The sequence below is a fragment of the Stegostoma tigrinum genome, chromosome 14, assembly GCF_030684315.1.
Source record: "Stegostoma tigrinum isolate sSteTig4 chromosome 14, sSteTig4.hap1, whole genome shotgun sequence".
NCBI lineage: Eukaryota > Metazoa > Chordata > Chondrichthyes > Orectolobiformes > Stegostomatidae > Stegostoma > Stegostoma tigrinum.
Window position 1 is genome coordinate 18,114,971 of NC_081367.1, and position 116,538 is coordinate 18,231,508.

Consider the following 116,538-nt stretch of genomic DNA (forward strand, 5'->3'; position numbering starts at 1 on the left):
CCTTCCAACGGTTGCAGTACGTCCCAACAATATCCTTCCTCACCATCAATACATGCTTTTGGAAGCCCAGCTACACCCTTGCCTGCTTGAGACTTGATATTCTAGCAAGCGTACGTAGTAAAATAACATATACACACAATGAGAAAAAGCTTAAGAACTGTGGGCAAGAATGTTCTCATCATGCATCACCAATTTGGCCAAACAGTAATGGTTTGTATGATATCCAGAAATTGTCGAAAGGATCTTTGTAATGATTTCCCACCTACTCCTTCAGCATTGTCTGATTTCCTCAGCAAGCTTTCAAATGGGGCAACAAGTTGCACAGACCTCATACAGAAATCAGCTTAACACAGGGAAACCATGCAGTTACCCCCCTCTGTCGTAAGACGAGGCCACTCCTGTACCACTCAGCTATTCCCATCATTAAGCGTCTTCCATGGTAACGAAATGTACAGAAAATTACGCACTTTGCAGGTTTGACTTTTACTTCAAATATGAGTCAATTCAAGCCATCAGGCTAATCTCACAACATCTTCAACTTTAGAAAGTGTGTCAGGACAATTCTTGTATTAATCCATCCTTTTAAACCAGCTGCAGCTTATGGGTTTGAACTCAATTGCAAAAAAAAGAAGTTGCTTGAAAAACTTAGCAGGTCTGGCAGTGTCTCTGGAGACAAAACAGAGTTAAAAATTAAAATACAGAAAAAGGAATTGACATGGCTTTAGTCTATTGAAATACTGAACAAGATAATGTATTGTTTAATCACAAATCAGCAACTGTTCCAATATTGGCAGTATCCCACAAACACCTCCACTGGCAATAATGCAATTCAGCAAAACAGTTATGGTTCTTAGGAAGGGGCACTTGACCTGAAACGTTAACTCTGATTTCTCTCCACAGATGCTGCTAGACCTGCTGAATCTTTCCAGCAATTTCTGTTTTTGTTTATGGCTCTCATGTTCTGTCTCTCTCTAAGCCAGAAGAAAGAGACAACCTGCCCCTTTTAACTTTGAGGGGAAGCCTCACTGTCTAAGACTTCAGTCCAACAGCAGGGAACTCAAGCTTTTGGATCAGCAGCCAGCAGAAACTTTTCCACTAACTGAAAGCAAAACTAAAATATTTCTTGGGTCTGTGTGAGCCCTGATCTCGCACTTCCAGGGAGAACTCAAAAGCTGTTTACCAACTGCCTGTCTGATGGAGACATTCTGGCACCACTATGTAACTACCGCTCTGCAAGAGAAACAGCACAGAACACCTCTCATAAAGGGCACAGTCTCATCACAGAATTTTGTAGGATTGATGCCCTTCAATCTTCCAATTTCCAGTCAATATGATCCTAACTGATCCAATCTGTCTTCATTTTGTCAGTCCTGTCATCCCAGGAATCAGTCTGGCAAATCTTCCTTGAACTGCCTTTGTAGCCAAAACATCCTTCTCAGACAAGGAGACCAGAACTGTACACAATATTCCAGATGTAGTCTCAGGAAGGTTGTGTACAGTTGCAGTGAGGCATCCCTGCTCTTGGCTGTGAATTATCTCGCTACAAAGGCCAACATTTGCCTTCTTCACCACCTACTGGACCTGCAATCATAGCTGTCCCTGTTAAAACGCAGGACTTTTTTCATATGGATGCAGTTGGGACCAAGTACATGAAAATCTAACCTCCTGAGTTCTTTATATCAGTCATTGACACTGTGGAGAGGATTTGAGTCATGGTTAGATAAATTGGTGATGAGGATCTCCTTACCATTGTTTGTCTCCTTGTAGCCAGCTGTTGTATTGCATTGATACAAACCTAATTGTTAGATTAGTACAGTCAGCCATCTGCTCCAGAAATTGGATGTCTAATATCAGGTTTTCATTTTACAAAACACATCAACAAAAGTTGCTCTTTATACATGGACAAGTCAGCTAGCTGTGGTATTTAAAGTGATTGGATTCTGTTGCATGATTGGTACTGGAACAGGTTAAAATCTGTTGGCTTCATCTCTTGGCTGGAGAACATGTGTGGACTGAAAGAAAGGAAAATATATTGAAATTACACACGCGTAAAACCAATGAAGTTTATTTATGGATTTTGAAGTTCTGGCCTTCTCTGAACTGGAATGGTGGAAGAGATCAGCAAGACAATCTTGTCAAGTAATGACCTAAGTGAGCTGTCTAATAAAGTCTCTAGACTGCCTGTGAAGTAAAAGCTAAAGTTAATGAATCATGAACATTCAAACTTTTTAAAAAATCAACATGTCGTCAAATCTGCAGCCTCCCTACTGGTTCACAAAACGGATACGTAAAGGTATTCTTCCTTATCAGGACCTATGTGAGTCCTGGATGATTGGGGCTGAGAATAGACTTTGTCGGTTGGTCAAGTTAGTTGATGTGTCATTGATTTGTAGAACATGATTGGGACCAACAAGGCATTGTAAAATGATTAATACCAGAAAGGTTGAAGCTGTCTAAGACTGGTCACTCTCTTTTTGATCAATATTTTAGAAGAGTTTTTTTTGGCTATTAACGATATACAAGGTAGTGTTTGTGACACTTTAGTCATTTCAGAGACTTCAGCCCTTATCATATAGTTCAACTTATTTTAATAGTCTTCGTAGTAGAAAGTGAGAACTTTCCATGTCTGCAAGTCAGAGGTTGCCTATGACATAATATAAAGTAACCTTTACAACAGAGAGTGAGAATTACAGATGTTTAGACCGCTGTTCTTCCTTTATGTTTGCCTAACTGTGAAGGAAGTTTGCAGCAAGTCACATTAACAGATCCCTGCACAGTTGGGCACACAATGTAAATGCTTTGGTGCTCTTTTTGTGACTTGCATTTAAAATTTTGCTTTTCCGCTTCTGTTACTACTGAACTGCTTATTCTTTCCCATGTGCACACTGCAATCAGATTTTGGCTATTTCCAAATCTATGCACCACAGCTTGGCATTGCTTGTTCTGATCTACAAATTTAGCAAAACTATTTAATATTTGTCTAAACTATACATTGTGGGTTTATGATTAAAATAATGCAACATTCAGTTAGAGGTCTGCACGATTTACAAATATTCAAAATTAATTACCAGAGGCTAAATAAAAGAATGTTAGTCTCAACCTTCCTCAGTAAATGAGATTTCCAGCTTCTCTGCAGATTTTGTTATTTTCCTACAGTTTTCATTGTAATGTCTTCTTGCATTTCTTTTGCTCAGACCTTAAAGAACCAGTTGAGGCAATTCAGCTTAATATCACAGTTTCCCAACACCAAGCATGGCTGCTTAAGATAGCAACTGAAGCATGTGCTGGTCATCAGGGACCGCATGCCAGTTACTAGCAAGGGTCTGAGCAGGTGACATCAGCACCTCTCTGTACCTCTTTCATATGTGGAAGAACCTGCATATCATGAAGTCATCACCAGGGTTCATGACCTGTTTATTTTCCTCAAAGGCATTTATCTCAATTAAATAAAACAGAACTGCACTTGCATCCTTCAATACCTAGAGTTCTAACAAACTGTATTTTGTAGACATGGTAATATCAAAGCCAATATTGTGAACCCTAGTTTTGTGCAATAATCTTTTATGTTTCACCATGTCAAAAGCCTTCTGAAAATCAAAATGCATCAGATTTACTGATTCTCCCTTATTCATTCTGCTTGTCCTATGCTTAAAGAACTCGAGCAAATCTGTCAAACATGATTTCCCTTTCACAAAACCATGCCGACTCTGATTGCATTAAACTTTTGTAAATGACCTGCTACTTCTTCCTTTACAATAGACTCTAGCATTTTCTCAGTGACAGGTGGTAGTTCAACTGGCCTCTACCTTCATGTTTTCCTTCTCCCTCCGTTCTTGATTAGACGTTCACAACATTGGCATTATGCTAATCTGCTGGAAATCTCACAGAACCCAATATGTCCTGGAATATTTTGACCAATGCCTCCATTACCTCTGCAGTCACTTCCTTTAAAACCGTTGAATGTAGGCTATGAGATCCAGGTGACTTGTCAAGTTTTAACTCTGTTAGTTTGTCAAATACTTTATGCCTTCGCGTAGAAATAGTTACAAGAATTTTTTGTTTTCTTATCAGCCCCTGCTCATCTGATACCTTTCTGATGTTTATAGTGTCCTACTTTAATCAGCCTGATGGAAAATATTAGTTCAAATTATTTGCCAGTTTCCTTTTGATAATTTGCCAGTTGTAAAAGTCCCACTTACTTTGGCTGCTCCTTTTTCACATAGATGCCCACTTTTCTTTGATATTTCTTTCCAAGGTAATTTAATAATCATTTTCTCCCTCCTTGTTAGTTTCCTGGTCAACACAGATTTTCTTTGGCTCCTCTAATCAACTTTCTAATGCAGTTTTGTAATGTGTTAAATTAATTCTAGTCAACTGTTTCTCCTTTCACACTATAGGCTTTAAAAATGACATTTTCCTTCCAGTTGACTGCATTTAACATATTGAAAGCATTTCAAAAATGTGTCTTGGACCAACCCGAAGATTAAACTGCGAATACATTAGTGCAAAGAGAACGCAAGTACCAAGCTATACTACTAGGCATTCAAAACAACTGGCTATGTGTAATTCATCCATCAAAGGCAGCATTTGTTATGCTCGCCTTTACCTGTCTGTGTATTGAGTATAGGAGCTGAGAGGTCATGTTGCAGCTGTACACGACATTGATTATGTCACTTTTGCAACACTGTGTTCAGTTCTGGTCACACCACTATTGGAAAGATGTTGTGAAACATGAAAGAGTTCAGAAAAGATTTACGAGGATGTTGCCAGGTTTGAAGGGTTTGAGATATAGGGCGAGGTTGAATAAGTTGTGGCTATTTTCTCTGAAGCATTGGAGGCTCAACAGTGACCTTATAGACATTTATAAAACCATGAGGGGCACAGACAGGGTAGAAAGCCAATGTCTTTTTCATAGGGCGGAAATGTCCAAAACCAGAAGACATATGTTTAAGGTGAGAAGGAAAAGATTTAAAAAGTACCTAAGGGGCAACTTTTTTGCGCAGAGGGTGATGTGTATATGGAATGAGCTGCCAGAGGAGGCGGTGGAGGCTGGTACAATAACAATACTTAAAAGGCATCTGGGTAGTTATATGAATTAGAAGAAGTTAGAGGGATATGGACCAAATGCTGGCAAATGGAACTAGATCAGTTTAAGGTATCTGGTCAGCATGGACGTGTTGGACCAAAGGGTCTGTTTCCATCCTGTACAACTCTATGACTCCAAGACAGTATCACCACTGTAGTCCAGGCATGAAAGGCCAGTCGACAATCATGAGTTCAGGCGGACACAGCATTCCAAACAACCAAGAACACATACCAGGATCGATGAATTGTCCATCTGAGCTATATAATCAGATAATGATGCTGAACAACACATCAGACAAAACGTCAGCTGACATTTAGCTGAGTGAACAAACAATAATGTGTGTACACAGGGCTACCAACAGGAACCAGATTGTATGCGATCACGGATTTAGGGACAGGATAACCGATATACAAAGTTGTTTGGAGGTGCCATCATCCCTCTGCTTGGCACACTGAATGGTATGCACCCGCAGAAATGGCAAGTGACCAAGAAATACTGAAAAGACCATTAGGATGGCTTGGAGAAACCATCCCTGGAATGCCATGACACTCCAGTGTCGTTACAAAACCTACCCCACTGACCCAGGCATCTCATGTTATGGACATCACAGGCTGAGTGATTGTAGGCCTAATGACTTGCAAGGACCAATTAAGAGGCTGATGAGGATCAAAAACCTGGGGTTGGAATCAAACCCATGTTACTGGCGCTGTGAAGCAGCAGTGCTAACCGCCGAACCACCATGCCGACCCTAACCACCATGCTGCCACAAGAAGCCTTGGTGAATTTCTGCAGTGCATCTAGTAGATAGTCCACACTCCTGTTACAAAGTGTCAGTTGTGGATGGAGTGCATGTGGTGCTAATGAAGCAGGTTGGTTTTGTCCTGGATGATGTCAAACATCTTGTGTGTCGTTGGGTCTGCACTCACCCAGGCAAGTGGGATGTATTCCATCATACTGCTGAATGTGCCTTGAGATGGTGGATGGATGGAACAAGTTCTAGGTAATTTCTCATCAACCTGTTTGAGAAATGTTATGACATGCTTTTGGAGCAGTGAGACTTGAAACTGGGACTGGTGGATCAGAGGTAGGAGCACTACCACTGTGCAATGACTGCCCCAAATTTATCACTACCATCTAATAGTTGGCGTAGAGTGCTTTATCAAATACTCCCTTTAGTTTCCCCAATTTTTTAAAAGTTTTACCTTGATTGCATCCATATGGTTCAGTGCAGCTGTAGCCAAGTTCAAAGCGAAATGAATTCCCTCATGCATCCGAGGAACTTTAAACCCTATGCCCGAGGCAGGTGCACTAGCCAATCATTGAGCAGCAGAGGGCACTGTTGACCAATTAGAATTTGGGCTGAACGGAACTGCAGATTTAAACTTGCAGTGAAGGAGGGTAAGGTTCAAAATGTGAGCACTTACCTAGAGCTGGTGGCAGATTTCGTCTCAGATTGAGCTTGGAAACAGGCCTTCAACTTGCGTAATGAGTTACATTAGCACCACGCCAAGTCAGTTGGAAAGCCTACATGCGCATGTATGACGACCAAAGGGGATTTCAATAAAATGCTTAGAAGTCATTCAGGGCTTAGACAGAGTAAGAAAACCGAAGGAGTTTTGTAATTGCTAACTGTTGTACAATCTGTCCTCGGAATTTCATCTTGCCCCGACCTTGTACCAAATTGATCAGCCCTTTTGCACATAGGATAGAAATTCATTCAAGGACCAGATCCAATCAGTTTCTTTGAAGACTGGATTTCATGGTACTTTAGGGGTTGAATCCCTCAGTCGCAAATAGATCTAGATTCCCCCAGGACCTGTATGGACTGGATCCCTCAGTCTCTATTCAGCAGCTGCTTTGTTTACCACCTGTTCACATTCTACATGTAAACATTGCTCATTGTGTCCCTGATGGAAACATTTCTGAGAGACTTCAATAAAGTGCTTGGGAGACCCTGAAGTCAAGAAGGAAGGGAAATCTATGAGGCTGGGACTGGGGTAGGATGGAGAAACTGCTTCTTTCAGAAATGCTGAAAGCAATAAGAACGAGCAATTATAGTGTTAGCCATGTCAACTTCATTGAGCACAGTGCTCATGCAGAACATTAAACCTTCCAAAAAAGACATAATCCTGAAAATTGCAGCATTTCCAAATATTACAGTTCAAAATAAACATTTAAAGAACAGCTGATTCGCTGTATGATTGTTTAGGTTAGACATATTATTCACATGGACACTTAATAGGTTACTTAAGAAGAGCCTGCATGTTTTCTTAAAATGGTTGTATTCATGCTTCCCCTTCGAGATGTGCAACTGGTGCCTTAAGAGGTTGCTGAAAGTGTATAGATGTATATCCCAAGTGAAACATGCCATTTTTGAAAAACCCAGTAGTTTTGGTAGCATCTGTGGAGACAGGAACCCAGTTAAAGTTTGCAGTCAAGTATGACTCTTCTTCAAAAACTTCTGAACTCAGCATGGGCCGGGTCCAAGCAGCTGAATAATGTGCCTGTCTGACTCCCAGGTATGTGATGTAGGCTCAAGTCTCAGCCACAGTTTGCTCTTAGTCCGATCTGCTCCCTTGCCAGTGTGCTGCCTCTTGGACTCACAGGTAATTTCTGCAGGCCCCAAGCCTGACTCCCAGTTTCTATTCTTCTAATTGAAGCAGGTTCCTCTCAGGATCACTACCTCTTGGACACTGAGATATGTGAGACAAAATGAAGAATTTACAGAGTTCAGGGAAAATGGAAGTTTTTGAAGAGCAAGAATACTATAGTCTACAAACAAACAAATAATTATACATTTTCAAAGTTTTGAAGAAAATCCAGAGAAAATGCAGCCATAATGTCCTTTATCTGCGCTGTAAATGTTGGTAATTCTTTGCTGAGTTCAATTTTCAAACACCACACATCAAGAAGGATAATATTGAACTTATTGAAAGCAGTTAACACAGATTACCTAGTTCAGTATCTCTATAAAATTGGTTAGCATTAAGTTACACAAACAGAACTTGTTTTCACTTGACTTTACAAAATTGAGGGGCGCTTGAATTGAGATGCTTAACAGATTAACTGATTCAATATAACAGAACAGAGAAATGATTTTCTTCATCGGGACAATCCATGTCAATAAGGCATGTTCTTAGAATCAAAGCAAGGTCATTTTGAGAACATTGATTTTCCAGTATTCTAATCCCACAACATGTTGTGAATGTTGAATGAAATCACATTAAGACAACTGAGATTGGTGGTGTTATTTTGGTCAATATTGTCAATAATATGGAGTAAAGACAAACATATAACTTGTTGTATAAATCACCTGAACTGAATGGAAGACGAGGCATGAGGACCTACATGTTCCTTTGGGCTACATGCAGAATCTTGCAAAACTAGATGTAAGTGTGAGTTGTGAGGTGGACACAAAGATACATCAAATTCACTTGGAGTGGTTATGTGAATTGAATACAAGTAGGAAAATGCAAGGTTTTTGATTTTGGTAGGAAAAGAACAGCAACACAGAGTATTAAATGGTGAAAATCTGGAAAGTGTTCAATTTCAATAACAACTCATTCATAAAAAAAACTGAAAGTTAGCTTGCAGGCACAATAAGCAAATTAGAAGGCAAACATTAACTTGTTTTTCATTCAAAGAGTATTAGCATAGGAGTAAAGATGCAATTATACAGGACATTAGTCAAACTGTGCCTGGAGTACTGAGTGCATTTTTGGTCTCTTTAAGTTTGGGAAGGTATACATGTCATTAAGGGAGCCCAGCAAAGTTCATAAACTAATAATACAAATAAAATACAAATGATAACAATCAATTGGTTGTCAGTAAGATTCTTGGAACACTCAGGCCTGCTCGACGAGAGTGCCCTAATCGCACAGTATATTGTTAGATATTGTGTTCTGAATTTTGCAAGCACATGCTGGTCAGTGCTTTGCCTATTATGGGCAGATGAAAATATGCTGTTTGAAATGATTCATCAATCTATGGGAAATATAATATAGGTATCTGGTGTCACAGTAACACTGGAGTTAATATATCACATCACTCTTTTCTGTGGTCATGTTAGATTAGTCTGTGGGCTAGGACGTCCCAATTCATTACAATTCCAGATTTTAACCCCTGTCTTGATTGTCCTCCTGTGTGAAGAAGGTTGAATTGGCTCCTATTTCTAATGTAACTCCTCTGTCGATTGGTTGCAACAAGGTTCATTTGGAAAAGAATTTGTCCTTTCCTTGTGGATGTCTTTTCCCAGTCCAAAGGTATTTATGTTTTAGAAGTAGCCAATTGATCAGGCTTCCTTGAGTTAGAGGAAGGGTGAGATCATTAACTACTAATTACTAATGTTAGTAGTAAACCAGCTGATTTTGAGATTCTTGGCTCTCGAAGAGGTGGGCTTTGTCCTGTTTCCTTTTCAACAGTAACTTCATTTAACTTGACTGTCTGCTAGCATTCAATGTGAGAGAGAACCTTTCTTGACCTGAATGATAGGAGAGTCAAATGCCTGCCCTCAAGTTATGACCTTCACAGCACGAGTTCACATCAAAATATAAAACAACTAACACACACAGAGGAGTTGCATCTGGGTTTTTAACCTATTTCTCTGTGTAGGTTTGCAAGGGTAAAACCCAAACGTGTTTGCAGTTTGGGACATAACTCACAGGAAATGGCTTTCTTCTGTAAGGTTTTTTTTTAGATTCCCTACAGTGTGGAAACCAGTCCTTCGACCCAACAAGTCCAGACCGCCCCTTGGAGCATCCCACCCAGATCCATTCCCCTATAACCCACACACCCATGAATACTACGGGCAATTTAGCATGGCCGGTCCACCTAGCCTGCACATCTTTGGACTGTGGGAGGAAACCGGAGCAAACCCACGCAGACAAGGGGAGAATGTGCAAACTCCACATAGACAGTTGCCGGAGGCTGGAATCGAACTCAAGTCCCTGGTGCTGTGAGGCAGCAGTGCTAACCACTGAGCCACCGTGCTGCCATATTTCTGTACATTATTTTACTGTATATTATTGTGTACTCCAGGCATTATCCAACCGAAGTCCTATATGATTGCAATAGCCATCTTTACTCCTATGCTAATTATTTCTGTAGCTGTAGAAGATCAGAGCCTAGTTTGTTTTGAATTGGATTTCTCTATTTGAAGCTTTGCTGTTTGGCACTTTTTATGGTGTGTCATTCCATGATTCCTCTCAGGTCTTGGTCAGGCACTCACAATTTACATCTGTAGTTAACGTTTTAATTGTACGTCATCTTCCAAAAAAAAGTATGCACAATACACAAATGCCCGGCTGAGGTGGTCACTGCTCATGTGTTGGCTGTACTCTCTCTAGTGATTCTGGTGAATATGTGGCCAATATTCTGTTACAAATATCCTGCGTTTCAGAAAGTTCACCTGCACTTCTTGAATAGGAACATAGTTTAGCGGCTGTAAGTCTTTCTGGGAGAAATAAGATGAGGAAACAAGTAGTAGGCCAGAAGAAGGGTTCCCTGGTTGTCTAACATAATCATTGAATATCTTATCCTCTGAAGTGGAAAGAGGAGAGGTCACATTTCTAGAATGGTCCAGGAGGTGAACTTTGGTGTTGAGAATAAGAGGAGGTAGCCGTAGAAGTCAATTCAAGGCATCTGGTCCCAATACCCCATCTGCTTCCAGCCCCTTTCCCTGAGGTTTTTGCAAATTGCTGTGATAAGGGCTGGTGCCCTCATGAGAGCCTGTTGTTGGAGAACACAGTAGGCTATCACAAATTTTGAGTCATGCCCCACTGAATACTGGGGAATTTTCCTGATCAGTGTGACCAGTGGAAACATTGTGTTAGAGCACAGGTGATTTTGTCCAAGACATTCCTAGCAGTGGAAGAGCTCTCCTTGTGCATGCCACTGTTCACATGTGGTTGTGTGGAGAAGGGAAGTCATGAACTAGATGGAGAACTGGTAGCTCTTATTACCAACCAGCCAACCTCTGATTTGTTTTGGTAGCTAAAACAAAAGTGGTACTGGCTAATGGTCACAGGATGAAAGCATTGTAGATGCTGTCAGGGCAGTGCACAGACATGACTTTTTGTTCATGATCATATGTCAGTGACACACTGAGAAAGAAGAAGAAGAATCCGTTGCTGATGTGTGCATCTGTCCATTTATACGTGGCAACTAAAGAGTATAACGCATGCAGTTGTTGGCTTCTTGTGGCAATGAGAATTTCTTGATCCTGGCAAATCCATGTTCCCACTCATCTAGTTTCTCTCTAGTAACAATGAAGACTCCTCCACTGAGATATAGAGTCTCTGTACCTCCCTCATGCACTGGTTAGCTATGTTGACAATATTTCTAGCTTCAGAACAAAAGGCTGTGTCATTGTAACAACATCAGGATGTTCCTGATTGTTATTGTCAATAACAGCTCTCTCCTTTTCCTGTCCTCCGGCTACAGGTCAGTTTGGAGGAGGTAGTGAAGGTCACTGGCTACCTCCTTAGTGAACTGTGAATCCTCAGAGGCCATTCCTGGAAGGAGTGGCTATAGGAATTGTTTTCACTGAAGGTGGATATCTTCTGTTTAGGCCCTTCCCTGACCCCTCGCTGTATATAGCTATCCCTCTCTGTTGCCTCAGTTTCATCTCACTGTTGTCTTCAGCTAGTGAGAGAGTGCAATTAGAAACCCCATTAGCAATGGGCTTACCATTGATAGATTTGCAAAGACCACAAAAAATCCAGCATCATACACTCATGACTCTCGACAATTTTTCTGAGTTTCTCCATCAACACTGCACATGCAGTATTTACCCAAAATACAAATTCAATACAGGTAGTTCTGATATAATGTGTAAGTTGCACTTCAGTGCGACCTCAAACTGTAGAGAATTGCTCTGTAGAAAATTGCTACACCTGTACAACAGAAAGCTCATGTTAACCAAACAGCATTCATTAATTTTTTTCAATCATGTTACAGCCAATTCGCATTGGTGAAACACATGTAATAGCAGGACTACCTGTGCTTTGCAGCAACAAGTGGGAGTATAAAGTCTAAAGTCCCAGATAATGTTTTTAAAGAAAAACATTAGAGGTTTGGAGTGAGGATCGAATGTTTTAGAGTGGAACTCAACAGGTTCTGCAAGATCCAGAACAGACACTGGGTGACTTCACAATCTGCCCACTCTGCATTCTTTCTGCACTAGCACCTTTTCAAGAACAGTGTGTTGTACAGTTTGTCAGTAGTAGCAGATCTGCAGCGGTTCACAGGTGAACGTTCCTCTGCAATGTCAATGCCAATGGCAAGATGGAGCCAAGTTTTCCAGCATTCACAGCATTGATGCAACAAAACTCAGAAGAATTAAGAAAACAAGCATACTGCACTGTGTCGTATGTTTCTTTTAATAAAGTGCCAATTTCATTGAGTTTCGTAGAGGTTTTTTCTACGTGAGGCCTACAGAGCTTTCTCAAACTATCTTCCCAAACTCACCTCATTAACTGCCTTTCTTGTGCTTATAGTGCACCTCTCATCCGATTCTTGCTCTATTCAAACATTCGCCACATAGCCAGAAGAATTCACTCTCTCTGGATAATCCAGAACAGTTTGGTGCCTCTGGCACCAATACCACCTTTAAATCCTGGCTGAATTCTACTCCAAAGTTGCTCTTCACTGACAAAGTAAGGCAGAGCAGCCCCAAACCCATACTGCTGATGGACATAGCTGACACTTCCTCACACCTACAACTCCAGTTTCTTGCCCTCGGTTATAGTTTAACTATAAAGTTATACATCTTACCTGGCCTTAGCCACATCCTCCATCTCACCATCATATCTAAGTCACAGCTACATTGGTGCCAGTGCCCAATATAGACCACATCGTATCATTTTCTGGTGGGGGCCACGACATATAGGGAAGGATTCTGAAAGTTTCAAAGAAGATCTTTTAATTACAGTCACCAAAATTGGTCAGAAACATTGTGAACATAGTTTGCATTTGGCCCCCAAAATGGTAACTGACAATTTTTTTACAATCCAGCATTGCCTGCTGCACCCAGCTCTCCTCTACTGGAAGTGTGTTTCATTCAGGTCATATCTGGCTTGTAGCACCCAGTATGGCTGTGCTGTGTCATGAACAAGAAGAGCTCCCTTTATCTCCTCAGAACACTGCTGCTAATTCCCAATAAGCAGTCATGTAAGGAATCATAACTTTCAAATGCAGCAGGTACATGACAGAGTTTCAAGATGTAGGAGTCATGGCAATTACTGGGCATGTACTATAAAGGAGAAGGACCGGTGACCACATCACTTGCATTTCACTGGAATGGAAGCCCTTTCTATTTATGAACTTTGTGGCATCATGGTGTGGCCCTCTCAGTGCAATGTGTATGCAGTTGATTGTGATGGCACCATGGGGAAGTTGGCTGTGCTGTTGGATGCTGCCTGAGCTGCAGCACTGACCTCTTTACAGTGAACAAGATGGACCAGTGTGGGATCTTGCACAGTCAGCTTCAGTCACTGTTCTGATACAAGTGTACAATCACTGTTTTGATTCAGTTGTCAGTGCAAGAGTGAAAGATCCCATACAGCTCCCCCATTGCTCCCTGGAAGGAGCCAGTTGTTTAGAAATTCAACATATCTGTACACCTTCTCAGTCACTGAAAGAGGATGACCATTCACTCCTGCAGATCTCAGCTCACAATCCAGCAGCTAGTCTGGCTCAGTCACACTGTTCTGGGACATATGGATCTATCTTTCCTAATGGCAATGAACCTGCGTTTAGAACAAAAGGAACAGAACAGGTTCTTGGCTGTGAAAGAGTCATTGTTGGCACACCCTGCAGATGATGACTGCACACACTTGTCCAAACAATAAGATATGCAGCACCCCAATAAGGCAGGCTGTTGTTGAGTTATCATGGCTTTTTAAGAGAGGCACTTATTCGGAAATGTGTTTCACCAGCTGAGTTCCAAACACATGGCAGTGGCTTAGAAATATTCTGTGTGCTTCAAACCCTTTCCATTCCACTTTCACATCAATCATGAAAATTATCATTGCAAACAGTAGCAGCTATCATATTACTTACAGTGCAGGTGGAAAGGGATCTGGTTCTGTTCTCCACTGCATCCTTGGAAGCCATGCATGATCTGTGTTGGTGCCAGTAACTGCCTCTTATATACAGCCAATTAGAATTATTTCTGTTTCATTGAGATGTTTGTGTGCAATTTGCAAGGAGAAATGACATTTTGGACGTTGCTCATGACCAGCATTTGCCACCCCTCCCACCCAAATACTTGTACAATGCTTGCATTTCACACACACGCGGGGATATGATTGCACGTGATGGGAAGCAGTATTCTGCAAGAGAATTATTAGTGTAATTGCCCTCTTAATGGCCTCGCATCGAAAAAAAGTGGTGTGTGCTTTTGCTCATCAAACTGACAGACTGTGCTTACCCTGGGTGAGGGTATTTTTTAGTTGGATGTCATTACTAGTAATGGGAAGATGATGGCATGGGATGCAACACTATGGTGGCCAGCTTTCCTCCTTGCTCCTGAGCCTTGACACAATTTGATGGTGACTATCATGATGTTGTATACTCCCCCTGTGGAAACCACAGAAACCTCCCTTGTGTAGTCTTTCATACCCTTCCATTCCTGACTGTTTCCCCCTTTTATCTTGTGTCTTCCCCCTCAACATCCTTGTCCCTACCTCAAGCCATGAGTCTGCCTCTCTCCACCACTATTGCTACAGAGGACCCTCAGCCCCCCACCCACAACACTCCTTTAACACACCCACCCAATGCAAAATGTATGGATCTCCAGGACTGATTGCTGTCCAGCCCCCGACCAACTTTGACAAACAGTGCCAACTTTGAGCTAATGACTGATCATATCCCTGACCTGGCCCAACACGGCTCACTGGGGCCCATTCTCTGGACTGTCGTCATATGTATCACTTGACAGTGACCACTTCAGGCAGATGACAGACTGTGGCCAATGTCCTGGACTGTGTTTGTACTCTGTTGTTGCCGGCTGTACCAGGTCCCTCTGAGTAACTATAGTTCGCCTTGACTCATTGGGGGACTACTCCCATATACTTTCAGGCATTGCCATTTGGTTGAAAAATGGTGGAGTGCATTTTCTGTATAGGTTGCTATTGTGCTTTACAGGAGGTTATTCACTCACACTAGGCTGATTCTTACTGACAAGAAGCCTGGCTCTATATCAGTGCTAAACAGAAAGTTAGAACAGCAGTACTGTGAGCTATTAGTCTTTGGCTAAACTTCCAACATGCTAAAAAGGATGGCGCAGCCAGCAAGACAAAGCAGGAAGGCTGCAAACATCCAGGTAGGTGCTAAGTAAATATGCATGAAAAGAGCATGTGAGCAGCCCTGAAATGCTCCCTGGTCCAGTCCATGATCTGGGTGCCTGCCCCTTTGTCCAAGGCGTGAAACCCCTGTGAAACCCTGCAACCCAATGGCATCAATGTGGATGCTTTCCGGAGGGACCACTCTGTCTGTGACTCCCTTGTTCGCTTCACACTCCCCTCCAACCCCACCACACCCGGCACTTTCCCCTGCAACCGCAGGAAGTGCTCCACCTGCCCCCTCACCTCTTCCCTCTCCCCCATCCCAGGCCCCAAGAAGACTTTCTACATCAAGCAGATGTTCACCTGCACATCTGCCAATGTGGGATACTCATCCGCTGTACCCATTATGGCTTCCTCTACATCGGGGAAACCAAGTCGAGGCTTGGAGACCGCTTCGCAAAATGCCTACACTCGGTTCGCAATAAACAACTGCACCTCCCAGTCGCGAACCATTTCTGCTCCCCCTCCCATTCCTTGGATGACATATCCATCCTGGGTCTCCTGCAGTGCCACAATAATGCCAACCGAAGGTTGCAGGAACAGCAACTCATATTCCGCTTGGGAACCCTGCAGCCCAATGGTATCAATGTGGATTTCACAAGCTTCAAAATCTCCCCTTCCCCCACTGCATCCCAAAACCAGCCCAGCTCATCCCCTCTCCCCACTGCATCCCAAAACCAGTCCAGCTCGTCCCTGCCTGCCTAAGCTGTTCTTCCTCTCACCTATCCCCTCCTCCCACCTCAAGGCGCACCTCCATTTCCTACCTTCTAATCTCATCCCGACCCCTTGACCTGTCCATCCTCTCCAGACTGACCTATCCCCTTCCTACCTCCCCACCTACACTCACCTCTACAGGCTCCATCCCCGCCCCTTAAACCTGTCTGTCTCCTCTCTACCTATCTTCTCCTCTATCCATCTTCGATCTGCTTCCCCCTCTCTCCCTATTTATTTCAGAACCGTCTCCCCAGCCCCCTTTTCTGATGAAGGGCCTAGGCCCGAAACGTCAGCTTTTGTGCTCGTAAGGTGCTTCTTGTCCTGCTGTGTTCATCCAGCTCCACACCTCGTTACCTCAATTTCACGTTGGCAGTTTTCAAACTAATTCTGGTACAGCCTGCACTAATTGCCATGTTCACAAGGTCAGTTGTGTGGGTGTGTTCCCCTTGGGCACAGCAAGCGAATCTCCACTTTCAATTTTGGTCCTCATTGTTCCACTTAATATCCTTTCTTAAACAGGTACAGCTCAGTGCATGAAGGACCCCAGTGGAAAAGATTACCCAATGTACTGGAATAGTGCTTTTAACTGTCTATTTATGATCGCAAAGTTATTGGAAGTACTTGTTTGTTGGAGCAATTGTGAAAAGTTATTCAATCAGCAGCGAAGGACCTGTTGGACATTTTGAAAACGTTGTGTGGCATTGAAAGTTCTGTGGGTGACACCACTTTCTCCCCGTCCTGGGGACTCCAGTTGTAGTTCACCTTGGGCTGCAGCATCAAAGGGAGATGGAGCAGAGATAGCAGGGAAGGCAAACTGCCACAGAGGGAGAAGGAGAAGAGTTTAATGAAAACTTTAGTCTGATCTTCAGAGAACACTTCTCCTACTTGTGTCTCTTACTTCTGCCTCAGCAGTGTGTGAGGTTAGCAATGCAATTGGTATGATTTAGCATGTAAAGATTCATACACTGACCTTGATCACTCATCTGAGGTCATTACATTTCTTGTGGCCTTACATTTATATTCTTGGCTGTAGATTCTTGGCATTGTTCCCTGCAACAGTGCAAGTATGTCAGGCAATACAACATTAACAAGATCACATGTGATCTGTAACATAGCTCCACTTGCCTTTAGGGCGGCACGGTGGCTCAGTGGTTAGCACTGCTGCCTCACAGCGCCAGTGACCTGGGTTCAATTACACCCTTGGGCAACTGTCTGCGTGGAGTTTGCACATTCTCCCTGCGGGTTTTCTCTGGGTGTTCTGGTTTCCTCCCACAGTCCAAAGATGTGCAAGCTAGGTGGATTGGCCATGCTGAATTGCTCATTGTGTTCAGGGATGTGTAGATTCGGTGGGCTATAGGGGAATGGGTCTGGGTGGGATGCTCTGATGGTCAGTGTGGACTTGTTGGGCCAAAGGGCCTGTTTCCACAATGTAGTCATTCTATGATTCTATTCTATGAACATTCTCTACACCTTTCAATAGCAAAGCTCCAGCAATCTCAGATTGCCACCCAGATGGAGTTCCAAATTTCTCCTGATTTCTGTGTGAAGAAATAATTTCTAATTTACTGTCTAAACAATCAGTTTCTGTCTTTTTGACAATGCCTCCTTGTCCTCAGGTCTGCAGTGAGCAAAAATCTTTGCTCTTTATTTACTGCACTACCCTATCTATTCCCATTAACACTTTGAAAGTTTGGCTTTACAATGACCACTGGATCCCTCTGTCTTCTGAGTTGTTTTCTGGAAAGGCCCCTGCTCCTCCTGCCTGCCCACCTACACTGAAGGCAAGAGTTCGCCTCCTTTTTGTTATAGCCAATGCCACCAACACAATACCTAAAATACTAGGGGAGGGGACAATCTCACGACTGTTGCATTATTTCATATCCAGCCAGCTCACCTTTGAAAGGTGGCGTAAACTAATGCACATTAAGTGGTGCAAGTTATTGCTGCTTTGGTTAATAGTCTTTATATTCTATTCTTCTTTTCTTCATATGCATAAGATTGTGAGATTTGGCGGTTACTTCCATCTTTGCCGGAAAACTTTCCCTAAGTTTTTTTTTCTTTGCTGGATATTGCTGTGCAAACTGGTTACCCTGATACCCAAACTGAATATTCATTCAAACAGTGATAGTGATTAGGCTTTGAGTCACTAATTATAGCCAATTCAAGTCATAGAGGTCTACAGCACAGAAACAGGTCCTTTGCTCAACTTGCCCATGCACCCTGTTTTCACAATCAAACTACAATGGTCCACTTGCCTGCATTTCGTCCCTATCCCTCGACACCTATCCCGTCTGTGTATCTGTCTAAATGTTTCTTAAATGACAAAAGTGTACTCGCATGCCCCACTATCCCCTGCAGCCCATTCCAGACACTGGCTACCCTCTGTGTGAAAAAATTTACCCTTCTGGACCCTTTTGTATCTCTCCCTTCTCACCTTAATTTTATGCCCTCTAGTTTAGATTCCCGTACCATAGGGAAAAGCAGTTGGCTATCTACCATATCTATGCCTCTCATGATTTTATAGACACCTATTATCTCACATCTCAGTCTCCCAAGCTTCAGGGAAAAAAAGTCAAATATTATCCCTAATAAAACATCAGATAGACACACCCTCCTACTGGAACTAATGAACAACAGGAGTTGAGCAATAGCCAGCAGTTGTTCCTGGCTGATCACACTGACAAACTAAGGAATAACTTGTTTTATTACTAAATGACATTACATACACGTTGTAAATCTACACACATCATTATTCCTGTTTTCAACAGTCAATATCATCTCACAGATTTACATTTTATCATCCAATGATATTGCGAATCAGGTAATCACAGATGTTATCACTGATACAAAGCTAGTTTATTTTAAATTTACCACAAAACAAGATTCACATTCTGTATGTATGTCTCTGAAAAGTTAAGTATCTCAACAGAGCTGAAAGGATTTCCACCCGCCTGCGGCCTTCGCGATGCTTTGTTTTAATTAAACAGTCGGATTCCCCTGGTCCGCACCAGTTCTAAGTCAGCTGCTAGGCGCCGGCCGAGGCCACCCGCCTTGGCGGGAGTAACTATAACATCTAGTTACAGGTCGGCCACCTCCTCGTGGTTCCCCTGGAAGCAGGCTTTGCCTGATGTATCAAAGCTAAACAAAGGTCTCATTTTACAAATGCAGCATTAATCATCAGAATGAATGAGTTGGTCATTGCTGGAGATACAATGTGTCGCAGTTTGCATCAGCATTCTCTACAGCACATAGTAGAATAAGTTGCCAGGGCCCAATAAGCAGTAGCTTTTGATGTAGAAGTATAGATATTAGGTGAGGCTACTGCAGAAGCTGCAATTATGTCAGTGTGTGTGTAAAAAAGAAATTATTACATTCTCTGATATAATAAAAAAAACTCCACAAAAATAACCCTTATTTGGTAGCTCAGTTAAATTCAATTTCTTCCTCTTAAATGTTATATTCAGTAGTACTGAGCAGATAATGGAAAGTGTTTAGCTTCAACTCTTGTAATATATGCGGCTTCAATTTCTCTTTGATTTAGGTAACATGTTTCTTCATTCCATTTTCCTATTGCTACATCTGAGAAAGTACATAAGATTCATGTCAGCTTATTAGTTTTTGAAAACTGGTCAGAAGCACATAATTATGCAAGCTGATAAAACACAGGTTTACAGCTGTGGCCATTCAATGCACAACAGATCAGGCATTACATTTCTCTACTATATTCCTCTCTGTATAGCTAGTGGGAGAGAAGAATTACATAAAATTTTTAACAATAACATGGTTAGAGTGTGAAACTCAATCCCACAAATAGTATTTGAAGGGAAAAGCACAGATGTATTTAAACTAAACTTTACCTAAGCTAGATAAAGAAATGAGGGGACAAGGACTGTAAGGTTATGAGAACAGGCTCAGATGGGGAGAAGCATTGTGTGGAGCATTAACACTAGTATGAGATGGGTGGATTATCCTGATCACGTGTTTCCGAGCTATACACTTAATTCAATCGTGTAGTTCTTTGGAAATTTATTTTCTCTACTCAAAGAATTACAAGTCAAGATGCTGAAAAGAATTAACTATTTTCTCTTGTGGAGTTATCAAAAATGAGAGAATATAACATTAAAATTGCAGCTGGATCACTTAGCAGAGAAACCAAGAAACATTTAATCAAACGAATACTGGAAAATATCTCAAATTGACAGTTGAATTGTGTAGTTAATGGAATAATTAAGCTAACAAGACTGATGATATTGTTTATTGTGTAACAGTATCAAGGGATTTTTAAGTTATTTATTCACAGGATGTGAAATTCACAAGCAAGGCCAGCGTTTCTTGCCCATCCCTAATTGCACTGGAGAAGGTGGTGATGAGCTATCTTACTGAACTGCTGCAGTCTTTGCCATGTAGGGGCACCCACAGTGCCATTAAGAAGGGTGTTTTGACCCAGTGATAATGTAAGATCAATGATACAGCTTCAACACAGCATGTGTATGACTTGGAGGAGAATTTCCAGTTTCTAAACCTGCCCCATGTAACATGTTGATAATGCGAAACAACACGAAGAAAGGTATCCGCAGTGTGAAATAAGGGACTTCATTTTCACAAGAATTGTATGGTGGTTTTACTGCCAATACGGTCACAGCAGATGCATTTATGACAGGTAGATTGGTGATGGTGAGGTCAAGTAAGTTTCTCCCTCTTGTTGGTTCCTTCAGCGCTTGCTATAGACCTAGTATAGCTATATGTCCTTTATGACTCAACCAGCTTGGCCAGTAATGCTTCTGATGACCCACATTGGGTGATGGAAATTGAAGTCTTCCCACTGGAATACATTCATTGCCTTTACCATTTTGTCTGCTTTTGAAATTGGTGTTCAACACAGAGATATACTGAGGTGGTGAGATGGTTGCGGTGGCGGGGGGGGGGGGGGGGGGGGAGGTGTAGCAGGATAGGTGGTAATCAGCACAATGTCTTCCAAGCCCATTTTGTTTTGAAGCCATGAGAATTCATAAGGTCTGGGCTCAATGTGAGTGCTCCTTGGGCAACCCTCTCCCAACTGTATACCAATGTGCTGTCTTCTCTGCTGCGTTTGTCCTGCTGGTAGAATAGGATGTATCTAGGAATGGTTTGGTGGTGACTGGAACATTGCTTGTAATCTTGTATGGTTCTTTGAATATGAATAGTTCAGGCTGTTGCTTGACCATTCTGTGGGATAGTTCTCTCAATCTTGATCTCCCAAATCTTACAAAGAAGTACTTTGCAGAGTCAAAAGGGCTCATTTTCCTGTTGTATTTTATCCAGTGTCTAGTCAATGACCAGTGGTCCATTCAGTTTCATTGGTTTTCTTGGATTTTGTGGCAGTTTGATGTAACTGAGCAGCTTAGCAGCTCAGAGTCATCATACTTCTATGGGTCTCAAGTCACATTTGGCTAGGCTAGGTAAGGATAGCAGGTTTCCTTCCTATAGAAATTCTCAGGGAATAACGTGAACTGAGGTACAGATCACCCTTGATCTAACTGAATGGTGTGGCAAGCCTGAAGGACTCAATCATCCTACAGGCTGAATTTTAATGGGAGCTATGTTCTCCACCTCCCTCAAAAGGTCTGCTATCTCCTAGCCATGTTATGCTGGGTTATGACATTAATTGGCTAAGGGCAAACACACCAACAGAGGACCATAAAATCCACCTCTACATTCTTGGATCGAAATGGCAAGAAACTGTTTAATGTGAGGATTGGACGATTCAGGGACACAATTTGGGAAATTTTACAGACAACATTTCATAAATATTTGAATGCATGGACATGTGAAAGATATTAATTTTGTTACCACTGGTTGGGCACTTTTAATCTGCAAGAAAACAAAGTTCAGGTTATCTTGACTTAATAAGTATCATTAAAAATAGAAATAAATAATTTGATTTTGGGGTTTTTAAAATGCATTATTTGTATGATTTTGACTGAAATTCAACACCAATATTTAACCTTGAAATAACTAATTTGACTCACTGTATATTTCTGAAACTTTTCTCGTGTAATTTTTTCTGTCCATAAATATTTTAATGCATGGAATAAGTAATAAATATCCTTGAACTTCTGCTGAATCCTTATAGTTTTGTCAAATAATAATTTGTACTTACTGTTTCCTTTATCACAGGCAGCTGGTTTTGTTTTGAAACAGATTATAATAATTATAACCAAACCAAGAAACAACACAGTTGCAGTACCTATAAAGACTGGTCTCTGCCAACCTGAAATAAATCAGAAATGCATTAAAATTTATTGTATGAAATGACTGAATTGGCAGTTTAAATAACCTAAGATGTGACAGAATTAGTGTAAATTAAATAAAGGTTGTTCCGACATCAAAGTGTGTGTATTCAATAGATAGAAGCCAAATAAAATGAAAATGTGCACTTGTTACATGGATAATTTACTTCTTTTGTTTGCATACATGGACAGACACTCCGAGTCCAGATAAAAAGAGCAAGACATTAACCCTACACTGCACGTTATTGGTTTTCATCTAAAAAAAAAGCCAATATCCATTTCATTTGAAGCATGGTAATGTTGATTACATTTAACAGTGGCATTGCTTGTATTAATTTTATCTTTTCATAAGGCCACTGATCAGGTTCTTGGTGCTGAACAGATCCAAATATAAACCCATCTGGCTCAATCAGAGGCTAATTACTGAGGGATGCTCTGTGACTCATTGTTATCTATAAACTTTCATGAATGAGGCAATAACATTGAACTCATTGAAAAAACCCACACATTTCTTCCTTTCTCATTTAGACTTTCAAACCATTGAAATGTCACTGCACATCCTTGATTCAATACTTTTTTTCCAATAGAATGCCTTTGGGGGTTGCTCAGTGGTTAGCACTGCAACCTCACAGCGCCAGGGACCCAGGTTCGATTCCAGCCTCAGGCAACTGTCTGTGCTGGGCGTGCACATTCTCCCTGTGTCTGTGTGGGTTTCCTCCGGGTGCTCCAGTTTCCTCCCACAGTCCAAAGATTTGCAGGCTAGGTGGATTGGCCATGCTAAATTGCTCATAGTGTTCAGGGGTGTGTGGGTTATACGGGGATGGGTCTGGGTGGGATGCTCCAAGGGGCAGTGTAGACTTGTTAGGCCAAAGGGCCTGTTTCCGCACTGTAGGGAATCTAATCTAAAGTAGTGTTTGCACTTGGTCATATTGGTACCTTTACAGCTGCTTATGATGCTTGCAGCAAAACAATGGCACAGTTCTATTTGGTTTACTTTGTAATTTTTCATTCACATTTTTTCCAAGCAGACCAGAAGAGATGTTTGTCTTTATAAGAAGTTTCTGTGGATACTTTCACAAACAGAGAACTGCAGAACATTTTTGAAAACACTTTAATAATAAATATTAAACATTTAAAGATTTAACACCAAATGTTTTAGATCTTGATGTCGTTTTTTTTGTAAGTAAGCACTGAAGAGCTGACTTCAACTATACTGTTAAGGAGGAGTAGATGTCTATAGGTTCTTGTAAATCAATAACCTCATCCTTTTTGGAATGAACAAATAATTTGTACTAATGTTGTCTTGAAAATATCTAAGGTATAATGGGTGAACAACCAATGTCAAGGAAGTCAGTGTAAGGAAAGAGAAAATAACTTGCATTTATTCATCACATAGCACAATTTAATGATTTTTTTATTTCACCAATATCTCCCAGTACAGGGTCACCACCACTGCACCACAAGAGGGTCCCCCAAATGACTCACAATGAATTAATTGATTCTGAAGGATTGCCACAGTTGATTGTTGGAAAGCAATCAATTTGCATTGAGTAAGAGCTACGCACAGCAGTAAGAGAGGCAATCCACTCATCTGTTTTTGCAACATTGGATCACGCTTGTTAGAACACCGGGAGAACTCAACTCCTGACTCTTCATCAAGTCATGCTATGGGATCTTTGTATCAACTGAGCACGTTTAACATCTCATTGATGTGCTGTATCTCTAATAGAATGCAGTTTGTAAGTACAATGATTTAATTCAGAGGTAGCAAGGATATAACCGAGCTAACAATGACATATAAATTTCCTTAACTAACATAATGTTTCCTAGGTCTCACTTCCAAAATATCTGAGTTGAATGTTGTTAGAGTCCAGTAACTGCATAACTGAGCTGTCAGTTACACGGTGTCAGGTACTCTGTAAAGATACTCTTCAAAACTCTGAAGTTACAATGATCAGGGGATGCATGATGGAAATTCATTCTACATGCATTAACATTCATTGCAATCGTGTCGTAAATTTACGATAATTTGCATTCAGAGCATCTTGTTTTCAGCAAGCCATGCCTAACTACAATCAAACTGCCAGAATGATGGATGCCATCTCTACCCCATCTAATAATATCTTGACAAAACTTGACTCTACCTTCATAGAATAGGGTGCACTTTATTTATTCAGGATATGTGTGAAAAATGTACTTCGGTAAGAGTGTCATGTCTCTCCACTATAGCAGTGAGAACTTGCATATTTAACATAGTAAAACAGGGCACTTTAGAGTAGGATTATTAGACAAACCTGAAGATGAGTCACAAAGCAAACATGAGAATATGTTAGCAAATGTTTGACCAACAGAGAATTTTTTTCGAGCATGTTAAAAGGGGAAGACAAAGTTTGAGACTCAGACACATTTACAAAGTACATTCCAGACATATAGCCCAGACAGCTGAATGAATAGATGCCAATTGAGGAACAATTAAAACAGGAATTGTACAAAAGGCCAGAATTGGAATAATGCAGAGGATGGAAAGGGCTAAGATTTCATAAATAGTTGAGACCTTGGGGCATCTTGAAAGCAAGGAAGAAAATTTAAATTTGATATGATGCTGGAAAATGTGCCTGCTTAGTTCAAAGAGCATGGGGATGGTGGATTAATGGAACATGCTGAAAATATAATGCTGATAGCAGAGTTTGAATGGGCTTACATTTGTCAGAGGGTAGAAGGCAAGAGGCTGGACTGGAGAATAGTCAAGTACTGTGTTAAGAGTAGATTTTACAGTCTCTCACCTTTAGAATTACACTGCTCTGGTTTCTGTGGGTCACTAGTTTCCCTGCTGACTGGATTCTCTGCTACACACATGTACTCGTTTTGGTTCTGTTCATGATCATGATTCAGCACCAATTCAGCTCTGTCATTGATTCTACTTATGGCTCCAGACAAGGATTTTTTTTCCCAGTGTAATGTGACATTTGTGCCATTGGAGACAGAGCAACTTAGGCTGACATTTGTGGTTGAACAATTTATTGTTATCGAAGGCTTGGAAACTGGCTCTAAAATAGAGACAACAATTAGGAGGTGAATGGCAAGATGATGGCATTAGATAAATTTTGACAGTTACATTTTATGGAAAAATAAATGATTGGTTATATTTGCACAAAGTATGTAAATTGGAAATGTGCACAACTGAATTACTGGAAATTTCTGGTCAATTACCCACACAAACAGTAGCCAATGTCAATGTACTGTGGTCAGTACAATCTCTGTCTGTACTACAACTCCAATTAATTCTATAAATCTCACAAATTTGATGGGTTAATACAGACGCTTGAAACCGACTACAGGCCCTGACTTTGAAAATAACTCAAATAATCTATTAACAGATGCTGGTGAATTTACTGTAAAAATAAAAGATCTGGGAATGGTGAGGGAAGGGCCCACAGAGCGAACATACTGGCTTTATCTCTCTACAATATTCCTGATCTCAGCTGTGGTCTTGAGTCAATGCTGAGAACCTTCTCACTAAGTAACCATGCTATTACGCTTTCCAATAATTGTCATAGATACAAGCTGAGTTTAAAAGCATTTATTTTAAAGTTATATAATCAAGCAGCTTACCAAACACTTGCAGTTGAAATAGTGTTTCTTCTGTCACTGTTGATGGTTCATGGCAATCGATTTGTATTGCATACGATTTTGAGTCATTAATTTGTACATTCTGCAGCACCAGAGAGCAATTTGTGGCAAATTGCAGTCTGTCTTTATACAAAATATGTATGAAATATTGAGTTATTCCCCCTGAAGCCAATGTAGCATGAATTGGTGATTTTGACAGAAATGCTACTTCACACTTATTACTGCATGCGGTGGCCACCGGAAACAAAACTTGTTCACCCACAGTTGCATTTATGACGGAGAGAGCTGAGATCTCTGTTCCAAACACTGTAAGCAAACTAAACGCTGAAATTGAAAAAAAAACTACATTAAATTGATGAATACATATCTTGCTGAACAACCATCAATTTAATAATCATTTAAGTCTTTTACCTGAAAGCAGTGTGAGCATTTTCATATTGATGATTTCTTGACTGTGCTGTATTCTGTGTATTTTTTTCTTGTTTTCCATGGTTTAGCATAAAAGAATTTCAACTGTAGGCATTTCAAATTAATTTATTGAATAATTGCACAGCATTTGCATGTGAATCTAGCCTTCGCTCAATTGTAGTCTGTTAAGATATTTTATTTTTAAATTGAAACCATCAATGATAGGCACAGTTCATTGTATGAGACCACAAAGATTAAGAAAAGTTGGAATCTGAGAATTAGAGAAGCAGTAATCAATTCTTAACAAGCACAGATTTTAAAACTAATAGTTCAAGGAGGATAAGACAATTGGAAAGAAACGTGCAGAGATGTACAGAGTTGAGAGCCTGGGGAAGAATGAGCCAGAACACAATGCAGTTAAATCGGATGGAAAACGAAGCAGTTGGGTCTTCCAAGGAGCAGGAAAAGATAGCTTAGAGAACCAATCATCAGTATATTATTTGCAAAGTAAAGACAGACAAGAAAAAGTTTGACAGAGGAGGTTTGATGTGGGAAATACTTATCATATCACAAGCATTACCTTTTATCTTATTTCTCCTCTTGCATACATCTGCCAAATGGAGATGTGGCTCTAGGAGTAGACTCATCAGCCACACAAGGACCCACGGAACCCATGACCATTGGCATGGTATTTCCTAGGTCGACAATCATACTCATTAGCGAGTGATTGATGACGACGACAGATCTAGGAGTGTGTGAACATTTTACAAGGGTCTTCATGTATGATGATTAACACCACGAAGAAACACAATGGGATGATTCAGGCATCATATGACTTTTTGTTTAAAAAAACGAGAATACAAGTTATCATTGCAATTTCTCAGCCTTGCCTCTTTCGATTCTCACTATGTCCGGGCTTAGGAAATGAATTTGCAACAGCAAAGCATCAAACCACAGAGGGGATGAATTCAGTTCATGTTTCATGCCGTCAACATCACACCTTCTTACCGACCCATCAAGAGAGATAATGGCTGTAGTAAGAAGACCGTGGTTGAGACCACAGAGACCTTGCAGATGAAGTGGGCCCTGTGAAGGCAAGTGGCTTTACGCAGCAGCACCGTCATAACCTTTCACAGAATAACTCTGGAAAATGCAGGTGCTTTTAAATATGCATAAGTCAAGCACACAATTAGAATATTAAACCTCTCTGATTCAGTCTTCATATTTGTGCGTGCAGTAGCAAATGTCAGACAAGTTGCGGCTTAACTTGACGTTGGCACGCGCAAAATGAATGAGGGAATGCGAAAAAAAAAGAGCTAGCCTATATTATCCGATGATAAATTGGCAAAAGGATGTCAAAATAATGTGTTTCATTTTAAGGGGAAAAAATCGCGCAACTCGAATAAATTCAATCATCAATCACTGGAATCCAGGGGGTGAACACAGCAAATTCTATCACCTAACCCAACCAGTTACACTTCATAGTGTGGAGCGGGACGAAAACAAGGGAGGGAGGCAGCATTAGAGGAGTGGAAAGCTGAATTTTCGGGTCGGGACCCTTCCTCGGAGTCGGCATCGGCAGTTCTTACTATCTCAGTTACACTTCATTCTCTTTGTCCTAGAAAAGTACGGGTGTACAATGATTTTTAGTGTGCCCAATATTCACATTCAATTGTAGGAACTCCTAATGATCTAGCTCTTTAGTAAAGGCATTAATAGCATTAATTTATTAGTAATGAAATGTATTTCAACTATCGTCCGTGATGAGTACGAGATTGAGAAAGACCCGGAGGTTGAAGTGATTTTGATGGCGTTGATTTTCGATTTGTTTTACTCCTTTGTTCTTCGACGTTACATTGACGTGAAATGGGGGCCTTTGACAAACACAAGCGCACCCCCCTCTCTGATGAAGGGTCTAGACCCGAAACGTCAGCTTTTGTGCTTCTGAGATGCTGCTGGGCCTGCTGTGTTCATCCAGCTTCACATTTTATCATCAGCGCACCAATATTGTTGGCTTTTAATGAATCCGACGTTTCTGAGCACCGTGCCGAAACGAAGGATTTATCGTTTGAGGATATGCAACATTGTAAAATATCTCAGGCAAAGACTGTATCCGTAGGTGAGATGGTTTAAAATTAGAAAGGTGTTTGTACGGATTTTACTGCGACCATCTTCACCCGTTGAAGTAATTCCAACGGAAGAGTAAAAGACGCACTTGAGCAAAGGATTCACTAAAAAAAAGTAAGGGCGAATCGAACAAACATTACATTGAATATTGAATTAATTTCTTGTAAAAATACTTCGATTTAATGATGTGATAATATTGTCAGTTCTGAGGGTCACTCGATGTGAAACATTTACTCCGATTTGTCCAGAGATGCTTCCCGACCTGCTGAGCTTTTCCAGCAATCTCTGTTTTTGTTTCTGTTATTATTGTCTATAGATTTTTGATTTATTTGCAAAACTATAATTTCAGCTACAAAGAGAATCTGTTGGAGTTAAAATTTATGCAAACATTAAACAAAAAGACTCTTCGTGTGGTCTATTCCCTTTTCGGAATAAACGTGTTAAATTATTTCCAGAAGTAACTCTCAATTTTAAGGGGACTCACATGCTTGCAACCAAAGGGCAATTTGTCTCATATTGAACGTTCTGCCTTAAATTTTTAACTCCCCCGACACAGCATTCCGAGGTCCAATACAAATATAACATCAACTTGCATTTATGTAGCGCCTTTAATGCAGGGAATGGTCCCCACATCGCTTCACAGAGCCTCGCGGGTAATGCACAGTCCCAATTAATAACCGCCGCTCCCCGTTTTAAACACCGCTTTGCAAAACTGTAGCGCTCCTGAGGACAGGGTTCGGCGCGTCGCCTCCAGTGGTCACTTACCTCCGGGCAGACTTTATAACATTCCCTTATCAAAATGCAAAGAAAGGCTGCGTCTGAGATAACGGTGCAAATCCAGGCATTGTATTGCGCTCCAGCGATCTTAACAGGACAAACCGATTCCTGGGACACGGACAGAAAACGCTGGCGAGACTCAGCAAACTCAGGCCGCCTGTGTGGAGGGAGAGGGGCAGACAAGGTTAAAGTTTCACATCAACGTTCGGTTTCTGCTTCTCTTCAATTCGTTAACGTTTCATCTGGGTTTGGGAATAGTCCCAGTTCGTTTCGCACGCATGTTGCTGGTTTAATAAACCCGCTAGACTGACTGCGCTAGTAGATCAGTCGGTAACCCACCTTCGCGAAGTGCAATGGAGAGAGAAAAATAAAAAACATTGAAATGACAACCTAGATAGATTGGGTTGCAAGACTCCTGCAAAACATTGTTATTCCAGAACAAAATCCTGTTGGTAAACATTTTTATTCCAAACAGAAGAAAGAGCTTTTTTTAAAAAATGACCATGAATGTGTTTTACATTGATTCGAACGGAAACTGAACGGTACCTTACCTTTTTTTAGTTATGCACCCATTGCTAACTAACTTCAGAATCACAATTAACTTGGATTCAGGTCATTTTCACCAGCTTTTGTTTTTAAAATGCACTTTCTATTGAATTTTGTTAACTTTGCAGTGAAACCACTCTGCTCTGTCACCTTGGATTATTTACCCAGTCGCCGAGCCTCTCTGAGACTCCCTCACACACCCACTGCTCTCTGACTTGCTGCTTCTCTCTCCAAGCGCCTCCCGTCCATCTGTTTGCACTGCTCCGAACACGGGGCATAAACTAGAACCAGAGTTCACAGGAAGGGCCGGCAGATTGATGTGCGCGGGACTCTGGTTGCTCTGAAAGTGACTTCCAACTATCAATATTAGGCTAGCAGTAAAGGGGCACCTTGTAAATCCATATAGGTATGTATACCTCTGTGCGGAACTACGTTTAATGTTTATTATGGTACAGCTGGATGCCCTTCACCTTGAACTGAATGAATGACACTGGGTAGAAATGAGCTAACTTTTCGTTGTCATCTTACATGGTCTTTGTTCATCTTTTACTGACTAGCAGTTAGACTTGACACCATTTATTCATTTTATATTGAAATCTTTGAATTCATTGATGAAAACAGCCACAAATATAGGAGCAAAGAAGGCCATTCAGCCCACTGAGCCTGAACACCATTTAATGAGATCATGGCTGAATTGATAATCCTCAATTCCAAATTCTAGTATCATGAAAGATTTCTAGCACAAAAAGAAACCAATCAGCCCTGTAAGATACACCCTCTGCAGTCACCATCACCATCTTTTCTTGCAAAGTAATTCTGTCTGGTGTTTACTCAGTTCTCTTTTGAAAGATACCATTGAATCCATCACTCTCTCATGCAGTGCAATCCAGACACACTTATAAGAAAAATACTGTTCCTATGCCTTTATTTTTCTTTTGCTAATCACTTTCCTAGGTGTCTTCTCATTCTGACTCTTTTGTAAATGGGTTTCCATCTACTTGTTTGGATGTCTCATAATTTTGAACATAAATAGCAATCTTCTCAACATTCTCTTCTTTAAACAGAGCCATTCCATTGTCTCCAATCAAACCTCTTAAGCAAAGTGCCTGCTTCCTGTCCATTCACAAAAATCTTTTCTGTATCCTCTCTAAGACCTTCACATCTTTCTTAGCATGCAATATCAGAATTGGCAAAATGTTCAAGTTGGGGCCAAGCTAGTGCATTATAAAGGTTCATCAGAACTTCTTCACTTCTGTTCTTTATGCCCTATAATATGAAGCCTAGAAACCCTTGTCCCCTTTTAGAGTTTTCTCAACCTGCTCAGTCACCTTCAAACAATTGCACACATATACCTCCAGGTCTTGCTTCTGAGCCCGCTTTATACAAACTATTGTTTCTTAAAACTTTCCTGGCACTTAGGTCAAATTGATTGGCCTGCAGTTACTAGGTTTATTCTTACACTCTTTATAAGCAAAATGTTGTATTGTAGCAACCAATTGGCTTGAAGCCTTCTTTTGAAAATTGTATCAAAGTCTTAAAACTGTTAATTGATTTGAAACACAAATTTTAAAACAAAATTATTTTGATTGCCTGGTCATTTAAATACACTTCAAAACATTCATAGTTAAAAAATTGCCATCTCACCCACAAAGGTGTTATTTTGTAGCTTACTTTCTTCACTTGCATGAGTGAATTCTTACTTCTTATTCATCTAGTTATGTTTTTATTCATATGTGGGCTGATTTGAGGTTCACAGAATGCTAGCACTAATTCCACTTGCAGGAACATTACAAAATATGAGCACTCTTGTTTAAACCAAAAGCCATGTCTATATAAATAATATTGTATTTATTTCCCACCACGTCGGTTAGAACAACCCTACAATATGATTATATAAAGTACCTTTACTGGCCTACACACTTTCAATTCAGCACTTGAAAACACATTAAACAAATAGGCATCATTAATGCTGCTTGCAGTGAATGTGTATGGGAGGATCTTGCGCTTTTCATCATATTAATAAAAGACCATCAAACGTGTTTGTTTATAGCTTTCTGTACAGAATAATCTGTAGATTTATGCTAGTTTCAACAAGTTGCATTTGTTCTTTTTGTTTATAGCTTTATGTACATAATAATGCTCAGATTTAGGCTAGTTTCAATAAGTTCCATTTGTTCTTTTTGTCAGAATATGTACAAACCAGCTGTTATAATTAATAAAGTGTGAAGCTGGATGAACACAGCAGGCCAAGCAGCATCTCAGGAGCACAAAAGCTGACGTTTCGGGCCTAGACCCTTCATCAGAGAGGGGGATGGGGAGAGGGTTCTGGAATAAATAGGGAGAGAGGGGAGGCGGACCGAAGATGGAGAGAAAAGAAGATAGGTGGAGAGGAGAGTATAAGTGGGGAGTTGGGAGGGGATAGGTCAGTCCAGGGAAGACGGACAGGTCAAGGAGGTGGGGATGAGGTTAGTAGGTAGGAAATGGAGGCGCGGCTTGAGGTGGGAGGAAGGGATGGGTGAGAGGAAGGACAGGTTAGGGAGGCAGAGACAGGCTCGAACAGTTCATCCACTTCACCAACACCTTCCACCCCAACCTTAAGTTCACCTGGGCCATCTCCAACACATCCCTCACCTTCCTGGACCTCTCAGTCTCCATCTCAGGAAACCAGCTTGTAACTGATGTCCATTTCAAGCCCATCGACTCCCACAGCTACCTAGAATACACCTCCTCCCACTCACCCTCCTGCAAAAATTCCATCCCCTATTCCCAATTCATCCACCTCCGCCGCATCTGCTCCCAGGATGAGGCATTCCACTCCTACACATCCCAGGTGTCCAAGTTCTTCAAGGACCGCAACTTCCCCCTGCAATGCTCGAGAACGCCCTTGACCGCGTCTCCTGCATTTCCCGCAACACATCCCTCACACCCCGCCCCCGCCACAACCGCCCAAAGAGGATCCCCTCGTTTTCACACACCACCCCACCAACCTCCGGATACAACGCATCATCCTCCGACACTTCCGCCATCTACAATCCAAAGCGACCACCCAAGACATTTTTCCATCCCCACCCTTGTCTGCCTTCCGGAGAGACCACTCTCTCCGTGACACCTTGTTTGCTCCACACTCCCCTCCAACCCCACCACACCCGGCACCTTCCCTTGCAACCACAGGAAGTGCTACACTTGCCTCCACACCTCCTCCCTCACCCCCATCCCAGGCCCCAAGATGACTTTCCGTATTAAGCAGAGGTTCACCTGCACATCTGCAAATGTGGTATACTGTATCAATTGTACCCAGTGTGGCACCCTCTACATTGGGGAAACCAAGCGGAGGCTTGGGGACCGCTTTGCAGAACACCTCCGCTTGGTTCGCAATAAACAACTGCACCTCCCAGTCGCAAACCATTTCAACTCCCCCTCCCATTCTTTAGATGACATGCCCATCATGGGCCTCCTGCAGTGCCACAATGATGCCACCCAAAAGTTGCAGGAACAGCAACTCATATTCCGCTTGGGAACCTTGCAGCCCAATGGTATCAATGTGGACTTCACCAGCTTCAAAATCTCCCCTTCCCCCACCGCATCCCAAAACCAGCCCAGTTCTTCCCCTCCCCCCACTGTATCACACAACCAGCCCAGCTCAACCGTCCCCCCACTGCATCCCAAAACCAGCTCAGCCTGTCTCTGCCTCCCTAACCTGTTCTTCCTCTCACCCATCCCTTCCACCCACCTCAAGCTGCACCTCCATTTCCTACCTACTAACCTCATCCCACCTCCTTGACCTGTCCGTCTTCCCTGGACTAGCCTATCCCCTCCCTACCTCCCCACCTATACTCTCCTCTCCACCTATCTTCTTTTCTCTCCATCTTCGGTCCGCCTCCCCCTCTCTCCCTACTTATTCCAGAACCCTCTCTGATGAAGGGTCTCGGCGTGAAACGTCAGCTTTTATGCTCCTGAGATGCTGCTTGGCCTGCTGTGTTCATCCAGCTTCACACTTTATTATCTTGGATTCTCCAGCATCTGCAGTTCCCATTATCTCTGTTGTAATTAATGTAGTTTTTATTGCAAATTTGTACTTGCTTTGTAATTATTGGGCTTTTGCACCTGGAAACATAGGATTAGGAACAGGCCAATTAACTCATTACGGCTTGTAGTTCAAGATTGCGGCTGATTTGTTAAGTAACTCTGTTTATTTAATTTATGAATACTACTTGGAAATTTTGCACTCCCATCTAGATGACTTAAAAGAACAACTATCCTTGTATCAGTGAATATGTGATTATCTATTCCAACGGTTCTCAACCTTTTCAGTATCAAGCATACTTCAATGAGGAAAAACAATTCCACAGCGCACTCAACTTCTTCATACCATTTGCATTGTATCAGAAGTCTACACATACATAGCTCTGGAGGCTTGCGCATGGCAGTCAACAGGGGCTCCTGGTGTCTGCAGATACTGCTTTCAATTATAGACATTGAGGCTCTGCAGGAGCAGAAGAATGGATCTGTCCTCATGACTAACGTAAAGTGGTGCTGCTTCCTGAAAATTTCACCAGTGTGCCATAGTACTCTGGTTTATAATCTCTGATACATCCCACAGTCGAGGTTGTTGGTTAAGTGTGATGAGTAGTTGAGACTGCAACATGGATCTTTACAGCACTAATCACATCCTGCCAACTGGAGCCACTGTCCATTAACACTTCTCTCTGTCTCCTTGCGCTTAACCCAGTCAGGTCAGTCACAAGTCTTCAATTCCACTGGTTCCAAATTTAGATAGTATTCTCTTTTGTGTTGTATTATGAAAGCCTTCTAGAGGTCTATGCAGATAATATTGTCTGCATTCTCCTGATCACTGCTTTCAAAAACATAAGCTCGAGTCATCGGCTGTGACCTACCCTTTTCAAATCCATGCTGGCTCTCTCTGATTAGCTGAAAATGTTCACCATGTTCAGCAACTCTGTCCTTAATTATAGACTCCTGTAATTTTCTAAAAACACAAGAAGCTTACTGATTTATAATTCTTCTATGTTTTTCTTGCACCTTTCTGACTTAGTAATATGAAGCATACAACCTGAAGGAATGGTACTTGAATCTAAGGAATTTTGGAAGATTATAATTGGGGTACTTGCAATTTCCTCATCTACATTCTCAAAATTCTGGGATGGACATAATCTGGTTCAGGGCACTTGTCTGTTTATTGAAAGTTTATTTATGCTTATTTTAGTTAAAATAACAAAGAAAAATCACATAGAACTGTCAGCCAATGACTTACAAGGATATTGGCGGTTTGCATCATAATTATTTGGAGGATGGTAAACACATGAACCTCTCAAATCTCTTCAGCCAAATCCCCATTGATTGGATCTGACACTTCTATGTAAGCAGGAAAGAAAGTCAAAGGGCATTTCAGTGTAACCCACAACCTCATCTCCATGTACTAGCAGGTGTAGAAAAATACATGACATTTCACCTGGCTTTTCAATTAGGAAGTGGTCTGCAGCACAGTTAAAGTTAAATTAGGAGAATAAATGGATGCTAGTGTTAGTCAAATAATATAACAAGGCTGTTAGTAACGTTATCTCAAAGGCTGCTGCTGGTTCATCTTTTATATGATGTTTATGATCACCTTCTAAGTAAAATATATGAGATAGAATCAGAAAGTCTGACTAAACTATGAAAAAAATCTACTAAATAATAATTATTTTATATATAAGCATAAGAAATTATATTTCACTTTCATGGAGTGTTAGTGACAAGATGCAATGATTCAAGATATCAACATAAAACCATTTCTCTAAGATACCTATGGCACCATAAGACATAAAGTACCATATAATGCGATAAGAAAGTATGAGAACATTTAATGCATCACACCTGTGCCAACTCTTTGAAAGATGTCAAATTAGCTCCAGTGAACGCTGGTAGGTTATATTTTGAAAACATCACTCTATCCCCAGCATATAGCAACATTTTATCCTTTATCTATTTATTCAATTCCAGTTTGAAAGTTACTATTGAATCTGCTGTCACCATCCTGTCAACAGTTAATTCCTGATCAAAACCTTGTGTACAAATTAAAAAATCTCCTCATCTTGCTACGGGTTCTTTTGTCAATTATCTGAAAACTTTTCATGGTTTTAAACATAACGTGAGCTCCAAAACCTTCTGTGTTTTCTCTACAGAATCAAAATCCATCATCTTTGATTCTTTGGCAGCTTCTGTCTCATAAGACAATGGTACACCATGTGGTTGTCAACTCTTTGTTGAACATTACCTGGTCTGGTTCAAAAGCTTTACTGTGGTATGGCAGCCACCCTGGTGCTTGCTGCAGAGAAAGACAGTGGGCTGATAAGTTATAGGGTTAACTGGCCTCTGTTCACCTCTCTTCTTGAGAAGTGGAGCTTTTTATTAGCTCTTTAAATGTCTCTCCAAACAGCCAACCTCTACAAGTCACAGCCATTGGTGACTGTCTCCCATCTGTATGTATTGATGTCTGCCAAGTTATTATCACATGTGCATCTGTCGTTGTAGTGGAGCTACAGGCATTGAGTAGCTCATTGAAAGTTCACTATACAGAAGGTCCCTGGGTACATGTTTGATATCCATGTGATGGATGTGGCTGAGTTGGTACATTGTCATTGGTTTAGCATTGGGAGTATAACAATGGAATTAAGGAGCTAATTGTGGTGTGATGGTAAGGCCCCTACCTCTGAGCCAGCAGGTCCAGATTCAAGTCACACCTATTCCAGACATAAGTTAATGATATTGCTGACAGGCTGATTAGAAAATATTTATGAAAATGGAATTTGCACAGCTCTTCCGTTTTACAGAGTTTATCTTACAAGGAGATACAAAACATACATCTATAATACAAATATAGAAACTATCTATTCTTTTCTCATAAATTATACAACTCTAGTCCACCTCTGCGTATCCTATAAGTCTTTGACCTCCCATTCTATTCTCTACTGCATTTCCGATTTTTTGCTATTTGCAAACTTTGAAATTGTGCAACATGTCCATGCCATTAATATATCCAAAAGGTGAAATTCAGAATTACTCTCTGTTTCTATCTCTTAGTCAATCTTGCATCTCGGCTAGGACTACTTCTTTAAACCCATGGCTTGAGTTCCACTAATGATTATGTAATGACTATTGAAATGCCTATTGTCTACACACTATCAACTGCATTATATTACACATATAATTTCATTTTAACTCAATCTATGTAATTGAACACAATCTTCTTTAATAAATTCTCCCTGACCACGTGTTATGAAATGACAATTGATGTGTTTCTGATTGTGTCTTTAAATGGCTCCTCACATTGATTTCAGGCTGAATGACCTATAGTTGCTAGGATATTGTTCTCCTGATATTAGAATTGGAGCCCATCACTGACACCTCACCCATATCTGAGGAATATCACTGGTGTATCTGTCTGATCTACATGTGACTCCTGATCCACAACGACATGGTTGACTCTCAAGTGCCCTCCAAAATGGTTTAGAAGGCACCGAGAATAATGAACCCACTACATGTAAGAAAGGGAGCCATACCAGATAGGCCATCTGACATCAACCTATGCAGCAGAAATGACAATGGCTAACCCAATCTGTCAAAACTGAAAGGCCTCTTTATTGGCATGTAAGGGTTTGTTCAAAAGCTAACCTATGTTTTGTGGCTTATCCTTTTTTTTGAACAATAGCATAGTGTTTGCAATTCCCCAGTCCTCTGGCCCTCCTCCTGAAACTAAGGAAGATTGGAAATTTATGGTTAGTGCCTGCATAATTTCTGCTCTCATTTTGAGTATCGTTGGAAGCATCTTATTGGTCCCAGATGATGGGTCACCTGTAATTACTGATAGCCCATTCTTTCAACCATTGAACCCTTCCTGCCAATGAATTGTCTCACGGTGGCCTGGATAACATCTTCCTTGGTAAAGACAGATGCAATATGTTAATTTATTACTGCAAGTGGGCCTGCTGCTTCCATATATAGATCCCTTTCTTTGTTTCTAATAAGCTGGATCCTTTTTACCACACTTTCATTATTTATATGCCAGAAGAAGATTTTGAAACTTCCCTTTATGTTAACTGCCAATCTTTTTATATACTCAGTTTTTGCTTCTCTTATTTGCATTTTCACATCCCATCTGAACCATTTACACTCAGCCTGGTTCTCTGTTGTATTTTCTACCTGATACCTGTAATCAGTATTTACTTTCTCCTTTATGTTAATTTCTATCTTATTTTTCATTCAGAGAGCTCTGAGTTTGTTTATCCCACTGTTCCCTTTTCAGAGAATATACCTTCTGCCCAAACCAATTTCTCTTTGTTTAGGTCAGTTCTCCCCAGTCCATATAGCCTAGCTCTGTTTTTGCCATTGAAGTCAGCCTTCCTTTAGTTAATTGTTCTTAATCTAACTGTACATTGTTCTTTTCCATGGTCATTCTAAACCTTATATCACATTGATAACTGTTCTCTAAATCTTCTCTCACTGACAGTTGATCTCCTTGACCCACCTCATTCCTAAGAAGTAGGTCTTTTCTGATTGGATTGGACACGTATTGTTATAGAAAATTCTCCTGAAGCCAACCTAAGAATTCTCGTCCCTTTACAATGCCATTATTCCAGACTGCATTCAGGTAACTGAAGTCCTCCATTGTAATTTAATGTTTCCACCACTCTATAATTTCATTGCAGAATTGTTCTTCTATTTCTTCCCACTAGTATTGACTTATTGACTTGAACAGGCAATATAATTTCTTTTGATTTGTCCCTTAGCTGTAGATAAATTGATTTTGCCAGGGGCATCCTCTCTCTCCTTATCAATGCAATGTTCTCCTTAACCAGTATTACCACAGCTGTCTTCTTTACTTCTTTTCCTGTTTTTCATGGACATCTTGAATGTAAAAACTTTTGACAGTCAGTCTTCGATGTGCCAGGTCTCTATTATAGCCACAGTATGCTACACTTCAAACTGGCGTTGTAACTGACAAATCTTATTTACAATTCTCTGTGCATTCATATATATGCACTATAATCCTGTTTAGCTTGTTTCAATTTCTCCTTTATTCCTTGTTCAGGATCTTCATTACCTGGTATTCATATGACACAAATGTTACTTGCCGAAATTTATCTGAACTCTGAATGTTGTCAAGGTCTTGCTGTATATGAGCAAGGATTGCTCCAGGACATGAGAAGATGGAAATGATACTGAAATTGTGCAATCATCAGCAAACATCCCTATGTCTGCCTTTGTATTGCAGTGAGGGTTGTTGATGAATTGGCTGAAAATGGTTGGGCCCAGAACACTGGCTTGAGGAACTAATGCAGCAATGTCTTCAAGTTGAGATGATTCCCCTTCATCAACTATAACCACCTTTCTTTGTGTGATTCATTGTCCCAAATTATATGGCAACTTCTCCCAATCTGCCTTGGTGAAGGTTGAATCCATGTCTTGGGAAAGTAGTCCAGGCCTTTGGATTACTACTTCAGAAACAGTACCACACTGCTACTACCCCGTTCTCTTTTTTCAAAAAGCAGTTTTCTTGACCATAAATGGCAAGAAATGAACTGTAATATGTAACTTCAAAAATGAGGCTCAAACCTTCTGACTGAAATTCAGGGGCATCAACTCTGAGAAATAACAGAAGAAACCAGAATGCTTGACAATAGTGATGTGAGGATGAATTTACCAATGTTGAGCTGTCAGTGGTCAGCTGCACACTGACGATAAAATGAGTTGCAGATGGGGCCTGATGCTTTCAACAAGAAAAATGTAGGAGAAAGGTGAAGGCCATTCAGGAAAACATGGCTCCGAGGTTCAAAAGCTGGCGTATAAGATGAATGAAGAAAATGATATCTTGCGATGAAATGCAGCTTCTATGACTGGAGAACTACAAAAGGGGCAAGATTTGTTAACAATATAGGAAACAGATACCACCCCTAACTCTGACATGTTGTGTAAAAAGAAAACTACTGTTGGCAGAACGTTCACTTTCATGAAAAGTGTGCACTTTGTAAGAAAGAACAACCTGTGCTGCACACAAAACCTGTATGAAACGCTCTAAGGCTTGTCCTACAGTATGTTGAAGCCATTTGTGACACTTTAGAATTTAAATCCTAAATTATTACCATTGTCTGATTTAAATTTCATGGCTAAAAGCTACAAACATGCCTGTTTCTCTCCAGTAACAAGCCAGCTGCACAGCTCCATGAGCACCTTTGCAGGTCCATTTTGGTTCATTACCAGAAGAGCTGTGATTTCACTGTTTGTGATTCACCTTAAGTGAGAAGACAAGGAATGGGAAAATTCCTTTTGGGAGCTGTTGATATTATATCGACAAGCAAGCATAAACAGATACTTGAAATTAGTTCAACATTCAATGCAAGTTCAAGCATTTAATAGGCATTTGATGTTAATTCTTAATAAATTGCACATGTGGGTGCACTACAGTATAAGTATTGTTTCTGAACTATAATATACCCAGGAATGATTTTAAATTAAAGATTATAGATCAAACACATTGGAGCCTACTAGATATAATGTGTGCAGGCAGTTGCCATTGCACTTTTTGTGCTCTGATCTAACAACTTCCCACATAGCAGAAGTGCTCACAATTGTAGAATTGAGAGCAAGTCAAAACAGTACAAATGTGAATATGGGGGTGAATGCTGCAATTGTCAAGTTTTTGAAGGGTTGAGCTGCAAAGCAAAGGACTTTTAAGATCAAAATCCCATGGGTCAACTCCATGTATCAAATATTTTGCAATAAAACCAGAGTTTCAGTATGAATCTGAATGTGGATTTACATCGAAATTCTAATATCACTAAATGTGCAAACTACCTTGCACTGTCCCTGAGGTTAGGGTATGAGAACACCATATAATTATTCAGATAGATTTAAGAGAATCTTGTCATTTGAATCATTTGACAAGATTCTTATTCTAGAAGGGAATTAATTTTCTGAGGGCATATATTGGAATTCAAACCCACTCCCCATGAACCTTGTACATTTCTTTTTTGAAATGAAAATAATAATCACTGCATGCCTGAATTCTGATTGAGTTATAAAATCACTCTTTTGATTACTTTTGTGCTTCTTAATTTAGAAATGAAATTCAATTTTATTAGTGCTCTGCGTTTTTGAAATGCCACAAGTGGACATGTGACAAATGTGAATGAGAAAGGCCATTTAGTCAATCCTACTGTAATCATCAGAAAAAATTCTATCATTCCCTTTCAAGTCATCCAGTTGTTTTCTTGATTGCAAGACATTTATCTACATCATCCGTCGTTGAGATTTACTCCATGCGTTAATTTATTTTCAAGTGAATTAAAACCTCTCCCAGTTTGCCTTTTGGCATTCTGAAGCTATGTTAACTTGGATGAAACAAGAGAATGAAGCAAATTCAATTACCATTTAAATAAAAAAAAGAACTGCAGATGCTGTAAATCAGAATCAAAAATAGACAGTGTTGGAAAAGCTCAGCAGGTCTGGCAGCATCTGTGGAGAGAAATCAGAGTTAACATTTTGGATCAAGTGACTTTTCCTCAGAACTCAACACTGAGGAGGGGTCACTTGACTTGAAGCATCAATTCTGATTTCTCAGTTACCATCCATTGGATCTGTGCATTGTAGTCTTACATTAACACTGATAGTTAAAACAATGCATCAATAAGAGAAACCACTCCCACCTCAGAGGAGGTAAGAGGCTATTGACTAAAGATGTTTTCAAGTAACTCCTCGACATGAGAAAAAGTTTATGATATAAGGTTAATTGTCCAACTCACCAACAAGCTGTAAATTTGCTCTACTGAAAAAAATGAGAAAGTGCAGTTGTCATTGTGCAAAGAATTTTTCTGAAAATCATTGGAATACACTGTAAATGTTTCTATTAATAAGTATGTTATTTCTCAAAGGAATTAGTTTGGTTCAAGACGTTCTTATCAAATATATTTTTGTTGTTGGCAAACAATAACATACTTTACTTCAAAAAGAATAAGGTTGTATAATTGTGGCACATGATGTAATTCAACATGATTAAGATAATTGCATACATTTTCCAAATAAATGTAATGAAAATTTTGTGTTTAACTTGGGCAGAGTCTCTTTTGAGCAAAACAGTTTTATCTTCCTGTAACTATGGACATGAAAGGTCAAAAGTTGAACAGACATTTAATCATGACAGCAAAGAGAGATTCAGGCTGAATTTTAACCACAGAGGCAGGAACAAGTGCCAGGTCTGTTTCTAGGTCACAAACCCACCTCTGATAGGAAACTGATTGAACTGCAGATGGAATTAAGCCTTTGATTGAAAAGGTGAGAAGTTGTCTGTTTATTTAGAGCCAGTGGAAATGTGTCAATCCGGTGAAGTGTGGAACTCATTTAGATTCCCTACAGTGAACTTCACTGACACTGTTGGGAGATGTCATTACTCCTTCACATCCCTCAAGTCATGTTATCTCCCAAGGGAGAGATTCATATTTTGTGCCAAAATCTTCCACAGCAGAAGAGTAGGATGTGACATGGGAGCCAGAAGCCAGTACAGGACCCGTGCTCTGCTACCTTAATGCTCACCTAGTATCTAATGCCAGAGGCAACGGGAGAGAGAGGAGCACTCCTCTTCCAGAGGATGGCAGAAGGAGGCTACCTCACTGTGCAGCAGGGGCATTTCATTGCACAACATTATCTCCAGTTCAACTTCCTCTGTCACTTCCTGCTGCTCCCTCAATAAGCTATCTCCTTCTAGGGCCTTGATATCCTCACAATTCACTCCATGCTGGAGGTCCATGTTAGAATGAGCACCACTGTGACTGATAGGCTTGCAGGAAAATAGTGAAGGTGTCCAAACTCATATCTCTATAAACATGATGACCTGGTCAATGGCCCTGTTGAGAAGGTGGGATTAGTTGTTACATCTCTGTAGTTTTGTCTGATGTTCCTGTGGAGGGATTAATAAATATTCTTTGTCCCTTGGATCAAACCATTCACTTTGTGGGGTGAACTGAAGATCTAAGGAAGATGAAGGATTCATAGCAACTATGAGAAAACTCTTGCAATGGTTGTAGACCAGTTGGACACTGAGGGAATAGAATCCCTTCCTGTTGTTGAAATTTACCAGTTGGCCACTAGGTGCTTTGATAACCCCATGAATGTACCAATGAAACCTTCCTTTTGGGGGAATAGAGTGATGGAAGGGAAACCCAATACTCCCTGTCCCCATAAGACAGTGCCTTTTGTTAAATTAATGTGCTGTCCAACTCTGGAAAAGAAAATACTTTCTGACCAGAGAGATGCAGTTGTGCAATGTCATTTGTGAGATACCATTGTCCAAGGTGTGCAGTTGATCCTTGCAAGGAGCCAGAAGCAAAGACTTTCAAGGTCACAGTGACTTTGACACCCTTTATTGAGCAGTGCGTGAGGTGTAGAATCCTCAGTGACAAGGACACAACTTCCTTTCCTTCTTTTTCTGCCATTACCCCCCAAAGTTTGGAATTTTGCTTCATCATCCAGAAACAGACCCTTGTTCTCACATTGCCCACTGCTTTCCTTCTGAGCAGATGTATTTATATTTGTACATTGTAATCGAATTGACACAAAAACCGTAATCCTAGACCACTTCCTGAGCAAACTGTTTTATTCTTGAGTTTTAATTCTAGCTAGATGAGTTTAACTCTGTGCTATCAGTGATGAGTGTTGCAAACAGGAATTACAGTATAAATTTCACTGCAGACACTGGGCCAAAAATAAATCCTGAGGCCATCCTTCCAAGACACAGGACAGAGTCAACAATATTCCCAGAAGCGACTTCCTAATTTCCTGCAGACTTGCCATCCAATTTAGGGCAGCAATTGGAAGGTTTCTGATGCTGTTGGCCAATCAGAAGACTGGCAGCTATGATACTTCTATAATGTCACTGGGTGTTCTGGGTGACAGGTATGTTAAAATTAAACTTGAGGGAGTTGAGGGAAGTAGGCCCTGTAGAGTTGTAGGAACCCCTCCAACAGATTAATGGGACAGAGAAGGCTGTACTTTCCAGAAATGGTTTGTTCAGCCGTTAATAGAAGAACTGCAGATGATGTCAATTGTCCTCACCAAAGTTCTGAGTCTGGATTCTCAGCATCTCTTGTAGATGGAAATGATCTGGTGGCAGCTCATTTCCATATTCTGGTCAGCTCTTCCTCTCATTTTATTTTACCTTCATTCATGTAATGTAGCATGGTGTGACATTGTACTCGGAGGTTACTGTAAGACACATTAGTTATTCTCCATTGGTGCACCCCAACTGGGACGTAGGTGAGTTCTTGATTGGTTGTGCCTAGCCCATGGAGTGTAGACTAGAGAGGAAACTGGAAATGAGGTCTATCAAAGCATGTTGTTCACAAGCCTGATTGTGGCGCCGTGGGCCTGACACCCAATGCAGTTTTCCTTTGATTCTGAAGTTGCTTGCCACTTGCAAAATGGAACTTTTGGCAATTTTTGCTTTCTAACACAGCAAATTAGTTTTATTTAAACACACGTACGGACATCCTCAGGCCCACATGCTTGTAGCCCACACTCATGCCCACACACAATAGTTTATGCACTGGTAAACTCTTACCCATTTCCTGCAATGCTAAGACTACTGCAATGCAGACCATTGAGCATTTGGACTTCTTGTTTTGCATTTCCAATTGTGATGAATATTTCTCTCTTTAAGTTACAGATCTAACACTGGTCACTTTATTCTAAGTGGAAGAAATGTTACCACTTCTATCATGGAAAATAACCATAAACTGCAAGTTAATGAATTCACTAATTAAAGATAATTTTTTTCTTATTTTACCAGCAATGGACAAACATGAGTACAATAGCAGGATGCATGATAAAATTTCACAAAACAAACCATGTATTTTCAATATGAATTCTATTCTCTTACCATTCTCATATGATTCGCACCTTTATCATTTCAAAGTAAAATACTGCACATGCTGGAAAACTGAAACAAGCACAGGAAGTTCTGTAGAAATTCAGCATATCTGGAAACAACTGTGGAGAGAGAAGGGGAGTTAATATTTTGAATCTGATATGACTGTTCTTCAGGATAGGGCTGAGCCAATTGGTTCCTACTTCCTTTACGTTAGGTAAATCTATTGATGATTGAGAGTGGCTGTGGGTGGAGGGCAACCTGAGAGGTTGGAGTAACACCTTGGGGTGTGACGGCCCTGTAATGCACAGGGAAGCCTGCCAGACTGGTCAGTTGGTATTGTGCCTTTCCCTCCACAGGTTAAATTTCAGTTTGGTCCAATATAACAAATATCCAATGCCACACCAATTATAGATATTATTGTGGTAGAGGCAGGGCGAGCAGGTCATTCACTAGATTTAACAACCCCTGAATCTTTACTCCTGTCAATGGGGCAAGAATAAAGTTGAGTCCCTCCTGCCCTTCAGTACCCCACTATATTCACAAGTCACTAGCAATCTGAAGTATAAAGTAAATGTATGCTTCTGGTACTTATCCCATAATGAAGATATAAGGAGGGGAGTGAGTTAAAATCAAGAAAAACACCCATCTCCAATGCTCTCCTTGTCTACTCGTTGAAAACCATCTCCCCTTATTTTAAAATCTCCTCAAACCATAAGTGTATGTTATTTTTGTATGTGTAGTATGCTTAACATATTCATTCAATCCTCCACCTACTTGATGCTGGTATCTCTGTCTATCTCTCTGCCAAATTTAGATTGCTGCAGTAATGTTACATGCAGACTCAGCAGTGGGACAGTCTGAGAAGTTCTGTCCAAACCCCCAGGACTCTGTGCAAATGCCTCTGACTCTGAATTAGGGCTGAAGAGTAGGGAGTGATTTGAAATACTCCCCTGGATAATTAATTACCCAATGTTCGATAGATTAAAACCAAGTTTAATTGTTAGGTAACTATACCGCTGACACCTGTGACTCCCCAGTGATCTTCCTGCCATGTTTCCTGACCCTGTGACTGCCTACTTATCCTCTGGCACCACCGACCATCAAGCATCCCCTGACCTTCTGACTCCCTGATCCTTTGACACCCCGACCATTCAACACACCCCCAACTGTCCGAATCTCCCAAACGTCTGACACAGCCTCGCCCTCTGACATGCCCTGAATCTCTAACTCCCCTCCTGAACCATTGTCAACCCAAACCTTTGCTCCTTTCTGACCCACCAAACCCCCCTTTCAACACTTTAACTCCACCCATGCTCTGATCATCCTAAATATCTGAATCTATCGCTCAATCTCACCATCTAAATCCTGAATCCCTTCTACCCTGATCTGACTTCACCACCATATCACCCCATCCAGCTGCTACCCTGATGCATAACTCGCTCACACTCCTTCATCAATATACAGTAAAGTTAATTAATTTAAATAATCGCATGATGGTATTGGGAAGACTGATCACTGTACAGACCTTGTGGAGACAAAGCCTTGCCTTTACATTGAGTATACCATTTATCGTGTTGTGTGGCACTATCACTGTGCTAAATGGGACAGACTTCAAACAGCTCTGGCAACTCAAGACGGGGCATCCATGAGGTGCAGTGAGCCATCAACAGCGGCAAAATTGTACTCCAGCACAATCTGCAACCTCATTGCTCAGCATCTCCTTCACTCAACCATTACCATCAAGCCAAAGGATCAAACCTGGTTCGCCAGAGAGTGCAGGAGGGCATGTCAGGAGGAGCGCCAGGCATACTTAAAAAAACAAGGTGACTGTCTGGTGTAGCTACAAAACAGGTCTATTTGCATGTCAGTTAGTTAGAACAGCAAGCGATAGATAGAGTTATGTGATCCCACAATCAATGGATCAGATGTAAACTCTGCAGTCTGCCACATCCAGTTGTGAATCGCGGTGAACAATTAAACAACTCACTGGAGGAGAAGGCTCCAGAAATATCCCCATCCTCAATGATGGAACAGCCCAATATATCAGTGCAAACAAAAAGGCTGAAGCATTCACAGTAATCTTCAGCCAGAATTGCTGAGTAGATGAACCACCTTGAACTCCTCCAATGGCCTCCAGCATTGCAGATACCAGTCTTCAGCCTATTTGATTCACTCCGCACAAAATCAAGAAACAGTTGGAGGCGCTGGATACAGCAAAGGCTATGGCCCTGACAAAATTGTGACAATAGTACTGCAGAGTTGTGCTCCAGAACTTGTCATTCCCCTAACCAAGTTCTTCCAGTACGGCTACAACACTGCCATCTACCCAAAAATGTGGAAATTTGTCTAGGTCTGTGCTGTACACAAAAAGCAGGACAAATCCAATCTGGCCAATTACTGCTCCATCACAGTCTACTCTCGATCATCAGTAAAGCGATGGAAGGTGTCATCAGCAGTGCTATCAAGCAGCAACTGCTCAGCAATAACCTGCTCAGTGATAATGGGAACTGCAGATGCTGGAGAATCCAAGATAATAAAGTGTGAAGCTGGATGAACACAGCAGGCCAAGCAGCATCTCAGGAGCACAAAAGCTGACGTTTCGGGCCTAGACCCTTCATAAAGGGTCTAGGCCCGAAACGTCAGCCTTTGTGCTCCTGAGATGCTGCTTGGCCTGCTGTGTTCATCCAGCTTCACACTTTATTAACCTGCTCAGTGATGCCCAGTTTGGGTGCTGCCAGGACCACTCCGCTCCTGACCTCATTACAGCCTTAGTTCAAACATGGACAAAAGAGCTGAATTCCAGATGTGAGGTGAGAGTGACAGCCCTTGACATCAAGGTCACATTTGACCAAGAGTGGTATCAAGGACCCCTACCAAAACTGGAATCAATGGGAATCAGAGGCAAACTCTCCATTGAGGCAAACTCTCCATTGAGGCACATTTCCAAAGTTGCAGGCTTGTATGACAGAAAAAAAAAATCTCCTCACCTTTGTCCTAAAAGAATGATTCCTAATCTTAAAACAGTACCTCTAGGTTTGGACTGTCCAATAAGGAAAAAAAAAATCATCCATTTTACATTCACTTTGGCAGGATCTTAACTTCTCCACTCCAGTGGAAATACATCCAGTCTGTTTAACCTTTCCTCTTTCCTCTTAAGACAATCCACTTTTTTTGGGTATCAATCTAGTGAACCTTCTCTGAACTGTCTGCAATGTGTTTCAATCCTTCCTTCAGTCAGCAGAACAAAACCCCACACAACATTCAACATGTGGTCTTACCAATGGCCTGTGTAAATGAAGTGCAACCATTTTATTTTTATATTCAATATTTTATATTCCCTTTCTTTCAGAATAAGTGGTCACATATCCCATTAGCCTCCTTGTTGACATGCTGTACCTGCATACTAATGTTATTTTTAATTACGCATTGAAACACCTGAATTCCTCTGCAGAGATATTAGGAACTGCAGATGCTGGAGAATTTGAGATAACAAGGTGTAAAGCTGAATGAAGACAGCAGGCCAAGCAGCATCAGAGGAGCAGGAAGGCTGATGTTTTGGGCCGAAACCCTTCTTCAGAAAAACGGTTTGAAGAAGGGTCTAGGCCCATAACATCAGCCTTCCTGCTCCTCTGATGCTGCTTGGCCTGCTGTGTTCATCCAGCTCTACACCTTGAATTCCTCTGCACCTCAATTGCTGCAGCTGTTCTTCATTTACATAATAATCTGTTTTTTTATTCTTCCTTCCAAAATAAATAACTTCACATTTTCCCATATTATACTCACTTCTTTTTACCCACTCCCTCAACCTATCTATATCCTTATGTAAATTCCTTTCGACTTCTTCAAAACATACTTTTCTACCTGTCCTCATGTCAGTTCCAAATTTAGATGCCATGTCAAACTAAGTCATTGATGTAAATTGTAAAAAGATGAGTTGCTTTCTCAGACCCCACTCAATTAGACCAAGACCCATTTAGGCATTCTCTCTGTTTGCTGGCAGCTAGCCAATCTCCCATCCATGCAAAATCACAAAGAACTTAATTTTGGCACAGATTATCATTTCCAAAACCGCTCGAGCGTTCTAGTAAATTGTTTGTTTCCACCACTTCTATGTTTACCATAACAAATATCTCTTCCATCTTTCTTTTCTTCCCTCTATTTCCTGAGCACCTTGTACTCTGCATTATTTGATATGCAGTCCTGCTGTTTTTAGATTCAGGTCTTTGTTGTTGCCTCAACATTATATTACACATATCTATTTCTGCTTGCAGCTGACCAGTTTTACTTGCAACACTTTGCACACTCACATACATGCATAGTGAACCCGAATTAGATTTTACTGTGCTTCCTTTCAGCCTCATTGACAAAATTTCTTCCTGTGATGCTATCTGTTTCTTTCAATTCTTTATGCTCCTTATTTTTTCTTTCCAATGCCACGTTTTGGTATCTATCTTCTTGCCAGTTTTATCTAAACTCTCTCTTATAGCTTTAGCGAACTGCCCACAGGCAAGCAGGTGTCTGCCCTGTGTTTCATTCAACCCATCTAGTTTGTACAGATCCCAGTTCCTCAGAACCAATCTCAATGTTCCATGATTCAAAAAAATTTCACTTTATACCGTCTCTCCAGCTATATATTTACCTCCTGTTGTGTGTGAAATTGTCCCTCAAGATGAAGAAGACCTTTGCTCTTCACAAGAATCTATGCATAGAATATCTTAACATGGACGTGTTGTCATGCTTTGGCTAGCACATTGTTCTGCCTGATGAGGAAACCCAACCACACTCACTGTTTGCCACAGATGTATTGAAATGATTTACAAATTACTAACCAAGCTGTTTGGAAACATAACGACATCTGTGGTCATCAAGGCCTGGTGGTATGGCTTGAACCCAGAGCTTTCTGGCCCTGATATAGGGACATTACCAATGCTCCACAAGACCTCCTTCTCCTATTTATCTACTGAATGGGCCTGGGACTGATTTTTGTTTCCTTTCTAGCTTCTTAACAAGCTGCCTATAAAACTGCATCCCTCTTTCCACATCGATTGAAACTGATATGGACCATGACCTTTGGCTGTTCACTTACCTTCCTCAGAAGGTTTGGTAACCACTCAAGTATATCCTCAAATAATCTCCTTTCTGTTCCTCTAGAGATAGACTACCAACTATTAATGCTGACTTAACAAACCTCCTCCTCTCCCTCGATCCACCCACGTTATCATAACCTTGCCTGTGCCCGCTCTTATGAAATGAACCATAATTTTCAGCATACCAGTTCAGGAGTGAAACACATTCAATGGACTCAAGATGTATTTGCTTGGTCTTTGTTGACTTTAAGGTAATTGTTCATCCCATGGCTGCCTCCACATCCTTCAGGTGAAGAGTGACCAAATGAGAGGAAGAGCTGACCAGAATATGGAAATGAGCTGCCACCAGATCATTTCCATCTACAAGAGATGCTGAGAATCCAGACTCAGAACTTTGTTGAGGACAATTGACATCATCTGCAGTTCTTCTATTAACGGCTGAACAAACCATTTCTGGAAAGTACAGCCTTCTCTGTCCCATTACTCTGTTGGAGGGGTTCCTACAACTCTACAGGGCCTACTTCCCTCAACTCCCTCAAGTTTAATTTTAACATACCTGTCACCCAGAACACCCAGTGACATTACAGAAGCATCATAGCTGCCAGTCTTCTGATTGGCCAACATCATCAGAAACCTTCCAATTGCTGCCCTAAATTGGATGGCAAGTCTGCAGGAAATTAGGAAGTCGCTTCTGGGAATGTTGTTGACTCCGTCCTGTGTCCTGGAAGGATGGCCTCAGGATTTATTTTTGGCCCAGTGTCTGCAGTGAAATTTATTCTGTAATTCCTGTTTGCAACACTCATCACTGATAGCACAGAGTTAAACTCATCTAGCTAGAATTAAAACTCAAGAATAAAACAGTTTGCTCAGGAAGTGGTCTAGGATTACGGTTTTTGTGTCAATTCGATTACAATGTACAAATATAAATACATCTGCTCAGAAGAAAAGCAGTGGGCAATGTGAGAACAAGGGTCTGTTTCTGGATGATGAAGCAAAATTCCAAACTTTGGGAGGTAATGGCAGAAAAAAGAAGGAAAGGAAGTTGTGTCCTTGTCACTGAGGATTCTACACTTCACAGCACTGCTCAATAAAGGGTGTCAAAGTCACTGTGGCCTTGAAAGTCTTTGCTTCTGGCTCCTTGCAAGGATCAACTGCACACCTTGGACAATGGCATCTCACAAATGACATTGCACAACTGCATCTCTCTGGTCAGAAAGTATTTTCTTTCCCAGAATTGGACAGCACATTAATTTAACAAAAGGCACTGTCTTATGGGGACAGGGAGTATTGGGTTTCCCTCCCATCACTCTATTCCCCCAAAAGGAAGGTTTCATTGGTACATTCATGGGGTTATCAAAGCACCTAGTGGCCAACTGGTAAATTTCAACAACAGGAAGGGATTCTATTCCCTCAGTGTCCAACTGGTCTGCAACCATTACAAGAGTTTTCTCGTAGTTGTTATGAAATGGATTTAATTCTGACATGCTAGAGATTGCCGCAAACATGAGAAACAGTGAATTAGTTCGAGCTTAGAAGAGGACAGATACATAGACAGTTATGTATTTTACAGCCAATCACTGAAGGTAGGATCCATGAACCTGATCGAGGGTGTGAGTGGCTGTAAGAGTGAGAGCGAATAACTGGCTGCGAATGTGTGTGTGAAGGAGGTGCCTGAGTGATATGTACCTGGTTGTGTTGGTGAATGGGTGCATGTGTGATAGGAAGTCTCACATCTCCAATTCATAGGTATGTGTCACTGGTATATGCAACCAATGGCAGCCAAGCTCATTTCAGCCTCAAAGTTATTTCTGGTATGAATTACTGCCCCTCCAACAACTGCAGCTGAAGACTAGTTAAAGACCAGGAAATGCCGATAGAGATTATCATTGCTGTCAAATGATTTTTCCTTCTGGGCTTGTATTCTTTTGAATACTCAAGATGTAGACTTGATCCTTTGAGGTATTTTAAAAAAGTTAAAACTATTCAATATAATATAGTCAAATTATTCCCTCAGGCTGGGGACATTGTCTTAAAACTAGACCTAAGCCTTTTAGGAGCTAAATAGTGAAACACTTCTTCACATAAATGAGTGGTAATAATCTGGCGCTGAATTTTGTGGTGCTTGGAGATGCCCAAGCATTGAGGCTGAAAGTGGGAGGTAACCACCATTCAGGAGAAGGTGCAATAAGTCCAATAAATTCATACTTACTGATTCCCTTATCATGGACGTTCATTTTACAGAAGTTGTATGCGATTAAAATCAAAGTTAAAAACAACATTGATGCACAAAAATTGTGAATCATCCAGGTCAGTTTCTGACCTAAAATAGATCAGAGAGGAATTAAAATTTGTCATGCACTGCACAAATCAGTGAAGTGTAGATTTATTCAAGCAAAGTTATTAGTTCTACCATATTGCTTTATATTGGCAGATATACTAACGTCTAGAGCTGTTATATAATTTCTTGTGGTCACATGCACCATTTTTGTTTGGAAATAAGATACAAATATTTGGTGAAAAAATGGTAGCTAAACTTCGTGCAAGGAATGCTCCCAAATATTGTAGTTTGGAAAATATGGCAATTTACGTCCTTTGTTTGCATACTTAAGCAAAGTGAGATTTTTGAATAAGGTTTTAGGAAATGGAGAAAAATCAACATTAAAAAGTGTAACTCACATACTATGTCCTGTAAACATTTAAAAATAACATAGCTAACCTCCCATTTTAATACTGTTGTGTCATCCATAAACCGGGCCAAAATTATGATATTAGATTCTTGACTAGAATTGCTTTTAACCTCATGGGTCTTTTGTTTTAAGGCCACCACTCAGATTTTTGGGATAGGTGGTAGCTGAAATATAAACATTCTGAGCTCAATTCGAAACTAGTTGTTGAGGAATGTTTCTGTGAATTATTGATTGTAAACTTCTGTGAATTATTGATTGTAAACCCCTTAGCTGAAGAGAGCACATAGTTGAATCCAGGAAAAATGCTCAGAATTTAAACATTGATTATATTCCCTTATACAAATACCTTTAGCATTATGAAACGTACCTGCGCACCCTAGATACAAAAGTTTCACGTGTAGTGGAATCATTCTGTGGTTTGATCTTGGTAACATTCAAATGCATGCAGCATTCAATCAGAAATAAACTAGAGCTAAGCAATACTGAATGTGACATCTTTACAGTCTGTTAAGTCCAATTGTAGAAATGTGAATCAGTTCCATCCTCCCCATCTTTTTAACCCCATGCTTGGCCACAACAAAGATTTTTAATTTTTTTAAGTACTCAGCTGTCACACTTCAATTTAAACTCGCATGATGTTTGAAATTCCAATTTTGTAATTCAAATCTAAAAATGCTGCTATTGAATTGAGACTAATGTATAAATAATGTTGACTAATGACTTCCATTCTAAAAAGACATTGGATGGAATTTTATTCTTGTCCTGGAAGCAGACGAGGAGATGGGTGGTTGATTTAATTTGACAGGAAGGGCTGGGTGAGACCCACCACCAGCCTGACTCACTACCATCAAGTCCGTGTTGGGAAGTTTCAAGGATTGCCTTCCTGTCTGAATGATGATTGAAATCTTTAATTGCTCAATTAATGTCCATTCAAGGGTGGGAAACTGGGGCCGTGACGTGTGTACTACCCTCCAGGCACATTTGACAGGCTGTGTTTGTCTTCCCTTCTGCCTGATGAGACTAAGACCAGCAGACCCCTTGAACGATCCTGGGTAAAGACCTCCACCTGCCCTAAATGCGAAGCAAAGACTGCTTCCCAACCTCCTCCAGCACCCATTGGCTTGTGTATGCCTTACTCTGATGAACTCACTCCAGTTGCCAAATGCCATGGGCATAAACATAAATCCTCTGCCTTGGACTTCTGAAGTATCAGCAGTAACCACCATTCCTGGTTGTGCTGTGGTGATGGAGAGCTGCAGGGCCATCGTACCTTCTGGAAAATTCATCTTTTCTGTGGACGCCGATTCCAAGCAGGAATGTGCCTGAGTGAGTTGGGTCAGTCACAGAATGGCTACAGTGGTATTTTCACTGGATCTCTAAACAATGAATGCACCCACTAACAAAGGCAATAAATTTCACTCCATGAGTTTACTGTTGGCCAACCAAGTAACTGCAATTTACTGTTTGTTCTACTGTAAACAGTATTTATTGAAACTCTGAGGTTAAAATTGATGATAAGGAGGAACACTAAGGAAATTAATAGGCATCAGGTGCAAGTTGGTGGAGTTGTGATTTGAATTTGTGATACATATATAGCAGAGCATTTACTTTTTTAGTAAGATATTTGAAACATAAGAAGAATCAAACTTTCAGCATTTTGCTTTCCTCCCAATGTAACTGTTTAATCAAATTTTCTCCAAACTGATTAAAAGCATATAGAATAGATCCACTTCCTTTTACTCAGTATCTGCGTGAGAAAGTGCTTCTACATCAATACCCTGTTTCTCATTGCCACACAACTGGCATTTATACAACAAGTTTAATATTGCAAAACATCCTAAAGCACATCAATACAATGTGGAGCTGGAGGAATAGAGCATGTTAGACAGCAGCAGAGGAGCAGGCAAGTCAACATTTCAGGTTGGGACTGAATAAGGTTCCCAACCTGAAATGTTGACTTTCCTGCTCCTCTGATGCTGCCTGACCTGTTGTGTTCCTCCAGTCCCACACTGTATTGACTCTGACTCCAGCATCTGTAGTTCTTGCTATCTCTGATCATTCTGAAGCACTATATAGGAACATTGTCAAACCACTTCATTCCGAGTCTCAATGGGAGATGAGAACAAATAATGATGTGTTGTCAGGGAGATAGGTTTTCAAGGAGCATTTTAAGGGAATAAACAGATAGAGAGAGAGGTGGAGAGATTTAGGGCAGATATTCCACAGCTCAGGGCCTCAGAAACTGCAAGCATGGCTGTGAATGGTAGAGCAATTTAAAGCGGAGATGTATTTGAAGCCAGAATAGAGTTTTAAGCAGTTTAATGACTGGAGGACATTGCAGAGTGGGAAGGCCAAGATCAAGTAATGATTTAAAAACAAGAATGACCATTTTAAAATTGAGGTGTTGTGGAAAGGGAGCCAATGCAGATCAGTGAGCGGAGGTAATAGATGAATGTGAATTGGTATGACTTACAATATAAGCAATTGCAATGTTAAGAGTAGATTTTAGTTTCACACCTTTAGAATTGTTGCCTTTAACTTCTCTAGTGTCTGTGGGTCACTGGTTGCATTACTGACTGGATTTTCTGCCACACATTTGTACATGTATTGGTCCTGTTCATGACCATAACTTATCACCAGTTCAGCTCCATCAATGATTCTATTGGTGGCTCCAGACAGGGATTGTTTTCCAGTGTAATGTGACATCTGTTCCCTTGGAGACAGAGCAGCCCAGGCTGACAATTATAGTTGAACAATTTATTTTTATGAACAGCTTGGAAACTGGCTCTAAAATAGAGACAACAGTTCAGAGGTGAATGATAAGACTTTACTGTATTTCTTATTCTTGGTATTATATCTCATACTTATTCTTCCAATTTTGTTTTGCCATTTTACATTTAGTGGGAAATAATTGCTCAATTTTGATTATTGTTGGAAAGAGAGACATATTGCCAAAAGTATTTCTCTCTTTAAGAATTCTTTCCTCATGGTAATGCCTCAGACAATCATAGTGAAATTGCCAACCAATCAGCACCCTGTTCTCCTGCAGTAAAAATCATTGAGATTATTTGAAATTTGGTTTTTGTGAGTTTGTTCTGATGAGTGCAAAATCAAAAGCACCAGCAACAAGTCTCTGTGTTCAGTAATTTTCAAATACTTAGTCACATTCCAACGGAGAACAGAAGTATATATTGCTGAATTGCCAGAAATGATTGTTTTATCACGCACACAAATAAAAGCTTGGAAAAAAAGATACTGTCACTTAAATCTCTCTCCAGAAAAAAATCTCCAGTTAATTCTATAAAGCTCCTGCAGGCTGAAAAAAAATCAATGTGAAAGATATAAACGCACAACCTCCAAAATAAGAACAGAAATTTCCGAGATAACAAGGTGTAGATCTGGATTAACACAGCAGGCCATGCAGCATCAGAGAAGTAGGCCTAGAATTTCCTGTTTGCTGAAGCTGGTGAATGTTCTGTATGAATGAAGCTTCTGGAAGAATAAGAAGTGTGCCCTCAGGGTGAATATATTATCATTCTCCTCCTCTATCGCATTTCTGACCTCAGTTACAGTCCTCATTAGGGGCTAAGAACTTTTTCACTGAGTGAGCATAGCAATACACTTTCTCATAATTGTTACACATTCACATTGAGTTTATATTAATGTTTATTTTAAAATTATATGATAAAGCAATGTACCAAACACTGGAAAATCAAATAATATTTCATTTGTCTCCATCACTGCTGCATCACTGCAATTAATTTGTATTCCATACAGTTTGGTATCATTAATCTATACATTCTGCAGCACCAAAGAATCTTGTGTGTCTTTGCAGTCTGTTTTCATACAATAGACGTTAGATGCCTTCAAGGCAGAGATCGACAAATTCTTGATCTCACAAGGAATCAAGGGTTATGGGGAAAGTGCAGGGGAGTGGAGTTGAAATGCCCATCAGCCATGATTTAAATGGCGGAGTTGGACTTGATGGGCCGAATGGCCTTACTTCCACTCCCATGTCTTATGGTCTTATGGTCTAATATATGTTTGTGAAATGTATGCATTCCCCAATAAGTAAGTTTAGCATAAATTGGTGATTTTGACAGAAATGTTACTTCATACTGGGTTCCACACTGGACAGACAAGGGAAACAAAATCTGTTCACCTACAATTGCGTTCATGATAGATTTGGCTGAGATCTCTGTCATACATGGTGTAAATAAATGGAACACTAGAAGGGAAATTAAACATATGTACAGTCAATTAATGAAAATGTATCCTCCTGAACAACAATAAAGTTAATAGTTCCAAAAATATTTTACCTGAAATCAGCATCAGCATTTTCACATTGAGGAGATAGAAGTTTTCTTTTGTACCTGTGCTGCATACTATTTTATTTTAGTTTCTTGTTTTCGAAAGCTGATTCCAAAAGAATTTTATCTGCAAAAGGACAAAATATATTTTTGAGTAATGGTATTGTCATTTTATAGACTCTAAATTTCATTTAATTGGAGTAGGGTTGAGGCATTTTGTAGTGTGTGCAGAAACATCAATGATGGACATGGGTCATTGTACTAGAGACCATCAAGACTAAGAGAATTGGAGTTCTGTCAATTGAAGGTGGAAAAGATAATGTTTGCTGCCAGGCTTGCATTTAACACTGCAACAATCCAAGTAGAAACAAGCAACTGAAACATTTTCTCCCCTTTGGTCCAGGAACTCGCTACCTACGTCCGTGACACCACCCATGCCCTCCACCTCCTCCAGGAGTTCCAATTCCCTGGCCCCCAACACCTCATTTTCACCATGGACGTCCAGTCCCTATACACCTGTATTCCGCATGCAGATGGCCTCAAGGCCCTCCGCTACTTCCTGTCCCGCAGGCCCAACCAGTCCCCTCCACCGACACCCTCATCCGCCTAGCCGAACTCGTCCTGACCCTCAACAACTTCTCTTTCGATTCCTCCCACTTCCTACAGAGGAAGGGGGTGGCCATGGGCACCCGCATGGGCCCCAGCTATGCCTGCCTCTTTGTAGGTAACGTGGAACAGTCCCTTTTCTGCACCTACAAAGGCCCCAAACCCCACCTCCTCCTCCATTACATTGATGACTGTATCAGCGCCGCCTCTTGCTCCCCAGAGGAGCTCGAACAGTTCATCCACTTCACCAACACCTTCCACCCCAACCTTCAGTTCACCTGGGCCATCTCCAGCACATCCCTCACCATCCTGGAACTCTCAGTCTCCATCTCAGGCAACCAGCTTGTAACTGATGTCCATTTCAATCCCACTGACTCCCACAGCTACCTAGAATACACCTCCTCCCACCCACCCTCCTGCAAAAATTCCATCCCCTATTCCCAATTCCTCCGCCTCTGCCGCATCTGCTCCCACGATGAGGCATTCCACTCCCGCACATCCCAGATGTCCAAGTTCTTCAAGGACCACAACTTTCCCCCCACAGTGGTCGAGAACGCCCTTGACCGCGTCTCCCGCATTGCCCGCAACACATCCCTCACACCCCGCCCCCGCCATAACTGCCCAAAGAGGATCCCCCTCGTTCTCACACACCACCCCACCAACCTCCGGAAACAACGCATCATCCTCCGACACTTGCGCCATCTACAATCCGACCCCACCACCCAAGATATTTTTCCATCCCCACCCTTGTCTGCTTTCCGGAGAGACCACTCTCTCCGTGACTCCCTTGTTTGATCCACACTGCCCTCCAACCCCACCACACCCGGCACCTTCCCCTGCAACCGCAGGAAATGCTACGCTTGCCCCCACACCTCCTCCCTCACCCCTATCCCAGGCCACAAGATGACTTTCCATATTAAGCAGAGGTTCACCTGCACATCTGCCAATGTGGTATATTGCATCCATTGTACACGGTGTGTCTTCCTCTACATTGGGGAAACCAAGCGGAGGCTTGGGGACCGCTTTGCAGAACACCTCCGCTCGGTTCGCAATAAACAACTGCACCTCCCAGTCGCAAACCATTCCCACTCCCATTCTTTAGATGACATGTCCATCATGGGCCTCCTGCAGTGCCACAATGATGCCACCCGAAGGTTGCAGGAACAGCAACTCATATTCCGCTTGGGAACCCTGCAGCCCAATGGTATCAATGTGGACTTCACCAGCTTCAAAATCTCTCCTTCCCCCACTGCATCCCAAAACCAGCCAAGCCTGTCTCCGCATCCCTAGCCTGTTCTTCCTCTCACCCATCCCTTCCTCCCACCCCAAGCCGCACCTCCATTTCCTACCTACTAACCTCATCCTACCTCCTTGACCTGTCCGTCTTCCCTGGACTGACCTATCCCCTCCCCACCTCCCCACCTATACTCTCCTCTCCACCTATCTTCTTTTCTCTCCACCTTGGTTCCGCCTCCCCCTCTCTTCCTATTTATTCCAGAACCCTCACCCCATCCCCCTATCTGATGAAGGGTCTAGGCCTGAAACGTCAGCGTTTGTGCTCCTGAGATGCTGCTTGGCCTGCTGTGTTCATCCAGCTTCACACTTTATTATCTCGGATTCTCCAGCATCTGCAGTTCCCATTATCACTGTTACAACTGAAACAAACGTTTGAGACGTCCAGGTCAAGGGCCTGGAAAAGAATCAAGAAGAAGATGAGTTATTTTTTTTAGAAAAAAAACGAAATGTTTGGAACTGACAAAAAGGAGAAAAAAATCTTCAATGATGGGAAGAAAAGCTGTGACAGAAGAATTTGAGATAGAGAATCTGTCAGATGACCAGCTGTATCTTCAGTTTCGTTAGCAAGTCAGAGAATCTCCGCGCATGCAATAGTGTCCCAACCCTAAGCTGTTTGGGGTTTGGTTTGACTACCTATGTTTTAAATACATCATTACCATCTGGCAGAAAAATTCATCAGCTTTCAGGCATGGGAATCGGAATTTGCGGCAGGAATACAGCACACCAAGAAAGAGAATAAACTTACCTCGCTTGCTGCAGAAGACTGAGCCAGTTAAGAGATGTCACTGTTGAGGGAGAAGGGTATGAGTGAGGCTACAGACAGCGTGTAAGAGAAGCTGCCTGGGTGAAGGTTAATAAAAACGAAGTTGCTGGAAAACCTCAGAAGGTCTGGCAGCATTTATGAAGGAAAAAGAGTTAACGTTTCGGGTCCGGAGGCCCTTCCTCAGAACTGTTCTGAAGAAGGGTCAAGTGGGATTTAAACCCTGGAGTCCCAGTTTATAGGTAGGGATACTAACACTGTACCGCAAGAACCGTTTTGGGTGCCGGGTATCATGACTTATCAGTGTAGGCTTTATGGGAATAATCCAACACCCAGTCAATCAGTTCCCTAATAAAATCTTTAAAAATGCCCACTAATGTGTCAGTGTGTGTGTGACAGAGAAAGTGCGGTCAGGTTATCTATAGATTCACTTAATTTTTCTTTCCATTTCCGTTCAACTTTTAATGATTGACATTAATCGACAAACTGACAAATATTGGGCCAACAATCCCCGTTTCCTTTTACTTTAAACAAGTCGAAACATTTCTCGAAAGTTTAGAAATGTTTATGTATTTGCACGGATAATGGAAGAATCCTTAAATATTTCTATTAGAATATTATCAGGTGATTGTGTCTTTAACGAGGTGGAACAGAATGGCGACGATGAGAATCGTTTTGCAGTGGGGCCAGTGCGCTAGGAAGCCTTCGTCCGTTGAAGCAAATTGTTCCACTAAAGGATATAGATTAGAAATGGAACGAGATGCACTTGAAACAAGTGAATTGTGTGAAACAGATAGGCCGCGCTCTGATTCCTCAATGAATTTCTGCTACAATGGTCCTGAAAGGTCGGATGTTGCCCGTCGGTCTTTAGATTCTGTGATGTCGCCAAGGTAATGTACAAAACTGTATTTTCATTTTGGGTATTTACCCACGCGAGCAGGTTGCTTATTTATTAAAATGGCTATATTAGAAAGAATGTAACCAATTACCTCATAAATCTCCTTTCCAAAATGCACTATATTCAGTAAGAACACTGGAATTTCAGTTAAGGAGAGAAACAGGTTCACGACTAGACGGTTACTTTTATATTTTAATATTTCCATGCATTTTTTTAAATAGTGTGGTACCCCAAAACATTTCAACTTTCTTTTCCAATCTAACTCGTATTTACATAGCTCCTTTATTGCAGGGAACGGTCCCCACACAGTTTGGCACGTCGCATAAATATAGAAATCCCATTCCCCTTTAGGCACAATTCCCCTAATCCCCAATCTACAGTCGCAATAATGAGCACTGCTTCACCTTTTCAACACTGTAATGAGTGACCACTTACATCCAGATGGACTTTTTGACAGAGATCACAAAGTGTGGAGCTGGATGAACACGGCAGGCCAGGCAGCATCTTAGGAGCAGGAAAGCTGACGTTTCGGGCCTAGACCCTTCATCAGAAATGAAGGGTCTAAAAATAAATTTCTGATGAAGGGTCTAGGCCCGAAACGTCAGCTTTCCTGCTCCTAAGATGCTGCCTGGTCTGCCGTGTTCATCCAGTTCTGCACCTTGTTATCTCGGATTCCCCAGCATCTGCAGTTCCTACTATCTCAGACTTTATAACATTCGCTTTTAAAATAGAAAGAAAAGCAGCATCTGAGAAAGAGCAGCTGGGATCACGGTGCAATTCCGGCCATTGTGCATCAACCCAAGAGACCCCACAACAAATCAATTCCTCAAACAGGACAGAAGCTCCTGGCAAGTGTCAGCGGTTCAGGCATCCTGTCTGGAGGGAGGGAGAGAGAGAGAGAGAAAGTAAATTTGTCAGATCACTGTTCGGTTTTTGCTTCTATTCAGTTCTTTTTCATTTCAGAGATAATGGGAACTGCAGATGCTGGAGAATCCAAGATAATAAAGTGTGAAGCTGGATGAACACAGCAGGCCAAGCAGCATCTCAGGAGCACAAAAGCTGACGTTTCGGGCCTAGACCCTTCATCAGAGAGGGCGATGGGGTGAGGGTTCTGGAATAAATAGAGAGAGCGAGGGAGGCGGACCAAAGATGGAGAGAAGATAGGTGGAGAGGAGAGTATAGGTGGGGAGGTAGGGATGGGATAGGTCAGTCTAGGGAAGACAGACAGGTCAAGGAGGTGGGATGAGGTTAGTAGGTAGGAAATGGAGGTGCGGCTTGGGGTGGGAGGAAGGGATGGGTGAGAGGAAGAACAGGTTAGGGATGCGGAGACAGGCTGGGCTGGTTTTGGGATGCAGTGAGGAGAGGGGATGAACTGGGATGGTTTTGGGATGCAGTGGGGGAAGGGGAGATTTTGAAGCTGGTGAAGTCCACATTGATACCATTGGGCTGCAGGATTCCAAAGCGGAATATGAATTGCTGTTCCTGCAACCTTCGGCGGCATCATCGTGGCACTGCAGGAGGCCCATGATGGCACTTGCCCCCACACCTCCTCCCTCACCCCTATCCCAGGCCCCAAGATTACTTTCCATATTAAGGAGAGGTTCACCTGCACATCTGCCAATGTGGTAGTGGTGCCAATGTGGTATACTGTATCCATTGTACCCGGTGTGGCTTCCTCTACATTGGGGAAACCAAGCGGAGGCTTGGGGACGGCTTTGCAGAACACCTCCGCTCGGTACGCATCAAACAACTGCACCTCCTAGTCGCAAACCTTTTTAACTCCCCCTTCCCATTCTTTAGATGACATGTCCATCATGGGCCTCCTGCTGTGCCACAATGATGCCACCTGAAGGTTGCAGGAACAGCAACTCATATTCTGCTTGGGAACCCCGCAGCCCCATGGTATCAATGTGGACTTCACCAGCTTCAAAATCTCTCCTTCCCCCACTGCATCCCAAAACCAGCCCAGTTCTTGCCCTCCTCCCACTGCATCACTAAACCAGCCCAGCTCTTCTCCTCCCCCCACTGCATCCCAAAACCAGCCCAGCCTGTCTCTGTCTCCCTAACCTGTTCTTCCTCTCACCCATCCCTTCCTCCCAACTCAAGCCGCACCTCCATTTCTTACCTACTAACCTCATCCCACCTCCTTGTCCTGTCCGTCTTCCCTGGACTGACCTATCCCCTCCCCACCTATACTCTCCTCTCCACCTATCTTCTTTTCTCTCCATCTTCGGTCCGCCTCCCCCTCTCTCCCTATTTATTCCAGAACTCTCACCCCATCCCCCTCTGTGATGAAGGGTCTAGGCCGGAAACGTCAGCTTTTGTGCTCCTGAGATGCTGCTTGGCCTGCTGTGTTCATCCAGCCTCACACTTTATTATCTTTTTCATTTCATCTAGGTTTCAAAATAGTCCCAGTTCGCTTCACACACGCGTTGCTGGTTCAATAAACCCGACAATAAATTCGACAGTGCGGTAGTAATATTAAAGATCAGCCTGTTATTCGCCTGTGAAATACACTGGAGAGCGAAAAATATCTCACAAAACATTAAAATGACAAATCATATAGTGGGAAAATAAAACCTAGAGAACTGTGAATTCTGGAAATCTGAGACCAAAACAAAAATTGCTGGCGAAATTCAAGCGGGTCTGGTAGCGTCTGTAGAAGGAGAAAGACAGTTATTATTTCCGAGACCTTTCCTCGGGATTAGATAGATTGAAAAAGAGAAACCTGTGAAATATTGTTGCTCCAGGACAAGCAATCATTGTTGGCAAACTTTCTTACACCAAACAGTGAAAAGATTTTGTTTCTAATGACCGGGAAATCCGTGATTGCACTTCGCTCCAAACTGAATTAAACACGGTGTTTTAAAGTTCCAGCTCTTTACTGATTTGAGAATTCCTTTTCACTTTGTTGTAAACACTCGGTCAGATATTTTCAGTCTGAAATCAAAGAATGCAGCTTCTATTGAACGAGTTTACAGTCGGCCCACTCTGCTTTCTCTGTCACCTTTAATAATTTACCCAGTCGCCGAGTCTCTCTGAGACTCATTCACTTACACCCACTGCTCTCTGACTTGCTGCTCCTCCCATCAAGGGCCTCCGCTCCATCGGTTCACATTGCCCTGAACACGGGGCATAAACCAGAACCAGAGGTCGCAATGAACGGCCGGCTGATTGACGAGCGGTGGACTCTTGTCCGCTCACACACAAGTGAGAGATAGTGAGTACTGCCGATGCTGGAGTCTGAGATAACACAGTGTGGAGCTGGATGTACACAGCAGGCCAAGCAGCATCAGAGGAGCAGGAAAGCTGACGTTCCGGGTCTGGACCCTTATTTAGAAATGGGGGAAGGGAAAGAGGGCTCTCAAATAATTGTCCGAGTGATTCTGAGCTGTGGACAGGCGAAACATAGTGACGTTATAAATCCAACCTGCCTGGCGTGTAGATGAAGCTGTGTTTAAAGCTCCGCTTGCAAAGATACTTTTTTTGCAGAAACTCAGCAGGTCTGGCAGCATCAGAGGAAAGAAAAAAGGCTCTCTGGACTGAAACTTGAACTCTGTTTCTCTCTCCACAGATGCTGCCAGACCTGCTGAGTTTCTGCGTCAGTTTCTGCTTTTGTTCTTCTTTCAGATCCCCAGCAACCGCCGTTCTTTGTTTTATCTCAGATATTTCTGACTTGGCGATGCTGAGACTTTTTTTTGTAGTTCGGTACATATTTATCTCTTGCGAAGAAGAGTTGATTTTCAGAGGGGATGTGGTTATCAGAGTGATTTCTTTCTGGGCAATATCTGAATCAGACAAAATGCGAATCGGCCCAGTGAGTTCAGAATAGGGCTGGGTTCTAACTTGTGATAAGGGGAACTGCAGATGCTGGAGAATCCAAGATACTAAAATGTGAGGCTGGATAAACACAGCAGGCCCAGCAGCATCTCAGGAGCACAAAAGCTGACATTTCGGGCCTAGACCCTTCATCAGAGTGGGGGATGGGGTGAGGGTTCTGGATAAATAGGGAGAGAGGGGGAGGCGGACCGAAGATGGAGAGAAAAGAAGATAGGTGGGGAGGAGAGGACAGGTGGGGAGGTAGGGAGGGGATAGGTCAGTTCAGGGAAGACGGACAGGTCAAGGAGGTGGGATGAGGTTAGTAGGTAGATGGGGGTGCGGCTTGGGGTGGGAGGAGGGGATGGGTGAGAGGAAGAACAGGTTAGGGAGGCAGAGACTGGTTGGACTGGTTTTGGGATGCAGTGGGTGGAGGGGAAGAGCTGGGCTGGTTGTGTGGTGCAGTGGGGGGAGGTGACGAACTGGGCTGGTTTTGGGATGCGGTGGGGGAAGGGGAGATTTTGAAGCTGGTGAAGTCCACATTGATACCATTGGGCTGCAGGGTTCCCAAGTTCTTCAAGGACCGCAACTTTCTCCCCACAGTGGTCAAGAACGCCCTTGACCGCGCCTCCCGCATTTCCCGCAACACATCCCTCACACCCCGCCCCCGCCACAACCGCCCAAAGAGGATCCCCCTCGTTCTCACACACCACCCCACCAACCTCCGGATACAACGCATCATCCTCCGACACTTCCGCCATCTACAATCCGACGCCACCACCCAAGACATTTTCCCATCCCCACCCCTGTCTGCTTTCCGGAGAGACCACTCTCTCCGTGACTCCCTTGTTCGCTCCACACTGCCCTCCAACCCCACCACACCCAGCACCTTCCCCTGCAACCGCAGGAAATGCTACACTTGCCCCCACACCTCCTCCCTCACCCCTATCCCAGGCCCCATGATGACTTTCCACATTAAGCAGAGGTTCACCTGCACATCTGCCAATGTGGTATACTGCATCCACTGTACCCGGTGTGGCTTCCTCTACATTGGGGAAACCAAGCGGAGGCTTGGGGACCGCTTTGCAGAACACCTCCGCTCGGTTCGCAATAAACAACTGCACCTCCCAATCGCAAACCATTTCCACTCCCCCTCCCATTCTTTAGATGACATGTCCATCATGGGGCTCCTGCAGTGCCACAATGATGCCACCCGAAGGTTGCAGGAACAGCAACTCATATTCCGCTTGGGAACCCTGCAGTCCAATGGTATCAATGTGGACTTCACCAGCTTCAAAATCTCCCCTTCCCCCACCGCATCCCAAAACCAGCCCAGTTCATCCCCTCCCCGCAATGCACCACACATACAGCCCAGCTCTTCCCCTCCACCCACTGCATCCCAAAACCAGTCCAACCAGTCTCTGCCTCCCTAACCTATTCTTCCTCTCACCCATCCCTTCCTTCCACCCCAAGCCGCACCTTCATCTCCTACCTACTAACCTCATCCCACCTCCTTGAACTGACCGTCTTCCCTGGACTGACCTATCCCCTCCCTACCTCACCACCTATACTCGCCTCCCCACCTATCTTCTTTTCTCTCCATCTTCGGTCCGCCTCCCCCTCTCTCCCTATTTATCCCAGAACCCTCACCCCATCCCCCTCTCTGATGAAGGGTCTAGGCCCGGAACGTCAGCTTTTGTGCTCCTGAGATGCTGCTGGGCCTGCTGTGTTCATCCAGCCTCACATTTTATTATCTTGAGCTTTTGTGCTCCTGAGATGCTGCTGGGCCTGCTGTGTTCATCCAGCCTCACATTTTATTATCCTGGGTTCTAACTTTACCATTTTCCAGATGTGCAGTCCCTTCCAGACACGAAACGTCAGCTTTCCTCCTCCTCTGTGTGCTCATCTAGCTCTACACCTTGTTATCGCAGATTCTCCAGCATCGGCAGTTCCCACTATCTCTGAAATAATGTGACAAATGCAATTATACAATGCAATCTTTTTTTTGCCGGGTCAAGAAAATGCTGTGTGAAAATGTTTACATTAAAATACCATCCCGCACATGGCGCTGTTGCTAGCTATAAATAAACTTGCTTCACTTGTTGTGGGCGGATTTCAGATTCTATTTTGCACCGATTTATTTGTGATTTTCTGTCTCAAATGTTCACAGGATGCTAACACCGATCCCCACTGCACTGAATATGACGAAGAATGCACACCAAGCCTTCTCCTTTGTTTTGCTGAAAACGGAAGCCCGCACCCGTTTCAGAGACGTGTCTGTTTCCAGCCACTTCCTGCAGAGCGAGTCCACCGCCTAATACTTTACTGTTTCACACATTTTCCATTCGGCGCTTCAAGACACATTGAACAAATCAGTTTTATCAACCCCAGTTGAGGAAAGTGTGTGCGTGTGAGAGAGCCTCGCGCTTCAGTCGCTTCAATAAAAGGCCGTCAGATATATTTATTTTGTACATGAAGGTATAAAATATGTGCAACCGGAGGTAATTTCACTCCGTCGCATTTATTCTTTGTGGCAGATTACGTTCACACCTGCTATCCATTCGTGTCGCCTTTCATAACTTTTAGTTAGATTAAACAATTATGAATGCTAGCACTTAGCGTTGGCAATCTGTCCATGTTATGCTAAATAAGTGTGATACGGAGGTTCAATTTATATTTGGGGAGGATTGGGCCCGTCAAAACAACTTCCCCCAAACCCCGTTTGCTAGGCCTGACACCTTTGAAAAGGCAAGGGAGGTCAAGCTGAGCCCATAACTTCATCTCTAATTACAGAGGGATATTGACAGAGCTCAGTAAGCAATTTACCTGCACTAGCTAGGAAATTAGTAAATATCTCTTGTTTAGCCTCAACAATGTAAAATGACTTTTTTTTGTAAAGCTAGTGATAACCAAGGATTGGTGATCATTCATTTCTGTGGCTCTCTGCCCACTACCTTTCAAGCACCACACTCATGACACAATCATCGAATCCTTGCAATGTGGAAGCAGGCCAATCAGCCCATTGAGTCCACACTCCCCTTCCAAAGATACTTCCCTTTGATCATAGAAAAGAACAGCAAGGACACCATACATTTGTGCCAAATCTTTGGAAGGGCTATCCAGTTAGTTCAATTTTCCTGCTATTTTCTCACAGTCGTGATATTTCCCCAATTGTATAATTCACTGATTCACTTTTTAGAGTTTTTTTAAAATCTGGATGTGTTTCCTCTACCCTTGTTTGCAGTTCATGACAAATCATAACAACTTGCTATGTGAAGAGAAACGCTTCCCTCAGCCTGCTTTTACCTTTGGCTGTTGCCAATCATCTGAAAACTAGGCTCCTGTGTACTGATCCTTCTGCCATTGGAAACAATTTCTCTCTATTTACTCTGTCAAATTGTGAGATTATTTTGAATATCTCTTCTGAGTCCATACTAAATCCTTTCCATGCTCTAAGATCTTAACATCTCTCCTAGTATGTGATATCCAACTTTGAAAGAATACAAAACGGCAATTGCTCGGAAAACTCAGCAGGTCTGGCAGCATCTGTGGAGAGAAAGTAGACTTAACTTTTATGGTTCAGTCACCCTTCTCAGTGCCCCTTCTTTAGAATGATTGAGTTCTGACCTGCTGAGTTTTCCTAGCAGTTTCATTTTTTTGTTTCTGAATTCCAGCATCCGTAGTTCTTCTGGTTTTTTTAGTGGAAATAATATCCCAACAGAGGCCAAACTAATGATGATTTATGATTTAGCATAGTTTAATTGTTTTAGTATTCTGGAAGTCAGGAGAACCTAGAATTGAAACATAATGATATTAATTCATAAATCATTACTTTGGCCTCTGCCAGAGGGCGCTTTTCAAGTTTGTTAGAATGGTCCCAGTAAAGAGGGGTACCAGTTATGAGGGTCCACTAGAGGAACCATTCTCTTTATAGCATTAGTAAAACTGTAACGCCCGCGAATGTTCCTTTTTCCATCCCCCAAACTCTACCACATAGAAGAACAAAACAGCTGGAACACAATCATCTGCAAATTCCCCTCTAACACTTTTGCCATCCTGACTTGAAACTATTCTTTCACTATGATTGTGCTCAGAACGTGGAACTCCTCCAGAACAAGCACAGTGTAGAGTATGTGGATGGCAGTGGCTCAAGATGGCTCAGGTACAATTACAGATGGGTATGATAAAAGTTGTCCTGTCAGTAGTGCTCACATCTCATGTATGGAAAACAAAACAAATTTAAGCATTTCTCATTGCCCACCCATAAAATTATGCTGAACTTCTTGTAAGTACAGCAAACCAGATACCACCAACTACTCCAATAGAAAAGCAACAATAAATACCACACATTTGAACATGGAAAAATAGTTAAACATTTAGTCCTATAGTCCACAGAAACATGCACACATAACTATTGTTTAACTTATCTAATTACTTTGCTTTTAGCAATGTACACATGGAGGTACACTCTAGACCAAGTAACCAGTACCAAAATTTTGAACCATGATGTTCCCAGGAATTCTTTTAATTCAAAAATTCTAAACCAGGCAAAGGAAAATCGACTGAATATAATATATAGAGGCAGTTGCCGCCTCATTCAGAGTGGCCTAACACATTAAGCCACGCACCTGAATAGATCAGTTGCAGAATTTTGGAGAACGTCAAACCAATGCAACATTGAATGTGTAGGTGACTACCACAAAGGCCAAACCTTTGAGATGTGGAGGAACCTGACACAGCAGTAAGGCTTCAATATTAAGAGCATGTAGGAACGACTTAATGCATCGAATGCTTGATAATAACACATCGGTTTCTGCATGAATTCTTGACACTAAATTTATATTGAAATTCTGTTGTCACATCAAAGCACAAACTATTTTGCAACCACTCTAGCTTTGCAACCACTGTAATGCTGTGGTCAAAATAAATTGTAAAAATATGCATGCGTATATGTGCATGCTTTGACAGTGCTTAAACCTGACTACACACTCATACAAGTTCTATTGATTCTGGCTTAGCCTATGACAACAACTTAGAAATTAAAGGCTTTTTGAGTGTAAATGAGTCTCACTGCATTGCCTCTTTGCTGCTTTTATTATGGGAATGAATAACTACAGCATAGAGATGTACAGCACTGATATAGACCCTATGGTTCAAATTGTCTTGCCAACCAGATATTCTTAATTAATCTTAATTTAGAATCCATACAGTGTGGAAACAAGCACTTTGGCCCAACAAGTCCCCACTGACCCTCAGAGCGTCCCACCCAGACTTATCTCCTGACAACCCACCTAATCTAGGCATCCCTGAATATTGCAAGCAATTTAGCATGGTCAATCCACCTAGCCTGCACATCTTCAGACTGTGGGAGAAAACCAGAGCACCCAGAGGAAACCCATGCAGACACAGGGAGAATGTGCAAACTCCACACAGTCACCCGGGGTTGGAATCAAACTTGGGTCCCTGGCTTTGTGAGGCAGCAGTGCTAACCACTGAATCACTGAGCCACCGTGCCACCCAAGAACATGTTCCCTGATTGGGAAATGAACCCAGGCCGCGGTGGTGAGAGCACCAAATCCTAACCACTATTGGCTCATATCCCTCTAAACCCTGCCCATTCATATACTCATCCGGACAAAATTAAGAAATGAAACATAGTTTACAAATCTTGAAATTAAAAGCTAATTGAAAATGAACAGTGAAAATACAAGTGAGGTCATCCAAAGGTCTGCAACCCATACCCTAACTCAGCCATATTCCATTCATATATTACTCTTGATCTTGCTGATCTGCATTGGCTCCTGGTCAAACAACATTTAGATATTAAAGTTCTCATTCTTGTTTTCATGTCCCTCAATGGCCTTGCACATTCCTATCTTTGTTATCTCCAGCTGCATAACTCCATGTGGTATCTACACTTATCTAATTCTAGCTTGTTGAGCATCACCAATATTAATTGTTCTAGAATTACTGACTGTTCTTCAGCTGTCATTTCTTCAGTTCATGAATTTTCTCGCCCCACAGCAACTTGTTATCCAAACTTTGGATCAATTGACCTAACTTCTCCTTATGTGATGCAATGTTATAATTTGATTGATACCATTCCTTTGAAGACTCTTATGATGTTTTATTACATGGCAGGTAGTGTATATAAGTTGATGTGTTTCAGTGATTGCATAAGAATTGGCTTATGTTTCTCATGCTTCACTCAATGCAATAAATATAATGTTTCAGTTCGATCAGCTGTTCTGACAAGGCTCCAATTTTTCAATTATTTGTACTGGTTTCCCCAAATAGATTCAAAATCCATAATTCCTCAGACCTGAATTTGTAATTCAATTTCACTCACCGGGTTCTTCAGGCATTCATTGTAATGGTGAGATAATCATGCAGATTTTGGCATACTGTGTTCAGTTCTGGTCCCCCTGTAATACAAAAAATGTTGTGAAACTTGAAAGGAATTAGAAAGCATTTACAAGGATGTTGCTGGAGGGTTTGAGCTTTAGAGGGGCTGAATAGGCTGCCGCTATTCTCCCTGGACTGAGGGGTGACATTATAGAAGTTACGAGGTACATGGATAGGGTGAAGAGCAAAGGGGCCTAAGGGGCAGGTGTTTCACACAGATGGTGGCGTGTGTACGGAATGAACTTCCAGAGGAAGTGGTGGAGGCTGGTACAGTTATAACATTTAAAGGCATCTGGATGGGCAAATGAATTGACAGTATTTAGAGGGATATGGGCCAAATACTGGCAAATGGGACTAGATTAATTTAGGATACCAGCTCGCCATGGACAAGTTGGACCGATGGTTTCCATGTCGTATATCTCTGTCTCTATGGTCTATTACAAGGCCGAATTTCTAGTCTATATAAGCAATGCAAGTTTCTACTGGGTCAACCTAGCTTACATTTACCCTTCAGATCAGATTTTTGAGTTTAGCTCTGCAGGAAGGGAATTCAATCTGTTTTGTACCTTTGTAATAATTATTTGAATTGCTGCGAATGAATGTCCCGAAAATACAGAAATTAAACAAAAATTAGGAAGACTGCTGAGTCAATCCTGTTCACTCATCCAGAAAGAGTCTGTCAAGCCCCCATCAAGACCTTTACCTACTTTCATTGATTCCAAGACTTTTACTTCCATTATCATATGAAGATATTTAAATCATATCTTCATCATTATTTGTGCAAAAGAAAACATTTGGCAACAGTTCCCACTTCCCTGTTCTAATCTGAACCTAAACCATATTGGATGAAGCAATAGAAATGAAAGTCAACAACCATACAAGTAGCACAATACCATCAATGTATGTTCATATGGTACCCTTAAAGAAATGTAATATCTCAAGACACTTCACAGGACCATTATACATATCAGAATATGAGATCAAGCTACAAAAGAAGAAATTAAGTTGGGTAATCAAAAGCTTGGTCATCAAGTAGATTTTAGGGATCGTTTTGAAAGAGGAAATGGGATAGATAGGCATAATCATACATAGAGAGGATTCTAGCATTTAGGACCTGGGCATTTGGAAGTATCCCATCAATGATGTACCAGTTAATATTGGTGATGCTCAAGAAGCCAGACTTGGAGGAGCACAGATATCTTACAGCATTGTGGACTTGGAGGATGTTGTTTGTTGGCTCCTTTAGCTTTGGAAAGATTACAGAGTTATTGGTATGTTGAAACATCAACAGGTTTATTGAATCTTAACGTACTCTACATGATTGGGTCTTACAGTACAGAAGCCTGAATATTCCTCAACAATGTCATGATAATGGTTTGGAATTCCAAAATACTGTGGAAACTTTTAACCTCTGATTCTAAAATATGTTTTTTTAAAAAAAGATTGTAATAGACAAGTAGAGGCTGTGGATTTGTATTTAGTGCAGTCTAGCAAAATCTTGTTTGGGATTCATGGAATATTGTACCTGTAAAGAGTCAGGGAAGCTTCAATCGGAGAAAGAACTAGTAGGAAGAAATAATGAGGAGGGGCTGTCTATCTCACTCTCTCTGTAGAAAGTAACCCTTTGCAGACAATTTTTATTTTGTGCCCTTCTAGGGATATACAAATAAAGGGTTCAAATCTGACTGCAACTCTGGTCTGTGTACACTTGCCGAGGAAAGTATGCTTGTGAACGAAGGTGTGCGGGAACTAAGAAATCTATGCATACTAGCCTAGGTTCAGGCAGTTGTGTGTTCCGATGTTCATTGTTGAAGAGCCACTCATTCATTATTGAATGAATGTTACTTTCAAGGTTGTAATGAACTGCTGCCAGTGGAAAAACTAATCTGTTTCATAATCTCTGCATTATCCGTGTGTTCAAATCTCACTGTTACATTTCTGGCCTAATCGGCGGGACGCAACAGCACAGGCATCAAATCATGCCAATAAGGTTGACGTGGGATGTGAGCAAAAATAGCTGGGCCAGCATTTATTGCTCATCCCTCATTACTCTTGAGAGGATGGCAGTGAACTGCCTTGTTGAACTACTGCAGTCCATTTAGTGCAGGTAAGCCTACAATGCTGCTAGGGAAACAATTCCAAGAGTTTGACCCAGTGGCACTGAAGATATAACAGCATGTTTCCAAGTTTGCATGGTGTTGAGGCTTGGAGGGGAGCTTGAAGGTGATAGTGTTCTCAGACTCTTGCTGTGATTTGTGATCTGATTGATGCCATTTCACTCATCTGGATCAGAGCACTTGACCTCTTCCATCTGTCCACAAACATCCTTTTCATTGTCTGGGGTTTCTGGTAATTCATGACCTGATTGAAAATCACATTTAAGTGAGGATGTGGTTTTGGGTTGAACATATTAAGAGCCATCCAGGCATCCTTGTAAGGCATGCATGGTGACTGCTATGAATAGCACATTACAAGGTCAGCAAAAGGTATTCAGAAGTCTTTGACCTTGATCTGTGCACTCATGCTGTATCAGCCTGTACAGGACCCCAGAACTGTTCAAGCACCAGGGAATTGGGTTTGATCTTCTACCTTCCCCAAAACCATCACTGCTTTTGAAGACTCATACCAACTGTCTCCCACTGGTTGATATTAGGCCTGGCTAGGACTTCATGTGTCACGTGCAACAGAGTTCCCATTTGGTGTAACTCTAGCCGCTATGGTATAACTGAATCACAAAACTGTTTAGTTGATGGTCACTGTATGCTATGTGTAGTTGTCAGAACAGCAAACAGGAGGAAAGAGTGTCTTTGGTAGAAAGAGGCCTCTAGGGTAGAAGAATCAGACAGAAAAGGATTCCCACAACTAGATACAAATCATTAGATGCTGGAGCAGATGTAGGCCATTCATCACATCATGTCTGCTCTTCCAATCAATGAGATTATGGCTAATTGGATGACCTTCAACTTCACTTTCTGCTTTTTCCCTATAACTTTTGATTGGCATTATTCCCTGTAAATATAGTGTATTCCATGCTTAACCTTGATTTTTCTTCATGTTTGTAATGACCGGTGATGCCAGTGGAATAAAGAATCCCTGCTTTATGATCTTCAGGCAGTTCACGTACTCAAAATTCATGTTTCAAGCAGTTGCTATGTGTATAAATTTGTACCCTGGAGAAAGGGCAATGTTCTGCAGAATGAGAGATGAGAGATCAGAGATAATGGGAACTGCAGATGCTGGAGAATCCGAGATAACAAAGTGTGGAGCTGAATGAACACAGCAGGCCAAGCAGCATCTCAGGATCACAAAAGCTGACATTTTGAGCCTAGGCCCTTCCTCAGGGTCTAGGCCCGAAAGATCAGCTTTTGTGCTCCTGAGATGCTGCTTGGCTTGCTGTGTTCATCCAGCTCCAAACTTTGTTATCTATGTTCTGGAGAATGTCTGATTACTAAGACACTTTGAATGAAAGGAACAAAGGGAAGAGGTTTGAGGTTAGATTTCTATCTGGGATATGACTAGTTCAGTAATGATATCGATTGGAATGAAAATGTACTGCATCATCTGTCCATTCTGTAAGATTACTAATGTTTGCCTGTAATTTGTGTGGTCTTTCTCAGTAGCAACACTGGAACACAGGAGCACAGAACCTAGGAAAAGGAGTAGGCCATTTGACTCTATGAACCTGCTCCACCATTTAATAAGATCACGACAGATTGCCTTGTGGTCTTGACTCCAACTTCCAGTCTGCCCCCCAAAACATTTTCCGTGCCTCAGAATTCAATCTAAATCAATTTGGAAAATTTAGCAACTCAAACTCCTCTGCTTCCTGGGGAAGAGTATTCCACAGACTAACTACCCTCCGAGAGAAAAAGAAAGCATCATCTCTGACCTTTAGTTTTTTTATACTGAGTTCACCAGATTCAGTCTCTCCCACAAGGGTTCAAACCTCCTGGTCCATCCTAATAAGTCACCTCAGGATCTTTTACATTTCAATAAAATCCGTTCCCTATCCTTCAAATTCCAATGGATTTAGGCCTAATCTGATGTGAACCCTCTTTATCACATAAGTCCTTCATACCCATGAAATGAGTTAAGTGAGCCTTCTCTAAACAGCATCCAACCAAGCCAAATCCTTTTCAAACAATGCCATGAATGTGTAGTTAAATATTGTATATTTTATAAAGAAGGTTAATTTGACGTTATATAATAGACTCAACACATAAAAATGGCTGCCAGAAGTTATATGCCTGATTCTTGTTCATTTATCGCAACCAGCCAAAAAGCAGGCAGACTGGCTTGATATCTCAACAGTAGCCACAAAGAGATCCATCTGAAACTCAATTACACCGTTTTTAAGATGTCAAAATCCAAAACTTCTGAGCCAAGCAAGGTACTGGACAGAACAGGGAATTCAGCATAACTGACACTGCTATGTGGGACCACAATTTGTTAGCACTTAAGCAGCCATCTTAGGTGTGAAGTTCATCAAAGGTGAAACACCATTTTATAATTAGAACTTCCCTGAAGATCACTGGTAGGCAACATCAAAGGAGAAGAGAATTCTCAACTAAAAAGAAAGGGCTGAAAAAGCACAGATAATCTGCAAATATGCTAACCACAGAATTAGTGAGAAACCAGAAACTTTCTCTCTCTCTTTTAAAGCCTATACGTCTGGGAAAATATCAGCTATTCAAATACAGAAACAAAAGCAGTTACTGGCTTCAAGGATTAATCTCTTCATTTCAGCAAGAACAAACTCAAACAACAAGCCTGAACAACACATGACAGAAAATTATTTATTCAGAGATAGTAGGAACTGCCGATGCCGAAGAATCTGAGATAACAAGGTGTAGAGCTGGATGAACACAGCAGGCCAAGCAGCATCAGAGGAGCTGGAAAGCTGATGTTTCGGATCTGGACCCTTCTTCAGAAATTCTTAATTTTGATTTCTGAAGAAGGGCCCAGACCAGAAACGTCAGCCTTCCTGCTCCCCTGATGCTGCTTGGCCTGCTGTGTTCATCCAGCTCTACACCTTGTTATCACGGAAATTTATTGGACCTTTTACCTTGTAAGTTTTCCTTTGTCTTATCCGAATTTGTTTAAATCAGTCTCTGTAATTTTTATTTACTAAATATTTTTCTTTGTTTTTAAGGAGTCTTCAGCAATAACTTGTAATGAAGCAACATTTAACCTGTTTAAACAAACTGCTTGTCTACTTTAGCTTAAATCTCACAAAGTAAAAAAGGGGGATAAATTAGTTTTACTAAATCACAGTACATTGGCCAAACAGTGGATATGTCTGACAACTGGAACTTCATGTACGAGAGGGGATGGCAAGCCGAAGCCAAAATTCAAACAAAAGTTAAGATTTACTCCACTGCGAAGCAAGCTGAATTTGATTTGCAATTAACATGGAAGTGGAAGTAAAGTATCAGAATCAACCTGTTTAAAAGCCAAACTAGATTTACAATGATGAGATCTTGTTTTGTATACGTATTAATAATAGTGAGATGGTGACTTTTGATGATCAAGACCTTACCAATCATAACAACACAAGAACTAGGAGCAGCAGTCAACTATTTGATCCACTTATGTCTGCCCACTGTTCTAAAAGATCAAAGCTAATCTGGCCCTGAACTCAACTCCTCTTTAAAACCAGTTCCTCATAGACCTTGATAATAAAATGTGAGGCTGGATGAACACAGCAGGCCCAGCAGCATCTCAGGAGCATCATAGACCTTAACTCCTTGATACTTCAAAAATCTATCTCTTTAAATAATATCATATCCGGCCTGCATAACTCTCTGGGGTGGAAAATTCCAGATATTCATTACCCTCTGGGAGAGGAAATTTCTTTGCGTCTCAGTTTTAAAAGAATTTCCCCTTTTTCTTTAATTGGTACAAGTTCAAAATTCCTCACTAGTGGAAACATCTTCTTAACATCACCCTGTTAAAATATTGCCTGTTCTATAAGATCATCCCTCATTCTCCTAAATTTGAATGAATAAAGGCCCAACCCATGTAATTGTTTTTGACAAGCTTACACCCTTGATCCCAGAAATCAGCCTAATCAAGCTCCTTTGAGCAGCCTTCAATGGCAATATATGAGAGGCATAGATAGAGTGGATAGTCAGAGAGTTATTTCCAGGGCATAATTTTGAGGTGATTAGAGGAAGGCATAGGGGAGATATCTGAGGTAGGTTCTTTACACAGAAAGTGGTGGGCATGTGGAGTGTGCTGCTGGCCTTGGTAGTGGAGTCAGATACTTTAGAGAAGTTTAAGTGACTCTTTGATAGGCACATGGATAATAAAATGTAAGATATGCAGGGTAGTTTGACCTTAGTAGGATAATAGGTTGGCACAACATTGTGGGCCGAAGGGCCTGTACTCTGTGTACTGTTCTATGATCTATGATCTTAAACATGGGAGCCAAATTGCACATGGTGTTCTAGGTGCAGCCTCACTATATCCTGTACAGTTGGGACTATTCCTATTTTTAAATTCCAACTTTCTTAATGACTAGCTTCACCCGCATGTTAACTTTTTATGTTTCACGAACAGAAACAGCCAGGTCCTCCTGTACAAAACTTTTTTGGAGTCTCTCTCTCCATTCAAGTATTTGCCTTTTGTTTCTTCCTACCAAAATGCATGACCTCACACAAGCCTGAATTAACCCCTATCTACAAAGTTTTTGCCCACTCACTCAAACTATCTATATCCCTTTGCAGATTCTTTACATCCCCATCACAACATGCCCTCCCACCTGTTTTTATTATCATAGGCCAATTTGGATCCATTACTCTTCTCACTCCTCTAAGTTGTTAATATAAATAGTAAATAATTGAGGTCCTCGGACTGAATCTTGCGACACTTTACTAGTTTTGCCTTTCTGATCTGAAAAAGACTCATCAAGCCCAACTCTCTGCTTTCACTGAGCTAACCAATCCTCGATCCATGTTAAAACATTATTCTCAATGTCATGAATTGCTAGGTTGTGCAAGTCCTTTTAGATGCTACCTCATTGACTGCCTTCTGGAAGCCCAAATGTACTACACCTATGAGTTCTGACTTATCAACACTGCTGGTTAAATCCTCAAAGAACTCTAGCAAATTTGTCAAACATGATTTCACTTTCACAAAGCTATATTGAATCTGTTTGATTGCAGTAAGCTTGTCTCAATGCCCTGTTATTCCTTCCTTTAAATATTCCAGCGTTTATCCTAATGATGGATGTTAGGCTAACTGACCATTGATTTGGGAGCATTCAAGTTGGTAGAAGTTATAGTCCTTAGATATGAACCGTTTAAATCATTGCTATAAAAGTAGGTCTTCAAATCCCAAACAAAACAGACAGACAGGGATTCTTGTGAATGCTGGCTGAACACTTTGAGTTCAACCCACTGTCAGACCAGACGACAGAAATTGAATCAAAACCTGGCCTGGTTATTTCAGCTCAGTTGGACCTGGAAAATTTAGAGACAGTGTTGGAGTTTAAAACCAGAGAAAAAGAGATAGAAACACCAATTCAGAGAGAAGAAAGATTAGCCAGAGAACAAGCTAGACAGAGATGTGGAGTTTCAGCAACAAAGGCTGGAGTTAGAACTACACATGCAGAGAGATAAAGAACAAAAACACTTTGAAGCTGCTAGGAAACATCTCACTGCCTAATTGTAACTCAAATCCCAGTAACCCCAAAATATGTCTCAAATTTTGAAGTTTTCCAAATTCTCCAAAGTTGTTCATAGAGGTTTATAAAAGCATGAAGGGCATGGATAACATGAATGGTGAAGCTCATTTTCCCAGGGTAGGGGGGTCCTAACCTAGAGGGCATAGGTTTAAGGTCTGGGGGGAAAGATTATAAAAGGAACCTAAGGGGCAACTTTTTCATGCTGAGAGTAGAACATGTATGGAATAAACTGCCAGATTTAGTGGTGGAGGCTAAAAGGCACCTGATTGAGTGCACAAATAGGAGGGTTTAAAAGGATATGGATCAAATGCTGGCAAATGGAACTAGATTAATTTAGGATATCTGGTTGGCATGGACGGGTAAGGATCTGTTACCATGCCATCCAACTCTATAAATCTGAGGGATAGAGATAGAATTCTTTGAAATAACTCCACAGAGGCTGGTATCCTATCACCAGGTCACCATTTACTTACATGTGGAAAGTCCTTGACATTGATCTAGCTACCTCAGAGCCAGCTCTCGGAGTGACAGGATGTTTTTATCTGTCTGCCAGAGCTGCCTGATTGGACCGGATTAACAGCCCCAATCAGGGAACTCATATTCTATGAAGATCATCTGGCTAATGTCATTCCAATCACTAAGTCCTTCTTTACCGTTTTCTGCAAAGAAACATTTATGCGAGAAGCTATGAGCCTGCCAGTTAACAGTAAAAGGCCAAGACATTTGTTCTTGCCTATTTCTGATCTGACTGCTGATAACAAACAGATTAAGGAGGTATGCCTTAGTGTGTGGCATCTCATGCCAGAAGCAAATTGTCAGCAATTTCAAGTTTCATGTTTAAAGTGTAAATGTACATGAACAATTCTAACTAATGAGGAATACTCTGAGATGCCCTTCTCCAGTAAAACCAGTGCCATTAAAGTTTGATTTATTCTTCTATGTGTACCTTTTCTGCTTAAACTTAAGAGGGCGCCATTGGATTTAAAAAAAAACAAACTGGTCAGTTCATAAATTGAAACAGATCTGAATTTGTTCATAGAAAGGGCACATTGTAAAAATCTTCAAGGAAGAGAAGTGACGTTTTTTTTCTTGTCAATTTAGGCCAAGCCAATTTAAACATTTTGTCCCAAAGCTAGCCAGGAGCGCATTCAAAGTCCGAAGCTCAATTTTATTTTGAAGCCTTTCTTTCAATCACTGCAGTCCCTTAAAAGATATGTAAGTATCGAGATTCTATTTAGAAATCTTTAAGTATAAATTGAACCATTGATCTATAAATAAAATGAAATTTAGTTTAAAACTTTCAAATTTATTTGCAAAGCACATAAATGGTTTAATTTGTAATCACTGCTAAATATTTGAATAAGATGGGACTGATTAGATGTTTTTTTTCATTAGTTAAAATGAAGTGCATTGTCTGTATTGGGCTATTTATATTTCTCGTCCTGAACATCCTGACTGGTAAGTTTCGCAAAAACTAGTTGTGAAACATTTTAAAGCTTCAAAATTGCTATGAGTTCTAAAAACTAATGTTGACATTTTAAAATATTTTAAGGTGATTCTAATTTTGTTCAGTAACCTAGATGAATGTTTAAAATGCCATGTTGGCAGTGCTCAAATGAAGTGTTTTATTTCAGAGCTATGAAAAGCCCTTTGTGAGTTGTGTGGCTGAATTCTGATCATGTCTCCATTTATTTATTTGCAGATGCCAGTGTAATCCGACAGTCAGATGGTAAAAAAAGAGACATTTTATATATACTATATACATTTTGTTTTATTCCAGTGATTTTTTAATTGTATATAACCTTGCTATAATCACCCCAGCATAGAAATGTAGTTTGGATTTGAAACCCATGGATTATTTAAGTGTCATCTCAGGTAGAAAGTAGAGGTTAGAGAAGAAAAACAGGAATAAGATTCACATCCAAAAGAGGCAAGTTGACGATCCTTTAGATTTAGAGGAAAAATAAATTATTTACACCTCAGAAGAAAGCTTAAAGCATAACAAGGTGAATACAAACAGGCATCTGTATTGCAAATAGCTTGAATGACTGCATGGGCAGCGGAAAGCTGGCAGGTAATAAAAGGTTAGTTGAAATAAAATGTCAAATACATTTTCTGTGGCAACTCTTATAAAATACTTACAATGCTCTGTATGGATCACACAGTTTAAATATAATTATAGGGCAATGTATGATTTTCATTAAGTCCTGAATTATTTGGACATAATACTGTGAATTTTCAAAGCTAAGGATATATATGGGTAACAAAAGTGGTGATATTGCTTTGATATTAGAATGTGTAGTATTTGTGCTTATTTACTGATAATCAGGATATGACACGCATTTATAGATTATTTATATTCACAGATGATTTAGGTATCAATATACCTGTTTTAGATTTCTAGTATTATTTCAATGTATCTGCAGTGCAGCTAAAGTATTTTTATGATGAGTATCAGTACTATAATGAAAGTATATTGATATTGTAGGGTGCCCGTATTATATTAATATACAGAAGTCAATTTATGTGGAATATATTTGAATTGGCAATTATGTAGCATACGACAGCCGGGTTGCCAATATTATCAAATTGTTTTTTACTGATAAACGCATTGTATTCTCATGTCAGAAGCATCTATTTGTGGATTTTCCCTCCGTATATAGCTCACCATGTGGAAAAACGAAGCCCACCTTATTGGCCTTACTCCACCACTGATTTCTGGCGATATGTAGAGTATTTCCGAAGCATTGGAGACTATGAAAGGATCCAGCAACTGGCACACACTTTCTTTGCTCATTTTCCTATAGGGAATACTATGGGCTACGACACTCCTGAGCAACAAGAAGTACAAAAAGAAGTACAAGTCGAGATTGCAAAGGAAGCACATGAATAGGGAAAAAAAGATACGATGAGTGGGTACCATTTGGTTTAACATGTAAACAAGTAGAATTACAGTGAACTGCATTGTTACTGAATTATTGTAACATTATAATCTGCTCTCTCTGTCTGTTGCATCTAAATAGGGATTAATTATGTGATTCCTTTTATATAGTCCCATTCCAGAATTTGCTTGCATTGTATTAAAAGCTTCTCTTAATTTATGCATCCTCATTCTAGTTTGGAAAGAAATGGTTTGTTTTAGTTTTTGTCACATTAAATTGTAATGTTTTAATGTATGTGATGGGGAGGAGAGATTGTTGTAATCGTTGGTCATTTATATGGATTGTTCAAATGGGCCTAATTTCTTTTTAAACATGCAATGTCATAAATTCAGAGTTTACTGTGCATAGGCTGATTTATGTCTACATGACTAGATGAATTAAAACACAAGTGCCAATTGAATTGGAGTATAATTATGCAATTTATTGTATTGAGAATACCATCAGTTGGATAAGCATATGGACATACATGGAATAGTGTAGGTTAGACGGGCTTCAGATTGGTATGACAGGTCGACACAACATCGAGGGCCGAAGGGCCTGTACTGTGCTGTAATGTTCTATGTTCTATATGTTCTATGTTCAATTCTCTAATTTCTTCATTTTAAATAGAAGGATGGCTCCCTTGAATTACATAGAGTGGGTTTTGATTTGCTACAGAACTACATTTGGGATTTGGTGACATTGGAACCACAATATACATATATTAAAGTATCTGTACGTGAAACATGTGAAAACTAAATGCCCTCAATTCTTGATATCTATTCACCAACCATTGTACAATTTAGTTGGATAATCTTCCCACAATGTCATGCTATTAAAAACATCTTTGTTTCAATATATACACATTCCAACTTCTAGTTGTCTAAATTTTAAGATTATTCTGCTGAACTGTGAATCCAGTGCAAAACCCTGCAATGATGCTCTTCATTGTGAAACTTCCCAAATTTATAGTGACCTAAAACTGTCAGATGATATGCGCAAGACATTTTTATCCCATTCCTAGTAAGTACCTTATTTACAGTTTATATCTTGGTATTCCCGGTCACTGTTTTTATGTTTCTTCCCATAGATTCCCAGAAATAGTAAGTTTTCTAAATGTCCTAAACTACCCTATCTATTATAAATAAATAAAACCTAAAGGGAATTTCTTTTAGAATCTGACCACTATAACGTATCATGGGAAGATACACGATAACAGTGACTGTGAATGCCAACATATAAATTGTAGATAGGGAACTAACCTAGGAGCAGAAAAAAGAATGCCTGTGCACACATCATTTGGCAGTATTAGGTTAGTATGAATTTAGGAAATTGTGCAATAAACAGTGCCATTATTATATATTATTGTTATTATTATTAAAGACTCTTAGAACAGGGCCTCAGAATGGAAATTATTAACAGGTACTTCACTACTTACTACGCTGACCCCGTCCAATATTTTTTTTAGATTAGATTTCCTACAGTGTGGAAACAGGCCCTTCGGCCCATATTCATGTACTCATATTGTAAACCAGCTTTGCACAAATGTTTTGTTGACTTTGATAGAAGATGAAAATGGAAAAATGGAGTTTAAACCCTGGCTCATCCTCGAGGACAGAGACATTTCTGCTACACAATACACTGTGATATTACAAACAGGCATTCGACGAGTACCAAATAACATCAACACTTTGGGTCTTTCACAGGTCTTGTCTGCAGCAATTCCTTGGGACTGTGAGTAATAGTGCCACAATCAGAGCAATGCGCAGATTTGCTGAGTCTCTCTGTGACCCACTTGATATCGGGACCCACAACAGGGAGAATTTCTACCCATCTCTGCCAAGGCTAGTAGCAGAGGAAAAGGCAGGGTCAGAAATAGCAACATGGGAACTCTTAGCCTGGGACTAGCTCAGGGGAAGATTGCCAAGTGAGAAGTAATGTTCCAGCTCAGCCAAGCCTCCTTGTGATTCCCAGCGCAGTGGCTTGAAGGTAAAAGAAGGTCTGTAATTATTAATGCATCATCCCCTTAGAAACTAAGTCACTGGGACACCCATACATCCAACTGAGAGAAGGTGATACTTTCCCAGCTTTTTCCTGGAATTGTGAGACTTAATAGTCATCTTGAGTAATCTGAGTAAATGAACAAAGTAATCCAAATGGGTAACCACCTCCTGAATCTATGCAATACACAGATTTCTGATGCTGCAGGGTCGGTGCACTAAATGATCAGGCACCTATTAATAATTTCCTTTCTGAGGCCCTGTTTGAAGAATTTATTTCACAGGCATCAACTGAAGCATCTTTAACGGTTTAAAACTACAACTTGCAAACCTTTTCCAGGAAAGCTTTATAAATTTTACGCTTATCGAAATGATGAGCAGCAGCGATGAGGCATAAAGCATTTTCAGATAAGCAAAGTATTCATTCTTGCTATGATTTTTAACAGAATTGCATAGGATGACCAGGTTTTCAAAGTGTAAAGAAATTCACTAAGTTATCACAGCAATTAGTATGTTAGGATTAAAGCAGAATCTAAACAACATGGAAATTTCAAACTTTGTCAGAACTCAGTTCTTCTTTAGTATTGCTCACAGACTGAAGTGTGAAATGGTCATACAATCATTGCCAGCCACACACGTATAAGCTTATTTTCATTCCAAATTAGATATCTTGTAAAAGGGGCTACTATGATCTGCAAGAACCCTGTGCTATAAGATTTGAACAGCACACAAAGGCAACAGCTATCAAAACAAAAACAATTTCTTTTTAAGAAAGGTGAATAATTACAGATTGACAGACACTGATAAGCCATCTTGGTAGTCAGAAGAAAAGGATCAATTTCTAAGTTGAATTTCCATTAAAGATTGAGTCACTGGGACTCCATATAATTAAGAAATCATATTGGATTATGAATATAATCTTTGTCATTTGTATTAGTTTGAATATTCAGTTCTTTCCTTTTACATGTAAGTTTAAAGTAGAACTGTCATGTATAAAAGTCTTTAATTACTATACAATCCGGGATATAGTATGAATTCATACAATGTAATCCAGAATTGATTCTTATAATAACTAGTAATAAGTGAATATTAAAATGTTGTAATCTCATTTTTAAACCTTCATGAACCAACACACAGAATCCTGGAATTATTTAAATAGATTAACTTAGGTTAATTCTAAGTTAATTCAGACAAGCTGTTTCTGTGATAATATACCTGTAGGTATGTTCTATCCTGAGATAATTTTTGTAATCTAGAAATTCCTGGGGAAGGACACTTCATTATGTGTCTAGTCTGTAACTAGTATCAATGATAAAAATCGTTTCATATTCTGAAATTTCTTTTCATTGACGTTTAGGTTAAAAATAAGTTTGACTGAGTAATTTTAACTTGCTCGTGAATATAGGCAGAAGAACCATTGGCAAAAGAAACTTCAGTCTCGGCCATATTTCTTCTCACTGCTACTCTTTTATTCCACAGTCCCCCATGATCTATCCTACGTCCACTCCTCTTCCTCAACTCCATATTGTCCATTGGAACTATTAACTGCAGACATGGCATCATCATTCATGTGTATGCTAAAGGCACACAGCTCTGCTGCTCCCCAGCCTATATCAATCCTTCCAATTCCTCTTTGCTGACAGATGGCTGGTCTGACATTCAACATTTGGTGAGCAGTAAATTCCTTCAGTACCTCAACATATCCTTGATTCTTCTCACCACTGATTGCGAGCAAGGATGTACCTATTTATACATCAGAACCTGAGTTAGTGAGCCTGTGGAGGTAACGTGGCTGAGTTACATTGCACAGTTGCATAGCAGTGTTTCGTTTTAGCTGATGATCTGTGGGATCTTGCTGTCTGGATGGCCAGCATCAATCACTCTTTCACTTTGAGAAAGGCAGCAATGTGGTGATCTTGGTCATCCAGTTTTCATTAATTGACAACCATGTCTTCAAATGTGCACCTAGCACCCAAAATCAGATGGAAGAAATATGAATGGTTGCGAAATTCAACGTTTACTGGATGCTGTATTAAAACACACCTTCAATCTCAATGTTTCTTTTTCTCAGCCCTGGAAAAACAAAATGCACAGTTAGAGGCCAGAGAAAACTGCTGAGCATGTCTCAATCCAGAAGGAAGCATTCAGTCCTTGGCCAGGGTTGATGTACATTAGATGTGAAAGGGGATGACAAATTTCATAACAGATTTCTGCATCTTTTGCCTTGCCTCATGTCCAGAAAATCTACACACCCAAAATGGAATGCTGAGGAAAATCAGGCCCATATACTTTCATAAGGTGCTACAGATTTCCCACTTGACTGTAGAAGTTGTACTTTTAATGTTTTTTCTCATCACTGCTCCTTTACACATTTAACTGTGTGGCTACCTCAGCCACTAACATTCATTCAATCCCATGGTAATGGAACAGCAATGTTTGGGCTGAAGAATTTGAGATCGTGAGATGGCAAGACAGAAAGCCAGATTTTCCTCCACTGACCCTTAGTTCTGGCATTGATAGTTTTAACTAAGCCCTAAGAATACAAGAACATTTTTGGCACAGTTTCAAGCTCACATAAGGCATTTTATTGAATGTATTCATAACCTCAGTCTGTTTTTTTTCCCTTTGTGTGATGTGTGCATTGGCTCATTTTTGGAAAGGTCAGATTAAACAAATTCGTTCACCATGGGCTCAGTGTAGTAGGTTTGATTTATGTCTTCTGTAGCTGCCTGCATGTTACACTGATGAATCCACTGATAGGAGACTGAAATTCACTTTGAAGAGACAAAGTTGATTTTAAAAGGTTGTTTTCATATGCATGTTTTTATTATTTACATTTTAGTATTAATTTCCATATCTAATTATGTTAAAATTAAAGACTGGACATCCCTCCATATAACCAACGATATGGTTTGTGTTTTTAACTGTAGTATCATACTGATTGAGTCACTCCAATATAGCAAATGGGCTGCGGCAATATATCATTTAACTAAGAGGAAGGAAAAGAAATTCCAACTTTCTGGTACTGAAAGAAACAACAACTGATTGATATACATGAGACATAATTTACTTAGATGCTTCACAAAACATGCTTGAGGAGTAACTTTGTTTACTTTCCACACTCATTGTCTATGTTTATTTATTTCTACAAAATAGTTGTAATTTATTTTGTTCTTTTGGCTGTTTATGATAGGCAGAGTGCTGCTTGCGGTCCCAAAACCCAAAACAAAGTGCCTACTGTTAGATGTGATTCTTCCATTCAGCTCGATAATCATTAGCCTGCTAATAGCTATACCACCAACAAATTAATCAGTCAAGCTTGTAAGTTGGCTCGTTTATACTTGTTAAAAATGACATACACTCATGTCAGAGTAGGAAAATGTTTATGTAGTACATCTTCTTAGAACAATGCAGGAGCTTGGTGAGCTTATTACACGCTCTGTAGAAGTGCCTCAATTGTTGAGTCAGGTTGCCAACCAATCAGCACCCATTTCAACTGCAGGAAAAATGTTATTACCACTTGAAGTCAAAAAGCTTGGTATCTTATCTCTTTCAGCAATATTTGAGGTCTGTAGATGCAATTGTTTCAAAAGATTTACTGAAGTCATAGTTTACTCCATTTGTGAACTACGAATGTGGCATCTGTGCAAATCTTCCTCTACAACATTTCTTTGAATCTATGGACCTTTCATCAATGGTGAAGCTGGATTTTTTTTGAAGTTTGGGTAAAACAATGAGGCACATATGGAAACATGAAGATCTGGGGTTTCTGGCCCCTTCAGTGATTTGTAATGATGAAACCTATACTCTCAATCTATTTGTTACTGAGTGGGTCAGCTTTCACGAAGAACTCAATTATATTCACATCAGTTTGACGTTGTTACTAGTATTAACAAAATCTGAAGTACCAATATTTGAAACTGTGTAGAATAACATCAGCACTTGCAAATATCTGCTTTCTCAAGCTTGCTAATTTGGGAGAATTATTTCCTTTGCTCCAAAACGTTGTGAAATCGGCAGTCTGTGGATTTACTTTGTCGATATCGGCAAAACGTTGCTGCTAGAACATCAGTTTACAAAAGAAAACATTATTTAAAGCATTACTGACAACTCCATGTCTGAGAGAGTGTAGGCCTCTGGGCCCTTTCTGGACGCACCCCCGCCCCACTCAAATCCAAACCCAGGCAGCAGCGGAACCTTTCTTCGGGGAGCCGGGTTTCCGGGGACCCGAGCGGGCGCGGTGCCGGAAGGGCCGTCTGTTGGTGAGCCCCGGGTTCGGAGACGGGCGGAGGTCAGGGACGGAGGATTCCGGTGACGATGAAGCCGGCGGTGGACGAGATGTTCCCGGAGGGCGCGGGGCCGTACGTGGATCTGGATGAGGTTTGTGAGGATTGGGGGAAGGGGTGAGATTTGTTAGGGGGGGGGGTAAGTGGGAGTTGATGGGGGAGGGGGAATGGGGGAGGGGCGAGGGGGGAGATGAGGGGGGAGGGGCGAGGGGGGAGATGAGGGGGGTGGGGCGAGGGGGGATGGGGGAGGGGGGAGGGGGGAGGGGCGGGGGGAGGGGCGAGGGGGGAGGGGCGAGGGGGGAGGGGGGAGGGGCGAGGGGGGGAATGGGGGATGGGCGAGGGGGGGAATGGGGGAGGAGGGGAGGGGGGGAGGGGGGAGGGGGGGAATGGGGGAGGAGGGGAGGGGGAGATGGGGAGGGGGGAGGGGCGAGATGGGGATGGGGGAGGGGCGAGGGGGGATGGGGGAGGGGCGAGGGGAGGGGCGAGGGGAGGGGGGGGAGGGGCGAGGGGAGGGGGGGGAGGGGCGAGGGGAGGGGGGGGAGGGGCGAGGGGAGGGGGGGGAGGGGCGAGGGGAGGGGGGGGAGGGGCGAGGGGAGGGGGGGGAGGGGCGAGGGGAGGGGGGGGGGAGGGGCGAGGGGAGGGGGGGGAGGGGGGGGAGGGGCGAGGGGAGGGGGGGGATGGGGGAGGGGCGAGGGGGGGGGATGGGGGAGGGGCGGGGGGATGGGGGAGGGGCGAGGGGAGGGGCGAGGGGAGGGGGGGGAGGGGCGAGGGGAGGGGGGGATGGGGGAGGGGCGAGGGGAGGGGGGGATGGGGGAGGGGAGGGGGGGAGGGGCGAGGGGAGGGGGGGATGGGGGAGGGGCGAGGGGGGGATGGGGGAGGAGGGGGGCGATGGGGGAGGGGCGAGGGGGGGGATGGGGGAGGGGGGGAATGGGGGAGGGGGGGATGGGGGAGGGGGGGAGGGGGGGATGGGGGAGGGGGGGAGGGGGGGAATGGGGGAGGGGGGGAGGGGGGGATGGGGGAGGGGGGGAATGGGGGAGGGGGGGAGGGGGGGATGGGCGAGGGGGGGAATGGGGAGGGGGGGAGGGGGGGATGGGCGAGGGGGGGAATGGGGGAGGAGGGGAGGGGGGGATGGGCGAGGGGGGAGGGGGGGATGGGGGATGGGGGAGGGGGGGATGGGGGAGGGGGGGGGAGGGGGGGAATGGGGGAGGAGGGGAGGGGGGGATGGGCGAGGGGGGAGGGGGGGGAGGGGGGGATGGGGGGAATGGGGGAGGAGGGGAGGGGGGGATGGGCGAGGGGGGAGGGGGGGGAGGGGGGGATGGGGGGGGAGGGGGGGGAGGGGCGAGGGGGGAGGGGGGGATGGGGGGGGAGGGGGGGGAGGGGGGGGATGGGGGGGAGGGGGGGATGGGGGAGGGGCGAGGGGGGGGGGGAGGGGAGGGGGGAGGGGGGGAGGGGGGAGGGGGGGAATGGGGGAGGAGGGGAGGGGGGGATGGGCGAGGGGGATGGGGGAGGGGCGAGGGGGGGGGGAGGGGAGGGGGGAGGGGGGGAATGGGGGAGGAGGGGAGGGGGGGATGGGCGAGGGGGGGGAGGGGGGAGGGGGGGGAGGGGGGAGGGGGGGAATGGGGGAGGAGGGGAGGGGGGGATGGGCGAGGGGGGGGGGGGAGGGGGGGATGGGGGAGAGGGGGGAGGGGGGGATGGGGGAGAGGGGGGGAGGGGGGGATGGGGGAGAGGGGGGAGGGGGGGAAGGGGGGGAAGGGGGGAGGGGGGGGAAGGGGGGAGGGGGGGAGGGGGAGGGGGGGGATGGGAGGGGATTGGGGAGGGGGATGGGAGGGGTTTGGTGAATACTTGACGAAGTGGGGCTCGGTGGGAGGAGGGAGTAAAGGAGACCGGAATGAACCATCAGGGACAGGCCGCCCGCGCTACAGGGTTACGAATTGAATAGCAACCTCCAGGACCGTGCTGAATGCAGCCTTGCAGGGGGACAAAATCACAGGACGTTAAACACCATTGCATTCTCTTATTTTAAAAAAAGGGTGTCCAAGTGGGATCTGGCTGACAGTCATCAGATTGGATCAGGAATCGTTTTGCTTTCCAGTTGGTGTAGGAATGCAGTGAGATGTACGATGAACGTGTTGTCCGAACCGTGTCGGGGCAAGTCTTGCGATGGAGTTTCCAGGAATAGATAGTTGCCAACCCAGGTCCAGTGCCAAGTGGTTGTGGATGGCAAGGGGGGAGGAGTGAGAGCAAGGAAACAACAGTATTTACATAGCTCCATTATTGGAAACAACACATCCCTCACACCCCGCCCCCGCCACAACCGCCCCCAGAGGATCTCCCTCGTTCTCACATTGCACCCCACCAACCTCCGGATACAAAGCACCATCCTCCGACACTTCCGCCATCCACAATCCGACCCCACCACCACCACCACCCAAGACATTTTTCCATCCCCACCCTTGTTTGCCTTCCGGAGAGACCACTCTCTCCACGACTCCCTTGTCCGCTCCACACTCCCCTCCAACCCCACCACACCCGGCACCTTCCCCTGCAACCGCAGGAAGTGCTACACTTGCCCCCACACCACCTCCCTCACTGCATCCCAGGCCCCAAGATGACCTTCCATATTAAGCAGATGTTCACCTGCACATCTGCCAATGTGGTATATTGTATCCATTGTACCCGATGTGGCTCCCTCTACATTGGGGAAACCAAGCAGAGGCTTGGGGACTGCTTTGCAGAACACCTCCGCTCAGTACGCAGCAAACAACTGCACCTCCCAGTCGCAAACCATTTCAACTCCCCCTCCCATTCTTTAGACGACATGTCCATATGGGCCTCCTGCAGTGCCACAATGATGCCACCCAAAAGTTGCAGGAACAGCAACTCATATTCCGCTTGGGAACCCTGCAGCCCAATGGTATCAATGTGGACTCCACAAGCTTCAAAATCTCCCCTCCCCCCACTGCATCCCAAAACCAGCCCACCTGTCTCCGCATCCCTAACCTGTTCTTCCTCTCACCCATCCCTTCCTCCCACCTCAAGCCGCAACTCCATTTCCTACCTACCACCTCATCCCACCTCCCTGACCTGTCTGCCTTCCCTGGACTGACCTATCCCCACCCGACCTCCCCACCTATACTCTCCTCTCCACCTATCTTGTTTTCTCTCCATCTTCGGTCCGCCTCCCCCTCTCTCCCTATTTATTCCAGAACCCTCTCCCCATCCCCCTCTCTGATGAAGGGTCTAGGCCCGAAACGTCAGCTTTTGTGCTCCTGAGATGCTGCTTGGCCTGCTGTGTTCATCCAGCTCCACACTTTGTTATCATTGAAATCAGAATATCAGATGAGCAGTGTGACAAATTAGAAGCAATTAGGAGTCAACAGAAGTAGCAGTGACATCAAAACAGAAGGTTCTGGAGAAACTCAGCAGGTCTGGGAACATCTGCGAAGAAAGAAACGAAGCTCACATTTCAAGTCCAGTATGATGCTTTCTCCAGCATTTTCTGTTTTTATTTCAGATCTCCAGCTTCTGTAGTGTTTTTAATTTTATTGAACTGGTATTGAGGTTGAGTTAGGTGAAAAGGAAGAAGTCACATTTCAGATATACAGGGCACTAATACAAACGCAGAGTTTCAGAAACATTCATCTGGAGCCCTGTTTTCAGTTCTGGTGCTCACACTTCAAGCAATGTGTACATGTTAAATGAGGGCATATTCTGTTATATTTGGGAAGTTGAGTTGTATAATTGAGGGGATGATGTTACTACTGAAACTGGAGGAGTGCACTGTTACTGTAGTTCCACTACTCCATGAAGTAAAATAAAAATGCTTTTATTCCAATTAAATAAATCTTTGTAAATTGTATTTTTAACCAAATTATAATAACTAGCGTTTTTAATAAACACATTTCATAGTTTGTTATCAAAACAAAGCCTTATTAATTGATTAACATATGTGGTGAGGTATAGAGAGCTATAAATGCTTATCCCTGTAAACATCCGTAATTATGCAAAATCTTCAGGAAAGTGGGGTGGGGGGGAATTTTCTGCAGAGCTCAACTTTCTGAAAATGACACTGGTCAGTGAGTTATTCTTGAAAATATAAGGATAAAGCATAAGATGTTCTGGATTCTATTTGCTGTTCTGCCGCATGAAGTCGGGTAAATTTTGCACTAAGTAATGAATTAAGTGCATTAGTCTTGCATGGTTGTCCTCAAGTCTTGTAGGCACAGCTTGCTCAGGAAGCACAATCCTGAGATGTTATTTCAGTCACTGTTTCAAAAAAAAAGAGGTTTCAACCTGAACTGATGTAGTGTTTTCTTTATAGAAATGAGAGATCAGCTAGGCAGTTTGTATGTAGTGGGTTTTTCTTCAACTTCTCCAAGTCCAAGCCTCAGCAGACTTTGCTTCAATTGAACCAGGTAAAGACAGTCACTGTTCAAAATTGCCCCAGGTGTGTCTACAGTAAAACAAGCAGTTATCATCTGCCGTTTGGTTTCTAGGAAGCTTTGCATACAAATAAACCTTCAGAATGCCCAGGGAACTTTCAACGACCTAATAAGGAAGCCACTTCAAATATGTCTACAAAATGTGAATTAAATTTATTTTTCCTCAATCCATCAAAACTTCAGTCTTCCGAGCCTTATTAGACATAAAGCAAAATTGTCACAATTGAAATATGATAGCATTCCATAGCGTACCTACAGAAAAAAAAATTCCTTAAGTGGGATTAAAAACAAAAGTGAGAATCTTAAAATTAGAAACAGACCACCAACAAAGAGAAAAGAATGATGGAAATCTGAAACTCTCCCTCAGATGACTATGGATATTAAATTTTGAAATCTGAGATTGATTGTTTTTTGTAGGGTGAGTATCAAAAAAAATGCAGCGCACATGAATAAACAACAATGATTTTCAGCTGAAAATCAATGATGAAAGTGGCTCAATGGCACTCCTGGCTTACTCTTATGTTCCTGTTGCAATGGAGCCTTCATTATTTACACTCCTTCCTTCTGCCAGATGTATTGCAAATCAGCCCCAATATTACTGGTCTAGGCCCGAAACGTCAGCTTTTGTGCTCCTGAGATGCTGCTGGGCCTGCTGTGTTCATCCAGCCTCACATTTTATTATCTTGGATTCTCCAGCATCTGCAGTTCCCATTATCACTGATATATAACTCTGCGTGGTTATCTTTTGCTTTTAGTGAACTTCTTTAGTTCTCTTTAAGAACATCACAAATATTCATTTGTTGTTGGTTATTACGTACATATCTTCATTCTCTTTCTCATTATTTCTGTGCCACATATGGGACAAAAAAATTCAGGAGCTCCTGGAAAAAATATTTTAAAAATGCTCATGAATCATACAAACATTTGAAAGTGTATTTGGACTGGAACAATTGTGCATGTACAGATTTCAGTTGATAATTCCTCCCCAAATCAATTGTTTTGATAGTCAATTTGCCAAGCCCTTAAACTCTGAACTTCTGTACCAAGCCCTCTTTACTTCTGTTCCTCTGAGATATTCCTCCCAGCTTATACCTTTCATGAAACTTTTGGTATTTGATTACAATATCCATATCTTTATGTGGCTGAGTGTCAAATATTATTATGTAATAGTCATATGAAATGTATTGGAATTTTATTTCATTACTCCACCTGAGAGAAAGGGCATATTGTTTGTTTTCTGCTATAATAAAATTGGTGAATACAGTTTAAAATCCATTCTGTGGCAACTTTCTGGTACTTCTCTTTTATTAGTGTTTTATTTAATAATAAAATCACGAATGTGCTATTCTGGGAAGTGAAGTGTAGCTCCTACTCTAATGTGTTGGTTCTGATATTTTAATGTTACATTTTCACCTCGTATTGATATTCTCCTTTACAGTAAGGTAATGAGTTGTACTTGATTATGAATCTGTTGGCAGTACTCCAGGATATTTTCAAATGGGCGTTCTTCACGTGAATGTCTAGATGGGAGTATTCACAGCTTGATTATAGCCACAACATGGCCACATTTGTCTTGTCCTTTACAATGCCTAAAAGTGTACTTTACACTGGAATCAGGAGCAGAAAACATGGCTGATGGTTTATTTCATCCCTTTCCTTTGTAACTGTCCTGTAGTCACCATACACCTATCCATTTAGAATTGAATCATAGAATAATACAGTACAGAAGAGAACCTTTGGCCCATTGGATCTGTACAGCCAATCTGGAATTATTAGATTCTGTAGCATCCTGTATATTTAAGTCATTGGGAGAAGTTAGAATGTGCTATTTTTCAACATAAATGAAAAACTTAACAACCTTTGAAGCCCATTAAATAAATTGAAATAACTCCAGTCTTTTTCTTTATCTTTCAGGCCGGAGGAAGCTCAGGACTTCTGATGGATCTAGCAGCTAATGAAAAAGCAGTCCATGCAGATTTCTTTAATGGTGAGATAATCTTCAGTAACATCTTGGGACTATTTTACACACTCAGCATTTTTGTCACATGTATTGTGGCTGTTTAAGTAGTTTCTGCTTTAATTTGCAAATACCTTTATGTGTAGGAGATGTTGAAGTTTGAAACTCTCCCAGGTCAGACAGCATCTATTGAGAGAAATTTAATGTTTTGGGCCATGATAACCCATCAGTAATCTTCCTTTTGCTTTTAAATCACTTACAAAGGATGTGGGTTAGTAGTGCGTAAATGAACTTAAGGTGCAGATCAGCTGTGTTCTAATGGGAATGGTTGGTGTACAGGCTGAAGGAACTGACTGTCTTATTCCTTTGTTGTGGTGAGGGATTCATTTTCATTCTTCTGTAACATTACCTCATATGCAATCATGTATCCTCTACATGTTTTTGATTGTTTGATACATATCTCTAATACTTTTGTCCTGTGTAGTAGTTGTCTCTCAAAATCTTCTACTTTTAACTTGTTCTAAGTCTAAGATCTTGATCTGCTAAGTCTCAATATTTTATGAGTTCAGCATTATCTCATCTGTTTCACTTTCTCAAATCCTCTGCCTTCACAACTCTGGTACTAAATCCACTTGACTAGTAAAGTCCATCTTTGTTGTAAGTAATTCTGTGTTTTTTTGTTTCTCATCATGTTAAAATTCATTAATGCTGATGTATTCTTTGGAACTGCTGGCCATTATAATTTGATAAAAGTAGGGTAATCTGAATGGTTTTCCATTACTCACCCTTAAAAATGGCTGGATTCTAAACAGAGTGATTTAGTCAACATTGAAGTTATCTTTTCTCAAAAAAAAGGAAAATGACCCTGACATAAAAACGTTTTATTTAAAAAAAGAAAACAATAGACTTGTGTTTGCAAATGGTGCACTTAATTTTTTAAAAATATTTTCTGTTTTGTTTTCCGATCTAGTCAATTTGAAATTGGTTTTCATGTTACTTTGCCCAAAATTACAATTTTAAAAAAATATATCTATACAGCATAAGATAGTGCAGTTATGGCTTGGGATGTTCAGCTGCTATTGGTTTTCCCCACCGCTAGATGGCATCAGCTGTTTGTTGCAGCAGGTGTCAAGTCTGACAGACGCTGTTTAAAATAGTGGTGTTTTTCAAGCATCCGATTGTAAAATTTCAGATCAAGTGAATTTGTTTGCTGGATATTAGACACCCAGTTTTTACATCCCGAATCTGAAGATGGGTATGTGATAAGGTGATGAGTAAAGTTCAGCTGTTCTGTGCAGTCTTCACCCCTTATGAGGAAAGTTCCTGCAATTTTTTTTCACATGCTACACCAGACATCCTCTGGCTTCTTTGAAAAAACTTTTTAAACTTGAGACAATCTTTCACATCTTGGTTGTTCAGTTTACATTGCATTCACACTGTTCTTAGAACCTTGACAGTCACCAAAGATTGGTTGCAAAAACAATAGATCAGGATTTCACCATTTTAAAGTCAGACTTTTACCTGTCGCATATATAAATTCATTCTTAATTTTCTTAAATAAATAAACTGAAAGGGTGTATTTAGCTCCATTTAACTCAAGATAGTAAGATTTGAACAGGAAAGAGTCTAATGTACCATAAATGCAGTGTTGCACTGCATGTGTAGTTTATGATTTTAACATGCAATTTTGCGAATAAAAGCTTCAATTATTTTTAGAGTTGCAGCTAACTACATTTCATTTACCATGAGGATTCCATTCAGAATCCCTGTAATGCAACCTCAGTTTATCATATCATCGATAATTACTTTTTAATAAGTACAACAAATGTTTGATACTGCTAGGATTTCACTTTATGACAAGTAACGATTAATTACTCTTTATTACTAGCCTGAAGGTCTTATAAAACAAATAAACCATGTTTCTATTAGCTATTTTCTCCAAACAAACTGTCTTCCTGTAGACAATGCATTATCTCTAAGCTCAAGGTGTTTCATCACTCAGTTATTACTAATAATTTGGATTGCAGTGCCTGAAAGAGTGAGAGGAGATTCACCAGTAACCTTTATTTTGAAAAAAAAAACTGTCTTAGGAAACAGAATTCTTCCAGGCGATACAGAAAATGGCATAGAAGTAGGATTAGTTCAAATAGCTCTTACATAAAATACAACATTGATATGATGGGCTGAGTGACCTATGTACTGTATAATTTGGCCCTTCCCTTCATGCTTCTTTGGTAATTGTCACCTTTTCACTTCATGCTGATGTCTTGTATGCTTTATACGTTGTGATGACAGTTGTCGTATTCTCTGTTAAACTGAGTTGAGTACAATATACTGTTCTTACTTGAGGAATTATTTTTGTTTAATTCCTCATGACTACTTGTACTGTCTTGACTTCTGTATTCTTTAGTGGAAGCTATCTCTTTCTAAATACTTCAATATTCCAAACAATCTGACTTAACCATTTCCCTCTCACCAAATTTGGCAGTTCTACTAGGGCTGCAAAATTATTGATTAACTTGATTTTCCTACTTAACATACTTATTTCGGTTCTAAAATTTCCAGTATCAACAAGCCAACATCTAAATGCTCATTTATCCAAATTTCATATATTAAAAAATAAAGTACTTCCCATTTAAGACATTTTAAGGTCATTTAGACTTTTGAATTTACTTTTCTAGAGGGCAGTGAAGACTGAGTCATTAACACAACTTTGAATATTCTCAAACTTTTGATGTACAAGCGAGTTATAGGGTGCAGGCAGGAAAGTGGAGTTGAGGCCGTGGCAGATCACCTGTAGTCTTGCAGAAATGTATAGCAACGTATATCAATCAAATGGTGCAGGGTGTAGCCTATTGGCTGGATAATAAGAATCAAGCAAAGACAGATAATTTTCTAGTTGACAGAATGTAAAGAGTGGTGCACCACAGCACTGACACCTCAGCTTGATACAAATATAGAACTGATTTGGATGAAGGACTGAAAGTATGGTTGCAAGTTGTGAAGCACAATTAGGCTAAAAAGGGAAATAGATAGGTAATTGAGTGAAGATCTGGTGAATTAAGTATAATGTGGAAAAATGTAAAATTGTCTGTTTTAGCCTCAAGAAGGTTGGTAGCTTGCAGAGCTTTGAGGTACGGAAGCATCTAGGTTCACTAGTGCATGAATCACAAAAGGTTAGTGTGCAGGTGAGCTCCCGGGTGAGAACAGATGAATTGGCTCCACTTCTTTGTTCACCCGTACCCTTGCTTGGTCACAAAGTTAATTTTTTAAAACAAGAACCCCCCCTTGTATGGATGCTTTTCTTGTAGACAAAATACATTCCTTTTACAAAGGAGTCAGTTTAATCTAGCTTATTGTATACTAAGTATAAGAATAACTAATAGTGTATCACACATACACTCTGATTAGAAGTGAATCCAAAAAAATGTTAAAAGCTTAACAGATCAACTGCCAAGTCAGTTGTGAAAAATAGACGATAGACATTGAATGAATTAACCTTATTGTCATGTACTCAAATGGGTAAGTGAAAGGTTTTTAAGTCACCGTTTACAGCACCATCTTAGATACAAATGTACTCAAGTACCCTCCTTTGTTACAGAACAGAGAAACAAAGAAAAAAAGTTACATTACAGCTATACACATTATGATCATAATTTAGAAAAAGCAAGAAACAGTTAAAAAGATAAACATCACAGCCTGTCTCTCAAAGCTTTCTGCAGCAGACCAATGCAGGAGCTTCCATGTGACATCGGTATTCACCAATTCGCCAAGGAGAGGGACATGACAGATGTTGAGGTTAGGGATAGATGTTTGCTTACTCTAGGTCAAGTTGACATAAGGAAGGAGGAAGTGTTGGGTATCCTAAAAGACATTAAGGTGGACAAGTCCCCAGGTCTGGATGAGATCTATCCTGTGTCCTTTTTGGCTGGCAGCTCTGTGAGTGAGAGAATCCTGGGGGCCTGTTTCCTTTTGATTGGCTCGCTGACTTGTATAATTCAATGAAAGTCCTTTATCTGCAACGTGGAGGCAACTAGTAGTGATTCATCGACTGTGACCTTCAAAGCATACCAGCACTTGCACCCACACTAATACCTCAACTCATTAGCACACCTTTTCCTACTAGTACACAATGCATGTTCACATTGGCTTTTAACCCCTGTTCCTGTGTATTCTCAACAAGGAAAAATGCAGGACATGTTTCTCACCCTGACTACTGTTTTTCTCTCCCATTATATTTGCAATCTGAAATAACTGAGAGATTACAGTTCACTTCATAGTGCCTTTCTCGCTCTTAAATCCATCCTTTGAGATTTTAGGGTCTCGCTCTCTCTCTGCCCCTGCCCCCCGCTCCCAAAAAGCCACTGAATTGACACCCACAGTATGTCCTTTTTCTATAAGAAAACTCATAATTGTAAGTTCTTACAGTTGATCACCTGTGATCATTTCATGGTACAGCAAATAGGTAAGAATGTTAAGTGGCAGCTTATTCTTCCATAATGCAAGGCATGGTGAAACCATTTGGAACATTGTATGGAGAGTTGGTTTCATTCAGGGAAGGATTTAAATACATTGGAAGCAAATCTGATACGGTTCACTCGGCTAGCATCTTGAATATGTCAGCTGTCATATAAGGCTAGATTAAACCAGCTAGGTCTGTGTTATCTGGAGTTTGGAAGAATAAAAGGTGACTTAATTGAAACATAGAAGTTTCTGAGGGCTTGACATCAAAAAGTTGTTTCCTGTTGCGGGAGAAAATAGAACTAGACATTCCACATTTATGCCAAATGTTATTACCTCTTGCTAATTCATTTGCATACAATATCTCATTAAATTGTATCCATACCTGCAGGAATAACTAGTGGAGGGGAATGGGAGATGGGGGAAGGTGTCACCATTCAACTGCCAACAGGCACTAGGATACCACTGCTGTCACCTCATTAATAAGCTGTGCCCTCGTGCTTTGGGTGGGGAGGGTCAGTGATGAGTGGGTCCATAGTGCACATGGAATGCATGTTAACTGATGGATTTTAGCCCTAGTATTCACAGATTAATTTTTGTCCCTGTTCTCTCGGGCTGTCTGGAGTGGGAAATAAAGCATAACTTTCTGTCTCTGGGGAAGGAGCTCTGCTATTGGTAGGTTCCCAAGGCAGAAACTCTCCAAAGAAGCTGAATCAAATGCCCAGTCTTCAATAAAGCCTGAATGCAGGAGGTAGTAGCATAGTGATAAGGTCCCTGTTCTTGTTGCTGAAAAGAGTATTTAAGTACAATTAATTGATACATCTGGAATAAAATGCTAATCTCAAGAATAACAGTGAAACTATTGGATTGTTGTTTCTTTTTTAAAAAAGCACTTCTGGTTAATTACTGTTCCTCCGGCAGAAATCTGGAGGAAATTACCCAGTCTAATCTACATTATCTCCAGACAGACCAATACACACAAGTCTTAACTATCGTCTGAAAGCTTCTTTTTTATGTGTTAATGGGTTGAGAGGCTGCTGGCTAGGCCAGCACTTATTGCCCATCCCTAATTACCCAGAGGGCAGTTAAGGTCAACAATGGAGTCGCATGTAGGCCAGACCAGTAAGGATAGCAGTTTCCTTCTCTAAAGGACGTTAGTGAACCAGATGGGTTTTTCTAATAATCAACGATGGATTCATGGTCATCATTAGTCTCTTAATTCCAGACTTTCATTGAGTTCAAATTCCACTATGGTGGCACTTGAACCTGGGTCCCCAGAATATTAGTTCATCCCCAGCCCAGTTCATCCCCTCCCCCCACTGCACCACACAACCAGCCCAGCTCTTCCCCCCCACCCACTGCATCCCAAAACCAGTCCAACCTGTCTCTGCCTCCCTAACCGGTTCTTCCTCTCACCCATCCCTTCCTCCCACCCCAAGCCGCACCCCCAGCTACCTACTAACCTCATCCCACCTCCTTGACCTGTCCGTCTTCCCTGGACTGACCTATCCCCTCCCTACCTCCCCACCTACACCCTCTCCACCTATCTTCTTCACTCTCCATCTTCGGTCCGCCTCCCCCTCTCTCCCTATTTATTCCAGTTCCGTCCCCCCATCCCCCTCTCTGATGAAGGGTCTAGGCCCGAAACGTCAGCTTTTGTGCTCCTGAGATGCTGCTTGGCCTGCTGTGTTCATCCAGCCTCACATTTTATTATCTTGGAATCTCCAGCATCTGCAGTTCCCATTATCTCTCCCCAGAATATTACCTGGGTCTCTGGAATAACAGTCCAGTGATAATACCACTAGAGTATTGACACCCCATGGATTGCAGCAGTTGGAAATGGGCAATGAATACCGACCTTGCCAGTGTGCTCATGTCTCAAGAATGAATAAAAAGAAACTCCATTTGTTAAACTGCATAGAGTAATCTAGGAATCTGAATTTAGATTTAAAATTTTTCCAGAATGTGATTAAAATGCTCAGAGTTGAATCAAATGAATCAATTTATTGCTCTTGAGAGGTTTTACAGTATTTCAAATAATCAAGGGATCAGTCAGAAACCGGTTGGGAGCCATTACTCAACAACAGTATTCTGACAAGCTTTATGTGATGTAAGAATGTTACTGAAGGTAGTTGTCATCTGATGGCAGGAGAACGATCACTAATAATACACTGGAACCATTTTGTAATTTTTACTGATCACAGCTGAAGGCAAAGCAGATCCTAGAGTGAAACTTGATAGACCGTAAGTTTAAGTTTTGCAGTCTCGTTGCCATGATGGTCAGTCACTGGCAAGTTCGGTATTCATTGCCCATTTCCAACTGCTGCAATCCACGGGGTGTCAATACCCTAGTGGTATTATTAGGTATTACACAAGGATACAAATTTTTTTTTACAATATTTACTACACAGAAGGAATAAAACAAATATATGACAATTTGGCAAATTCTTAACCTAAACTGCAACACAAAGATGCAGTCCTTTCCTAACAATATCCTTTACAGATGCTCTATTATCACTCCATTCTTAACTTCTAAATATCTCACTAAGCTGATGAGTTTGGCAGCGATGCCTTTTAGACTTGCTTCACATACATCAGATGTGATTCTCTTCATTCCTGTCTCTCCCAGAGGCACGTGTGCAGAATATCTCCCTGATTCTTTCCACTGAACTGAGAGAGAAATTCAAGGTCTTTTCCGGTCATTTTCTCTGGGCTGCTAGAAACTAAAGTCATCTTTCCAGTTTGAAGACTTCATTAACTAAACTGCCCTTCTGCAGATGCAAAACTATTCTTGTGAACTGACATGTGATTCTGGCCTGTGATCATTTGGGTTTCTGTAGTTGCAAAGAGTTCCACTTTATCAGTGTTTCATCAATTAACTTCATGGGTAGTTAGTTAGAGCCACATGCTTTCTTGGAAATGATATTTGAACCAACTGTTCAAAAGTCACTTTACGAATATGTCTTCAAAAATGAAGACTTCTTCACAGAACTGAAAACTGAAATCTATTCCACTCCATCAAATCCAAGTTCCCTATAAACTGACACCACACAGGCCAGATGGGTTACAGATCAATCATAACCCTGAGGAACACGCTATTATTTTACAGTAAAAGAAGACTTATATTGCTTTTAACATTTTTTGTACTAATTCACTTATTTTAATATGTTCTTCAAGTTCCCATCGTAGCCTGAAACTGTCTGAAAATTATAGATGTATTCAAATAAATTCACAAGATTCAGATTATTTGCTTGCTTTATCAAACATCAAGACATAGGAACAGGAGATAGACTGTTGTGCCTGTGGAGCTTGTTTTTATTCTCTTCGATCACTGGTGATTATCTACCTCACTGCCACTTTTCTGCACTTCATACGCCTTGATGTTGTATCAGTTTGTGCTCCTGAGATGCTGCTTGGCCTGCTGTGTTCATCCAGCTCCACACTTTGTTATCTATGCCTTGATGTTATTAGTTTTCAGCAATCTATCATTTTCTATTTTAATATGCTCAGTGATTGAGTTTCTGCTGTCCTCTGGCAGAGAGGATTCAAAGGCTTTCTCACCCTCCAAATGAAGAAATCCCTCTTTCTCTCATTCTTTTGCCTGAGATTATATCCCCTGAGTTTAGACTCTTGATCCATTGTATCTACATCCAACAAATCATGCTGTCTGAAAATGTTACAAGTTTCAATGAGGTCATCATTGTAAATTCTGGAGAATCTAGGCTTAATTTGCTCAACCCTTCATCAAAAAACAATCCTATTGTCTGAGGGATTAATCTGTCTGTTGAACTACCTTTAAGTGTATCTTTCATTAGATAAAGGGCTCTAAACTATACATGATGCTCCAGGTAAGTTCTCAGCAAGACTCTATACAACTTCAGTAAGGCATTTTTATTCCTGTCCTCAAATCCCTTTACTAACATATCAATTGCCCTTTTGTTTTTTTAAATACTGTGTTTGCCTTTCCGCTTTTTGTACTGATCCTATAGCTCCAATTACTCAGAGTTTGCATGTTATATTTACAGAGGAAATTACTTAGCCATATTAAAAATGATGAAACGCTGCAAAATCATTAATTTTTTAATAGGTACTGAAACACTTCGTGGGCAGTGTGATTCCTGTGGATATGAATTTCTTTCAAGCTGAAAATTACAACCTGTGTTCTGTGGTGCATTCTGTGGGTAGCAGTTTTCAAGTGTTAAACAGTTATGTGCAGATTGAGATACTGTGGCGTGGCAATGAAACACTTTTTTTCTTGAGCTGTTTTCAAAATTTGCCTGTACTTTCTGTTCCAATAACCGTGGATGACTGATTCTAACATACTGATATAGACATTGCCTGCACTGTTACACTTAGATTGCTTGAAGATGCAAGTTTAAAAGGGTTTCCCATATCCTGCGTTGTTAATACTGCATCCATGGAGGGTTATCTAACAAATGTAGGACTGCATTTATTTTAATCTTCCTACTGCCTTTAAAGATGCTTTTCTTCCCACCACTAAGAATGCAATGATTGTCCTGCTTGTGTGTGCCAAAGCAATAATTTTTTAAAAAAAGTATTTTTGTGAATTTTTTAAAAAGTCTTTTGAAAATGTTCCAAGAGATTGTTTGTTTGCTTATTTTTCCTGGAGTTCTCATTTAATCTGTTAAAGACTTTGACAGTGGGGGTCATTGCAAATCTTGCTTAAATAATTCCAAAGTGAGTATTTGAGACCTTATTAAAAAGCGAATGCAACATAATATGAATATTGAATTGAAGTTTGTTAGATTCTGTGGTTAACTGACATGACCAAAACTGTACGGGGATCCCAAGTTTCAGTCCTTCCATGTGTCTAACATTTTAAACACTGATTCATTTCAACTAGTTCAATCAGATTAAGTGGGTTCCACTAACAGGAATTTGTGGTTTCAGGAATGAAAAGGCTTCAGTTGAGCATTGCTATGAAGAGCCTTCCTCTTGTTCAGAAACAGTGTGATTTTTAGGCTTTGCCAAGGCCCCTCACTCTACTTGAACAAAAGCAAAATACTGCTGACACGAAATCTTAAACAAATGCCAAATGCTGAAGAAACTCGACAGGTCTGATAGCATCTGTGGAGAGAAACAGAGTTAACATTTTGAGTGCACGATGACCCTTCTGAACAGTTCTGAGGAACAGCCATGGTGAACTCAAAATGTTAACTCTGTTTTTGGCTCCACAAATGCTTCCAGACCTGCTGAGATTCTCCAGCATTCTTGAAGGATCTGTGGGGAGAAAGCATGAGTTAATATTTCAAGTCTGGTGACTTCTCACCGCTAGCAGTTTTTGTTTTTGTTTCAGATCTCCAGTATCCGCAGTTTTTAGATTTATTTTACTTAAGCATTGTGTTTGTTCCTTTACTTGTCATGGCGAACAATTTTTTAAAAATTCATTCACAGGATGAGGGCGTCACTGACCAGGCAGCATTTATTGCCCATCCCTAATTGCCCTAATTTGAGTCATCCACATTCCTGTGGGTCTGGAGATATATGTAGGCCAGACCAGGCAAGAATGGCAGTTTCCTTCACTAAAGGACATAAGTGAACCAGATGGGTTTTTCCGACAATTGACGATGGGCTCGTGATCATCATTAGATTCTTAATTCCAGATATTTTATTGAATTCACATTCCACCATCTGCCATGGTGGGGTTTGAACACAGGTCCCTAAATGTTATCTGGGTGTCTGGATTTACTACTAGGCCATTGCGTCCCCGATGAAGGTATCTAATTGTGGGAGCAGTTTCACCCTACTCCTTCGTAATCAGTGGCTAGAAGTTCACTATTAGTTTTTGCTTTCACAGTCTTAACAGTGCTCTGCCACTGCATAACTTCCATGTAACCCTACACATTGGCACTAAATTGAAAAGCTTACTTAGCGACTTCAATGGCTAATTGGGAAATGCCTGTTGGTGTAGTCGATATAATGAAACACAGTCTTTCTTCTGAATCAGGCTATTATGTTTCTTAACTGGCAGTATAAAATATAGATAATGGATAGTATGAGTAGAAAAGGACCCAAGATCTTGCACCACAACATGCATGAGATGTCAGTTCTGATATTGAATGTGGCTTCAGCCAGATATATTTTTTAGAAACTGAACAAGAGGTCTAGTTCAATTACACAGTGAATTCTTGGAACAAAGCCATTGTCAATTTCAGAATTTCCTGGATTGTAGAGACACTTTAAATACCTATCTATAAATGTGTGAATGGAAAGTGCCAGAGAACTGAATACTTATCTGAAGCAGAGGATAAAACGTAAAACAATATAAATTTGTTTTACTTATCAAATGAATCATCCATCTTTCCACATCAGCATACGGTACTAAAATGATACCGGGTCTTCTTCAGACATTTCTCAACAAGTGATGTTTCTGAACAATAGATTTCTAGGCTGGAGAGCTTTCAGCATTACAATGATGAGGTTGATATAAATTAAGGAATCCATGACTCATTTGGTGCAGATTGCTGATGGCTGGGTCTTAGAGGAGGGAGCTTTACAATTCGCTGTGCTACACTTGGCCTGGGAGTGCTTTGAGCTACCTGAATTGAGAAGCATTCAATCTATCTGAACAAATGGTGGGAGTGGAAAAATATCACCCAACACATCTTGGACTCTAACTGTTGACTGCGATCTGTGCAAAGATTTCCTTGGAGCTTATGTTCTCTTTTTACTTCCCTTTTGTAAGCAAAAAGTAGGATAAATCAAACACGTGTGAGAAATCTTCTAAAAGAAAATGATTGAATTCATAAAATGTAAAGATAACTCAGTTTTTCTAATTTTGATTGCAGCTGCAGATTAGGTGCAATAACTCACAGGAGAAAGATGGAGAGTGTAAGAGAGGAAGAAAAAAGAGAATAGACAAATGATACAGTGTGTCTTGATTTGAAGATATTAACTGTACTTACTGTTTAAATGTTTAGATTTTGAAGACCTATTTGATGATGATGATATTCAGTGATTTGTTCTCCATACATCATCCGAACCATCGTGGATTTCCAAACTTGGGAGAAGGGAAGAGAATGGTCAACACCTTGGAAAATCTGTTACTAATTAATGTTCTATGCCCAAGTGTTGAAGTCAGGACATTTTCTGGAGTGAGAGAATCTACGTCTTACAAACATGCATAGACTTATGTACAGTCACCATGTTAATTATTTTTGACTTTGTAAAGTTGTGAATTTGTTTTATTAAAGGGAAATGTAAAATCTCATGTTTGCTTTGATGTCTTGCAGCTTATTTTTCCTACAGACCTGACACTCCATCAGGAATGCAACATTTTTTGAGGTTTTTCAGATCCTAATCACAGTTAAAAAGTAATTGAAGGGCTGAGTCTTGCACAACACCTGTTGGAGTACACAGGTTGCTTATAATTTTTGAGTAAAGTCTCATTGTTACTTCTGGTTACACAAGTAACTTCATAATCATTTAAGTTCTGTCCACGTAAGCAAGCAGGTTGTATAGAATATATTTTGTTCATTAAATTTCATGCTGGGAATATTACAGAACTCTGAAATCTGTTAAATTCATTTTGAGGGTTCCAGTTTTCTCCTGGAGTTTGATTCAGATGTGAAATGCACATCATTTGAATACCTAATTATCACAAAAATAAGGACAGATGAAAGAAGCAATAACTCACCTTTTCATGAGAGCTAATGCTTATTTCCCTCGATATCCAGCTGCTTCTAAATTATTTCAATTTGCCTGCTGTATCTGCACTTGGAACATCTTTCCAAACTTTGATCACTGTGTGAGATTATCTTGTACTTGTTTCTAATCACTTTTTTATGTTAAGGGATGTGGGTGCCACTGGGAAGGCCAGCAATTTGTTGGCCATCCCATATTGGTTGGGTACCATCTTGAACTGTTGCAGTCAGTGGAGTAGGTACATTAATAGTGCTGTCCCAAAATAACAGTTGTTACTTTTAATTTCAAAGTATTAAAAATACTAACGTTTTTAGTATTCTAACTTAGTAACAGTGAAGTTACAAACTTGGTAACAGTGAAGGTTTGGTGATTTTGTTCTGAGGAAGGTTAGCAATTTGTGGATTCCCACGTGCCAGCTTTGCTTGCCCTTGTAGTATGGAAACAGGTTTGGATTTGGATGATACTGTGAAAGGAGCATTGGTGAGTTGCTCTAGTGCACCTAGTAAATGGTGCACACTGTTACTGTACATCATTGGTGAAGAGAGTGAGTATTTATTTAAAGTAATAAACAAAGTACCATTCAACAAGCTGTTTTCTTTTGGATAATGTAGAGCTATTAGAGTGTAATTGGAGCTGCACTCATCCTGTAAATGGGAGATGAGTTACACACATTCCTAAATTGTGGCTTGAGGATGGAATAACGTTTTGGAGTCAAGAGCTGAATTGCTTGCTGAACTCTGATCCTAGGACCTGATCTTGTAGCCAAACTGTATGATTGTATATTGTTGATAAGCAATTCAGCAATGGCCTGTAGTTGATTGTATCTACATGCCCTTCCCCATAGTAGGTGGTTTTTAAGTTGGAGAAGTGTTGCTGTTGAATGTTTTCTATGCCGCTTCATTTCCTATGTGTCCAAAGTTTCCTCGGCCTTAATCACCTTCCTTTGATAATAGAGAAAAGTTCCATAAAACATCCGTGCATCTCTTCCAGGTTCTGTCATCTTCTGTTCCGTGTTCTTCATTTCATGAACTTTGCCATTTAACTTCTGCTGTCTGTCTTCTAACGTAAACCAAGTGCCACCCATCATTCTTGTACCCATTGGCCTACATTGACTCTCAGTAAAACCTTGATTTTTAATGTCACTCTTGCGCTCAAATCCCACCTTTGCCCACCCTTCCCTAGTTCTGTAATCTCCTGCAGTCCTCTGATATCCTTGCCCAATTTTTGGATTATTGACCATCCTAATTTTAATGGCCCCACCATCGGTTATCGTGGCTTTGACAATCTTGGCTCAAATTCCGGAATTTCCCTCCTAAACCCCTCCGCCTATCTACTACTTCCATCCTTTAAGATACATGTTAAAATTTGGCATTTCTATTAATCCAACATTTTATCTTAAGTGTATTTCTCCTCCTGGACATGCTACTTTCGTGTATTTTGATCTTGCACTGTTGTCTCATATATTCAAATAATATGCTTTCTGCTAAAGACTCAAGGCTTGTATGTAATGGCCATGTTAGTAGCTATTCAGGCTTTTAAAGGTCAACTTTTGGTGATTTTCCTCCTCTCTTTTAAGACATGCGGTGTTAGTGATTCCTGAGCCAATGGGCCACTGCCCTTGACAATCAGTTCTCAAGTTTAAAAGATTATTGCTGAACTATGCAGATCTTCCAACATTGGAAAAGTATTATAATTTATGTTTCCACCCACATCCTTAGAATGGAAAGAAAATCAGCAGGAGTGGTGGAAAGTATTAACGAGTTTAAAATTTAATATGGTTCTTATTTAAAAATAGTATACGTTATGTTACATCTAGAAACCAAAGTAAATGGTTGTTGATTGTAATGAGTCACAGTTGATTTTGTTTGAAAATTGACATACTTGCTCTAAAAGAGCTTTAATATCTACTGGTCTTTCACCATATTGGTGTTGTGTAGCTTTTGATTTATTTTCCCCATCAATCACAAACCAAGTTGCATACTTAAAAACAATTGCTCTGTGTTTTAATTACAAACAGTAGCAATTTGAGGTTTTACTTCCTCTTTACTCCCACTCTCCTAATTAGGAACAGCCTTAAATATACTATGAAAGCAATATGCTGTATTATAGTTCCTTGCTTGTTCATTGTTAGAATATGCAGTTAATTTAGTTAAAAAAGGCCTGCTTTACTGACTAACAGTTTTTAACGATTCAAAAAATATCTGTTTTTGCATCTCAAAAACTTCTCATCAAGAAAAATGTATGTTGCGTTCAATATTTGGATCTCTGAAACTTCGAATGTATGTATTTTATTGATATGGTTCCTATTTAGCAATAGGAAAAAAATGTATTACTAAGCAGACAATTTGGAGTAATACAAAATATTCAAGTACTTTAAAATGTCAGAAATTCTGGATATACTCAGCAGGATTGGCAGGATCTGTTTAGAAGATTGCTTGATTGACCTTTCAAATACAAATGATAGGGTTGAAGATTGAAGAGCATACATTGTGATAGGGTTGGAAATGTATAGCAGGTCTCTTGGTGTCCAGAAGATTCTTCATGGTGCATTTGACAACTGTCATCATTTTCTCTCTGAAATATGCAATTCCAGGATGTTGAATTGTGCAGATGAGCACAGAAATACTGAAGTTATGACCTGTCACATTCATTTCTGACATTGGGACACACACACAGCTGAGGATGGCAGATTTCTTCTGATTAGGGTTAATTCAAGAACTCAACTATCTGCGTATTTACAGCAAAGGTTGCATGGTCACTATTACTAAGGCTATCTTTAATTCCCAATTTATGAATTGAATTTAAACTCTACTAATCTCTAGTTACCTCTGATATTACTGTTGTGCAGCAGGGTGGATCAGTCAAAGCAAGGCCTTGCTTACCATGAAGTTGGTTTAGCTGAGAGATCTAGTGATCCGACTACTGAGAATTTAATCTCTGTCACTGTGCAGTGATAATGGAATTGATTGCAGAATTATTTACTGGACAATGCCAACTTAGAACTGCAGTTTTCTCATCAGGGCATTCAAACTGAATGATTTCCCATACCCGATTTAAAAAGTGAAACAAAAATATAAATGCTACTTAACCCCTCCCCGATCTCTCAGCTAAACCAACTTCATGGTAAGCAAGGCCTTGCTTTGATGCTTTGGGCAGCGTCTGTGTTAAATTCATGGACTTCCCCCGAGTGCTCGCTGCTTTCTTCCCACAGTCCCAAGATGTGCAGGTTAGGTGGATTGGCCATGGGATATGTGGGGTTCTAGGGATAGGGTAGGGATTCTATAATCTATCCCATTTGATTAAATAAATTTAATGAACAACAGAACTGATTCTGAACAAAAGTGGAGTATCTCAAGTGTTTGATTAAATGTCTGAACTAAATTTTAAAATTCATAATATTGAACCTATTATCTTCATGTGTATGTCCCAATGTTTAATTTTCTTTTTTGGGGTCGGGGAGGGGGTAAGTAGCATTTATATTTTTGTTTCACTTTTTATCGGGTATGGGAAAATCGTTCAGTTTGAATGCCCTGATGAGAAAACTGCAGTTCTAAGTTGGCATTGTCCAGTAAATAATTCTGCAATCAATTCCATTATCACTGCACAGTGACAGAGATTAAATTCTCAGTAGTCGGATCACTAGATCTCTCAGCTAAACCAACTTCATGGTAAGCAAGGCCTTGCTTTGATGCTGACTGCAACTGGGGACCAAATTATGAGTTTAGTTTGACCTTCTGTCAAAAACCTGAAATGTCTATCCAAGTTCAATTTTCAAATCTTGTTCAAATGCTGACTGACTTGAACTTGTCTCGTTTGCTTCTTTCTGCTTTTATTTTATCTCCAGCTATCTTCCTCAAGGTTTGAGGCTGGAAAAGTTGCCTTGTGATCATCCACGAATGAGACAAGGGAAGGTGCAAGGATTACTGCATTTCAGAGTGCAGGAGACTCAGGATCGAGTCGTATGGGAAGACTAGTCAGTAAGTGAGGCTGGGATGTAATAGGTACATTTAGAATTAGGGTGGTCCTGGCAGACCAAGGTAATTTGAAAACTGAGGAAAAGTTAAATCTGTTGTCAGAAGTTATGGCAACAGATCCCAATAGACCATTTTGCATTTTTATCAATGTTTTCCAGGCTACAGCAACTGATGCAAGAACTGGCTTCGCACAGATTGAAAGTATTTGTTCTCCAAATAAAAGTTGCCTTTGAGACACATTTGGGGCCATTATGACAGAAAGACAAAGGAGCTTTGGTGTCGATTGGAAAAATCAATTAGTAGCACTAAAATGGTTGGAAAGTTCTCACTAAATTCCTCTATCTTTGCTGGACTCTTGCCAAATTGCTACCATTTGTCCAGAATATTGGGAATTTCAGGATATGTCTTTCTCTGGAGCTTATGTTCATCTCTTTGTCATCATCGGCATACCTTACGCGTAAGCTTTGCCATTGCCAAAACACTAATGTTTGAATGAAGAATGGTTCAAGTTGTCCACAAGTTATTGATGTCCCTATGCCACAGGCAATCAAATTTGTTATAACTAATAAAAGTGTTTAACACCCTTTTTTAAAATGCATCACTCTGGGAGTTGCAATAATCATTACTGTGAGTAAATGCAATTTATCACTGACTTCAAGTAGAAAGGAATAATCTAACAGTGACTAGTTTAATCAGACGTACACACAGCTGCCAAGTCTTTGCCTCAAAACCTTGATTCATCAGTGGAAATATACCAGAGGGAGCAGACTAACAACATATGATCCTTTGCCAAGTGAGCAAAGTTGATAAAATGAGGAGGTGTAAAATTGCCATAATGGATCTAATACTATGTAGGCATTAAGTTAATTGCAAATTTATAATTTTTAAAAACCGTTTAGTAAAACTTATGATAAAATTTAAGTGCACACTGTCCTTATTAAAAAAAATGCCCTGGTCTTATCATGATGGTTCGGGAGTCGAGAGCGAGGGGTCACACTCTCGGGATACTGACGAGGCCATTTAGGTCCGAGATGAGCAAATATTTCTTCACCTGTCATGTGGTTAACCCATGGAGTTCATTGCCACAGAAGGTCAAGACCCTAAATATATTCACAAAAGAGATTGATAATTTTTTTCAATATTAAAGGCATTAATTTTGTGGAGAAAATGTGGGATTATGACTTTGAGATAGAGGATCAGCCGTGATTATAATGGATGGAGGACCAGGCATGACGGGCTGAACAGCCTACTCCTGTTTCTTGTTTCTATGATAACTGGTGATAAGACCCCATTGAAATAACAAGCTGGCTTTGATATTAATGCAGAAATATTTTAGTTGGTGGATTGCTTTAATGGAGCCTAATTCTATAAATAGCTAAAATGATAAAATTTGAATTTTGTTTATCGATATAAACGTGTGAAGCATCATGATGAAGATTTGAAATCACATCAGCTTTCTGCTTTTGTAAATTTTTCTCTGATTTGACTAAATGACTCTCAACCTGTGTCACATGCCTTACTTGAAAGAACATGCACAATGGTTCTACAATTTATGAACATCTGACTTCTAAATGCTCAAACTTACAAACATGTTCCATACATGTTTGTAATTTTAAAGACCAGACTTACAAACATTTCCTGTGCTTAGGATGAACTGTCGTACATTGCCCTGCTTTGTGTTCTGACTTGTGTACAAATTAATTTGCAAACAGGTCTCCAGAACAGAATCTGTTCACAACCTGGGTACTGCCTGTAGTTATTCTGGTCTAGTCATTTGCCAAAATCCCTTCTGAATCTTCCATTAAATATTAACAAAATTCATTTATTTATGGCCCTTGGAACATCTCAAATGTTTCATATCAAAAGAATTGCATTTAAAATTAATGTTGCAAAGGAAACACTGTTGTAAGACTGTTTATTTCCATAACATCATAAGATGTAGCGACAAATGTGTGTCATTTGACCCATCAAGCCTGCTCTATCGTTCAGTGAGGTCACATCTGATAAACCTCAACTTCATTTTCCTGCCTTTTCTTACTGATTAAATATTATTTCAACCTTGACTATGTTTAATGACTCAACCTTGACAGTACTGTGGGGTAAAGAATTCCACAGGTTCGCTATTCTGAGAGAAGACCTTCCTCCTCATTACTCCCACAAATGGGTAACCTATTGCTCTGAGATTATGCCCTCTGATTCCAGGCTTGCTCTCTCATGGGAAGCAGCCTCTCTGCATCTACCTTGCTGAGGCCTCTAGGAATCTTATGCTTTAATAAAGATCTCCTGTGATTCTTTTAAACCCCTGTGAGTACAAGCCTGTCCCCCCCCCCCCAAGTGGGAGCAATTGCCTAGTGGTTATAGTGTTGGACTGTTAGTCCAGAGACCCAGGTAATGTTTGGGGGACATGGGTTCAAATGCTGCCATGGCAGATGGTGGAATTTGAATTCAATGAATATCTGGAATTAAGAATCTAACAATGACCATGAATCCATTGTCGATTGCTGGGGGGAAAGAACCCATCTGGCTTCCTTCAGGGAAGGAAACTGCCATCCTTAGCTAGCCTGGCCTACATGTGACCCCACACCCATAGCAATGTGGGCTGACTCTTAACTGCCCTCTGGACAACTAGGGATGAGCAATAAATTCTGGCTGAGCCATTGATGCCCTCATACAACAAATTAAAATTCCCTCTCTACCTGGGATCAACCTAATGAACCTGCTCTGGATTGTCTGCATTGCCAGAATATTTTTCCTTAGATAAGGTGCCCAAAACTGTTTAACAGTATCCAGGTGTGGTCTGACAAGTGCCTTGTATGGTTTCAATAAGACACCCCATTTTTGTACCTAATTCATGTTAGCATTCCATTTGCCTTCTCTCTGCTGAACTTTTTGCTTTTTTTTGAGATTGAAGAAGATCCCCAAATCGTACTTACTGTATCTTTCTACAGCCTTGCTCTATTTAAATAATATTCCACACTTCTTGCCAAAGTGCACAACCTCACATTTTCCCACACTCTCGCTGTGGGTGCTGTTTGGCTAAGTGAAAGTTTTTTGGCGTTGGGTGAAAACAGGTAGAGGGTGAAGCTGACTCGGTGCTCAGCCTTAGACTGGGCAGTTCGGAAAGTGACATGGTCCCAATGGAAACAGCCAGTTAGTAAGTGACACCTGCAGAGTATTTTCTTACAGTTTTTAAAATCTATTAGCTTAAAGAAATGTGGGGGCGATTGGTTATAATAGAAGTGTTTGCGATGGAGGAAGGTCTCTAGCTTAATTAAATTCTCTTCAAGGGTGTGACCAGCTTAATCTAGGCTGCAGGTTGGGCATCTGCAATGCTGAGAATGTCATGGATAACATGTTTGATGAGATGGGCATGAGGATTGTACAGACAGAAAAGGAATGGGAAACCATCAGTCAAAGTAAAAGGCTCAGAAAGGAAGTGCAGGAGTCCCTAGTGGTCATTATCCTCGCAAACAAATGTACTGCTCTGGATAATATAATTGAGGAGGGTGGACTTTCAGGAAAAGCAGCATCAGCCAAGTCCTTGGCAGCATGGGTGACTCTGCTGCACAGAAGTGGAGGAAAATGAGCAGCAGGGCTGTAGTGATAAGGGATTCAATCATAAGGGGTACGTACTGGCAGTTCTGTGGCCACAAATGTGAATCCGAGATGATATGTTGCCTTGCTGGTGTCAGGGTCAGGGATCTCGAGGAGTGGCTGCAAGACACACTGGACTGAGATGCTGAACAGTTTTGATTGTTTATAAATTAAAATGCATGACCTCAAATGTAGTAATCTAAGGATTACTCCCAGTGCCATGTGCAAACGAGGATAGTTTGTTGCATGATAGTTTAGTTGATAGATAGATAGAATGATAGATTAGTTGAATGGTTGGCTGGAGAAGTAGTGTACCAGGGAGTGGTTTAGAGACCTGAGGCACTGAGACTGTTTCTGGGGAAGGTGAGACCTGGGACAAATACCTCACAGGGGCTTTTGTGAGTTCTTTTGCTGACGTTTTAAACTAGTATGGTAGAACCCAAGTATATGCTTAGACAGGTCAGATACAGATCAGGAAACAGCAGACAGAACAATAGTTAGTGATGTGGTCAGTGACTTGGGAAGACAAAAGAAACAAGGATTAAAAAGCATCCAGCAAAGGAACTTGAGGGTGTTGAGCTGTTTATTCTTCAATGCAAGGAGTATTACAAACAAGGCCGATTAGACATACAGCCTTACTTAATCTGAAATGCAAGCAAAAAGAATTACATTCCCTCAACATCTATCTGATACGTAAGCATGCACAGGGAATCAGTGTGGATTATTGCCTAATATCTTGGCAACAGTCATGATGCCTCAACGTGCAGCAATCTGCTGCGTTTTTCTACACCTAAGCTGCCACAATGAACTAAAGGCTAACTGGCAGCAGTGACGGTTCTCCGATATAGTGGCTTATGAAGCCAGTGCACAATGTGCACGCACATGCTCAAACGACCTGGGCAGGTTGCATGTAATGAAAGCCATATAGCCATACAAATGTGCTGGAGAAGACCATTGGTGAACTTGTTTTAGAAGGCCTGGATTGACACTGAATCATCTCAGGATGGGTGAGAACAGTCTGCAATATCTGACTGACCAGCAACTGCACCGTCAGAATAGCAGTATTTGGAAGATAAATGCTTTGATCCTCATAGTGGACATCAGTTTGGCACTGGCATGGCTTTGGTGCAATGTGTGTGAAACTGAGTGACAGAGTAATTTCTTCTTCATCAGCGCCTTATTGCTTTTCTGTCATTGTCTGTTGCAGTTCACAGATGTTCAAGGGAGAAAGTCATAAGTTGGTGAGTAACGTGGAGCAGTAGGTGAGTGTGAAAGCGAAAGGTTTCACCTGAGTTGTTAAATTGAAAAGGAATGGAGAAGGGGAAGTGAGCTATAAGACCAAACCTAGGAATGAGGTTACTGTCTCTTCTCTGGTTTCAGCCCTGCCTTGACCATGGTCTCAGTGATGGCCTCTCCAATGATGACACACACCATTACCTCCAACAGGGTAAAATTAGCAACAATGCCTGTCTCCTGCCAGCTGATAATTGTGGCATCAGCTTCACCTGCAAGGTATTTAATCGATGTATGTATCATGTTCAAATAGCTGCCTCTATGTGTGAAGTCTATAACAGTGTTACTAAGTGTCTGAAAATGAGGTGAACTTATGAATGGTACATAAATGGTCATGCTGATAAGTTGTCAAATTGAAATGTCAATTCTGTTTTTCTCTCCACAGATGCTATCAGATTTGCTGAGCATTTCCGATGTATTGTATTGTTATTTGATAATTGTTAAGAGTTGTAAGTGTTAGAGATTGCTGGTAGGTGTGATGGCGGTGAATTGATCGGTCGGTGGGGTGTGGCATTTGAAGGTATATTCATTGGCCTCAACCTTTCTCAACTTTTGATGCACTGTAACAATGTTCTTGGGTCTTAATATGTTGCAGTGACCATAGCTATCTGGCAGCATTGTCTCTGCATACTTTTTCTGCAAGGCCTTCTTGGGCCCCTGACCTTTCACTCCTCCTTTCCTGCATCTGCAAAATGGTTTCCAGCAGCTTCGGAAAACCTTTGAGCGTACTCTCTGCCATGCTGTACCATTATTCCGTCTTTTTCCACATCAGTATGTGTTCCTTGACAACTTTCAGTGCTTGCAGGCAGGCTCTAGGATAATGCAGGCTAGATTAAGCAGTAAAAACAGAAAGTAGAAATACACAGCATCTGTGGAGAGAGAATGGACCTGATGCTTTGAGATAAATATGATGTGTTATATGTTGTTGAAAGAATAGAGAAGAATAAAAAGGGAAGGCCTGGAATAGGGTAGAAGGAAAAACAGATTGTGACAAAGATGTTGGGGAGCAAAAGGAAGAGGGATGGTAATGTTTGAAAGAGACAGTAATTATACAAACTTGGTGTAAATGCTGTACGTTATTTATTTAGTGCTCACGTCTCACAATCCCTGCTGAGACGTGCAACATCTCAACATTCCTGCGACCTGCATCAGAAGCTACAGGGTTGGGTTAATCCCACATCACCGCACCCATTCTTCGGGACTATAGAATTTAGCCTGCTATTGAAGAATACGTGGCATTAATGAAAGTTTGAGGAGAAAATAACTGGTAATCATTGAAATCAAATTTTTATGGGCGTTTCAATTTCTATTAAAGAAACAATTTTGAGATGGATCAAAATGAATTGATTTGAAAAATTGAAGTGTATTTTCTGAAATTGATGTGTTTATATCCTTGAGAATTTAGCTGATACTAATTCAGAAATGCTAGTTATCAGCATTCTCAGTGTTTCTGTTGTTTTTCACTGTTCAGAAATGGTTTTCATAGGAAAATTATATCTAATATAACAACATGAAGTTACTTCTGTATTTATGATTTTTATTACACAAGTAAGAATATAGAAAATATAAAAAG

The 116,538-nt window shown here is 41.2% G+C and overlaps 3 protein-coding genes across 7 annotated transcripts; 2 read left to right on the forward strand and 1 right to left on the reverse strand.

Moving 5' to 3' along the window:
* Positions 1–18,876: 18,876 nt before the first annotated feature.
* On the reverse strand, positions 18,877–63,559 carry LOC125457838 (carcinoembryonic antigen-related cell adhesion molecule 1-like). 4 transcript variants are annotated; one of them, XM_048542499.2, is made up of 8 exons: positions 63,522–63,559; positions 56,914–57,031; positions 29,346–29,514; positions 26,457–26,558; positions 26,028–26,369; positions 25,199–25,462; positions 22,286–22,396; positions 18,877–19,725 (listed from the first exon to the last, which is right to left on the reverse strand). In XM_048542499.2, exons 4-8 carry the CDS (start codon positions 26,533–26,535, stop codon positions 19,607–19,609), a joined length of 915 nt encoding a protein of 304 aa, XP_048398456.1. In that variant the 5' UTR covers positions 26,536–26,558; positions 29,346–29,514; positions 56,914–57,031; positions 63,522–63,559; the 3' UTR covers positions 18,877–19,606. The 4 variants fall into 4 exon arrangements, with proteins under 4 accessions (XP_048398456.1, XP_059506845.1, XP_048398455.1 ...); XM_059650862.1 differs by lacking the exons at positions 56,914–57,031; positions 63,522–63,559 and adding an exon at positions 44,830–44,942; XM_048542498.2 differs by lacking the exons at positions 56,914–57,031; positions 63,522–63,559 and adding an exon at positions 29,909–30,222.
* Positions 63,560–79,408: 15,849 nt separating this feature from the next.
* On the forward strand, positions 79,409–81,714 carry otos (otospiralin). 2 transcript variants are annotated; one of them, XM_048542600.2, is made up of 4 exons: positions 79,409–79,587; positions 79,768–79,830; positions 80,075–80,101; positions 81,036–81,714. In XM_048542600.2, the coding sequence occupies exons 2-4, from the start codon at positions 79,773–79,775 to the stop codon at positions 81,263–81,265; spliced, it is 315 nt and encodes a 104-aa protein (XP_048398557.1). In that variant the 5' UTR covers positions 79,409–79,587; positions 79,768–79,772; the 3' UTR covers positions 81,266–81,714. The 2 variants fall into 2 exon arrangements, with proteins under 2 accessions (XP_048398557.1, XP_048398559.1); XM_048542602.2 differs by lacking the exons at positions 79,409–79,587; positions 79,768–79,830; positions 80,075–80,101 and adding an exon at positions 80,136–80,456.
* Positions 81,715–87,522: 5,808 nt separating this feature from the next.
* cops9 (COP9 signalosome subunit 9) lies at positions 87,523–105,670 on the forward strand. The gene is made up of 3 exons (XM_048542603.2): positions 87,523–87,673; positions 93,936–94,008; positions 105,381–105,670. The coding sequence occupies exons 1-3, from the start codon at positions 87,611–87,613 to the stop codon at positions 105,416–105,418; spliced, it is 174 nt and encodes a 57-aa protein (XP_048398560.1). The 5' UTR covers positions 87,523–87,610; the 3' UTR covers positions 105,419–105,670.
* Positions 105,671–116,538: the final 10,868 nt, after the last annotated feature.

Bases quoted from the DNA above. Each gene is read 5' to 3' on its own strand.
- cops9 (XM_048542603.2), top strand. From the start codon at position 87,611: ATGAAGCCGGCGGTGGACGAGATGTTCCCGGAGGGCGCGGGGCCGTAC. The intron at 87,674-93,935 runs GTTTGTGAGGAT...TTTATCTTTCAG, and splicing joins CGTACGTGGATCTGGATGAG to GCCGGAGGAAGCTCAGGACT. The intron at 94,009-105,380 runs GTGAGATAATCT...TTAAATGTTTAG, and splicing joins CCATGCAGATTTCTTTAATG to ATTTTGAAGACCTATTTGAT.
- otos (XM_048542600.2), top strand. From the start codon at position 79,773: ATGAAGTGCATTGTCTGTATTGGGCTATTTATATTTCTCGTCCTGAAC. The intron at 79,831-80,074 runs GTAAGTTTCGCA...ATTTATTTGCAG, and splicing joins CGTCCTGAACATCCTGACTG to ATGCCAGTGTAATCCGACAG. The intron at 80,102-81,035 runs GTAAAAAAAGAG...CTCCGTATATAG, and splicing joins TGTAATCCGACAGTCAGATG to CTCACCATGTGGAAAAACGA.
- LOC125457838 (XM_048542499.2), bottom strand. From the start codon at position 26,535: ATGGAAAACAAGAAAAAAATACACAGAATACAGCACAGTCAAGAAATC. The intron at 26,370-26,456 runs GTAAAAGACTTA...TTTCAATTTCAG, and splicing joins AATGCTCACACTGCTTTCAG to CGTTTAGTTTGCTTACAGTG. The intron at 19,726-22,285 runs GTAAGTACAAAT...GTACTTTCTCAG, and splicing joins TGCCTGTGATAAAGGAAACA to ATGTAGCAATAGGAAAATGG.